Here is a 113675-nt window from a genome sequence, read left to right on the forward strand (position 1 = left end):
TGTATGTACTGATAGTGATAGTTGTTGGGTAATTTCTATGTTTTTTCAAGAAGGTCAAATGTCATGAGTGAGCTGTGCCTGAAAAGTTGCCCCAGGCTGGTTACGCCTCCTTGTTTCCATGCAGGGAAGTTGATTGGTTCTTTATTGATTTTAAACATAGCATTATGCCAGATTGGGGTGAGAGCAGAGAGAGATGGTTTGAGCTTAAGTATTTCTTTGCACCAGGCAGTGAGAATGGTGTTATATTTGAAGCAGCTATGGGTTTTGACTATTTTGTCCATGAATGCAATACGCTGAATGGAGAAATCCTCCTAATCCAATTGAAGTGGGAGTCAAAACCAAAGTGGTTTAAGGATATGAACAGAAAAGGCCAGCCTCTCCTTTCCAAAGCCTTTTCAGTGTTTAAGCAATGTCAGGGTGCTCAATCACTGTATCGGTTTTTGTTTCATATAAATTAATTATGTGAATAATCTTTGCATATTTTCTGAGGAATGCATCCCTTTGATGAAACCAGTCTGATCTGGGTGCAATCAACTATTTAACTACTGGCTCAATCTCTAAACTGACCACTCTAACCGAAAAAGCTCACAGTGACCCTTAAGGACAGTCTTACCCCATTCAGTAACTCCTTTTCTGCAGTTCATCCAGAGCTGATTCCTCTCTACAAGGTCTCCCTTGGTTAGATCTTCCCACCTCAATGTAATAACTCATTAAAATAAAATATCCCACATGCTTGCTCCATATTGTTTTGTCATGTAAATACTTTCATCATCTGCTTGTGGTGAAGAATAAAGGGGGGAAAAAATAAAATGAAATAGAAAAGAAAATAAGAGTAAAATAAGTCATAATCGAAATAATAAAACCATAATCGCATTTAAACATATCAATATTGTCAGCTTCTCTCAGATCCACTGGAAGGCTGTTCCAACTGCTTAGGGCGTAATGGCTGAAAGCAGCATTACGAGATGTTTTTCTTGTGCTTTGTGGCACGGCTAAAACAGAAAGACCTGAGGATCTGAGGGGCCTTCCTTCATAAACCAAACACATTTCTGAAACGTAGTCTGGTGTAGTAGTGTCTTATAAACTAATAACAGAGTTTCGGTAAAAGCGCTTTGTGTTTGTTCTGCTGGTGGTTACCAGATGTAATGCTCATTATTTAGATGCATTTAATTCCTTTAAGAAATATGAGAAGACTTTCAGAGCACTGATATTTTCATTTTATCAATGGTCAGCTTGATAGTCAAAACTGATCACATGACGGCAATAGGTATGGCAGGGATAATACCTCAGCACCTCCCAGTGCTGGATGAATTTCAAGTTCAACTTGAGTGTGTAGCAACACCAATATACACTCTGTGTCTTGACAGCCTGCTCACTGATGTGTGTTCAAGGTTTAGTATTTCTGTACTCTGTAGCAGGATGCAAGGCTACACACAGACAAGTGTTTGCATTGCTCTTGGCTGGCATGGCAATGTGTTAGCACATCTGAGAATTTTGTTTGGACTTATACAGACTATGCAATATAGTGTTGTAGTTTATATGAAGCTTTTTAATGTAGTCTTTGTAATCTATATATAAGGTGAGATATTGTATTGTGAGTGATACTACTGAGCGACGTACAATGATTTCCTAACTTGATCTTCAAAAGCTTGAAAAGCTCCCACAGTTCCTCAGAATTTACTTGTATTTAATGCCTGACATGCTTGCCAACTCGCTTGACAAGGTGCAGTAGGTGAAAGTAGGTCATTATTATTATTATCATTATTATTTAGCTGCTCATTATTATTTAGCTCTTGTTTTTTATGCACTAGTTATATAGATTATTTTAATTATTTTAACTGCCTCACAATTCCATCTCTGTTGTAATCCGGAAGCCAAGCAACGACATTTCGTTGCAAAAAACTCACTGCTTTTTTTTTTTTTTTTTTTTTTTTTTTGTGCAATGATAATAAAGAAAGTCTAAAGTCTAAAATCTAAAGTCTAAAGTAACAACTGCCAGGGTGTGTGCCTTGAGCAGGATGCACAGAGTTAGATGTTGAAAGGTTTGTGTGCATGCGTGTTTGTGTTTGTTTATTGGTATGCATGCTGGAAAAAAGCCTATATTAGTCAAGCTTTATTTGTAACTTGCAGCCAACCGTGCAACCACCTTATAGCCACTGGTTATGTAAAATATGAAAAATACTGTCTTACGAACAGTGCTTTTTAAAATATCAGTCTACAACACAGAAAATTTGAATTTGTATGATGAAGGAAAGGAGTATCGAGTTGCATTTTTCAAGCAACACCTCTTTGATCTTTTATGTTGACATTCAAAATGTACCATTCAGGATTAAATTTGATATTTTCATTTATATGACTGCATGTAAAGAGTCTTTGAAAACAGAAACTCTCACAGATGGTGTCTCACAGACAGCATACAAAGATTAGATGTGAGCTGCATAGGCATAACACACTTTTTGGTTGTTGTTACATTAGACAGAGCTTTCAATGATAATGCAAACTCTGCCTTGCTTAAAGCATCAGGGAATGGGGATGCACATCACATCATTTGTCTGTGTAGCAGCTCATTAATGTATTCAGTGCATTCATGCACAAGAGGGCAAGATGCCAAACCACATCTCAAACATTGTTCAGTGTCCACACCCAGTTTTCACATAGTGGAGAGGGACAAAGACCAGACTAGTAGGGTTTTGTTTGTGAAGTTAAGTTGAGAACTTAAACCACCTCATAGACTCATATTTCTTGGATGGTTGTCTAGTCTACTGAAGCATCTTAATAAGGTAAACAAACAAAACTGATACACAGACACTGATATCTGGTCGGAGCACATACCTCATGCATTGCAAGGCCATTATGATCTGCAATCAAACAAAACCTACATTCTATCATGTAATCAATCTGTCAAGGTTCAAGCATAAGGACGCATTAAAACATTTCCTAGTAAAAATTAATTGCTGAAATTCCAGTTTGACAATATGCAAATCTAAAATGGGGAAATCAAAGCCAAAAGGCAGGAAAAACATGAGTGATGTGGGAGGGTGAAGGTGAAACTTACCTTAAGAGGCCTTGTTTCAGTTGAATAAGTATTTTGTTTACCATTCTAATGTTTACATTACTTTTCATCTAAGAATACTAATCAATAAATTAACCAGTTAAAATTTTCACATTTCGTTAATTAAAGTCTAATGCAATTGACTTTATAATGAAGAGGGAAAAAATCCAAGAATCAAAGCAGAGAAAATAGTACAAATAAAATAAATAAATAAACAGCTTAATTATTGCTTACTTTTAGTTTATTAGGTCAATAAACTAGAAAAAAAAATACAGGTAAATCGTTGCCACGAAGGTCTCCACAGATGATCATCTGAGTAAATTATGTTTTAAAGTAAAAAATAAATGAATGAATGAATAAATAAATGCATAAGGAAGATGGCTAGAAGAAGTATAACATGACTGTACAATTAGGCTGTGTCTTATCATTTAGTCACTGTCATGATACCAAAATAAGGAATTTGAAATTTGCTTTGCATCTTTTCTTCACCATTATTTGGATGCGTGTTGTCATATTCACATGCTTCCTAAGTGTCATGTCCCTGGACCACAGTGCATTTAATATACATCTTACACAATAACACCAGAATGCAACAATGTCTCACCCCTCCTGCAAGCACATGCGTGTGCACATTCACATCAAGAGTGACATTTCACTGATAAACATGTGCAAAAACCTGCACATTGTGATATTGCAATGTAACACAAACCTTGAGTTCATGATGAGGATGTATACTATGAGGATGTGCATACTGAGTTGCTCCAAATGAGGCTATTCCATGGTCTTGAAATTTATGACATTCCAGACCAATTAGGCTACTGCCATTTCAGACAGGCACAGGCAAAGCCCATACTGCGTGTGACCTATGTCTGACCTTTTGTCATGTTATATCATCGACTTCAAGCTTTAGGCTGTTGCATGTATTTTCTCTGGTTCCTCTAGTTATACTGAAGCCCCACGTCTCTTAATCCAGGTTTACTGGGCTTTTCCACAATGTGACTATTTAGCATGGCTGTGATGGCCTCACCCTGATGGCCACCTGTATTGTGTTTTGTGATTTATTCACACCATATCATTCAATTATGTACATAGATATGTGTACATATGTGTACATAGACTGATATCTGTTAACAGGTGTGAGAGAAAGTGTTTGTTTCAGTGTGCGTGTGTAGGTCTGCGTGTGTGTATATGTGTGTGTGTGTGTGTGTGTGTGTGTGTGTGTGTGTGTGTGTGTGTGTTATGGGGATACTGATCAGTCAATAATTTTGTCAGTGTTTTTGTTGTTGAGTAACATAGCCAGAATTATGAGGGAGGAAACCAGCATGCACATTTTCACCCAACAACCACTGGAGAGCAGACATGGAGCTTTTGAGTAAAGTTTCACACCATGGTAGAAATGAAAGGCATGCGCATGTGAAAAGTTGGAGAAGAATGAAAAAGAATGCAGGCCTCACCTATACCAAAGGTGCAGAGGCAAAAAAAAAAAAAAAAAAAAAAAAAAAACGGGGTTGGTGGTGCTGACTTTAACACAACTGGGTGTGGTAAAGTTTATGAAATAAGAATACTGCAAGGAAGTAATAAATCATGTTTTCCAATGAATGTTGTATTTAAATTAAACTTTTAAGCTGTGCATGTAATATGCCTAATGTATATCATTCTGTATCATCACTGATTCAGAAGCATTAAAAATGTTTAACTTGCATACTTTGTTGTAACAAAACTTTACACATTGAGATGTAGCTCTACTCAGGTGAATAACTGACTATGAAATTTAGTTCAATTATGATAAGGCCCTTACAGTGTATGACATTTTTCCATATTATGGTGACTATAATACTGTTGGTACACATGAAGTGACCTTGGCTGAGACTTGGTTAAACAAACTTGAATAGAAGTTGCTATACATGTTTTTGGATACATGAATGTGTATACATTTGGAAATGTGTGAAATGTGCTTCTATGATTATATAAAAAACACTGAATATTTTAATATAGCCCTTTCTCCAAAGTGACATTTTATTCACCTATATTCATGATCATGGATGAAAGAACCCCTTTATCTGATGCTAAATGAACAGTGTTTCAAGCTGATGCATTCTCCTTGATTGTCAAACATGTATTTTACAGCTTTGAAATAAAATCTCAAATGACCACATTCTGTTTCAACTTCTTCACCTACTCCCCTTGAGCCTGTCCCAGCAGAGGGTGTGTCACGGCTTATCTCCTGACAATCCCTCTCTACCTGTTTTACAGGATTGGCCACTCCTGCCATGCAGAGCCTGAGGAGGGTGGGCTGTGGTGGGAGGGAGTGTAGGCAGCAAAAGTGAGAGTGTAGTTGAGGTGGCTGAGTGTGGAGAAGGGCCCTCCCCCTGGCTCAGCACAGCCATAAAAGCAGGCAGGGTCAGCAGTCAGACATTCAGAGGGACTTGACTCTCCTTTTGAAGCCTGCTCATCCTCAGCCCTCCGCCGCTCACACACTCTCTTTTTGAGTTTTCAACTTTTGAAAACAACTTTTTTTTCTGCAAACATGAAGAAAACCGTTCACACCTTCTCCGCCACATCCACAGGCTCAATGCCACGACGCTCCACTTCTGTTAGTTTGAGCAATAGTAGGTACGGTAGTTATGGCAATGTTGGTGGTGGTGCCAGTTATGCCATTGGTGGCAGCGTCAGGCAGTCCGCAGCACCATCTGTGGCATTTGCTTCATTTGGTAGAGGTGGATATGACCCGATAACGCCTACTATCACAGCTGTCACTGTCAACTCAAGCCTGCTGGCCCCCCTGAACCTGGAGATTGACCCCACTATCCAGGCTGTCCGCACCCAGGAGAAGGAGCAGATCAAGACCCTCAACAACCGCTTCGCCTCCTTCATCGACAAGGTAGGTTCCTGTTAGACCTGTGTAGTTCTCTTCCATATGTTCAACTCAGGCCTCATCACATAGGTAGCCTACTGAAAAACTACATCCTTACTCCAGGCCACACACACACACCCTCTACAAACTGGAACAAGTGAATCTTCTTTATCTAACTGTTGCAAACTCCACAATAGTGCCATCACAGGTTTTAAAAGTGGTCATACTGTATTATATGGCTTTGCCGTTTAATATGTAAGTTAGTCTTGACTTACTTTTTCCTGATTGATTCCCGACTGAAGTAAAGTTATGCTATATTCCTTTAAACCACCACTACATGCAAACTGTAGTTCATTTTGCTGACAAAGTTTTCACCGACATGGCATAGCTATCTTTAACCTCAGGAATCTGAGGCTCAGTCTTGAAACGGGAAAAAGATAAGCATAATGAGAGAGCTGTGAATCTTATCTGTCTGGTGGTGCATCCATCAATGAGTTACAGCTTCTCGGATTAAGAAAGCTTATAAAAAAGCTGTTTCTGATTATGCTTGCATCCATCTGTAACCTTACAGTGATTGCCCCACCTAAAAGTTACCTATTGAAAAAGAATTACCTTGTCTGGGTCTGTATCGGTCTCTTTGCCAACTATCTAAACATGGGTGTGGACTCTATTGCTCGCCCATCCCATACCTAAGAAAGTGGCACGCAGTATAAGGATCTATCTGCAGTCCAAAGTCTGTCATCTGTATATTGCGCTTGTCACCTTGTTATTATAGGCAACACAAATGCTACGAACAGAGCAGTCAAACTACTTTCACTTGTTGTAGTCGTTGTAGTGCACCTGTATATGCACAAACCACACTCTGCATCTGTGCTTATGTTGCTTTGTTTTATGCACTCCACAGTCAAACCCTTACAAAACAAAGCACACATCCCTTGATACTGAGCTGCTTTGTCTTCAGTGGTTTATCTGCCACACCTAGTTTTTTTCTTTTTTTTATGGCCAGAATGGCAGTGTGGCCATCAGAGCTCAATAGTGTGTGTGGGATGAGTCATAACCAAATGAGAGATAGGTGAAATATTTAAAGGCACATACACCCTAAGCTGCTCTGCTACAGAGTCTGTATGGGTAGTAACAAGCAAATATATCACAATAAACTGTCTTTTGCTGTTTTCCTCCTCTTTCTTATGCTTACTAAAGTTAATGAGGAACTCGAATTTCTCCATATTTATTAGTATATCAACTGTTTAGACAGGGCACATACTCTAACATTGCCTTCCTGAGTTATAGTTCTTGTGAAAAGACGGTGGCATTTCAGGCGGCTATCGATTAGGGCATGCAGATAAAGGTGTGGTATTTTCCAGTGCACCTGCTACTAAACTTGATAAAGCAGCATGCCACAGAATGACACACCCTAAACTCCTTTGATTGGCATCCTTCCCTTTAAAAATGTTATGAGCATTTTAATCACCTTTGTGCTTCAAGGCAATGCAGGAGGAGCTCTGGGGAGTCAATGACAATTTGGGGGATTTTTCAAATCATAGAAGCAGCACCATCCAATTAATACATCATCGTTTATATTGTCCAGTAAACAAAATCTAGTAGGATTTAATTATTTAAAATAATATTTGACTATCATCCCTTGTTCTGTCTCTCTGCAGGTGCGCTTCCTGGAGCAGCAGAACAAGATGCTTGAGACCAAGTGGAGCCTTCTGCAGGATCAGACCACCACCCGGTCCAACATTGAGGGCATGTTTGAGGCCTACATTGCCAACCTGCGCAGACAGCTTGACGGGCTTGGCAATGAGAAGATCAAGCTGGAGGGAGAGCTGAGGAACATGCAGGGCCTGGTTGAGGACTTCAAGAGAAAGTAAGCACTGAGATGATATGGCCAATATTATGTCAATAATATATATCAACATGCCTAACACGCCTTGTTTTTCACTAGGTATGAGGACGAAATCAACAAGCGTGCATCTGTGGAGAACGAGTTTGTGCTGCTGAAGAAGGTGCGTGGCGAGAAAGCCTCTTCAGTTTTTCATAACAGGGTTTGATACTGTATGGTTAATTTCATCCCTTTTTTGTAAATAAATCTCTCCCCAGGATGTTGATGGTGCCTACATGAACAAGGTGGAGCTGGAAGCCAAGGTTGATGCTCTTCAGGATGAGATCAACTTCCTCAGGGCTGTCTATGAGGCTGTATGTACTATCCACATTGTTTAATTCAAATCATACATCTATTATGTACTACATAACACTGTATAACAACTTGTTTTAGCATTGCAGTACAAGCTTATGACCACCAAATCATAGTGTAGTCAGTTAAAAATGAGAAAACTGTTCTTTGCAACATCTATTGGATTTCTAGGAGCTGCGTGAGCTGCAGGGACAGATCAAGGACACCTCAGTCATTGTGGAGATGGACAACAGCCGCAACCTTGACATGGATGCTATTGTGGCTGAAGTGCGCGCTCAGTATGAGGACATTGCCAACCGCAGCAGAGCTGAGGCAGAGACTTGGTATAAGCAGAAGGTGAGTGAAAATCAAAGCGAAGATAATTCATGTCCCCATAATATAAATTGGAAGTGCTTCTCAGACTTTGTGGCTCTCATCCCTCACATAATGTGCTGTGTTTTTTCATGATAGTATGAGGAGATGCAGAGCTCAGCTGGACAGTATGGTGAGGACCTGCGCTCTACCAAGGCTGAGATTGCTGAACTGAACCGCATGATTGCCCGTCTTCAGAATGAGATCGAGGCTGTCAAGGGACAGGTACAGTGTATGCCTAGAACCTCTTATAGACAACATCCACCTAAGTGTTAGTAAAGAAATATTTAAGATGATGTGTAATTATTAAGCCATTTATGCCACTTACTCTCCACAGAGGGCTAACCTTGAGGCTCAGATCGCAGAGGCCGAGGAGCGTGGTGAGCTGGCAGTGAAGGACGCCAAGCTCCGCATCAGGGAGCTGGAGGAGGCTCTTCAGAGAGCCAAGCAGGACATGGCCCGCCAGGTGCGCGAGTACCAGGAGCTGATGAACGTGAAGCTGGCACTGGACATTGAGATTGCCACCTACAGAAAACTGCTGGAGGGAGAGGAGACCAGGTGGGGTAACATTGGATACTGAATGTTGTTTTTTTTTTGTTTTTCTGCAATACAAGCCCCTCACTAATACTAACTAATTAACTACTTTATTCTATCATTAGACTGTCCAGTGGTGGCGCTGCCGCAACCATCCATGTGCAGCAGTCCTCTGGAGGTGGTGGTAAGTACTGTGTTTTCATTAATTTCAACATTTAGGATCATTAATGGTCACTGTGGGCGATCGTAACTAATGAACTACACCAACAGCAAAGAAAAGACGAAGTTATCATTGTACTTTTACTCATACATGCAACTGACGTCTGTTTCTCTGTGCTCACAGGATTGTCCAGCGCTAGCTCCAGCGGCCAGTTTGGCTATGGTGGCGGCATGAGTGGAAGCGGAGGTGCCATTGTGACCAAGTCCTACTCTTCGACCTCAAGGCGCATGCTTTAAAAAGGAGAGCCTATTCCCATTCTGAAATGCTTTAATTTGATCTAAATCTGGACCCTTTCATGGTGCTATCAAATACTGATAAACATGTTCAATGTCAGGGCTGAATATCTAATGATCTGATGGCACAAAGAATTCTTGATATAATGTCAGAAAAAAAATGTTAGTAGATTTTGTTACACTGCCAACACTTTCAAGGATCATTAGGTGCTCTCCCATATTACACTGTTTAACAGTATTGAAGAGAAGAATCTGCTGGTAAATGTGGCCTTAAAACACTAAGTCAGTGAAGCACAAATTGTTCTTTCTGCACTGACATAGAGGGGATACAAGAAAACAAAACAAAACAAACAAACAAACATACAAACAAAACACAAAGGTCTTGAGAAAATGTTAAAACTAGCCATTGAAAACATTGCAAAACACTTTGCTCTATCATGTCAAGATATATTCTACATGTAACACACTGAATAAACTGTTCTGAAATCAGATTCACAAACCACTAGGGTTGATTTTATATTGCCCAATGGTTTATGTCTAATGGGAAGAATAAAATTCATCTTCTATTAAAGTGCCATATTGAGAGGGGCAAGTCTTTGGCCAAATTTGGTTCTTGAAGAAAAAAAAAAAGAATAAGAATAAGAAAAAAAAGAAACAGTTTCTATATCCAAAGCTTTATTTTATTCTTATTTTTTTTTATTAACTGCCGGGTGCTTACTGTTATCTGATTGGTTAACAACTTGTTCCTTCCAGTGTTCTGTCAAATGTTTTCCTGCTTAGTTTAGCTTTTTCTTGACATGAAACTACAAGTACACTGGAACCAGATTTATTTGTAAATGTCCTGTTAGCAAAATGTCTGATGGATGTTGTGTAAACAGACCACAAAAATTGAATAAAATAAATCTGAGAACTCAAGTTATTGTCTTACTGCTGTTTCATACTAAGGCAATTGAAATAATATTCTTAAAGACACAGTCTCACTACCTCAGGTTTAGGGACTGTTAGTAATATCAACATGACTAACCAGTTCAATAGTAAATAGTTGTACCGGTGCATATTATTACACTGTATGTCAAAGTGATAGAATGAGAAAAAATGAAGTGTACACAAGGCAAGGTTATTTGTTAAACCTGGGTTTGCAAATGCAAGTGGGAGAATAATGTTACCACAAGTGAAGGACTCTATAAATTCATCAGATCTTTTAAAGAACTATTTATAAAGCACATCATGTTTAAGTAATAATAATAATAGTAATAATAATAATAATGATAATAGAAATAGCTGTCAGTATATCAGCTGTATAATAAAGTATAATAAAGCTGTCAACGTTTTTTCTGACCTACAGTGCCCCTTTGTGGCTAAATTGTGTAGTACAAACTATATAAACTACGTAGTCAAAAGATACAGTATTATCTTGTTTAAACATGAACACTATGACTATATCCTTCTAGCCTTTTCTCCTTCCTCCTCCATCCTCTTACTTTTACATTAGAAATTCACTGATTGAAAGACACTTACCTCAGTCGACCATGTTGTTTCTTTGGCACTGAGAGAGCAGAAAATTAACTTCTAGCATTTCCACATTGACAGCATTTCACAGGAGGGCAGTGTTGTGCCATTTTTCCTCGAACAGCCTCACCTCATACTTAGTGTTGCAGCCTGCTGGAGCTGCATCCATCTCTGCCTTCACATTGCCATTGCAAGTTAATACCAAGATCATACTCCACAAAGCTTCTACTTCAAGGCTTTGCTCTCATTATGGTCCCATTCGATAAGAGCATAAGCAAACTGCACTTCACAGCACACTATTGGCCAAATTAATCCCATAAACAACAGCCCTGGTTGAAAGACCATCAGCTGCTGAGGGGATTCTCAGGTACGCTCAGTGTCCACAGTGGTTGTTGTTTTATGCACAGCAAACACAAAGGCTCTGAAACCTATGCCGTTATGGCTGGACCTGATTTTTGCTGTTAGCACATTATTTTATATCAGAATGGGCTGTGGATATGGTTGTTTCTGTACGGAGGAGCGCTTTTGACCAAAGCCCCAGCTGCTATGTGCTCATTAATAGATTGCTCAGACCTTGACAGGCAGCTCTCCATCAGCAATCGTCCACTAAAGCCAAGCAGAGATTGAGCTGCCTGGTCTGGATTTGGCAATCAGTGCTCCAGTGGGGTATGGGGGAGGAAATACTCCTGACTGGAGAGATAGGATAGTTTTATCCCTTCTCTGTGTTTGTGTGTGTGTGTGTGTGTGTGGGGGGGTATGTACATATCAATTTACTGATTTGACTAGTTGTATGTTGTATGTATGTACACAATACATACTGCATCTGTTTTTTTTTCCTAATGATTGTGTAATCCAAACACATTTTTTGGCCAGGGGCCTCATTATATTGCAATTCATCCTTGGATTTTTATGAAGCATTTGCATTGTATTTTCCAGTATATTCCACTTCACTGACTGTATTCAGGCAGCACTATATTGCTGCCTACATTGCAGTGTTACAGTTAAACACTGTCAGGGGGGAATGCTGATCATCGCACATTTAGTAGTCTAATCAAAGGAAAGAGATCCAAGAGGTGGTGGAGTGCCAGCTGGGCAAAATTCCTTGGTTGTAATGTGTTAATATCGTTGGTGTTCTCCTTTTGAATTGTAGAAACTGAAGTCATTCCTGGAGAAGCCTGGATGAAATGGTACTCAAGTAGATATTTTAATAAGGAAATCCAAAAAGCACAATGTTTACCTGGTTTGTGCCATTTGTCTTTAAACTGGATTTATTTAGCGATACCACTATGTTATTTTGCTCTTTTTCTATAAGGTGTGTGGCAAAGGCTGCAACCTAGACCAACATGCAGCATCACCGACAGTACCCAAAAACTTGCAAAGTAAGAATATATCAGTATGAATCCGTACTACTACATCTCTCTTTTGTTATCACTCTCGCTCCCCCTTGTCAAACTCTGTACACCTGCTTCCAGTTACAGGTGAAAAGCATAATTCAGAGTAAAAATTCAAAGGCTCTCAGAGTTATACAACTTGTGCAAGTTTAATGAGATTCTATGTTAAGTGAAAATGACTTTGTTGTGAATAAAAATAAAAGCTCATTTTAATGGCAGTAGAATATGCACTTGATTGTGTTCGATAAAACACAGCAAAGTTGCCAGTTAATGAAAAAAATTGTCTTATAAGTTATTCCTTTATGCGAAAAAGACATAAAACAACAACAACAATAATAAACAATTATGTAGACTGAACTTCAATTTCCATTGTGAATCTACTCAGGCTATATTACTGCGCTATTTTATTAGATAAAAGATACAAAGAAATACAGTTTTTCAGTGTTTTCGGTTTTCAGTTTCAGTTTAAGTGTCAAATACACAAGCCCTGTACCTGCTGCTGTAACAGAGAAACCCACTGAAGATAATTCAAAAGCACATCTTAGGTAGGCTTGAGATAAAGGACAGTCCCTCGATCAGACGAGTGTGTCACAGAGAATGGGTAAGAAGGACCGCTAACAGGAATTATGGGCCTTTCAAGGTTCAACAATAAGAAGCATCTTGGGCCAGTGGATTGGTCAGTCAGTGGAATAATTAGAGCACTGGCCTTGCTATGTCTCACCTTTTGTTTGCCTCTCTGCTGTGCCATTCATGTCTCTTATCGCCAAGCTGGGATTAATGCATTAAATATACAGTCACACTGGAAAAGAAAGTTGGGTCAGGAATTTATGAATGCTGTCCAGTGTGAAATCCTTGACATTTTCTGGTTAATGATACAGTTCTTTACAAGTCCTTTACTGGTTCTGTTTCCTTAATACCTTTGCACACATTTACAGTGCCTTACCTGAATAAACTGAAATTCTGCTAACTTTCCCAAACTAGATAGAATGAATGAAAAAATGACACCATTGGATTTTATTATTGTGTTTCTCACAATACCTATACCTATAACTCCAAATGTCCACATGCATCACACAACTGAACAGTGTGTTTGAGTAACTGACACACTGTATGGAGAGGAGAGTGGAGTATGTTGAGTGCAGGTAAAAACAAACAAACAAACAAACTGCTACCTTTTAGCTTAATTGACAGCAACATAGCCCAAAGAGGACAAAGTAGCCTTATTCACTAATAATGAATGAATTATTCCATATTTGTCATCAGTTTCATCAGTTAAGTCTAAGTGGTTGTCACTTCAATCAATGTAAATTTTGCATGGTGTATCATTCTTAAATTTGCATTAGTTAGGTAGAGTAAATGTTAATTATATTGTTCCCTAGCAACAGTAAGGTAATGTACACAAACAACGCATGTCAGGAAAGACTTGCAGCTGCTGTCCATAGAGCTCTGATCTGCAGCACTTAGTGCCAGCTAGACACCCTGATACAGACTCTGACAGTGACTCTTCTGGACCTGATATCAAAACAGCATACATCAGTTGCTGAATTATGCAGATGTATGACTATGCATCACATTTGTAACTGCTGACAATGTCAACCAGTCTGAAAACAACAGGTTTCATGAGTGTCATTTATCACATTTGCATATCAATTACTGAACAGCTGGCCTCATATACCACCTCCTGGAAAAAAAAAAAAAAATAGTCAGCAGCTGAGTCAACCAATCACAAATAGTTGGAAGATCAGAGGTCTGGTCATTTTTCCTTGAAAGTAAAAACCTGCAATTTGTCACATTTGAAAGTAAAATGATCATCGGGGAGCACAGAATGTTCTGAAAAATAGCATCAATTATTTGTTCTTCCATCAAAGAGTCCTTCTCAAATGTTAAATTGTCACTTTGGCACCCTCTTAAACTCAAAAAATATCATTCACTGTGTTTATCAGTGATTCCATTATGCAAACTATGACTAGGACTCCTATTTATTTTATTTTAGTCAGCCTTAGATCTGTATCACACTAATGCATCACAAAAAATTTGATAAATTTGCAGAATTTGTATGTACATTTTCCACATAGGAAGTATGCACACTGAGACTGGTTATGATACATTTTTGTTCTCTAGTGTTCCAATATCACAGTAAAAGATTATATATATATATATATATATATATGGCTTTACTTTCTGATAGAAAATGGATTTTCCAAGTTTGAAATGGCAAATGGACCGTGGGGACCTCCACTGGCTCATCTGTCCATGTGTGCATGCATGTGTTTGCGCGTGGTGCGTGCATGTGTGTGTGTGTGTGTGTGTGTGTGTTGTTAGCCTCCAATTGTGGCAGATATGTGGATGGACAACACAGCATCTAATACCAGCAGAAATGTATATAAAAGTGGTGGTTAGCTACCATGCAGATTTGACCTGGAGATGGAGGACCCTGGTAGTGATCCACAGCCTTCGCTTCATTGTGCACAGGATTCAGGACATCCCCCTCCTTAACCATGGCCTCAACATTAGACTCAACATTAGAAACTGGCTGGGGTGGAAACCTGCTCCAATATATACAACACGCCTAACACAGAAAACTGTTTTTCAATTCTTAATTAAATAAACCAAAAACTTCATAATGACAAAGAAATAAGTGGGAAAGTGAAGCAACAGTAGTGGGTGACAGGAAAAAGGGAAGGGTTACTTCATCATGAATATCAGTGAGGACTCATCTGTGTGGCTATTTTAAACTCTGGCTTTTTACTGAAAACCCTGGTTGGAGCCTGCTGTGGAGTTGTTGTCACAGAAAAGTCAGCATACACTGTGGTTATTTTCCTGTTAGTTTTCAAAAGTATTTTCAGTTGCAAGAGAAACAGCCCATTTTGTGCTGTATTTAACTTTATCAGAACGATGTTAACCTGCCATATGATGTGGATTTTATGCTTTATAAAGCCTATTTCTAACTATGACTGTCTGCGCTGTTATTTGCAACTGATCAGATGAGATTTATGTGTCCTCACGTCCAAACTTATCTGCGTGCGTTGCTATGGTAACAATGTAGGCATGAGTAACTACTTATGCTGGTGCCGCTTTTTTCCAATGCACAAACATGAGAAATGGATCCATCACCTCGCCCTCCAAACAATGCGGGTGTTGTTCTCTGTGTTGTCCTCCATACCGCTCTGCTAGTGGCAGCATGGATTCTGCTCAGCCGCTCTGATGCACTTCCGTTAGTCTGGATTTGACATTGTCATTGTGTGCTGTGTTGCGAGTGACGCAAAAGACTTTTTGAAATCCAATTTGAGAAACCAGAGTGTCCATGCCGAGACGCATCAGTAGAAATCTGATTGGAAGTGCTTTTCAAGCCACCCCCATATGTTGCTTGGATCAGATTTGCAAAAATTGCATTTGGTGTTTTTTGTTTTTTTTTTTTTTTGCTGTACAGACTTTCTAAAATCAATCTGGACACACTGGATATGCCAAAAAAACTGATATGCACTGGCAGTCTGAACAGGGCCTAAGATTTAATTTTTGAAGTAGCCTATCAGATTTGCTAATTTTAATTATGTCATGGTTTTGTGTTTCTTGTGTTTTGTTTGATTCTGTTTCATGTGTGTTTCTGTCATGGTTTTCTTTCTTGTGTTTTGTTTGATTCTGTTTCATGTGTTTCTTTTGCCTGGTTCTTTTAGTGATTTCACCTGTGCCTTGTTTGCTCCTCCCAGTGTCACACCTGTCCCGTGTCTGTCAATTATCCCTGATTGTTCTGATCCCTCCCGGTGTTTAACCTCAGCCTATCCTCTGTGTTCTCCTGTCTTGTGCTCCAGCCCCTTCCCCAGGTGTGTCTTGTTTGATCATTAGTTCTTGTGTATTTAAGTCCTGTCTTGAGTTCTGTTCTTGGTTGGTTCTTTGTGTTGTGCTGTGCTTCATTGTGTTCTGTTACGTTCTGCTTCCTGCCAGAGTTTTTTGTGTTCCCTGTAGATAATTAAATTTTGTTTGCCATTGAACATTTTTTGCCTGCGGCTCCTGCTTTTGGGTCCTCCACCTTCCATCACCTGTGACAAATTATTATTACTATTATTATTATTATTATTATTTTATTTTTTTTTTAGATTTTTTTTTCCACATTTCTGCTTTTATTTGAGACAGGAAAGGCAGGGGAGAGGGGGCAACGGCACTCAGTAAAGGGTCCAAGCTGGAAGCCAGGCCACTGCAGCATGGACACTGCCCTGATGTGTGGCATACACTCCACCAGGGCACCCTTGATTTGCACATTTTTGCAACATTTACATCTTTGCATTAATTTCAGTTAGGAAACATATGTGTTGATTGTCATACTACCAATATATGTATGTATATATATATATATATATATATCTATATATATATCTATATATATGCCTTATATATATATATATATATATATATATATATATATATATATATATATATATATATACACACTATTCACTGGACAGACAAAAATGTTTCTGCATTCAGCATAATTGTGTCATACTGACTGAAAGAAAGCCAGTGTTCCTTAAACCAGTCGTTTTCTCATTTTGGTATATGTTAAAAAAGGAATTGACACAATTTAAAAAAAAACAAACACACACAAAAAAAAAACAGTATATTTATTACTACAGAAAATAGCACCGCTCTAGGCTCTAATTTCATTGAGATACTGACCTCTTCAACTCTTCAACACTTTTTTTCTTGACAAGATACAGTGGATTTGGGTTCATGTAAAGGAGTTTCTCTAAGCAATGACAAACACTAGCAGAGGCAGCTGTTCTCAATGTTACTGGCTCAAAGCCCTTCAAAATAAAATAATGCAGACTGAGCAAGCTCATGTGATTTTCTGAAATCAGTATGCCTCTCCAAGCAGAGAGGCTACCTGCAGCCTCTGGGTCATAACGATTGCAGTTGCTTGCCTTGACATTGAGTGGAGCACAAAAGCACCTGAGTAGTCCGCCCCTTTAAGTCAGGCTATTTTAATTGAATAGTTACTCTAGAACTCCTCGAGGCTACTATTATCCGATAATTCTCAGTAAAGTAAAATATTCATCATAAAAATTATATAACTTTTCCACATTTTCTCACTTTCATAAACCCAGGATGAGAAACACATTTCCAAAAGTCGGTTTGACCTGTGAAAACCAGTACATGGAGGCTTTCATCATGCTCAGCAGGTTGAGCTTCCATTATTGTGCTTATTGTATCCTGTAGCTTCTCCTGCCAGAGGTCTTGGTGGCCATCTGTGACTCAGAGGACTACCACCAGAAATGGGCTCTTTATTACATCCGTAGATCACACTTTTGGAGTTAAGAGTCAAGGTGTCAGAGATGATTTTGTTTAGCCAACTGGTTTTCTCAAATTGTAAGGTGAGAGAATAAAAACTGATTGAAAGCTGGGTATTGCCAGAGATTTCAGTTAATGTCTATCCATTTGTTGCTGTACAAAGTCTAAAAAACAAAAGAAAAAAGAAACTGAAGCATAACATACAGATATCATGTTATTAATCAGCATATTATGATATCCTGTAAACAATGCAGCACCTGTTAAATCATTTCTGTTTCTTTCTATTCTCACTTGGTCTCCAGCCCCCAATGCCGCGCACACACGTGCGCACAGGACAGATAGGACAAAATTTTGGTTGATTAATTTCTATTATACTGTATATGTTTTTTTCATACATTGATTGTAATAGTGCTTAGGCTTGTTGCAACTTATTTTCCATAGTCAAATTACAACTGCCAACCACCCAGCTTTATTTGTAAAACCTTTTTCCATGCACTACAGAGTAATGCCCCCATTTATTAACAAATATTACACATGCAGACCACATATCAACATGGACGTTATTAGGCCACATACTGCAGCCTCATGTGGCATTTTTTGGACTCATAATTTAGCAGCGGTAAGATGTTTGCATGCTTTTGTTTCATTCTGCCAACCACTGAGCTTCAGTGGGGAGAAATGGAAGGTCAGTGAAATGGAATCACAGTGTTTCACATAAAAGGATTGCCTTTTGTCACTGAGTACATACTTCAACTTGTGATTCACTATAATTTATTTTTTTATTGTTCATTTATATTGAATTTAAAGCTTGTCATAACATGCTTACACATATTTTACTCAAAATTTTGAATAACCCCTTCTTTCTTTGCTAATATTCAGAACTAAAGTATTATTTCAAAAATTTACTAGATAAATGGTGTAAATATTGGTAACTATGATCACATACAAGGTCTTGATACACTCTGGTCTTGGTCATGACTTGGTCTCAGTTTAGGTGGTCTTGACTAAACTTTTCATCTCTGTGTAATAATTCTGAGTCAGTAGAAATCTGAGATAAAGATAAAGATAATGATTCTCACTCTTTCATGAGAGTGGCTCTGAGTGCCTTTCTCAGACCTTAAGTGCTGTGTGCTTATGAGCGTGGATTTATGATAAAACCCCTTAACAGTGAGTGCACTGTGATCCGCATCACTCCACAGCTGTCGGGCAGGCAAGTGCAGACCGAAACGCAGGAGACCAGGCAAGCATGACTGAAGATTACTATATTGATTAACTCACAAAGAATCACAGGGACAAAAACAAAACACAAGGAATACAAGCAGGCATGACAGAGCATGAACCGACAAGGACTGAACTAAGAACAGGACTTAAATACTAGTGAATGAATGAGGTAACCAGCTACAGGTAACAAAACAAGCGAACAGGTAAGGAGCTGATTGGCTGAGAGAACAGTGGGAACAGGGTGGGGCTGACGAGACTGACACATAACAGGAAGCAACCAAAAACACCAAAAGACCAGAGGAAAAAAGAATATACACAGCGCAGACAGGACCGTGACAATGGCAGGGCAAAGTTCATTAAGAGGCTGATGCCATAACCACCATACAAAATTACCTGTGTTTTCTTTGCCCTCGCCATAGTGTGAAGAAGAGCACAATAATGAGCTATTGATTGGGCGTCTCTTCCACAGGACTGGAAGAAATCCTCAGGAGTGATTGAAAAGACTGACCTTACCCTTAACCCCAGCCCAGCACTGCGATCAATAGACATTACACCTTCCACAAACCCTGACACCCCAATCGATAGTGGTGAATATCATCAGCCACGTTTGGGAACACTGACGAGCAGTGTGCTGCATGTGGAGTGGGAAGGGGCCAAATCACTTAGTGTCTTTGTCAGGTGGTAATGAGGTAACTGTAGTGTGTGTGTGTGTGTGTGTGTGTGTGTGTGTGTGTGTGCGCGCGCGTGTGTGTGTAGAGATGGAGGTGGAGGAAAATGGTGAGTGAGGGTAAGGGCTGGAGAGTAATGGGCATTTTAGATTGAGTCACTTTGCTGCAACTTTAAAACCCAGTGAAATGGCATTGTACTTCCTTGATTTATATACGTATTTCCTATACTTCCTGTAGTAGGGGGACACTAGGGCACAGGCTCATGGAGCACAGGTGTGTCGGCTTCATTCCTGCTCCTGTGATCACTCCTGTGCACGTGCCCTCTTCGTAAGCCAGACAAACTCTTTGTGTTAATAAGGATTATTTCATTTTTAAGGTGATGTAGGAGAGCAAAAACACCCTGAGGTATTGGATTTTTATCTAAATATTGAATTTGCTGGATTTTTATTACACACACTCTGCTATTGGTTAATCTTTGGTGCTAGTGGATGTCACCTTCTTTAAAGAACTCAAGTCTGGTGTAATAGTGTTGGCTGTAAGTTAGGCTACATTCAGTTGGAATCAGGGTAGATGACAGACGACAAGCTGGATGTCATCATTATTGTGAACAAGATGAGACTAGCAGATTATGCTGGCAATGGTAAAGCATTGCTGTCCATACTCGATCTTGCTGCTTGTAACCCCCTTAACCCCAGGTACAAAATGTGGTATGTCTCATGGATATCTGTTTAATACAGACAGTATTTTATTTTATTTTATTTTATTTTTGTCTTTTTGACATCCCATTCATATTTTCCATGACGATTATGGAATACACACCATATGGCACACGAAATGGTCTACAAATTGACACAAAAATAATGTCTTCCACTTTTTCTACCGTGTAAAGTGACAGGATGACAGATGGATCTCCCCTTTGGTGTCGGCCCACTGACAGCTGAATGAAAACAGAGAGCACGATTACAGGTAAGATACAGGTAGTTTACCTGTCTTATTGGTTAAGAAAATTGAGGAAAGCATGATTTCTTCCTCTTTTTAAAAATGGAAATGAAGCTAATTAGTTTGGCATCCCAACTGGCTCTGCTTATGTTCATAAGTGAAAAATAAGTGAATAAATAAATAAATAAATAAATAAGTAATTTTCTGCAGTATTTCACATAAAACACTTATCCATGAGAGTGAATTAATGGTGTAAAAAGAAATTCAAGTATATTGAAAAGAAAAAAATTCTACCCACATAGTAGTAATAACTCTCTAGCCTAACATATTCAGGTTACACAGACAATATTATCACTTCAGAAGAGGTTGTTTGTGTGCTGCCTTTAAGGATCTTTGACCGCAGGTGTAAAATTCAGTAGTCTGTTGGCATTGTAAAATAAAGTAGGTGTGTAATATCACAGTATATTAACCTATATAGTCAACTGCAGCTGAATAACAGGCTTGTGCTCTTGCTCTGTGCCCTGCAGCTGATGTGCTGTAGCTCTTGTCCACTCCTCAGACACCCCGGCTCTTAAATGGTGCGAGATTTATGGTGATGTCAGCTATGATCTTGCTGCTTTAGCCTCAGTGGAAAACAGCAGTAAACAATTTTTTTTTTTTTTTTTTTTTGTGGGAGTTCTTTGTTTACTGGATACATTTCACACAAGGTATATGATCTGTCAAAGCTGATTCTTTTTTTTTATTATTTGCAAAGCATAAATTTCCAGGTTTAATGGAAAAAATGGTGACAACTACTGTGTAAATAAACAACTCGGTGATTTGCTTTCTCCAGGTAGTATTTGTTCTTGCATCACCTCATTTTTGTTGCACACAGTGATGCTTCCTTTATGCTGCCATTGTTGATGTTTTCCACAGAGCATGTGTGAATAGAAATCCCTGAGTGTTTGCTTGTGTGTCCTACACCAATATTTCTGTCCCCCATGGGCGCTGCCTCTGTCCTCGGTGACAAGGCAGTGTGTTTGACTGATAGTGCATTGAGGCAGGACAGACAGACGTGAGGTGACAGATTGCCTGTGCCAGGGTCTCGACACCAACCTATTCAGCCGGTGGGAAATGATAGATGCCCAGGCTAATTTTAAACACTGTGAACCAAATTCCCGTTAGCAAAGGCGGCGTTGGGTAACTGGGGCACAGCTGGAGGGTCTAGATAAGACCTGCACTCACCTGTATCTCCACAACTTCCTCGCCTTTTCAGCTCTCACACACACTGCAAAATGTTTAATAATGTTAGGATATTAATGATTGACTGATCCCAGCGAAGTGGTAGAGTTGTTGGTAGTGGCTGCTTTTGATGGGTCAATTTGGCTTGTGTTACGGTTGTCACTTACCATGTGTTGCTCCTGTGTCACACAGCTGGCAAGATAAGGAGATTCATGCAGAAGGCTTTTCACACATTGGTACTGCTTCCTCCAAAACTCGAATTTCAGTATCCACAGATGATGTAAAATGACATTTTTATACCAGTGGCTGGTATAATATGGCCAGAGATGCTAGGATCTAAAGTTGGTGAGTCCAGCTTTCTCATTCCCAGTTTCTTTTTTGTGTTAGGACTGTCTGCTGTCAGCTCCTGGCTCATTGTCATCATCATTGGTCACCTGTTTTTTTGGCATTCCTTAACCTTTGTCAGCCAGTTTAGCATGTTGAATCAGCGACAGAGGCTATCATTCAGAGACAGCTTTCAGATTTTGGCCTAAGCAAATCAGGACACTAAATGAAATTGGAACGCCAGGGCCAGTTGCAGCTTCTCAGACAGATATTGCAAAACCGTTTTCACAGATTCAGAGTACAAAAAGTGAGGGTTAATGATAGTTTTGTGTTTTTTTTTTTTTTTTTTTATCTTTCCATAATCCCAAGTAGGGTGACTAGATGAGAATGGGTGAAATTCGGGACAGTGGAGTTTGGGGTGGACGGACATTGCATGCAGTCTCTTGCTATACGTCTTTGTACAAAACATTCACTGTGGTGTATAAAACAACAACAACAAAAAAAACATTACTGCAGGTACCTCCCAGTACCAGCAGTAACATTTTTGTCCATAATTTCATGTAGGCCACAGACATATTCCTCCAGTGGATAAATCAAACTGAACCTGACGTTTAACTTGAATGCACACTTGGGTGGGGACTCTTCCACTTTCATGGCTCTGACTGTAAAAAAATTACAGACGAGATTAAAACAAACCTAAACCCGGAGGATGGTTGAATGAGCAAACATCACAGCGTCACCTGTAATATTTCTGTAGGGTTTCTATAGTAACTCAAATGCATCAAGGGTTAGAAAGAATGTGTTTAATCCTGCTGGGGCATGAAATTTAAAAAGCTGCTGCCTCTGAATTTTATATGGAAGGAAAAATCCTGCATGATGTTAATGCATATTTTAGAGACCCCCCCCAAAATTTCTCAAATCATGTTTTTAGGGGAGCTCCTCCTGGCTCCCCTGTAGTTCCCACCCTACAGGTAGAGAGTTCATGTTTTTTATTCATTAACCAGCTGCTTTATAACCGACCTACGCTTCAGTTTGTGTTTGGCCCATCAGCTGACACTTCAGCTACACCGATCAGAGTCAGGCAGGACATTTTTTGTATTGGAAAAGTGCCAGTACAGCTGGTGTTGGGGTGTCGGGCCGGACCAGATCTTAAGACAGAGGACCTGAGGTGAGTAGCACACTCCTTTAATCCGTCCTGGGACACATCTGTTTACTCTTCAAATGTGATGCAGACAAAAGCGTCCCAGGCCACCTCCGAATGTGGCCTGAGCGATCTGATCTCAAGATGCATTGGGGATACATTGGGTGCTGTGCAGACCTGTACTTAGAGGTTTCAGCTTGTGATTGGATCACACAGGATCAATGTTAATGCCAGGTGGGAACAGGCCCTTAGTGCTCCACTCCGAGCAGACCAATGTGTGCAATACTTCAGCACACTGCACTGCAATAGGCCTCCTTAAGGAGCCTCTCAAAAGGCAAATTGATCTAACTGGATCAGTCACAAGCATAAATATTTGGAAAGGGCAGAGATCTATACCTGTGCTGCCACCACTGTAATATATAGCAGTCACATGTTTGACCCAGCTGCTACACATCATGGCTTTTAATGTATAGATCCAGAGCACAGAACCACCAGAAAATGCAGTTTATATATTAAAATAATCTGTTCTAATCTAATAGTAATGGATATGTATACCTTTTCTCTATACTAAACAAGCTTAATTTACAGGTAAGAGATTATCAGGATTTTTTTTTTTCTTTTTTCAAAACAGCTATTCAAAACTCTCAGCCTTTCCCAGTCTTTTATCTGTTAGGTATGAAGGGAGGAATTTTGATCGAGGCATACAGCTGCGATTGTTTATTTAATCACAGCCAGTTTCATTATCTCACAGCATGCACCCCTGCAAAGCAGCACTAGTCTTCACCACAAGCTGAATTTTCCAGCTACTGACTGGCATCTCAACAACTTAAACAAAGCTTTTGTTGAGCATATAAGACACAGACAGATACTTGCAGACATGCTTATTGGCTATAGGTGGAATCAACCTTTCAGCATGTGTGCAATAAAGCTTTGCGAAACTACAAGAAAATAACCTGCATACTTTATTCATAAGAAACAGTCATGTTGCAGTGTTTTACTCCTGAGTCTTTAAAGAGTGTGCATTGTTACCAGCATATGAGGTTTTGAGTGTCATTGATTCCCCTAATGCAAGTTTGTGTAATAAAAACTTTTTAAGTGCAATGTGTATTGATGTGTTAAGCCTTGGGACCCTATGTAAACTGGCTATCTGGACTCATTATCAGACAAATCAATGGGCTTGCTGATGTTGATTGGTGTCTTTGACTTGGTAATCTATTGCATGAAAATCCCCATCGACAGCCGGAGCAACAGTGGTAACAGACCATGCATAAAATCTAAGTGAGAAGAATAGAGAAGGAGAGGAAGGTCTGAATTGTTAACTTTTAATGAGATCTTACTTTTACTCTTGCTTTGGTTTCTGAGACAGTTACAAACAGATTCAGGGACACTGAAAAAAAAACAAAAAACTCTTACATAAGGAACCAAATCCCTTTATTAGTGTTGTGGGTTTGTTATTATCAAGCTACAGAAATTAGCTACAGAAATTATGGGTTCTGAGGTTCCAGTGTACTGCATGTGGAATAATGTTCTTTAAATCCAGTCGGTCCCAGCTGCTCAGGAGCAAAACAGGCCTGCACTGACCTGGAGAAGCAACTACATGCAACCTTGAGGTGATGTTAAGCTTGGGGCGATGTTTATTCATGTGTTTCGTTTAGCCTTGTGACAAAGGGACAGCCCTGCCGTTGTTAAAGCAGCTGACTGGGGTTGGGCTGTATGACAAATGCTACACACAGAATGAAGGCCAAGATAGTTTTTAGTTTTTGTTTGCTGTTTGAGGATATGGATTGTTTCGAACTAGACAAACCTGCAAGCACATGTTGTATTTGGGCTGGCCCCCCTACCGCTCTGACAGATTTCCACCCGACCTGGCATGGGCCGGGTCGGTCACAACCGTTTATCTGACATGGGGTGGGTTTGATACGATGACTGACAAACAAACACAATGGCTGCCGCTGATGTGGTGGGCGGCTGCTGAATCTGCTATCGTGACAGTATTGAATGAATTTGATGATATATATTGTCTAAAAGAAGAACAAACAACTCCACTTAAAGCTGTTGCTGAAAGATGTGTTTATATTCACATTTGCAAAGTGGTCTGGTGATGACAAACTACCATCACACCTTCTCTCTGCACACTGTACTCTGTTTATATTTTTCCAATCCTACATCACACATTTCCCTGCTCTGATTGACTGTAGGTCTATCCAACTGTGTCCAGAGGCATTTTGGTCTGCGACTGTTGATAACACCCCTTGGAAATCGAAAATGAGCTCAGAAGGTCCAGACTGCTTCACATTTGTGAATTGGTGTGGCGATGCCAGGCCAATGAATTCTTACAATAGAGATGAAAGTTTTTTCTATGTAAAAATTTGTTATTGGCAGCAAAGAAACATCAGAGGGATGCATTTGAATTGAAATTAGGTTTGAATTGACATCAGGTTAGGACTAAAAATTTGCACAAAAATTGTAATTAGAGGTTGAGAAGTGGGAATATAGAGAGCCAGCTCAACAAAAAAGCAATCAATATTCTTTGAAAAATTTTTTAATAAAACTGTGCATGAATCCAGAGGGACTATAACATTATTGATGAATAAATGTGATATTTAATTCCTATAAATTTCATCATTGCCATGGGAGTATAAAAATGGTTTGAAAATGTACAAATGAAATTTAGAACAAAAATTTATATAATTATTGATTAGATTTCTCAATCGCCGTTATACAGTGCCACTGCAAGTTTGCAGGGTTTAAGGCAATTATTGTGGCCCAGAATTACTGGATTATATACTCAGTGGCCACTTTATTAGGTCCACCCGCACAATCTAATACAGTCCAATGCAACTGTTCTACCATGAAGTTTACTGTTATGATTCCTACAATGCTCAGGTTTTCTTTTTGTCACAGTATAGAGGTGTTCATTCAATTTTATGTTTGGCATTGAGCTCATAGTTAGTGCTGCTGTTGTACTGGACTGCATTTTATTGAAGGTGTTCCTAATATTCTGTCCCCCTCATGTATATAAATTGGGAGGACAAAAAGCTGGATCAAGGTGGACCTAATAAAGTGGCCACTGAGTGTGAATAATCTGCTTTTGTATTCTCTTGATTGTCTCCTTTCTATAAAACACAAATCCGTCAGTGGATACTCAAAGAACAAATGACCCTCTACACATGATGAAAGAAAGAAAGGCTGCCAAAGAGCAAAAACCTAAAGGATCTCTTCAGTATATTTTAGCAGTGACAGAGGAAACCATTTCAAATCAAGCCTCAGGTGTGTCCAATCTGTCATGGTGATGGAGGATTTCTCCTGGCATGTGCTGATAAAAACAGTCCCCCTGTTCATTATGGCACCCCAGTGATCCCCTTCTGTCGAGTTCCTCCCTGTGTCTGATCATCACACCACAACCTCCCTGCTCGCTCGCCAACAACTGACGGGGTATTTAAGGGAGACGAATGAACACCGAACTTATCAGGTAATAGATATCCCATGGAGGAAGAATGGGTAATTGTGCTGGGTTTTCATTTTGCGCTCTTTCCTGTAGAGCTTTTTTTATGGCAGCAGAGGGGAAAAATCTCCTCTGGTCATCGCTTCATACCTGCCCATACCATTGATAAACACAGAGGGAATTTCACCAGGCCACTATCCCTTTGAGGGAGATAAGGCTGTGTCCTATAGATTGTGTTTATGGTATCACTGCTCACTGGTGCAAAACCTCACGGTTAAAGTTATGACATTGTAGATTTTGTTAAGCAGCAGAAATCAACCACAGATAAGTGTTTGGTGGTTGTGACATCTCTATCAGATATTTAACAAAGACATGTGAATAGTGCATATTGATTACAAAAAAGAGACCTTAAATATAAACCACTTTTTACAGATGTCACCATTTTTTATTTTTTTTTACTATTTTTTTTTTTTTTTTTTTGTCATGAATACTGATTAACCACAGGTTTACAGTAATTACAATACAACAGCTGAAAATATGGGAACGCACAAGCCTGATTTGCTGTTAAATTCAATCAGTCAAGTAACAGAGGAGAGATCTCCTTGTTGTATTTCTGACTTTGGGAGATGAATATTGGCTCAGTACAATGCAACTTGATGTGTGTACTAAGAAGCTGGAGCCAGTTTCCAGGGCATGCAAATCTCTCCATCATCTGACAACTGTGTTAAATGGGTTGTAGGTGGGGGAGGCTGCGAGGAGGATCTCTGTCCCACCCATCAGGGTATATGTGGATGATATAAGTATGACTACAGAAGCACCTTGAAGAAGGCAGCTGCTTGGAGGAGCTGGTTATTTGTGCCAAAGCAATTTCTCAAGCGGAGAGGGAAAGAGCATAGAGAAAAGTTAAGCTGAAGAGGATTGTGGATTATGGAGGCATGCAGAATAAAAGTGATTACTGGATCGATTCATAATGCTGCCATCACCCCGAAATCTGTCAGTGGCTTCGTGAAAGCCCTACACATGACTGCTCTCGGACACAGAAATGCTTAGACCTAGCTCTCCCCAAAGCTCATACAGTTAGCAGCTTAAGTGTTGCAGGCAAACGAGAGTAAACAAACAAATTGCAAAATTTGGTACCAGCGAAAACCATGTATCAAGCTGTCTTTGCACATAAAGGCCAACAATCAGGAAATAATTTGTGAGAGAGTAGGCATACCTCACAGCTGGAAGGTTTGAAAATGTAACCAGACTTACAGACACAGCTCTTTGTCATCCTGCCATGCCTGGTATTGCGGCTCAACTTCAGCAGGCTGTTTACACTGCATATCTTGTGATTTCATGGGAAGACACAGTAGACAAGGCACAGGAGCATCAGGCTTAAATAGATCAAACTTTCAGCTGGGGCTGAGGCGTATGGTTTGAAATATGAGGGAGACAGGGAATGACCTGAGCTTCCCTGAAAGCAATAAAAGCAGGAATTTGGGCGAAGGGGTGGTCTAAAATTTCAGTTGCACTGTGCATGAGTGTGTGTGTGTGTTTCTGTGTGTCAGGAAGAGAGACAAACAGAAAAGAGTGGGATTTCTCTGTATGTGCACGTGTGCGTATGTGCATGCATGTGTGTGTCTGTGTGTGTGCGTGTTGTTGGCAATGGTGATGTTCAATAATACACAAGGCAAACCAGGCTTCAGTGTGGATATGCAGATATAGGCATATGGTCTATTTGTTTCTATTTTAGCCATCTTAAACAGTTACATTAATACTAAATGGAGTTGCTGACCCATGATGTTGTGAAATCAGTGCTCAGTACTCTGATTTGAAGTTCTCTCCGTGCAACTGTGCACTTTAATGTAATATTTTATGGTGAGGCAAATGATGAATAAATGTCACTTATCCTGTTGGGCAAATCTTAATGCCTTTCACATGCTTTGTTAGGTTGCAACCCCTTCAAGCCTAAATAGGAATAACTTACTATGACTTACTAAATTCTCCAGATTCCACCATTTACCGTGACATTTGAAATATGTGTTGCTCGTGCCTTGCTTGTTGATTACCATCATCCACCTCCACAAACAGAAAGCCAAATAATTGCTTGGGCTGTTGGGTGGATGGCGGAGGGATGGATCAAGTTCTTGACCCTGCACAGAGTGGTCCTTCCTGCTTATTCGCTGCCATTTCCCTCTCATAAAGGTGACATTTCCCTCTGAGGCTCCTGCTGGCTGTCATCCACCACTGAGATGCTCTTTTCCCCGACCCCATTCACTCACATGTGAAAAAGGTAATGATATTAACCTTTAAAAGGACAGTAAATACAAGGCAAAGAGAAAGCAAATAAGAGCCTCACAGAACTCAAAATTACGCATAAGAACATGCGACGATTCACTTCTCAAGCCCTTCTGTAAATGTTATCAAACTGAATATGTATAGTTTCATGACTGTTTCATACTGTTGTGTTGGTAATATTCACACTCAAAAACTGGCTACATCCTAATTTGTATTGCAGATAACGGAGCAGTAATTATTCTTGTTCGGCAAGGAATTTCAACAGCCTTTGTTAATCCATTGTCAATAACAATCTGCTGAGGATCACCACACTGAATGCAGTACATGCACACCAGAGGAACAAGATATGGAATTGTTCTGTGTCTTTTTCCATCTCTTATTTAGCTCCAGACTGCTCAAGCTGCTCACCAATTTGAATTTATAAATAAACCTGTGCAAAATCTGCTGTGGAAACAATCCAACCAGTTAAAACGAATGATAAACACAGGACATGTTGCAAAAATCTTTCAACTCTTTTATACAGTCTTATTTTTACGTAATCAAACAATGACTACCTCGTCTTCATCGTGTTTGCAAAGACAGAAACGCATCCATCTGTGACACATCCCCGGATGTCGGATGTGAAATGTGTCGCAGATTTGTGGCATTACCCCTTTCACCGTCTTAAAACGACTACAAAAGAGTCCAAGCATCATGTGTAGTTTGAAAAGGCTTATTTTTTAGCCAAGGGAAAAAAAAGGAAAGTTAAAAATATAATAAAACTGTGTGGTGTTAGAGAGGCTATGCTAATGGATGTCGACTTCTATCGAATCAGCCTTTTGGCTCATGACCCTGGGTCACACTGAAAAGCTCGACAGGAGGCACTGTCACTGTGCTTTCACTGCAGCTTTTAAGATTTACTTCTCCACCTTCTAAAAAGAACACAGTAGTTTTAACAATCTAAATTGAAAACTGGTGGAGGGGAAAATGATAGCGTTGCGCAGGCAGGGAGTGTCAGTGGGGGAGGGGGCTGTAAAGTGGGACAGCGACAGGCCGATATGTTGGTACCCACCAGGGAGAAATCATTACCTCAATTAAATGAGAACTCTGAGGAGAGGGGAGAAGAGGAGAGATTAACACACACACACACACACACACACACACACACACACACACACACACACACAGAAACACACAAACACATGGACAAACACAGCAGCCAACCTGTATGCATTCAGGAAGACAGACATGCAAGATAACATAGCAGGATAACATCAAATTATAGAAAAAGATGAACTCTTCAAGGCTGTTCAGTGATAACAAAAGACACAGGGGGAAACACTGAACACAGAAAATTAATGGTGACCCCTTTAGACCTTTGGACCAAATTCAAGCCATGTACCACATCTTTAACAAGCCCACACAGCAAGCGGTTACACCCTGTCTTCTCATAATTGCTTTATTAAAAGCTTATTTCTTGCTATGCATGGACCAGAGGCGTGTAACTCAGGGATCTTTCTGCTGGTGGCCTGGAACTCATTCTTCAATACAATGTACTGAGATCCACTGGGCTGCAGTCCCATGGCTAAGTGCTATATCTTGGGGGCTGAAAGCTGGTTTGTGATCAGCTACATATAGAAAATTCATTTGTTCCTCTCCAACCACTGAACATCAGTCATACAGACAGTCTCGGTCCACTAGGAGAGCACCAGCCTCTGGCCAACTTGCACGGAGGTCTCTACTCCATGAAAAATGTAAAAATAATTGCACCCCCATGTACAGCCCCCCTTCCCCTCTGTGCTGTGTGTGTAAGCGCCTGGCTTTGGTCATGAACTGCGTTATGAAATTGAAAACAGAAATTGATCTTCAGCTTTAAAATTAACCTCAGTTGAGAGGTAGCAGCTGGTTCTGTTCTAGCCGCACCAATACATTATTGGCAATGAGATTTTACAAGTTCACAGTTTGTATAACCTCCACTACACTTTAATTTGCTCGTAGTGTTTCTCACAATGCCATATTTACCTCATGACTTTTAAACAGGCTGATAACGAAGGATTTTCATATGTATTGATGCGAAGTGACATTGCTGACATTTATTGACGAATTAACCACAAAGGAATTGATTCCCAATGTGTAGCCTTGTCAGTAGGACCATCTCTACAACTTCATTCCACACACAATCTCTCTTTATTGCATGTTTCCACAGAGCGATGAAGGACACATCCATTTCATGGGTCAATTCATTTTAGTTAGCCCTCATGTCAATATCACAGCAGAGAGAGGCTGCATCTAACCGGCTGGGAGAACCCTAATTGAACTCAAAGCTCACTGACACCCACTGATGCCAAACCAAAGTCAAGTTTGACAAGACATCAAATGAGGTGTGAGCTGACTGAGCATTTGGTGGTGGAGATAATAGGCACTGTATCTGCCCATGGTGTTGTATTTGTAACTGTGTCACTGCTTCTTTCCTGCTTTTTAAGGGAATACTCCTCTGTTTTGAGCAAAATATCCTCTTTCCAGCTCACTCAGACTGAGATAAGATGTTCAATAACATTTTCAACTTCCTTACGTCCAGTGGTTTGGTTCCAGTGGGTAGTATTTTGTGTTAGCTTAGCATAAAGACTTGAAGTCTATGGGAGTCATTAGCCTAGCTCCGTCAATGTGAAAATAAAAAAACCTTACAGCAACTCCGAAGCCGTCTTATTTACACAGTGTATCATGTGTTTAAAATACATGTCTTCGAATTAAAAAAGGAAATCTGTTTTAGGAGATGTTAATTTGTCCGGGATCTACGTATAGGCTACCTCCCAGTGGTGCCGATCACTGTGTTAGATGGAAGGATAAGTATGTTCAGCAGTTTTTGTTTTGTTTTGTTTTGTTTTTTTAGATCCCAAGGTGTGTACCTCAAACACATGATACACTGTGTAAATAAGACCTCTTCAGAGTTGCTATAAGGTTTATTATTTTCACTTTCACAGAGCAAGGACATCGAACATTGTGTCTCAGTCTTGGTAAGTCAGAAAAGAGGTATTTTGCCCAAAACATTGAAGTATACCTTTAACATTTTGATAACTATATTACTTGCATTTGAATGTTTGCCTCAAAATAAAAGAGATACATTTTTGGTTTTGGATTTCAAACCCATAACCTTTGGTACCTCACCTCTGCCTTCAATATCATACTCTAATCCTATAAAAAAAAAACAAAAAAAAAACTCCTAAATCCTATTAAAACTGGGATAATGGGTGGTTATTGAAAAATGCTTTGGTATGGCTGCTTTCCAAAATGCTGCTCAGCATAGCATCACATGTGCTAGGAGTTTTGAAACAAGACTTCTAATAATCAAAGATCATTCCGCAGAAAAAAAAACACCCTCTGCTAATTTGGTGAGTGAAGGAGGAAGAAACATCGCAGCTGAGAGCCCAACGGAAGTAGGCATCACTGCGCACTGCCACACCTTGTGTTCCAGATCACTGTCCCCTGTCTAACCTCATTATCCCAGCACGCCAGGGTAAAGGTAATTTGGCACTGACTGATTTAGATTAATACCAAGCTCTCTGCACAACAGCTGCACGCAGTGGACCACCGCTTTAGTGGTTTCATTCCCTGCTGCCTTGCATTTCAATGAGGGCCACAGAGCTCACTAAATATTCAACAAACGACGCTGTGATTGTTACAGCTGATGGGGACTCATCTCTGTAGCTTATTAATAGGGGCAACAGTGAGTGATCAAAATGAATAGCTTTTAATTGAAAAGACCAATATTTTAATTACTACTTGCTGGGGGAAAGGTGTCCTTGCTGCTGAGGACTTCTCTGGAGCACATATATACAGCGTGTTCACTTTCAAATTATGCTATGATCTCTTTTCTTGTCTTCCTTTTTTTTGGTATTTCTGCTTTATTTGCTAGTGACTGTAGGGAGAGAAAGGAAAGGCCTTGGCTTGGATTTGAACCCAGGCTGCTACGGTAAGGACTCAGCCTTCAGAAGAGGTACGGGCTCCTCTAGGTGAGCAGAAACGCCCCTACACCATGGGTGAGCTAAGAAATTTTGAATTACAGTATTTTTTTTTTTTTTTTTTCCAGGACAGGCATATCATTGTGACTCCATGAACAGTCAGCCTCACACTTTGTCTGACTTCATCTTGCCATGAAAATAATGATATCTCACTACTCTTTTTTTGGGACACTTTACAGTATCATTAGACTGTATGAAATAGCTCCATGCTCCAGTCATCCAACTAATGTGGCTGCTCTGATTTGTTAGGAAAAAGGTTCAGAATATTTGGCAGATATATTTCTGTCTATTGGACTGTTTTGGAGCATGAACATGGTGGACATAGCAGCAAGACAGCAGGTGAAAACGGTTTTGCTCAGAGCAGTTCCACGTCATAGAAAAAAAAGATAAAACAGGCTTTACAATAATAAAAAAAAACTGACTTCGAACACCTGTAATCATCCCAACAAAAATACAAAGAATGGAAAAAGCCGTGAAGCTTCTACCATCTTCATTTTTGTAATCCTTTGATGATACATTATACAACAATGGAATGACACTGCATTGTCTCTGTGTTTACTGCATGTTTTCTAAAAACAAGCAGATGGTGACAAGTGTGTCTGTCCAGCACAAGTTTAACTGGTTTGAACTTTGCGTCTGTCAAAACAGATGATAATCTGACCGATGGATGTTTTGTCAGCTCTTGTTGAAAATGAGTTGAAATGGACATGATAAACACATCAGATCAGAACGACATGTTCAGGGGATGTAATGTGCCATGGGAAGAAAAGTGAATGACTTGCTGTTCATTTGCATCGTCCAGATTTTATATTTCTAATAGTTCTATTAGTTAGCTGAGGTCTTTAATAGTAAAGTGGTGCTGCCTAGTATAAAGGGGCTGGAGGTGAACCAGGCATTTTATTGATTTTTATGGGTCAGGGGTTTAATTACATTAATTTCTACAATTAATTAGAGTTATTAGAATAAGTATAATTTATTAGAATAAATGTTTTTAACATTATGAGGACAAGAATGAGGAACCGTTACTGTTAGGTTTGATCTGTAGCAAGAAAACAAAAACAATGTGTACTAAAAAACGCATTACCAAAAATAACTGGCCAAACAAAAATGAAAATGTAGCTTTTTCTTTACATTTTGTCATCCTGTTCACACTACAAACTTTCTCCAGAGTGTAATTAATTAAAAAAAAAAAAAAAAAAAAAAACTCTGAAAACACTGATGTCACCACCAAGGCTTCTTTGCACGTGCTCCTAGCAGAAACATTAACCTCACACAGCTAATGGCAGATGTTTTCTGCTATTTTCAACAGGAGCTCTGCCTCGTTGCGCGTCCATTAAATGGGAACTAAACCCCAAACCCAAAGTGGGATGAAAAGAGGGGTGTCTGGTCCTTGGTGGCAGGTGATGTCACCACCCACAGAGACTAACAGGTGGTGACATCACCTGCCACCAAAGACCAGACGCCCCTCTTTTCAGAGGTCAGCCTTCACAGAGATTTGGTTTTTGGGTTTAGATACTCTTTAAAAAGGCTCATCCTTGTTTTGGTCATCTGGCTTTATTCCTTGCAGTTTTGGACATTGTTTCTATTATATTTGTGCATGCACATACACAAGACGTGTGTATTTTTGTGTTTTCATGTGCGCAGAGGCATTTTCAAAAAATGGTCCTGTGTGGATGGATTATAACAAACTGAGAAGTAAAGTTGTTTTCAAATACACAGATTTCTGCATAAATTAGTTCTTGAAAAAGACAGTTGATAATAACTTAGAGAAAATCCATACCACGGTCACCTCACTTGACTTATATATTTGTTAGGAGTTAGATTTAATTTGAAATGTAAGTTGGTGAAATCACCATGGTAACTACCAATAGTGGTGGATAACTGTTGAGGAATCCATGTGTTTAATGTTGATTTACCCAAATATCCTTTTTGGACATGAAGTGCCTCTTTAAAATAAATTCAGTCATCAAGATTTCAGCAAGTGCAATCAATATAAAAATCCTTAAAAAAGGATAACAGCTGAAACTCATGAGGCAGATTGATAATCATCTCTCCCTCTCTGAGATCAGCCTCTTCAGTAAAAGTTGTAAAGTGCACAATTTCATCCTCTCAATACTATCACTTCCTCCAAACATCAAGGATACCTGATTTAAATTCCTCCTGACTGTACCATTCCCTACCCCATGATCCCTTCTTCCACTGGTAATGGCAGCCCAGCCTCCATTAGTGACACTGATTAACCCTGCGGTGTCTGGATGCTCACCGCTTGATGGGGCCGGACAGGCGATGGTTGGGGAGCAGGCCAGTTGAGCAGAGGTAGCCAGAGTGGCCTTGTTAAAATGTATGAGTTTTATCACACCTTATTGAGGCTACTTCATTTGCTGATTGAAACGGAGATGTACAAGAGTGCTGCTGAATGAGATTTGGTATTGGATTTTCACAGAGGTGTTGACCGGCCTGCCAATTAGGTGTAATTTTAATGGTGCACCTGAAATTTGTTCCCACCTCAACTGGTGGCTGGAACGGGCTAATCTGTGCAGCCGAGTGGATTGCTTATGCTCAGGGGAAAGTTAAATGGCTCCTTTTATGGTTGGTTTCTAGCACATATTTTAGTTTGTTATGGCTATATCTGTGATTGAAAATGAGCCATTCCTGGGCTTTCTTCTGACTACATGCTCATGCCACTAGTGACACACAACAAGAATACAATTCCATGTTTGTGTCCTCAGTTTGATTTGTGAATTCATAACTTAAACGGTGACCAGTAGCAGTGAATCAAAAAGTCTGTAGTAATGTCACCATATATTTCCAAATTGTCACTTTTAATAGGAGCTCCATTATGTTGCCAGAAAATGAACAACTTTTAAATGGTTCTGCTGCACAGAGGGAAGAGAGATGACTGCAATGGTTTTCATTTAATATCCACAGATGGAGTGGGCCAGCAGGCTGATGGAGTGTCCTGTACTTTTCAATCGCATGATAGAAGCCTGTGGAGACTCCACCGTGAGACAAGGTAGAGGTGGTAATTGAGATGGTTTCGGTGCAGAGCGCGGTTTTGAAGAGTAGACTCATTCCCTCATCTTTCACTGTGTGATGCTGTTCTGGCTTCTGTCTTTAACTCTCTACAATCGCCCCAACTTAAGTCCTGTTCACACAGGACTGATGTGGCTCTAGTGATGGGTTATAACTTTCAGTGATTTTAATTCTGTGAAAATCTGTTATGTCTGTAACTTTGAGGGTAAAAATTGTGATGTGATTAACTGACAATATTTTGGTCAAGGTAATACTAATCTTGTGTGAATAAAACTTATAGTCACAATTTGTTTTTGGCACTCAATTTCATCTAAATCTGTGATTTTCTTTTATTTCCCTCTCGTCATTAAAAATGGAGGCAATAGTGGAATCTAAAGATGAGTTCTTAGGCTTTTTTAAAGCTTCTTCAACACAAACTTGAAGCTGTTAAATCATTTGACAAAAAATCTTAACCCTCCTATTATGTTTGGGGTCAATTTGACCCCATTCAGTTTTTAACGTCTCTAAATACATACTTAACATCATTTTTTTTGTTTCATATTTTATGACTTTTCCTAATTTAGTGGATACTACCGGGTAAACATGAATTTCACATGATGATATGTTTTCAGTGTCCTGTACGCATTTTGTACGCATCGGTGGTGCTTGGGGTCAATTTGACCCCAGGCTGTTTTAGCTGTATAAAACATCGTTTTACACACATTTGTTTTGGTTTTTTTTGGATGAAAATGAGGTCACTGTAACATGCAATTTGATAATCTTCAAAAAACTATCCTCTGCTTTAGGGCGCTAACCTAACATAACCATACCTGAAGTAGTACGGGAACCACTGACATGGGTGGATATGGGGGGAGATATTGGGGAGGGGAAAACATAATACCTACGAGAACTTCGATATTTCCCGTGCTGTGAGGGTGGGGAAATATGGTTCCCACGACGACATTGATAGTTCCCACCACATGGGGGGGAGCAAACATATAGAAGCTTGCACAGCAGCCTTCTAAATCATTTCTCTTGTTGCGCTGTGTACTCTCACTTTATGCTCTCTCTCAGTTGAATATGAACGCGAAGCAAAGGTTTTCTGCCAGTGAGGTTTTGTCACAGCTCTTTGACAGTGAAAGTGACACAGAGGAGAATGTGTCTGAGACAGAGGATCATGTTGAGGAGGACCCTGGTTATGAGGCATCCTCTGATGAGAATGAAACCCTCAGTGTTGACCCTCCTGTTGTCTCTCAACCACCAGCAGACACGTTACCTTCCAAAAATGGAGAGGTATCATGGTCTCTTTTCCCACATGAACAACAGGGTCGACTCAGTGCTGCTAATGTCATCAAAATGGTTCCAGGCCCCAGCAGATATGCTGTCAGCCATGTCCAAGACATAAAATCAGCATTTGAGCCCTTTGTAACACCATCAGGTGGGGATATACTTGTGATGACAAACTTAGAGGGGAGGTGTGTGTGGGGACAGCTGGAAAGACTTGGATGTTACCCACTTGCAGGTCTACATTGGGTTACTCACTCAGAAGTTGTGTTTCTTTTGCCTGGGGTCAAATTGACCCCGAACATAAGACATGTTACTATCCTTGATAATAGAAATTGATTTTCTTTCCAAATGTTATAAATAACAAAAATCTGTTCTTAGAAATAATATATAGCCATTAAAACACCAAAAAGATATTTCTTTCCAATTTTAGGTCAATCAGTGAGATTTTATGGTGATTTGCATATTTTTCCATAGTCGCGTAATAGGAATACTGGATGTATAAGTGGGGGTGGGGGGGAGTTATGTTTTATTTAAAGGACTATTTAGGTAGTCAACAAAGAAACCTAAAGTACCTGACACATAAACTTTGGTAACAATTTTAATTATAATAATTTTGTTGAGGTTTAAACTGCTGGGGTCAAATTGACCCCAAACATAAGGGATGTTAGTAAAATTTGAACATAACAGGAGGGTTAAAGGAAATCAGTCTTTGAAGACTGCCAGGTTGATCGGTGACAACAAACAGCAGCAAAATTATATGAAAATGTCTGTTTGAACTCTCAAATTCTATGTGCACTATAATCCAAGTCTTGGCTCTCCATAATTAAATTCAGTATGTTCCACACCAATGTACCTTTGCAAAAAATTTGCTAATTGAGGAAATGATCTTGTGCACGTTCACCCAGCTTGGCCTGTGACTGGCTTGCATGAACACTGAACTGAAGACCTGCCTCCTGCTGGGTCTTTGACCTCGTACTCATTCACACTGATGTGCTGTTCTTGTAGCTGCTCTTCCTTGCAGCCACTGTGGCGAGTGTCAAGCCTGAAACATGTTGCACCTAAATAGCTACGAAATCACCTGTTTGTTTTATTTTTTGTTTGTTTGTTTTGCTCTGCTTGTATCTATGGTACTAGAACTGAATCATGTGGTCTCCCAACTATTCTATCACACTTACTGGAATAGCATGAACACTGAGGTCATATCAAGTTAAGATTTCCATTTAGAGATACTGTGGCATTGTATGGAGAAAGTTTGGAAGTGCAAGTCTCAAGGAGTAGAAAAGGTCGGTTTCTCTCACTCATTTGGTAGCAAAATACTGTGCTTGACTCAAGAGAGCTCTTTTGAATTAGTTTGATTGATAATGCTGTGAGCTATCACCCAACCAGGCAGAAGACTCATGAGTTTGTGATTAATGGTTGCAAGAATGAATTACACTTTTAATAAGTGCAGCGACTCATCCATTAGCAAATAAAGAAATGGATATTTATGACAGTCAATGAGCCATATGTCTTTTTACATCTGTTAGACTTCTGAAGATTCATTCAGAATTAATAAAAAATTGTCCTGCATAGCCTTTAGACTCCTGCTACTTCTTGTAACCCCCCACCCACACCCCCCATCCCCCAGGCTGTATCTCTCTTTGTCAGTGTTCTTTTAAAGTTAAGTGCTCCACAAATCTTGCTGTTTGCATGTTGCTCTTACAGCCTTGCATGACTGATGGCCAGTGACAAGCAAAGCAGGTACTGCCAGCACATACTCATAAACTTGGAAAAAAAAAAGGATTGGGGAAAAAAAGGATTATGTGCCTGTCCAACAGCACTCGCTGCCTACTGCTGCAAATGAGAAAGAGCATTGTCACCATGTTGCCAAGCCAAGTTGAAATAAGACGGTGCAGGTTGGGATGTAATCAAAAAATGTTATCCAGGAGACTGAAATGCAAGAAGACAAGTTCCTGAAACCATAAAACAAAAAGTGAGCTTGAATGTTTCAGTATTTGGAGGAGAAGACAGAATTCTTACATTATAAATGGCAACTAGTGAGGCTGTATTTCAATCTGGACAGATAAACGTGTCATCAGAGGTTGAAAAAAGTTAATTAAAGTATAATTTTCTATAATGCCAAAGCAACATTTATATGAAATTGAACTGAAACTGAATTCCACAGCATCACTTCATACGCCGATATCAGCTTTGAAAATTACTTCATGTTTACAGATTAAAAGGAAATTGTCATTTGTTGTTCCGTCTGAGGAAAACCCAACTCATGTCAAGAAGGTGGTTTATATGCATATATTCATCATTATGCAAGACTGATGGTTTAATAATAGCTTAATCATGGATTATATGTGACAGTCTCTTAGCTCATATAATCAGCCTTTTCAGGGAATAGGATGAGAAATTACTTGTAATATCAAGCTAAATTGAATTATTAATATTTAGTAAATACCCCACCCACAAATGTTATCTCAAGCCTCCAGCTTTCAGATTGGGAAAATGCGAAATCAAACTTTGTTATTGCATCATTTAGTCTGACAGTCGCATATAAAATTGCATTTCAAATTAGCCAAAAGGCCCATTACACAGTCCTATAGAATAGATGCATGTCCACTAAGTTGTGCACTAAACCTGTAGTTTGTCTTCAAGAACTTATTTTCAATGTGAACATAGTAGATGATCATTACATTTTGAGTTTCTCAGGGAGAAAGTGCTATAAAGTGTTTTAAAATGGCTATGACGACGAAAACCAGATTGTGATATGTCTTATAAAGGTCCTCATATCTGCAGCTCTCTTTTTTTTCATCTTCTCATTTTCTAAAAAGCCAGATTTGTTCTTTTTAAATTTGTTATACCAAAAGCCTTGATGTATGTCGGGCTAAGATTTGTGGATATGCTAATCATTTTATATTCCCTTGCAAAAGTGTTGCATTATTAAAAAAAAAGGCAGTAGAGGTCATGTTCGTTTGGATTTCCTTTAATACAGTTGGCCCTTTGCTGCTGTATTTCGGCGATGCACTAACAGGAATTACATGGTAGGGAATTGAGAGGTGGAAGGTGTTAGTGCTTCCCAGTGCCCTGGAGAGCTGGCCTGACTTCTTTTATCTCAAATGAGCAGATCAGAGGGCTGCTGATGGATTGCTGACTGCTGGTGAGAGATTTTCAACACTGCTCTAAGTCATATTGCAGAGCTGCACTTGCATATAAATAACCCAATTGAATTTTTTTTGTGCAAGGTGTGTGCTTGAATGCTTCAATATTCATTCACTGAATGAATATTTTAAGAGCACTAGGTTGTATGTGTGATTGCGTTTCTTTAACGTAGTGATGGGAACATGATGTGTGAAAGACTGCAAACTCAGGTGACCTTTCGCCACATGTATGACTGAGACTGTAGTGGTTGTCTACAGTCGTCTGCCAGTCGCCTCCCTAAAATCCTGGATGACTGGCACTGCAAAGCTCCTTTTAGGGAGACTTCAGCTCCTCTCCAAAGCTCTTAGCCCCCCTAGAAACACTACAACAACAGACAGAAGGTAAACATAGAATTGATGGCTAATAATTTCAACTTTTGTCTGTCACAACTTTCCAGTTTGTGGTCCATCTCTGCTGGTCTCTGTTTAAGGTGTTAATCAGCAAGAGGCAGTGTTTTGCCTTCTAGCTGGTTTCAGGAATGATTTTTTTCAAAACCAGCTGGAAACTGTGACCCTTCCGACTTGTAGCAGGTGCAGATCCTGGTTGTCTGTGTGTAAGACAAATAGATGAAACAAGTAAAGCAAATACATGAAACTAGCTTAGAGCTAGTTTCAAGTGCTCTGCCTGTTTTTGTCAGTGAAGCTGGCCAAAATTTTTCAGGTATCAAACAACACCGTATAAGTTGTTCCTTGAAAATTTTCCAAGCATTTATGGTGAGATGATAACAAGATTACACTTTAGTAGAACACTACACATGATTTTATTGTTTTTTTGGTTTGTTTGTTTTTTTGTTTGTTTTTGTTTTTTGTTTTTTTTTCCCAGAGGGGTGACTTTAAGTGCATGACATTTGCATTGCATACCCCTCCCTCTGAAATATAAAAGACACCCCTCTTTTAAAAGAATGATACTCAAATATGACTCTGGGTAACAAAAACATTTTATCAAACTAGTCATGCTAACTCATAACATTATAAAAATAGATCTATACCTACAACAGTCTCTTTTCAGGTATCTTTCTTTCTCATTCTAGCTGGGATGTTTTGGTTCTCAACCGCAATAAAGTAAGCTTAAATTAGCTAACTTAATACTTTATTAATCCCCATTGGGAAACTGCACCCTCTGCATTTGACCCATCCAAACTAGAGCAGTGGGCAGCCACGGATGCAAGACAAATATTGATGCAATTAATGATGCAAAACAAAATATTGCTTTCTTATGAATTATATAGATATATTCTTAGATGGTTGTTAGACTAGAGAGAGGGCCCTTGCCATTGACCACTGGTTAGACCAAATTACTTATATTGCTGGAACCTCCGTCCTTTCAAGACATAATAAAACCCTACTGGCGGCCAATGTTTACGCTCTCTTCCCCTCTGACATTTGCAGATGCCATTCAACAACATCCACAGGTCAACTTTGATGGAAGTCTATATGTGAGATAATTTACCGAAGCCAAAGGAGCTGAATTAGCTGCTTGGTATTCAGACGGAGACAGTGTATTCCAGCTGAAGAGTCACACTGTGATCCTCGGCCCCTAATCCATGTTGTTCATGGTCACGACTGTGTGGGAATGTGCTCCTCATAGCAAACAAGTGATTAAGGATTTTGAAACATCTCGGAATTGTATTCTGTGTCACGGAGAGACAAACCCTCCATTTTAATTACACTCTATCTCCCCTCTTTTCCACCGGTTGTCAAATGCAGGTATGTTATCAGTGTGTTGACTCTGCTACCATGATTGTGGCTATGTCTCCATTCTGTTCATTGCTTATCTTTGCATTTCTTTTCTGCAAAGTCCCAGTCTGCGGGCTGTTGTTCCTTTGACGGCAATAGGGTGTAAATCCATTTTCTAAAGGGATTACAAAGAAATGCTCTACTTCCTCATACAAGACAACGTGTGTTTCCTGGGATTGGCATAATGGGATCGGCCTAACAATTATGTAATATTATAAATGAGCTCTTGTCCTAACACTGCCAGTGGTATGTGCATCCGGGAGACTTAGACATGCATTGTTAGCACACAGGTAAAATACCACATACTTCAGTTCATTTTGCAGGGTTAATTATTCTGAAACAAGAATGTCTGCACTCTTGGTTCTTCTGTAGAAGATGTCGCTAAATGCTCCGGTTGACTTAGTTAATTTTAATAGTAAAGTTACTCACATGAATTTGAGGTTCTTTCACATGTGGGAGTCCACTGGGGGCCTGAGATCTAATCATCTAATCAATTGTTAATTTCTTTCCCAGTGTCTTTGGTTTGTTTTCACACGATGAATAAATCTTCCTAACCCTAGTTAATTGGGAGATACTTAACATCCTCCACATCAGAATTGTAAATGTACTCTAGTCCAGAAAAAAACTGTAAATAGACCGGATTTTTTTTTTTTTAATCTCTTTTTTATTTTTTTTTTTGTAGTTGATGCATACAACACCACTGAACGACAACCCTTTCAACACCCCTGTCATCTCAGTACCACTATTATCCAACCCATTTTTATGTTTGTGTATTTCTTTTGTGTTTTGCTCGAAAGCTGTAAAACATCATTGTGACAAACAGTTCAAATCCTGTATGTGTAATGCAGTGTGAATATGTATTGACCGGGCTTGCGCTGTGGGTTCAGGTGGGAAACACACAGAGAGGGTGAGTTATGTGATGCAAGTGGAAATTTAGAGCCCTCACACTTTTATGAGCAAATCTGTGAGGTGTCACAGTGGCTGAAGGCTGCTGGAGCTCAACCCTGCCTGACCTCGGCGTAGTGTCGGCCACTAGGATTTATGAAACTTTACTTTGTTTAATAGGCTCCGAGTGGCCCTGTATCCTGTCCTTATAGAGTGATCCCTCAGATGATGCGAGGAATTATTCTTTGAAGAGAGAAAAGTTATGGGTTATGTAAGGGAGTCAAAGTGAACTCTGTCTGTCTGTCTATCCATATATCTATCTATCTATCTGCATGCCAGTGTTAGATGATGTTGGTGTTATATACCAGCTGTCCTGTGGGCTGCCAAGAGATACGTATTGTGCTCTAGTATCCAACTGTCTGCATTTTTGTAGATCAATATAATTTCTCTAAATTGTGAAGAGGTTTTCTACCATTTTTTTTTTTTTTTTTTTTTTTTTGGTCAGCATAGACCAATTGAGATAAATTCCTCAGTCAGGTTTCTGCCATCAACAAAAAGACCTCAGGTCGGAGTCTATTTTGTGTGTAGCATGGGCACTTGCAGCTTGTGGCTATACTTGTACAAACTCACCCTAAACCTTGTTCTGCCTGTAATTGTGTTTAAGGTGAGGTTTTCCCTCGCTGGAATCTGGGCTGCATTGACATTCTGTCAGCATCACACTGAATGCCAGTTACTCCGCAACTTGTCTACACTCTTCAAAAGAAAAGGAAAGTTTCCTCAGCTGGCGCGCAACCTTCACTGAGCCCCGCAGTTTGATCAATTTCCCGTCTATTTCCCGTGTTTGTCAATGTTTGTACTCCAGTGTCATTTATTACCATTGTCTCTCCATCTGCTTTTCTCCCTGAACCTTTCTCTCTTTCTCCACTGCCTCATCAATCTCTATTCTGTAACTCTGCCTCTATATCTGCTACAGTGCTTTCCCTCTCCTCCTCTGGCCTCTCTCTTCGCTTTCACCTCAGTCGGTTCTCTGGTGTTCCCTAGTGCTCCCTTGAGGAAGCCACTTAGATTGATGTTTTATTGCGACTTTCAACAGATAAGCAGTCACACAGCTGCTGCACACCCTGTTTCCTTAGCGCAACTTCCATTTTAATTGCTGGTGGATATTTTTTGTTCATTTGACTCAGATGTGTTTGCACATTAAAAAAAAAAAAAAGGTTTATAAACAACAAATTAGTTTTTGCCAGTTTACATTGTATATCTGGTTTAATTCACTGGCTTTGTCATGTATAATAGTAACCACTATGAATATAATCTTTAAAAGTCACACATTGATTTACAGGGTAATTCTGTATGTCAGGGACATTTGCATATAGGCCCTCTGTAATTTATGACAGACAATCATGTCAAATGGCCCAAAGAAAAGTATGTGGTTTCTTATTTCACTGCTCATTGTATTGCATTTATTACAGGCAACTTGTAATGGCCAGTAACACTGATGGAAGAGGGCAGAAGATTTCAGAGAATGACAATAAGCAACAGACAACCTTGACCGACCGATGGGGTGACAGCCTTACTGACACAAGACAAGGTTTATTAGGTTGAGTATGTCAATAAAAAGCATCCCGTTCTCGACTGTCACCCAGATAATTAGATAATATTTGTATCCCCTTTCCAAGATGGCGGCGCCCTGTCCGGCTGCGGCTGCTTCGGCTCCCGGTAACATAGCCACTTTATCGGTAATTTCGCCATCTAGTTCAGTGTTTTTAGCATCACAAATTCAGCGAAACAGTGCTAGAATAGTATATGGCCGGCAGTTTATCATTAGTATTCGAAAATTTAGCAACGTAGACCCCGTAAACCCTGTAAGCCCAGAGACGCGGACCGTTCTACATAACCTCGGTCTGCTACGCCGGTCAGATCCAGCGGATCACAGAACAGCGGAGTCTCCCCCCAGCGCAGGCCACCCGCGGAGACATCGGAGGCGGTGCGAGAGGAAGCAGAAGCGCGGTTGTCGCGGTGGACTTACAGCTAAGCTAAAAGCTAACCCGTTCCGACCGCCGCTTCCATCAGTCCTGCTCGCCAACGTACGCTCCCTGGAAAACAAACTGGACTACCTGAAGCTGGACTTAATCACGAAACGGGAGACAAGAAACTGCTGCATTATCATTCTCACCGAGACGTGGCTCAACTCTTCTGTCCCGGACACCGCCATCAGCCTGGACGGGCTAACAACATTCAGGTCCGACAGGAGCCATGCTCTCACAGGTAAAACACGGGGAGGTGGTGTTTGCATTTACACTAACAACAGCTGGTGTAACAACGCTTCTCTGGTCTCCAGTCATTGCTGTGTGGACATAGAGTTTACGATTGTGAGATGCAGACCCTTCTACCTGCCCCGGGAATTCACCAGCGTCACCATTGTTGCTGTTTACATTCCGCCCAGCGCTAACTGTAAACAAGCCCTGAGTGTTCTTTACCGCGCCATCAGCGACATGCAATCCACACACCCGGAGGGAGTTTTTATTGTTGCTGGGGACTTTAACCAGGCCAACATGAAGACTGTGCTTCCGAATTTTTACCAGCATGTGGATTTTGCTACTAGAGGGGAGAATACACTGGACTTGGTTTACACAAACATCAAGAAGGCATTCAGAGCAGCCCCCCGCCCCCACCTGGGCTCCTCAGACCACCTCTCTGTTATGCTAATTCCTGCATACCAGCCTTTGCTCACCAGGGAAAAGCCGGCTGTGAAGAAGGTGAGAGTGTGGCCTGAGGGAGCCATGTCTGCACTGCAGGACTGTTTTGAATGCACCGAATGGAGCATGTTCAGAGAGGCTGCAACAGACAATCAACACACCAATGTGGGGGAGTATGCTGCATCTGTGTCAGGCTACATACAGTGGTGCATGGAGGAGGTTACAGTCACCAAGACTATCATCACACGGGCCAACCAGAAACCTTGGATGACTAAGGAGGTGCGCGAAAGACTGAGGGAGCGCAATGCTGCATTCAAATCTGGTGATGCGACGGCACTCAAATCAGCGAGGGCAAATCTGAACCGTGCCATCAGAGTAGCAAAGCGCGCCCACAGTCAGAAGATCCAGGGCTTCTTCCAGGACCCCAACAACACCAGACAACTGTGGCAGGGCATCCAGACTGTCACCGACTACAAAGCCACACCCACACCCTGCCAGGATGACATCAGCTTCCTCAATGAGCTCAATAACTTCTTCGGAAGGTTTGAAGCTCTAAATAAAAATCCTGCGAGGAAAGCTACCCCCCACCCCGATGAACAGCCACTCAGGCTTGAAATCACTGCAGTGCGGAGAGCTCTGAGGAAGGTCAATGCACGGAAAGCTGCAGGCCCTGACAACATTCCAGGACGGCTGATCAAGGAATGTGCAGACCAGCTGGCCCATGTGCTCACAGACATTTTCAACATGTCACTGAACCAGGCTGTTGTCCCCCCGTGTTTCAAGTCGGCCACAATAATTCCAGTGCCCAAGAAACCAGCCATCACATGCCTTAACGACTTTCGCCCCGTTGCACTTACATCCACCATCATGAAGTGCTTCGAGAGGGTGGTTAAGGACAACATCATCTCCATACTCCCCCCATCATTCGACCCGTTCCAGTTTGCATATCAGCCAAACCGCTCCACGGAGGATGCCATCTCCACTGCTCTCCACCTGAGCCTGGAGCACCTGGAAGGAAAGAACACCCACGTACGGATGCTGTTCCTGGACTTCAGCTCAGCATTCAATACGATCATCCCCCAGGACCTGATATGCAAACTGGAGCCCCTGGGCCTCAAAACCTCCCTGTGTAACTGGCTGCTGGACTTCCTCACCGACAGAACCCAGTCTGTCCGTGTGGGGAACAACACCTCCAGTGTCATCTCCCTGAACACCGGCTCCCCCCAGGGATGTGTTCTGAGCCCCCTGTTGTTCACCCTGATGACCCACGACTGTCGCCCCAGGTACAGCAGCAACCACATCCTGAAGTACGCGGACGACACAACAGTTGTGGGCCTCATTCAGGACGACAACGAACTGGCTTACAGGGAGGAAGTGCAACACCTTGTGGACTGGTGTAAGGTGAACAACCTGGTCCTGAATGTCGATAAAACTAAGGAGATTATCGTGGACTTCAGGAGATCCAGACCCAGCCACACACCCCTCCTCATCAACGACACAGCCGTGGAAGTCGTGAGCACTACCAAGTACCTGGGGGTGCACATCACCGACAACCTCGGCTGGTCACTCCACACCTCCTCCCTGGCGAAGAAGGCACAGCAGCGCCTGCACTTCCTACGGCGGATGAGAAGAGCCTCCCTCCCCCCTCCCATCCTAACCACCTTCTACAGAGGGACCATCGAGAGCTTGCTGACCAGCTGCATCTCCGTCTGGTCTGGGAGCTGTAGGGCCTCAGACTGGAAGTCTCTGCAGAGAGTGGTGAGGACGGCGGAGAAGATCATCGGGACCTCGCTCCCCCCCATCCAGGATGTAGCAGACAGCCGCTGCCTATCCAGAGCCCACCGGATCATTTCTGACCCCACCCACCCCCAGCATGGACTGTTCTCCCGACTGGCGTCTGGCAGAAGGTTCCGCAGCATCCGCTGCAGAACAGCCAGACTCAGAAACAGTTACCTTCCCCTGGCCATCAGACTGCTCAATGCCAAATAACTTGTCATATGGACAATACATTTCTGTGCAATATATCTTTACGGAGGTATGGTTTCTTCAAGCCCAGGGTGTGTAGCCCAGTCCGGGAAACACCCCTGGGATGAGGAGAATTAATTACCTCCTATTTGTGCAATAACCCCCCCCACCCCCACCCCCCCTCCGCCGCCCGCCCGCCCAGCAGCTACGTATGGACAATACATTTCTGTGCAATATCCCTTTATGGAGGTATGGTTTCTTCAGGCCCAGGGTGTGTAGCCCAGTCCGGGAAACACCCCTGGGATGAGGAGAATTAATTATCTCCTATTTGTGCAATAACCCCCCCCCACCCCCACCCCCCCTCCGCCGCCCGCCCGCCCAGCAGCTACGTATGGACAATACATTTCTGTGCAATATCCCTTTATGGAGGTATGGTTTCTTCAGGCCCAGGGTGTGTAGCCCAGTCCGGGAAACACCCCTGGGATGAGGAGAATTAATTACCTCCTATTTGTGCAATAACCCCCTCCCCGCCCGCCCAGCAGCTACGTATGGACAATACATTTCTGTGCAATCTTCCACTGTTAACACTGTTTAGTCAGTTGTTTTCTTTTCCTGTTGTTTACATTCTGTTCTTATTGCACTCGTTATTATTTACACTGGTTATTCAGTTGTTTACGCTGCTCAGTCCGTTGTTTACATTCTGTTTTTATCTAGTTATTCTCAATTGCACTCATTATTATTTATACTGGTTATTCAGTTGTTTACACTGTTTAGTCTGTTGTTGTACATTCTGTTTTATCTAGCTATTCTAAATTGCACTCATTACTATTTAGCTCCTGTTTTTTAGCACTAGTTATATAGACCATATCATACCAGTTATATAGACTATATTTATGTATAATATTTATATTTATATATACCTAAACGGTCCCACAATTCCATCTCTGCTGTAATCCGGAAGCCAAGCAACGACATTTCGTTGCCAAAATCTCACTGCTGTGTTTTTTTGTGCAATGACAATAAAAGAAGTCTAAGTCTAAGTCTAAGTCTATCTTTCTAGTTGGTCATGGGCCTAGTCAAACGATGAGAAGAGGAATATTTAACTTGTGTTAAATATTATAATAATATCTTTTTACAAAAAGAAGAAGAAGAAGAAAAGAAGAAGAAGAAGAAGAGGGAAGGTCAAATCCAGAAAGTATACAACTGAAGGATTTACCTATTTGAATTTACAACAGCATGTGAAATACATAACCATCAAACAACCTTTTACATGAAGAGATTATTTTCAGCTCTCTAAAATTGTTTGTTTATTAACAAACATACAAATTTTCAACTGTATGTCTCTATGTTTACTCATAAAGCTGCCTCTAACCCCAGTTTACAAGCTGTATGTGTAAACACACACCCTAGTTCTTTGGTATTACTGTTGAACCTGATAGGGTCCTTGTGTTTAATAAAAACCGAAACATGTTCCCCCCATACAGAGGTCATCTGTGGGTCGACGCCTCCATCCTCCTCCCCCTGTGGAGATGGTATCAGGTGCCAGGTAAGAGCAAATATGCCGTGCGATGGATTAGTAACTGTGGCAGGTCATTACATGTGAGGAAGCTAAAGCTAATCAAAATGTCTGCAGGGCAGCAGGTCCCTGGAATGGATCGCCACTGTTTTACCTCACAACCCTCATCTGCACTAATGGTGTTGTCACGGCCTTGGCAGTTTTATGGCCACCTATGCACATTTTCAATGCAAACACTATGAGAGGGTGTCCATAATTCAGGGGCTTTACGATTCTTGCATAAAAAGGGCATAATTTAAGTTCAAGAGGACAGGAGAAGCCGGAGCACATCATTTGAGAAAAAAGGATTGTGCTTGAGTAAGAGAACTGAAAGGTAAATTGCTGAGCCACATAGCAAATGAATTGGCTGAGAAATGTTTCTGTATAAACACGATAGATGATAATTTGAGAATAGAATGTGGAGAATTTTCATATTCTTGGAAAAAAAAAATCAATGCACATCGACATGTAGTTGTGCATACAGGACGTGTGGCCCCTTGTAGACTGTTAATGAGCACATTTTTGCTCACCTTGTATGCATGCTTTTCCCATACTTGTTGTGCTGTGTTGTGTTATATAGAGAAAAAAAAATCACATAGCCATCACAATATATTTGACAAAAGTCCACTAGAACAGTCTTATAAGTTCACAATTCTTGCATTCATTATAATGTTATATTAATAAATCTACACGCATCCACAGTTTTCACAAATCAAATCTCATCTAGATTTGTGTCACATTTTTCTCAGCCTCTCATATGATTTGGATCATATGAGCTTTATTTAATTACAGAGCAAATAGTGAGACTCTGTATCTTTGTATTTCTCCTGGCAGGAACTCCTGCAAGGGTCTACAGCATGTGCTAACAAGCTTTGAGGTCTAATTAGCGGGTGCCTGTTGCTCAGACCTCTGTTAGGCCTGTCTCTATGTACCTGAGGGTTAGCTCTGAGTATGCTCAAGGATCACAGTGTGTGAGGAGAACATGGTGGGAAAACCCACATCAGCAGCCTTCACTGTCTCAGATCTCCTGAGTGTTTAAAGAGAACAAGTGTTGACAACTTAGACTTTTTAACCACTGACATCCCAAATTGGCAAAACATAAAAAATAAAAATAAAATTCTTTCCCCTCCCTAACACATAATGTTCTGTAATGTAAGTGTTATATCCATTGATTCATCAGATGTGTAATGTTCAACCATACTATAAACTGTAAAACCTACAATTGTAGAAGAGAAATAATGCAGGAGGAAATAAAGAGTGGAAAGTGTGCAATTAAAACAGCAAGGCCTTTCAGTCTTAAGTCAATTTGCCTGCCTGTGAGTATGTGGTGGCCCTGAGGGTTGATTTTCAGACTAGTCTGACTATGGATATCTGCCTTCATTTGGGCAACTATTTCTGTCAGCAGCTTCTCCCCTTGCCCTATCTGCGTGGTACCCTTTCAAAAATCCCCATAGCTATGTGAAACAATAACAACAACCTCAGAGCTGGTATGTATGTACCAGTGCACCGATCTGTTCCACTTCACATGAGCTCCTGTGAGATCTGTTTCATGACGTTCTGCAAGTGGTACATATACAGCTTTTAAATCATCTGTGGTTTTAACAAGTCCACTCAGCACCAAAACAAGTTCCCCCTGGACACTATTTTGCAAGGGCACCGTCACTGCATCCTGTGCTTAGCGCCACCTATGACAACTGAGATCGGTCTAAAGAAACAGAAACAGGCCAGTGTTTTTTTGTTTTTTGTTTGTTTTTGTTTTTTATCCTATAACAAAACAATAGTGATTTAAGCCAGACCTTTCTTTAGCTCTGGCCCAATGCTAAGGTTGGTTTGGCTATGCGAGACAATATTCAGTACCTCCCTCTGGATGGTCAGCATCTTTGGTGAACTTAGGAATGAACTTGATAACTTAAAAAAGTTGGTGCTGGGATGAGCTTCACCTTAGTGGACTACTATGTGTGTCATACATAGAAACAACCACACACACTCACACGAATAGTGAGTTTGCACTATGCTGCTGCAGTGGCTACATACCCCACAGGAATATTTTCCAGGTTCTGGTCACTGTAACTGGGTACGTACCTGTTTGTCTATGAGGGTTGCGCACTCCTGAAAGAGAAAGCAGGAGGGTCTGGGAATATTGTAAGAAACAAAGGGTAAGTCTGTAAAATACACCAGTTCCACTCTATGATGTTTTTAATTGAGAGCTCGTCTGCTGTTGCCTGATATTCAGACTGAATGGTCATTACTTTTTCAAACTCATTATTCAGTCTGAAATTGCTCCAAAAAACAGGGGCATTTTGGAAGAGAGGCATATCGGATCCCAGAGGACTCAAAGCCGAGCAATGAGTCACCAGAATTGGTTTATCCAGTAATCACTCATAAAATTGCCTCCTCTGAATTCTGCCCAGCAATGAAAGCTGATTGGCCTGAACATATTTTTATTCAATAAAACCACTGTCACATCTATGTCTAACAAGAATGATTTAGGCACTGGTGTGTTTGCTGCAGTGGGTGACAACTGCATGCAGAGTTCTGCAAATGAATACTTGGAGTACACAGAAATGTGCCAAACTCTTCATGGAGGCCAGAATTGAGTCAATACCCCCTCATAATCACAATTTTAAAAAGAGCCATCAAATTTATAACCATTTAAAAATCAGCAATCCCCAGTCTTATCATTATAAAGCCCCTCAGTGCCAGGAGATAAACAAGAAAACGACTGCCTTCTGCCAGATGATTCTGGAGCTCACATCAGTGAACACGCCAAAACACCAACACAGCCCTTAGTTTATCTGGCCAAACCAAATTATTACCAAACAAAAAACACACTAGGAAAAAAAAACAAAATAAATTGGAAACATGTTCAACCTTAAATAGAGAATACAAACTTGCAGAATACCTAAGCATTGAGACTGAGACTAAACTGAGAAAACCCTTGAGTGGATCCAGACTCAGTGAGCACAGCCTGCTTGTAGAAACAGGCCGACACAGGCAGAGCTGCTGCCCGGAGAGGCCAGGCTGTGTTCACTCTGCACTCAAGGACAGTGGAGACAGAGCTGCACAAAGTATCAACACGTTAGAGAGTCTTACCTCCCTAAACTGCACCACAACTTTAAAAATATCTCACAAAATGAGTCCAACTAATTTTTGGAGAAAGACATGAGTGCATCCATTAGCTGCAAAATGCATCCTTACATGTCACAATGCAAGGACAACTGCAATGAAAACTTAAAAAAAAAAAAAAAAAAAATGTTTGTCACTAGATAAACTGTTTACAATTGTTTGGATGTCATTAGATTTTCTTGTTTCATGTGTGAGTTCATCATCTTTTCTTTTCACTTGCATTTGTACGTTCTATAAGCTTTGGCAATAAGTATGTTAGTATTTCATGCCAATAAATCCCATTTATATTGAACTGAAAGCCTGTGATAATCATTGAGGTCTTTTTTTTTGGGCAAAGTCTCTTTTTATCAAGCAGCTCCACTTTGTTGTAGGCCTTTCAGCAAATCTGAAAATAACCCTTTTGCTGAAACCTAGAGTACACAGTTGCAGAGAGCTGGTCGAAATCCTCCTCCACATCAAAAAATTCTCTTTGGTTGGAAAAACTGGCCTAGAAAAGGCCATGAAGCCAGAGAGCTCTGTGCTCTCAATGTTAAATTTTGCTCTGAGCTCATTTTTATGAGATTTTGCCACCAAAAGGTTTCTTTGACAGTCAAATGACAACAAAATATGTAAAAAATATAATGCTCTGTCTTTCACCTATATCCCGCCCTAGTTTACATGCTGAATGGGACAGTTGTAGGAAAAGAACCAAGACAGGGAAAGGAATAGAGCAGATAAAACCTAAACAAATCACTTATCTTCTAATAACATGGACATAATAATATACAAAGACAACAATTATATAGCAATAATGATATAAAGGTGAATAACCATGGCGAATTGACAAAAGCACTAACCATGATGATTTTTTTTTTAATTACAAATTTTATAATTATTTTCTTAATTATTAACATTATTTCTACATTGCTATTCTGTATTGTATTGTAATAACACTTTGATCACCACTATTTCCAATGTCTTGACCACCGTTTTCATTAACATTTAATTTTAAAAATTAGAAAACAACTACAGGTGTGTAGAAGCCAAATCATAGAATAAGTTACAAATGACCATATCAGTACAAAGATAGTATCAGTAAACTCAAACCCCCAGTTTTTCCCATCAACAGTCATGAGATATACAGTAAAACCTAAAGTACAGTTTACCATATCTAATATATTTGTGAAACAATCGGTTGTCACTCATTTTTTAGCACCCATTCTTTGTTGTTCTTTGTGAATTTCTCACTCTTTCTCTCTGCTCTTCTCTGTTTATCTGTCTCATTTGTTCTCTGTGCTGTTCTCTTAACAGCCTTTCATGGGCTAGTGCCCCAAGCCAGGTCCTTTACTGGACTTAATCAATGCAACCATGCTATGCCAACAGCTCAGGCAAGAACAAAAATAAATAAATAAATAAAAAAAATAAACTATCAGTGTGATGGAAAAGATGGGGGAATGGTTATAGCAGTAAAGACATACCTAATAAGTCCCCTTAGACAAAATCAACTGCATACTGAGACATCTCGAGGAGGAGTCTGCCAAGTTCTCTGAATGAATTTTATATTTTCATGTCCTGACAGCAAACTGTTTTATCCATTAATTGCCTTTTGGGGTCACTCCAGAGATTCAAATTCAATTTAAACTGAATCAAATCCCTACAAATGAAAATATGAATGAAGAGGGATTATACACTATAAAGCAGTATATTTTCTATTTCACCCTCATGACTAAGTTAAGGCAATCCCACAGAAATCTCAACAAAAGATTTTCATTGTATGCAACTGTCATGATGAAGTTTTACAGACTGAAATCCTTTCTACACATTGTTCTGGTTCTGTCTAGTCCCAGTGCTTCTACATAGACACACTGCATCATTTATTTTCATCAGACTAGTCTGGCAAAACTAGCAGCTCCTTAATGTTTGTTTGAGCACTCTAAGGTACACAACAGTTTGGTCATTTCATTTCATTCTCCACCCATCTATCACACGATGACCTTTCCTGTATCAGGCTTGCTTTCATCTTCAGATTCAGAGTATGGCATTTTATTTAATGTTACACCACCAAACAAATAGCAATGTTGCAGTGTCAAAACAACAACAACAATGGTATACTTTTAATAATGAAAAGCTTTATTAGTTATAAGCTGTGTTTTGATCACTGCCAACACCAGAGGTAAACAATGAACAGGCTAAACATTTTCCTTGCAATGTTGTTTTCTGCAAAATACTATTTCAAAGTTTATACTCTTAGGCTTTTATCATCAAATATTTGCATGAAATGAGCTGAGTGTCCAACAAATCCTGCATCTCACAATGCATAATTCATATCTCCACAAGGCGTATGTAATCCTGCATGTGTATGATTTCCTGCCCAGTATGAATGAAGCTTAAGCTTTTACATAAACACTCTCAGCACCCTGCTACTTTCATCCTGGAGAGAACTAAATCCCACAGCACCTCTGAGGGAGCAATTACAGGACCTCAGAAATACCAACTGTCATGCTCCTGCTATGGACAGCAGCCAGATGTGGACACACTGCTCCATGTGGGGTTACTTACTGCCAACCTGACAATAGACGGCAAAGGAGCCAAGATTCAATAGGGCACTTGCACATAAAAACACACCAACATAAACTCTCAAATTGCACAGAAAGCCACACTAATGTGGTGCTGTTCAACTGCTGTGCATGTTTAATTGTCAAGAGGATGAAGTGCTAACAATTGTCACTCCCTGCAATTGTCATTCCCTGCTGACTGGTATTTTCCCCCTGGCACATAGTCTGACTCACTGGATATAGGCTTTGGTTACAATGAGGTATGTACAAATGTACCAACCCTTTCCACCTCACTCAAACTTCTGTGTTATCAGTTTAATGCTGATGATGATGCTATATACAGCTATTAAATTGTCTGTGCTCCAGTGAGCACCAAAACACTGACTCAATTTGTACAAGGGCACCACTGATGCTGTCGCTGGCATCCTGCGCTTAGTGCTGCCCAAGACGATTGTGAGTGGTTTAGAGAAATACAAAAAGGCCAGTCTGGCCAGAGTGTTTTCATCCCTATACAGAATGATACTGGGTTTAGCCAGACCTTTCTTTATCACTGGTGCGGTGTGAGTTAGATAGCTCTGGCTATGCAAGACTACCCGGCACTGAAAACAGATGTTGTGAAACCTCTCCTAAAGAAAATGTAACCTGAATTCTTTAGTGCTAAACAATTTCAGCCAATTTCAGACTCTTCTTTTGTAAGTAAAATTCTTGAGAAATTAGTATTTCAGCAGCTAAATAATTACCTAAATTTCAGCTGTATATCTGAGAAATTTCAGTCTGGCATTAACTCTTATCACAATACTCAGACAGTGCTAGTTTAGTTTTGACTGCAGAAGTGTGTTGTGTGTTGAGAAGTGGGTTCATTTTTAGATAGGTTTAGAACTTATCTGTCTGACAGAGAGTTTTTTTTTTTTTTTTTTTTTTTTTTTTTTTTTCGCCTCGGTGACCACTTTTGGGCAAACACTAGCAAGTGTGGGGTTCCTCAAGGCTGCATTTTGGGACCTGTGTTGTTTAGTCTCTATAAACTGCCATAGGAAGAACATGGGATTCATTTTCATAGCCACATGATACACAACTTCACATTTCTTTACTACCTGATAATAGCAGCCTTATTGATAAACTGGTTCAGTGCATTGGTCACATCAACTTGTGGATGTCACATAATGTCTTACAATTCAACAAAGATAAGACCGAGGTTGTAATTATCAGAGCAAAGGTCCAGAAAGAGATATTGTGCACTAACTTAAAATCCCTGGCACACAGCTCCAAGCCTTTAGCAAAAAGTCTTGGTGTGTTTCAAGACCCTGATTTGAATTTTGAATCTCACATCAGTTATCTCACTAAAACTGCCTTTTACCACCTCAGAAATATTGCTGAAGTGCAATCGTTTCTCTCCCAGGCAGATACTGAGAGACTTATGCATGCTTTTATCGCTAGCAGGCTTGATTACTGTAATGCCCTCTTTTCTGGTGTACCTAAAAAAGCTAGAAATAAGCTACACATCATTCAGAATGCAGCAGCACATGTACTGACCAACAGCAAAAGGGGAGCACATATCTCACTTGTCCTAAAGTGCCGTCATTGGTTGCCTGTCGGTTTTAGAACAAATTTTAAGATCCTTCTGTTAGTGTTCAAATCACTCAATGGACTAACATCTGAATACTTATCAGACACGGTTTTAATGTATGCTCCCTGTAGATCACTAAGGTCTTCTAACACTGGCCTTTTAGTTGCTCCCTAGGTGAGGACAAAGAACCACAGGGAAGCGGCATTTAGTGTCTCTGGTCCTCGCCTCTGGATCAGGCAGCCGAAGGAGCTGAGGGTGTCATAATATGTAAACACCTTTGAAAGAAATCTTAAAACTTACCTTTTTAGCTTAGCATTCTCGTAAGCCATTTTATTTTAATGCACCCTCTTCTATTGTGCTATACTGGTCTCTCTATTCTATCATGTCTGTTATTTCCTATAGATTCTTTCTTTACATTACTGTTTATTTTCCCTGTATTGTTTAATCTTCATTGTATTATTGTATTTTCACTGTATTGTTAAGCACCTTGCACTGCAATTTTTGCACAAAGGGCGCTATATGAATAAAGTTTGATGTGATTTTATTGCAGCGGTTCCCTCTTGTCTTCCTATGTCTGCCGTCATCCAGCTGCTATAATGTGCAATGTGATTTGAAGGAGGAATTGAGCAAGGACTGTTTGTCTATGTTAGGATTAGGATCACAGAGAATATGATAGTGAAGGAGGAGAAGAGACATGAAGTGGGAGGACAGCAGCACAAGCTCTGACAACTAATCTCTCATGTGTGGACTCTCCGCTGTTCTGGGACACATTCACTGCTTTCCTCAAAATAACAAGAAAACACCATTCTATTATGTATTTGGTCAAAATACGGAACAATGCTTTGACTTTACACATTACAGGATTTATATCCACATTTATATGGTGATAAACAGAAAAATACAGATATGCACTTTATTAATACACAATCAGGTCATCCATATAATTTCTTATTGAAAATACCAATCCATCAGCTTGCAGCCTTGGAACAAAACAACTTGACTGTCTACAACCACTGTGCCCTATCCTGTTTTTTATCATCTCTATAAAGTTGGAACCACACCGATTGCTACTCTGTCCTGCTGTTAAGCTGATTTTTTTACAGCTTGGCATGCCACACCAGAGCCCCTTGTTGTTCAAAAGACACATGAATCCACCAGGGGGATGGTTTAGAGCACATGCCAGTTTATTGGGTGAGCTTGGCACCGCTGCACATGAAACTGTAATAAAAACCCATCTGTTAGAAGACTGAAGCTGAGCCAGTCCGAAGAACTGGAGCTTGTATGTATGGGTGTGTGAGAGTGTACGTGTGTGTGTGTGTGTGTGTGTGTGTGTGTGTGTGTGAGAGAGAGCGAGAGAGAGAGAGAGAGAGAGAGAGAGAGAGAGAGAGAGCACATACTTGAGGATTTGGCTGACAATATCACAGAGTCCTCTTCTCTTTGAGGCCTTTCTCATGCTGAAGGATTGTGATTTTCAGTTATGTTTCTTTCAGACATCAGAGGGATGCTGTTTTTGTTTACATAAATATAAATATAAATGCGTTATGCTATTGCCACTGGCAAAAACACAAGGGAGAGATTGTAGATTCCAGGCAAGATACAAAATTTAACATTTTAAACACATAAAAAATTGATTATGTAATAAAGGCATTAACCAGGTTGGCCTAAGACACTGCAGATCGCTGTATCAAATGCATTTCTCTGGCTCTAAATGCTGAATGTTGTGCCTCTCTTATTTCCTTTTCAAAGCAATGGCAATGTATAATAGTGTTGTCATGACAACAGAATATAGCGATGGAAATAAGTAGCTGCGCACACACAAGCAAATGCAAAATTGATTGACTCTGCATTCATGCTTTCTGAATCAGGGGATCTCCCTTTGGGAATACTGATGAGCCGAAGACCGGTTTCATCAGAGGAGCTAGCATATGATTCCACACAATCTGGAAATCTCATCACCCTACAAATGAAGAAATGCATTTTTCAGGAGCAGATGGAGCTCCATCTTTCTTCATCTCTTCCTCATTCCCCTTCTCATTATCACGCACTACACCTTTTTTGAACAAGTAAGATGTCTTAAAGTCAGAGCCTCTTGAAGACTTTTACCCATATGATTTTACATTTGTGAACGCTGCAAAACATGTTTCCACTGCTGTACCTGGGATGATTTCCCACATTGGGGCCTGTCGGGGATAAAAGTGAGGCGGGAGATTGAATGTGGGTGACCTGCAAGGCTTTATTGTTAAGTATACATTCATATGGTTTAAACCATGAGATGTGGAGTGGGTTGTAATGAACTCCATATAAATGCATGAGAGAGTCGGGCAGTTCAACAAGCTTGTGTGGAAAAAGTGCTATCAAAATTCTTGCGTATCAGTGTTCTCCAGAAGGGTATAGAGTAGCCAGCTGAGTGGCAAAGTACGTAGCTAGAAGGGTCCCGGGCAATCCTTCTCTGGGAATATTTTCCAGTACAAGCTCAGTTTTAGCATTGGAACTTCCAGAACTGTTTCAAATGACAGCAAATCTGATCAAACAAAAATGTATGGAGACAAATGTATAGCCTACTGTTGCAGAAACATCTAATATGCATCTCATAACAGATTATTGTCTGTATTGTTTTTCCCAGCATACACTGGGAGTAAGGTAGGGAGGCACAGGTTGCCAGCCCATCCATTTCAGGGCAGATAGACGGACATACTCACATTCACTCCTATCAGCAATTTAGAGCCCAACTCCCATGAGTTGCATAATTTTTGAATGAGGGAGGAAACCTGAGCACCTAGAAAACCCATGTCAACACATGAAACATGAAACACACAGGAAGAGTGGGGATCTAACCCAGATCATTCTCGCTGAGACAGTGTTGAACACTTAAGTACCATGACACCTCTAGCAAAATAATATAAAGTGAAATTTTGGTACGTGCTTGTAACTTGTGGCAATTTTCTGCATGTTTTGCAGTAGAATAAATATTCTATTGCCCCAAGCGGCAATTTGGTTTACAGTCATTAAAAAACATGATACAAGACGCAAACAACACAAAACACACAAAGAAAAAAACAAAAAGAAAGACAGCAAAACTAGCAAAACAGTAGTAAGAATCATCAGTAAAAAACATGTTTCCTGACCTTGTTCTAAAACAATAACATACAATTACATACACACAAATAAATAAATCCATAATAATAATAATAATAATAAATCCAAATAACATAAATCCATACACCTGGATATTAAACGTTTCCTGATGCTCAGAACATAAAATCCTATTGTTTCAACCTCCATGATATCATACAATGTGAGTAAAATTCAAAATACTGAATATGGCTAATGTTATGACAAAGTTATGGAGTTTTTCTTAAATACTGTAGCTTATTCAAGGAGAATCAAAGTATGAAACATTTGCAGTTGTTCCACTGCGAGTCTTAATTAATTCTACTTGCAGATATATTACATGCTTAGGTTTTGGTCTGAAAAGGAGTGAACAAGTTGACTATAGTCCTGCGCCATGTTTGTCAGACAGTGTTAAGCGCTTAAAAAGCCCCACATGGCTACATGGTTTGACTGGTCAATATTGCTATCATGTGGCTGATCAGAAGGCTGGTCACTTCAGATAGCTGGCCGGTGGGAGGCTGAGAAGCAGAGAGTGGACTCGAGAGTATGGGAGCCTGAGGTGCTGATGAAAATTGGTGGAAGATTAAAAAGCAGTTTGCTGCAATCTGCACCCACTGTGCTAAAATGCCAAAGGCTGGTAAGAGTGGGAGGATAGAAGATTGCATCACCTCCTGTGTAAGACGCTTGCTCTAATGATGGTGTATTAACACTGACTGTTAATAGATCTTTTAAGTGCTTGTCCAGCTCCCCATAGACTAGCAAGCACTGCTATTGTACAGAGGTGATTGCAAAGCTCTATTGATTGCTGAGTCATTTGGTTATTAACCCATTAACACCAGATGCAACATTTGCGTGTATACGTGCAATAATCAAGTAGAGGAATAAGGAACCATCAACATATTAAGTTCACACTTTCTACGTAAAGACCATAATAATGTCCTCACAGAGTGAATTGTATTTATCTTTTTCTTGTCAATATTCTCTTACTTGTCAAGCCTCATTTCATTACTGCAACATCCCATCTTCTTTACATTGTGTAACAGTAATGGCCAAACCAGACAGTAATGCAGTGCATTTGTATATATAAATTTGAGCAAACAAGGCCCTAAATGTCTCCAAACTGTGCTTGACACAAAATCGAATGTGCCGAGAATATATTCCTTAATATGCAGCATCATGAAGCGTACACAAGACGTACAATGCAATCATCATCACCACTCCCTGATCTAGCTGTATTCATTACATGTTTCTGTCAAGCCACATTGATCCCAGGAGGAAGGCGGCCAACAGCAGAGAGGGCTAATGTGCCGAGCCCGCAGCTGCTGGGTTGCTAGTTGACATCTTCGCTTCTCAGCAGCAGCCGGTTAAAATTGCACCAGAAATGAACAGCAAAGATTTAGTGGAGCGGGGAGCTGTATCCAGTGAACCAGGAAATGGTGGCGAGGTTTTACCATCATATAATTTTTCCTGAATGGTCAGTGAGATGACAGGTAGAGACAGAGGAGAGAGGTTGTCCAGTGATCTGCCTGACTGGAAATTGATGAGTTCGCTGGAGTGTGAAAACACATTCCTCCTGGTGAGAATTTGTGTCATGTTGTAATGTTCATGAAGGGTCATGTGCAGGCAAATGTCATCGAATCAGTCAGTGCTGCAAAAGATTGGATGACAGTTTGCAGGCTGGTGACTCGAGGCTGTAGAAAAGGGGTGAATTTCCAACCACACAGCAAATCTTGTCTCCTTTTATTTTTAAAATCATCAGAAACATTGTCTTATGATAGAAAAAGTATATTTTAAGTGTGTCATGTATTAGATTAGTATTGCAGTAGGAGACGGCTTTGGAGGAGAATGCCTTTTTTTAACTGTTACCAGGATGAAAGTGCACCTCCTTGCCTGTATTGCACTTGTGATGCACTTGTGATGCACTGCGATTAGTGAGGCTCTAGACTCTGGAAAATTCTAGTCCCAGCCTTCTCAAGAAGCTATATTCTCCCTCTACCACTCTGGTCAAAACAGCTTTCTCCTCCACTTGACCCCTAGGAGGGCCACTTTTTTTCTCAGTGTAAGCCCTGCATGTCTTCACCCAGTTATAGCAACATTTTCCAACATTTGACTCACAAAATAGCCTTGCTTTTGGAGGTGAAACGTCATTTACATGCTGAAAAGCTTGGCCATTGCAAAGAGAGAGGGGGGGAGGGTGCCTTAGGACTTACATTCCTTTGGAGCTAAATCCCTGCGGATCGTGTAAAGGATCCAAAACAGCCTGAAAACACTCGGAACGATTGAGCATGCAAGTGGCTGCACCCGCTTTTTAAGCCTTCACCTTGTGCATTAAAGCAGCGGTTATTTGGTTTCTCCAAAGCTTGGAGGTTGGTTTAATATTCATGAAGTGCTGTACAGCCTGGAATCTCTATGCACTAAAGGAGCCAAAAGATATTTTGTTATTTGTGCATTAAAATGGTAGATGTGGTAAACAGAGCACCAGAGAAAGTAACTACATGACAGAGAGGCCATTTCCAAGACACATTGCCATTTCCCCAGCCTTTTTAGAATATCAACAGATGTATCAGAACTTGAAAAGCTGAGGCTCACTGGGTACATCACTCATGGATGTGATACAACACTTCCAATCACAGCACGAGAAATGCCAGCCTAACACAATAAATAACTAATACATTAACATGATTTGATTTTGTTGTTATTTTGAGAGCAACTGTTGTGTTCTACATTCTCTGCTGATTGCATCAATTTGCTGAGAAAGAGAAATGTGCTCTTGCGCTATGGCATCTAAAGCAGCAGGTGAAAAAAAATGGCTGAATGTGTCAAAGTGAGCTCAATAAATAATGGATGTCATGAGGCTTCTGTGGAAGCTGTCGGCTTTGAAATCCTCTCCGCGGTCGAGACATACTCCCAGTTCGCTTCCTTCATTTTACATTTAATGGGCCCTGTGCTGTATAACCATCATCTCCGTCATACACACACACACATACACCTCATCTCTGGATGGGGCTGTCTGAAGCAGTTAGCGTTGGGGAGGTGCTGAGCTCAGAGCTACCAGGCAGGTGTTGCGTCCTTTTCAGGGCCTTGTGTCTGCATACATCAGCTTCAATTTCACCCTCAGTTCCCCCGGCTTGAGCCCGGGGCTGACACCTCTAGGAAGAGAGCAGACAGCAACACCAGCCAAGAGGAAAAATAAATGGCTATATGAGCCTCTTTTGGACCTGCAGCACAGTCAAAATGGTCAAGTTTCTCAAAGACCTCTAAGGTTAACAGGTTCTCAAGCTGAGAATTGATTTTTAAACTCTTCAAATGCTGCTGTGTGTTTGTGTTTCTGTGAGTTGGGGGAGCAGCCTTTTAGCTTCCGATATCCCAAATGTTTAAACCTCAAACAGATCACACTGCAGTCTTGCTGACATCAACAGAAGAAAACAGGTGCTTTGAATTTCAATACCTCATTCAAGCTCGAGCAAACAAATTGATTTTACGGTCCCCACTTGGTATCTCCACGTGACTGCAATGCATCTACTATGAACAAGGAGGGTCATAATAACCGTAATCTGTTCATATATTTAAACAAACATTGACCTTTTTTTTCCCCCAGAAAATCTGAAATGCATGCGCTCAACTCCAAATGTGAACCTCCTGCACAGATGGATCAAAGTCACTATGATAAATGATGCTCTTTCCTTTGATACTAATTAATTACATGCTCAAGCAAAAGCAAATGAATACGCAGAGAGCATATTAAATGCGGGTAGATTACACCTTTTTTGAAAAAACTGAGATACAGTGCACAGTGGGGCTTTTTTGTATTATAATTTACTTACCACACATTTTCACTTGCTTACCTATTAGCAAAAGAAAAGAGCAAAACTGCCTTGTTAGGTGTGGATGGTCTGTCAGGATGTTGGAGTTAATTTTGGCATAGGGTATTATTATTATATAAACAGATAACTCCACTGACAGTCAAAATATGTGTTTATATGCAACAGGATTTATATCATTGTGAGTGATCACCTTAAAGATACTAAGGTGAGGCATACAGACAGGGGGCATCATGTATGATCTTTTGCACATTTTTGCTTATTTATGTATTAATCTACAGAAAACTCACAGATGCAACAGAAAATAGTCCCTTGTCATGTCACCTCAATGCAAAAACTGATTCCTGCAGTCACCTTGAAAATATTTTGGCTGTTGTATGAAACAAAGAGCATGGGCTGAGGTCACTTGTCTTTTCACTCAGACCAGTCCATGTTTGCAGCATCAGTCCTGGATGGCTAAACCTTGAAAGGGTGACTACACCGCAAGCTCAGATCAGTAATGCCCTTGTTGCAAGTGAAGGCAAACTTAGACAAAATACGCAGTCCAAGAAGAACTACAGCTGCCTAACTGTAAAGCTCAAAGAGTTGGGCTGCATTCCAGAGATGTTGACGTGACGAGGCTGGGATTTTGCAGCACTGTGGCGTCACCCCCAGGCGAGGCCCTTGGGTATGATGAACAACACCTGTGTCGTGTTTTATTAATACTCTACTCGCATATTCAACCACACCACAAATAGGAGGCCAGCCTTCCCTGTGATGACCATTAAAATTCAAGGACATTATTTCCATCTCCATTCCCATTAGGATGCTGCAAACTCTCTGCATACCAATGGGAGGTCCCAGAAGAGTCAATGCACATGTGAGCAAACATCTGGGACAGCCAGACCTGGGTTAATGATTCCGTTATGGTCTTGCTTAATTATGATGGTAGACAGCAGTGTGGAGCTAGTACAGTAGATTTTTCCTGAGGCGAAATGTGAGCCTCCCAGCTTGCTCAGACTGATGTTTAGTGGAACTAGCTGCAGTAGGGAGCCTCTACACAGCTGGATATCTCCACTTTCCATTCTGTAATAGAAAAATAGGGCAAAGGAGGAATCGTACATTTTCAGCTAAGCCTAATATTACAGTGCCTTATATGGGAAATTTAACAGTGTAACAAGTGCGAAAGACATCAGATTACAGCAGTGAAAACGTGAGAAAACAATTTCACTCCATTCAGGGAAAACATTATCCTAACTTATCTCCAGAGAGCCATTCATTTCCATCTCAACTGAGCTTCATATCACACATCTAATGACGGGAGTAAAAATTAAAGTTGAACCAACGCAGGCATCGTTATTGCCAGATCCCTCCGCCTAATTGACTCTCGATGCAAGCCGCTGCACCTGTCTCCAAGCTCCCTCTCCGTCCGCCTCTGCTGGCGCATCTCTCTTGCAGAGCAGAGCAGTAGAGCCAGTGGCGCTTGAACCAGCAGGCTGCCTCCAGCACCTGCTTTATATGACACAGAGCGCCTGCTCTATTTGTCGGAGACCAAGAGACGAGCCAGCACGGGTGGAAATATTTATCGATGCTCTCCACCTAATGTGACATTTTCATATAACACTCGAAATTACCAGCTGAAGCAATGGGAGCGTTTGGAGTGGTAATAGGGATTTTACATTACGCGGGACTTTATATTCAACTTAACACCGCTTTCAAGACGGTCGGACACGCCGAGGTAGACAACCTCATCTCTGGAAATGGTAAGTTGCTGTTTTTTTTTTTTTTTTTTTTTTTTGTCTGTGTTGTGTGGGCAGCATGCTTTAAAGAAGTATCCCATAATGTTATGATACTCTAGAATAGGAGTGACTGGGTGGGGTTGTCTGGAGCCATGATGATTCAGATTATGTTTTAGGGTGTTTTTTGTTTGTTTGCTTGTTTGTTTGTCTAATGTTATAGATAGCCCACCTCAGCAGGTGGATACCCCACCTGTCAACTCCATCTTCAAGTCCAAGTGGCGCCCATGTGGTCACTTAAACAAACAGGCGGATGAAGCTGCGGGATCATTTTAATAACTTATTGTGTGTAATTCATATGATAGACCTTGCGGAGTTTAAGGCTACACCACAAATTCATTATCGCTGCAATATACCCTGCACTGAAATCAGTCAGTTTGATCCATCCATTTTAATATAAATAAGCTACATGCTATTTTATTTAGTATTTATATTTTATCATCATATCATCATCATTGATGTTGTTATTATTATTATTATTATTATTATTATCACTTAAGCTGACCAGTGACTCATAAACACTGCAATATTTCAGTTGTTTCAAATGACTAAAATGCTATAATAGCCTGTGAAAAACAGCTGTATTGATCCTATGATAAATTTTATAAGGAAACTATGCAAAAATCACAATAGGAATAGTAAGGCGGTTAAAAAATACCACAATAGAGTAGGCCATCATAATGTCAGTATAACTCTCCCCCTAAGCATATTAATGATTTTTATGGTTATGACCAACAGGTACAGCAGGGTCACAGAATAAAAAGGAGAAAATGTGTGGTTAGAGGTCCAGTCTGGTGTCCTGCCTGTAAGAGTTTAATTACCATGCCACACTGAAGGCAGAGTGCTCTGACCAGATTCTGTCCTGGCTTTCTTGGCACCCACCCAAGACAATTTAAAAGTGAATCTTTTTTTTTTTTTTTTTTTTTCTAACCTTATCTTAGCCAGGCAAAGTCAGCTGAGGAAGCATGCCCAAGGCCTGCATACACTTATACAAATCCACACCTTTAGGTTACCCAGGCTTATGGCATCAGTCGCTGAGCATCTCCACTGGAGCACCTAGAGGTCACATGCTTTGCTCAGCGGCATTGTGGCTTCGCTAGCCCTAGCTGAAGGAGTTACACATCGACTACTCATTTACTTTCCATGCCCAGGTCTTTGCACCTGGTGCAGGGACTCAGACCTCCAGCTTTAAAGTCATATCTTCACCAGTCACAAGGCTACCACTCCAGAGTAACAAATATAAATACTCAGTGGACATTAAACTCATTACATTGTGCTGATAAGAGGGAATAAAGGCTGATTAAGTCACAAAATAGATGAAAGCCAGCTTGGGAAAAATATAAATAAAAAAACAATAATACTTGCTTATATGCCTTAGATGAGACAAATTACAGCTAGGATGAGAGTGGCCCGGTAGTCAAGTAGTTTTATGTGACTACTGAGACAATAATGTGTTACAAAATTAGATAGATAATACCATAAAAAAAAAAAAAAAATCTATCAATCAAATATTAACACACTTGCCCACCATTACATCATCAGATCAAATTTCATGATAGAGATTAGAGATTCATCCCCTCATTCGTCCGTCCACAGGGATCTGTGCTGCTCTAGGTCTTTCATGAGGAGTTGAAGGAGGAAGCCCTGTTAGCAGCTTTACCCTGCTGTGACAATATTCATACACGGGTCCTGCTAATTTAAACAAATAAAAAACACCACTGGCTCACTTGGTTATGGTAAAATGTGGGCATGGGGGGTGGATGGTGTTTGGTGGGATATCCGTTTGTCAATATATCAAGCTTCTTCTTTTGGTTAGCCACTCAGCGACACTCAAAACCGATACCTGCTGCATACTGCAACTGCATAATTGTTCCATTATAATTTTTGTAAAATTTTGAATGAAACTGGCGAAAAAAAAATAATATTCTCAGTGTATCAGTGTCAAGTTAAAGGCAGAAAATGCAACAAAAATTAGTGCTCCTATTCCTGAGCTACATTTTACTGTCGTGCTTTATATAAATGTGAAATAATATACATTCAGCTTTTAGAGACTCAAAGAGTCTGTCTCTGATATATCTGCCTGGCATCTGCATTACTTCTCCCAAACACAAAGAGCAGGAAGCAGCTGACTGAGAGCAGTGAAACTGAGAGAGAAAGGTCTTGGTGTTTGTAGACAGAGACGCGTGGGCTCAACAAGTTGAATGTTGACTGGGAGTAAATGTCCTTGTACAGGGCCGGACTGGGACACTTTTTCAGGCCACATGTCAGTCAGGTGTCAGGCCAGAGCGGGGGGGGGGGGGGGGGGGGGGGGGGGGGGGGGTGCACACGCGAGTTACGACACCCCCTCCTCAACATGCTGCCTGTTTACAACGGACTGGGAGTGTTGGGGCGGGTGTTAATCAAAACAAACCAATCACGCCTTGATCTCTTCACAGGTTGGTGGCCTCTGATTGGCCTGGCCTGTCTCTCTGACTTAAAAAAAAAAAAAAAAAAAAGCTGATTGGCCTGGCCGGCGACCTGTCTAAAAAAAAAAAAAAAAAAAACACGCGCAGGCCATCAGGCCAGTGACAGGCCGGCGCTTCGGGAAATCTCCCGGTTCTCCCGATGTACAGTCCGGGCCTGTCCTTGTACAGTAAATGAAGGGGTATACAATGGAAATGCTTGGTGAATTCAGACCAATTTACACATTAGTAAAGGTTAGTTTGTGATCTTAGACTCTGATGTAATGGGAATGTTATTCAGGGACTTTGGGTTGACAGCTGCAATTATTTAATTATGGTTCTTTATGGATGTGGAAATAAATTGCTTGAACAGTCACCTTTATTGTAGAATAAATTGGTCTTTCCAAACTCTCTTTAGCAAGAGATATTTTGCCGCAGCCAATTTTTAAAAAGCATGGTAAGGGTAATGGTGTTAAAACAACTGCTGAAATAATAACTATTCAATAGAGAGATATATTAACTTTTACACAGTGTCAACTTTTTTCAGATGTTGGATACCTCACTTTGGAATGAGACACTTTCCTATATTTCAAGATTAAATCCTCTATCTCAGATCATCATAAACCTACTAATGGGTTTTATGGCATAGCTTTTTTTTCCCCACAAAACTGCAGTTTTACATAATAACACAACCCAGCAATTTCACCATTTTATAGTAGCTACAAACATAGATTTACTGATATTTCTTTAAATTATGTGAGATAACCACTTCCCATCACTATGTCTCACCATGTGTCCTTTGAGCATTCGCTGCTTAGCAAGTTAACTTTAGCTCAGTCACTATAAACGAGTGTGCTATATAGTGGTTCCAAATTGATTGACTGTCTCAGGCAGGTTAGAAAATCAATCAGCGTGCATTACTCCCAAAGGGAGTTAATTAAATTGGCTTCAACCACTGTGTTCTCTTTCCCAGTCCACGTATCACACAAGCCATAAAGGAGGATGCCTCGGGGCATGGAGTCTAACAAGAATGAAAACTCATCTGGAAACAGGACTGTTGAGATTTTTAAATCCAGATGCAGAGGACAATCCTCATCTAAAAAAAAAGCCTTTTGTTTTCACTTTTGGAAGACAGTGACTCTAGCTCCAGAAATGAGAGCAGCGGTATCCTTTGAGGTTAAGTAATCCCCAGGGGAGTTTTTTTTATCGGGCTAGACACTGGTGAGTTGATAAATTGCCCAGGCAGAGGGGAGCTGTGCCTTCATGTAGAACAGAGAGGCTAGATGCAGCGTTTCGGAGAGCGCTTGTTAGATTCAGCCCTGACTCATTTGTTTTAGATAAGTGCATTTGGCTGGAGCCCAGTTGGCCCCTGCACCCCTGTTCCCTGTCCAGCTGATGTGTACATTGAACACTTGTGAGGTTAGATGCAAAAATAAGTGTTATTGTGTGAAGACAAAGAGACCAGGTTAGGGAGAACAGCACCTTCACCTCACTGTGGGCCACATGGATGTGAGGATGCCTCTCACCTGTCGAGCTCACAGGGTCTCAGCTCTCACAAGGTAGCTTTCACACAGCCAGTGAAGATGTGAGGAGGAGCGACTCAGAGTGAGTATTGTCTGTGCATGTGTGGGCTTGTGAGATTGTGTCCTTGGAGGCACAATGAGACAAAACGATGATGCCACATGTTTTATCATCAATTCCTCACCCTTCGTTTCCAGTACAAGCCAGAACAATGCTACGGCTCTTTGGCAGTGTTCATCCTGTTATCCGCGCGTATACCACTTTCACAGTGTGGGGGCGTGTACCAATTCATTAGGCTTCCAAAGTGTCTGGGATCCTCTGCCAGTCCTCTGCTTGGTGTCCCCTTAATGAGGACGGCCAGCCCAGGCAGTTTGCATTGGCTTTCAATTTAATGGAGCTCTGACTGTGCGCGCGGGGGGGCAGCAGATTGTACATTCATGCTGTCACAGTGGAGGGCACCGGTGGAGGCTCGGTAGGAGAGAGCAGGAGAATGACAAGACTGGGAGAAATGATGCACTGTGAACTGTTACACCATGAGAGGATACAGGACATATTAGTAGATTTTAACATGCTGAAACTTGAAAGGACAAGTGCTTCCTCTGTGGAAGCAGCATGTAGGTTAATGTTTCTGGTGAAGTAGTCATACTTGTCATGACCTACAGCTGATACAGATTACTGAGTCAGTCTGTTTCTAAGAACCTTTTGTGGCAACAATTTTATGTTGATAACACCAACATTATAAAGATCGACACAACAGAAATAAAAATATTGTGGAGAGCAAGTCAAGCTGTATCATCCCAGGGCATGTCAAAATTTGGATCATACTATGTCATTTAAAGTCACTCAGTGTTGATTAAGTACAGTCTTTTAAAACAGATACTTTGATTTGAGGTTTATTCAGTTGTAAATAGCAACAAAGCTCTCATATGAGGGAGCAAGGTGCTTATCCTGTTCTCACTGCTGTATGAAAACAGCAACAAAAAGATCAGCACTCTAAAATTGCACTGGAATACCAGAGGAAAAAAAAAAAAGAATCCAAAAGAGACACACCATGGCTTTGATCACTGGAGAAAGGTCTTAGGGAATTGAAATCCTAGGCACCAGAAAAGGCAGGGAGGGATACGTGTAGGTCCACAGAATGTGACACTTAGCGGTGAGCCAGGGGAATTTAGCTTTGTGTGGGCCCTTATCTCTTTGCATGCAGTACACACCATGGACAGAGAGAGCTTAAACAGGATAACCTCTGGCTGAGGCGGTCAGGACAGCAACAAAATGGATAGTTTGATGTGCAAATACTTATTCTGGCAGTGATTTTATAATCCAGTGGATGGAGAATGTACAGTAAGTTTTTATACTTTCTTTGATGTGTGATGAAGTGCTGGTTGTATAAAGTCTCCTGGGATGTGAGTCTGTCATACAGTATCACCAGACCAACCTTAGCTTGAAGTTAGGCTGACTCACTTGAATTGAAATACATTATATTTTGCCGTTTATTCAAATTTCTTTACAGGAGATTGAATCCTTATTCAAATTTTATTCAACTTCTAATTCAGTTGAACATGGATCACTGCATGTGGAGAATGGACACGTCTTGCCGAGCAAAATGCTTTAAGTGCCTTCATCCATCAGCGAAGCAAAGCCATTCTCACACTCATCTGTCCCGGTTCATGAAAGCATACACACCATCACAAAAAGGCTCTCAAGGGCAACGTACTTGGAAGGAGCCTAATGTTATCTTTCATCCTCGGGGAGTCCAGATGGAGTACAGTGAGGTAGTCTCCTCAGTGGCTCCGAGCTCCAGTATGCAGTGTCAACACCAACTTGCTAGATTGTATTGCGACACGCTGAGAGGAAAGGCGGAAATAGCCTCTGAGTCTTGTGTCCCAAGGGCTATGAAAAATTCACTCTGGAGGCCTGCAGTATTAGCTGCAACAGGCAGACAGCTGCTCGCTTGATTACCAGCTCCATTCTTATTTCATTATTTTACCTTCCACCTTGAAGGGAGCCTGAAGGTCTCGCAGCAAGCGATTATTTCCCCAAGGAGACTCCTGTCGAGTCGCCTCTCCGCTGACTCTGAACCAACTAGAGCATTATTGACTTGTCGGTGAATTCCCAGAGTACATATTTTTGTTTATCAGTTCTGTTATGTTTTTTTTTTCCCCCACATTGTTTATAAGTTGTTGACAATGGTAACTGTGGTGTGCAGAAATCCCCTAGCTTGGTAAGACATGATGATAGTAGGATTTAAAACTGTTCAGGCATAACAAGACAACATTGTCTGAATATCTTGGTGGTAATGATGAAATTGCAGTCAGAAAAATAAGACTTACTGTATATGGTTACTGAATAATAACATATAGTTACAGTAGTGTATTGAAGAGCATTTGAGACTTGTTTTTGTTTCAGCTAATAGAAAGCTCTGTAAGGCCCAATGGTGTTGCTGTATTTGGTACACAGATGTAACTCTCACTAGTAAGCTATATACATGCAGGAATGGAACTTTTTAAGATAAAGATAAATAGCTGCCATGGATCTCTTCATTACATGAGCCTCTTGTTGTTTCATCCACTATTCCCTTGGGGCTTCCCTGATTATTAAAGCCATTCATCAAATTAGCGAAATACCTCGTCCCACAGGAATTCTTTTCACGGGCTATTTACATTCACCTTGGTGGAAGTTATGACTTTAGCTGGCTTTTCATACCTTTGCATATACAGAATCAGCTGCTTTTTTCTTCTCAACGGATCATTTCTTTTGTTTAATACCCTCTGGATAAAACCCAAATGGATGCAATGAGTTTATGACCCTTTGACTTTACTAGCTGTTCCCTTAGGCCGGCAGCTTTTCAGTTGAAAATATTTGTACTTAACTCGGAGAAGCGTTTTTGTGATGGTCCCAGCTACCTTGCACATCATTTCAAACACACACACACACACACACACACACACACACACACACACACACACACACACACACACACACACACACACACACACACACACACACATCTTAAGATAACATTTTTTCGCCACTTTTTACATGACTGCAAATAATTTAACATGTAATTATACATACCTGTTATGTGCATTCTTCCATTATCCTCCAGCATTTTCTTTCACAATGTCAGCAACATCCAACAGGACATGTAAAGGTATTATTACAAATTAGTTACGACAATGGCCAACCTCAGTGAGACGAAAGCAGGAGCTTAATAGGAACACAGGCTTGCAGTGTAAGCAATAAGCTGATGATTCTCCACAGACGAGAGAAACAGTGGAGTCAAAGAGAATAAGTTGTCTTTATGCTTTGCAGTGTGATTTGTCAGGGTTGTCTGATCAGGTCTCAGACACTCTAGGCCTGTTTGAAACCATGTACCTGCAAGCACACACACACACACACACACACACACACATATATATACAATAGTAAGGCTGTCACATGTTGCTTCAAGTCCGTTCTAATTAGCCCTCTGTATTTCAGTCATTGTTACACAGCAGCACAAGCTCCCAGGAGGGAAGGAGTGAGAAAAAGAGAGATCGATGGATTGACCTCACAGGCACTTGCACGCTGGATTTAGCCATCTTGTTTTGCCTTGCACTCACCTGAAGTGAGAAAATGTAGAAGAGTGGTCTCCTGTGAGACTGACCCTCATATATTCATTTGTTTATATATTTATGCCCTCCACAGCCTTGCTTTATTTTATTATTTTCTCCCCTTTTAATTTTTAATGAGTCTTCGGTGGATAGCAAGCAGCTGCTCCTGTGTTGTCATGGCCACACTTCTATCATTGCTCTCTGAGCAATACAGTGAAAAATGCCAAGGAGGACCATTTTAAAAATACATGTACTTGCATCTTCAAACAAGCATCCCCTGCCATTTCCAGAGGATTATGACAGTACTGCCTTTATGAAAATCTATGCTAGGAAAAGGCCAAACCCAGCAAACTCATCCTTCGCCAGCTAAATAGCTTTACATATGAGTCAACCACTTGTGCATTAGATTTCTCTGTGAAAGTCAATATTCACTTCAAGAGTGCATGTTTTCACTCTTTCTCATGCCAGTTTTCAGATGCAAAAATTTACCAGTGGAGCCAGCTATTGTGTTGATTTAGTATTTGACCAAGGTTATGAGATTGATTTCTGGAGACACTAATTTGATTACAGTCAGGAAACAGGCGGATGTCAGGCTGAACAGGCTGTCAGGGCCTGACGTCGGCACAGTGCTCACTGGGAGACAACCTGTTTGTCAACAAGTCATGTTTCACAGGCGGGTTGAAGAGGGCGCCCGCATTGCCAACTGACACGCAATTTGATAACTGTCAGATCGATATAAAACAGAAACGAGAAGGAGACAGAGGGACAACAAGAGAGGCAGGAGGGAGGAGTGCTTGTCCAGGCATGGCATGATGTGATGTGATGGTGGTAATGATTTGGGATGCGTTCAGAGACATTTTGGTCTGTCTCTTTCATGAGGAAGTGTGTGTGTGTGTGTGTGTTCTTATCAAGTTCATAATAAAGCTACTATTTAGCATGCCTTTTAGCAATTTTTGAAGCAATTTTCCTTACCATGTTTATCACAACAGTGGATACAATTTAGCAATGAATCAGCTGTCAGAATATATGGAATTGTTGTAACAGAAAAAAAGTGTAAGAAAATGTTTTTTTTTTTTTTTTTTTTTTATGTGAGATACAATATTAGATTGTTGCGTGCCTCCTCTAAAAATTCAGCCAAGACCCAAATAACTCATATTACTCAGAGGAAATAATACCCACTTCAGTGATAATATGAGAACTGCCAAGTGTTATACGTTCCCCTCTAATACTCAGAAACATGCAGGGACCCAATGTAGTAGTCTGAGAGATTACTACTGGAGGTCCTCCCACCTTAACTCAGCCTCCTAGCCGACTGTGATGCTTAGTACATGTATAAAATACTAATATTCATTATTTGAATATGTAATGAACTTGAGATGGAAAATAACATGGTAGGTGATGCAATTGTGTAGATAAAGGGCCAGAGGCTCAGTCTCTATAGATGTCCAGGAGCCCAGTAGTCTTATTGATATGGGGGCTTGAACCATATCTGTAGAGACTGTTAGCCCACATGACCTCAGCCTATCATGTCAGAGTTCATTTATTTATTTCATATTGACACACAAGTTCTCTATACTGATATATGTCTATAGCCACTATTTAGCTGTGTTATATTAATTGTGAATGGAGATGATTTGATAACAACCGTCCACTGAAATCTTTTCAGAAAAGATTTGTTTTTTTCCATCCAGTTAATCTCACCTCACATTTTAACCATAATGAGCCATATCATGTTTACCAGCAAACAATACAGACAAAACATGAAAAAAATAGTTTAAAACAGCTGTAGAGTATGGCAGTCAGCCATGTCACAAACTTTAAGAAAAACGTGAACACCTGTGAATAGAACTTTCTGATTCCTTGAATAGGTGCTTTTAATTCCATTTTAAGGGCTATAACTTCACGCAGAGTAACAAGGTCCTTAGGTTTCGGTTTATTTTGGAGCATATTCAGTTAAAAGGGGCACAGAACCTAAAAGCTCTCTTACCCACCTCAGTTCGTAGGCTACCTAAGGTAATTTGAGTAAAAGTTTTGTGAACGTAGCCTATAGTTGCGGTTACTTTTCGGCGAATTGCAAGAGATCAAGTAGGATGGGAGCAGGCCGAGGGTAGCCTTATTGAGAAAGACGTACCAGTCGCCCTGCAGATGATACAGACCAACCAAAAGAAGCATAAAGGGAGTGATGATGGGCAACGTGGGTCATTGTGCATGATGATGACAACACAGGCATTGAGTGGATGCAGCTTGATGTGTGTGTTAATTTCTCATTCAAACCCGTCATCGTAGCCGGTTTACCACTGAGCGCAGTGCCTGCCCTGGAGGAGCTGTCCCTCAACACACCCTGCGCAAGCTGCACAGTTTGAAATGTGTCCTTGCTTTGTTATCACCTCCGTCTGTGCTGTGTTTAGGCCTAGACAGTTTTGGTTGCAGCTTGCATGTTTATCCTCATGTTTTTCTTTTTTCTAACGTGGTTGGTAAAAATATTTCAGCTTGTGAGTTTATTGTTGTGAAGCTCTGATCCTGTATCAGTCCCGGCCCTATTTCTATATATTTAAAGTCTATATTTTCTCTGATTATTGAGACCTTTTTAGTACCTATCTGACGGGGCAGACACTGGTTGTGCGATGGAGCAGATGTGTGATGTTCAGGCAAGGGTGATGGAGGTGAGGGGGGCGGGTGGCTTGCCCCGAGGCCCTTACATGAGATATCTGAGCATGCTAATCTTGCTAATCTTTCATGTAATTAAAAGAATTTAATTAATCCTTATTTCTGTGCGCTCAAGTGAGAAATAGGAGTTCAAAGGAAGGTTTGATGATGAATATGGTTATTTGTTCACTGTCAACTGATACAAATGTATTGTCAGCTATCAAAGTTTAGGTAAATACATTTTTTTTTTTTTTTTTTTTTTTTTTTTTTTTAAATTAAGGCTGTCGGTTCTCAGTCTTAACAAACTATCTATGGGCTGTCAGTCCATCAACAAGACTTTAATCATGACTCAGAGTTTGACATTAAGTCACTAAATGCAGTCTGATCTTGTAGTTAATCACAACCAGTCCTGGTGTATTTCATAGCTGCTTAAGAGAGTAATGTGTCATTACTTAAAATATCCTCTGCTGATACCACTGAGGAAAGTCATACAGTTATCTTTATTCTGCTATATCTTAAGACCCACTGCGTGAGCGGGTTAGTGAAAAGTTCCTTTCCCAAGTTGTGGAAAACGACAATAGCTCTGATGCACATTATTAGAGATAGAAACTCTGACAAAAAGTTTCACAGTCGATAAGCCAAAGTTCCATGAAAGTGCCCTAATGGGGCTCCTGACAGACAAGTGTAGAAGCCATTTGCATTAGTGAAGAGCCAAATTTAAGGAGTGGAAGGAAGTGTATTCTAGCTCAGCTGCAAGTACAGCAACTGACAAGCTATAGGTTTTCTGCGTATAGAATATAACGTAGCAGATGATATAGGGGCTTTTCCTAGGTGCGATTGCAGATGCTTTCATCAGTTTTTTTCTTATAAAGCTGTCACTACGTTGCCAGGCGAATCAAAAGGCAAATTCAAATCATACAGTCAGATATCAGACGTTTCTCAATACCGGTGTGTTATCTAACCTTATTCCCACAAAGTAGAAAGCCTAGAAGAAGGTCCCCAATTACTGTGGTGAAAGTGGGGAGCTAATAAGACGCACCACGCACCACCCTCTCATTAGTCTCTTAAGTTGTCCATCTGAATTTAAACAGGCAAGTGCAACTTGTTCATCATCCCAATGATTTGTACAAGTTTCTTTAATAGTTTGATTAAATATTGCCTTCGCCAGCTCCATATTTTGCTGACCACTCATTTTTCTCCTTCAGTCTTTCCCTGGGGAATTATATCAGTGGAAGAGGTGGAAACCCACAAACTCCAAATTTCTGGATGCATAAAACTAGAAATACGTTCTTTCTACCACAACGTAGGACTTTTTGGACTTGATTTACAAACCTGTCTGACCGGACCTGTCTGTCTTACCTTTAGAGTGTGTTATGAAGTCATTTTCAGCCAGGTGGCTTGACAAAAACTGAATTCAAGTTTGCCGTGGCACTGACCAGAATGATGGATCTGCATTTTGGCATGTAAAGATGCATATGCCCTTGTGCACGCACAAGCATTATCAACATACACAACACCAAATATCAAACACATAATGTGAATGAAAAATGAAGTCAGTTTAGATCAAGTTGGGTTGGGGGGTGTGTGGTTTGTCTGTCATTTGAAATCCTGGCAGACCGGCAGATATATTAAGACAAAGAGTTTTTTTTTTTTGGTTTGTTTTTGTTTTTGTTTTGTTTTTTTTCTATTATTGCAATTTGAGCCTGTTTGTATAATGTATATCGTTGCACATATGTAAAGTCTGCTTTTTTGCCACCTCAGTTTGTATGTCTATTTCTGTATTTACATTTTGACTTTAATTTCCAGTCCTGATGATGAAGAAGGGACTCTTTGCATATGGTGGAAACAAATCCACAAGGAAACTTAATAATGCGATGGGTTGAAATGGCAAAACATCAATTACTTTTTTTTGCACAATAAAAAGAAACAAAACATTAACTGAGAGACAGAGTTTGTCAAATAACTTCTTTTTTTAAACACTAGCACATATTATAGGCAATCTTCCTTCAATTTGCTTTTATTCTTCATTGTTTATTCTGTCCTCCTTCTCCATCTGTTGAGGCTTAGAATAAGAGTTCTTATTTTCTTCTTTGATCTTTTGAATTGCTGTGATTTCCTCCACTTAGAAATGTTGCAGTCCCCGTTGGTTGTGTGGTTGGAAGAGACTGCTCTGTCTGTTTGTGTGTGTGTGTGTGTGTGTGTGTGTGTGTGTGTGTGTGTGTGTGTGTGTGTGTGTGTGTGTGTGTGTGTGTGTGTGTGTGTGTGTGAGTGAGCGTGTGTGCATGAGTATGACACTAGAGGTGTTTATGGAAAGCATGCCTCAGGATTATTAGAGAGGGAGTCAGTAGGGTTAGGGAGAGGATCTTGTAAAATGTTGAGGCCAAGGCTGTTTGCTCTCCTGCAGTATCACAGGCAATTGTGAAGCTGTAAGTGCATAATCATACGTAAACAAGGGGCATTAGGTAAAATATGACTTTATTTATCTCTATCAGTGACCGAGGATTTGCAACTACATTGGCAGGCAGCAGCAGAGATAACAGTGGCCTCTAACTAACATAAATAATACACAGTTCTCTTTCATAGCATTCGTTTCGTGTCTCACATTGGGAACGCCCTCGGCGTGACCTCATCAGAAGCTCCTATAGCACTCTGCCAGCCAGGATTGGCTGGGACTGAAGCGTCAGTGACAAGAGGGACAGAGACCCTCCTCCTATAAGAGGTCTTGTCACTGCGCTGTTGGTCATTCAAAAACCTCTTCTCGCTACGAGCAGAAGTTCATTCACTCTCTCTCGAGTACTTGCGTCCCGAAACAAAGCTCAACTGTCCACTGACGCGAGCGAAACCTCGGTCACCGGACGCTTTGCTGTCGGTCCGCACAGCTGCTCGAGAGCTACGGCTAACTGTCCGAGTAGCAATACTCCGAACAGTTGGCTAGCTAAGTGGCAACACTTCCCGGTAGAAATACCAATCCAAGTTAGCGCTAACTGTCAGTAGCAATACACAACCAGCTAGCCTAATAAAGTGGCAACACTTCACGGTAGAAATACCACATCTAGTAGAAATACTTAACACCCTACCGTGGGCTTGCTAGTTAATGTTAGCTCTTCTTCGAGTAGCAATACTCCCTATACATACCACCTGGAAGTCGCAAAACTCCCAGTCAGTATAGCTAACTTCCCTGCTTGATTGTCCCACTGGCCATCATGACCGATGCTAAGGCTTCAGCAGAGGAAAAGACATCGGCGCGAGTGTGTCCCTGCGGGAATACTATCTCAATCGGAGACACTCACCTGTCGTGCGCCATGTGTCTGGGGCTGAAACACGCTCAAGCCGCCTTTGAGTCGGAGGATTGCTCTCACTGTAGCAAGCTAACCCTCAAGGCGCTTCGCCGTCGGCTGACTCGTTTGTCTAATTTGTCGGGCAACGATCCAGTCCTGGCACCCTCGGCTACGACCCAGGAGCCCATGCAGCTCTCTGAGGCGATAGCCTCCGCCGCCCAAGCCGTAACGAGCTGGGGGGATCAGCCCGATCTCCTCGACCCACTGCACCCGGTGTTTTCCGGCACAGCGGGTCCACTCGATTACCTGACTGAGCAGGAGGACTGCGGCTCGGTGGGTGGGTTGGAACTCCTCATGTCCGACGACGAGGAAGACGACGACACTTCCTTGTCATGGTCGCACCGGGTTGAAAAACCCAAACTCCCAACGGAGGCTGCGGCTAGCGGGGACCAGTCTTCTTCTTCAGGTCAGGACCTGGACTTGCTCGAGGTGTGCAAACGCGCAGCCGAAAAGCTGCAAATTCAATGGCCTGAGGTCCAAGTTGAGGGGACGCGGTCTCTCTTTGATGGGAAGAGGCTTCCCAAAATGAGGAGGACGGGAAAACAACTCCTGCCGGTTCTCCCGGAGTTACTGGAGGAGCTGTCTTTCTCTTGGCGCAGCAAGCCATATAGGGAGAAACACCCTGTGGCGGGCAGCTCCATCCTGGATTGTGAGGGCATGGAAAACAACGGCCTCCGCAACATCCCACCGGTGGAACAGGTGGTGGCTGCGCATCTCCACCCGAAGACATCCCTGGCTTCGCCGGGCGCGGGCGCGCTTCCATCCAAAGCGGACCGTTTCCAGTCCAGTCTGACTGAAAAGGCTTACAGGGCGGCTGCTTTGTCAGTCCGGGCTCTCAATGCCAGCACCCTCCTTATGGCATATCAAGCCGAGCTGGAGGAGGGAATGTCGGCTCCACCGAATGGGGTGTTATGGGACGAAGTGTGTGCTATCACCGACCACTGTCTCCATTTACACAAGGTGGCAATCCAGGCTCAGGGCAGAGCCATGGGGCTTATGGTCCTGCAAGAGCGGGCTCGGTGGTTGAACCTCACTACCTTATCGACCAAGGACAAGGAAGACCTCCTCGACACCCCCATAACGCCTCAGGGCCTCTTCGGTACGGCGGTTACGTCTATGCAGGAGAGGTGTGAGGAGAAAAAGAAGGGAGACGAGGCGCTGAAGTTGTGCCTTCCACGTAAGGCTCCAGCAGCCCCCCCTCCGGCCCAACGCCAATCTTTTGCCCGGGCGGCGACACGAGCCCCGCCCTCGTTCAGGATTCCCACGTTGGCCAGAACTCAAGCAGCATCCCAGCCTCCTCCGAGGGCTTCTGCTTCGAGGGGCCCGTGGCTTAAGAAGTCTTCTCCTCAGGAAGCGACTCGGACTGACCAACCACCCCCCACCTCCACCCACAGGGTGAGGGCGAAAAAGCGGTCGGCCTAACAACCTTCCTGGACGAGGTGAGCGTGATGGCACTGCCCCCCACTCTGGCTCCGCTCACCCCATCGTTCTCGTTAACGAGCAGGTTCACACAGCTGGGTCGTGTTCGGCGCATGGACAGCGGGATATTCGACCCGTTCCAGCGCCCCCTGGAGAGAAGCAGAGACATTGTTCAGCAAACGGTTTGCCCCAGCGGCACCGTGGAATGTCTCATAAGCACTTCTCTTTATTACACAAAAACAATAAAGTTCTCACCGCTGTTGCATCCAGGCAAATTGCCAAGGACACAGCTAAGTGCAATGAAAAACAAAAACAAAATGTTGCAAAACAATTTGGTTTCCTACTTCCCAGAGGGATTAACACCTCTCTCGGGAATGAACCAGGTGTGTCGTGTAAACGTCATGTCCCCCGTGGCTGTGACGTCACGCGCACGCGCAGTAGCCAACAGGCAGTGCTGCACTCCTCTACCAAAAGAGGGCGCCCTCACTCCATGTATCGATTGGCCTGTCAGTCCTCTGTCACTGAGACTGGAGAGCTGGTCGAAATGCACAGCATCAGAGTGGGTGTTAAAAACACTAAGCAGGGGATACAGACTGCAGTTCGCTGCAAAGCCCCCGCCGTTCAGGGGTGTAATTCAGTCACAAGCTGTGGGGGAAGCCGCTCATTTTCTACGGGAGGAGATTTCCTCTCTGTTAGAGAAGGGAGCGATAAAAATTGTCCCCCCCTCAGACAGCAAGAACGGATATTATTCCAGATATTTTCTGGTCAAAAAGAAGGGGGGAAACGGCATTCGGGCGATTTTAGATCTCAGAGATCTAAACAAGCACCTCAGGAAATACAAATTTCGAATGCTAACACATGCGTCTCTACTGCGTTTCCTGCGCGCAGGGGATTGGTTCACATCAATCGACCTCAAGGACGCTTATTTCCACATCCCAATATATCCGCCACACAGAAAGTATCTCAGATTTGCCTTTCAGGGGACCAGTTACGAATACTTAGTGCTCCCCTTCGGCCTCTCATTAAGCCCAAGAGTGTTTGTAAAATGCACGGAAGCGGCAGTTACACCGCTCAGGAGGCAGGGCGTCAGAATAGCGACATATATAGACGACTGGCTCATTGCGGCATCCTCCCACCAGGAGGCAGCAGACCACACGAGGTTGCTCACAGAACACTTGGGGAATCTAGGTTTCAGAATAAATCTAGAAAAGAGTGTTCTTCTCCCTTGTCAGACCATCTCCTTCATAGGTCTTTTTATAGACTCAGCTCAGGCCAGAGTGAAGCTGACTGGAGAGAGGTTGCAGGCCCTCAGGGACTGTTTAGACCTGTTTCAAAGGGGAAAGTTTGTGTCCTTCAGACTCTGCCACAGGCTGCTGGGGTTGATGGCTTCAGCCTTGGTGGTGGTTCCGATGGGACGGTTATACATGAAGGGAATACAGCGTTGGGTGGCTTCTCACCGATTAGACCCACGCCGTCAGGGATCTCACAGAGTGAGGGTTTCGGTGGATTGCACAGCAGCCCTAATCCCATGGAGGAAGAGGGGTTTCCTAACACAGGGAGTGCCTATGGGAGTTGTTCTGTGCAGGAAAGTAATCACAACAGACGCCTCCTTAGTCGGCTGGGGGGGCGTGTGCGAAGGGAGAGCTGTGAATGGGACCTGGGAGCCCCACATGCTCTCGTTCCACATAAATTATCTGGAACTGTTAGCGGTCTACCTGTCGCTGAAACATTTCCTACCTTTTCTGACGGGACAGCATGTGTTAGTTCGAACAGACAACACCACAGTAGTGGCTTATATCAACAGACAGGGGGGCCTGAGGTCCCTTCAATTACACACACTGGCACACAGACTGATTGTCTGGAGCAGCAATCATTTTCTGTCCCTGAAAGCCACTCATGTGCCTGGGGTTCTGAACCATGGAGCAGATCTTCTGTCCAGGGGAAACCCCCTTTATGCAGAATGGAGACTGCATCCGAGTGTGGTGAATCTGGTCTGGGAGCGGTACGGGCAGCCATCAGTAGACCTCTTTGCAACAGGGGAGAACTCTCAGTGTCCCCTGTTCTTCTCCCTTCACGATCAGAATGCACCCTTGGGGGTGGATGCATTTGCTCATCAGTGGCCTCACGTCCTGCTGTATGCATTTCCCCCCATAGCATTGATATCTCCGACTCTAGCCAGGGTACAGAAAGAAGGCCTGTCGATGATTCTTATAGCTCCTTACTGGCCGTCGAAGCACTGGCTGGCAGAGATAACTCGGCTCCTTTACAGAGAGCCGTGGCCTCTGCCGATACGCAGAGACCTGTTGACACAGGCGCACGGACAGATATTTCATCCTCACCCAGAGAGGCTGGCTCTGTGGGCCTGGCCCGTGAGTGGTTTAACTTAAGGTCTGTGGGTCTCCCTCAGAATGTGATTGAGACCATCCAGAGCGCTAGGGCTCCCTCTACGAGGTCAGTCTATGGGAATAAGTGGGCAGTTTTTGAAAAATGGTGCTCAAACTTACAAGAGGTTCCCTTTCAGTGTTCTGTAGCCCTGATTTTGGCTTTTCTGCAGGACATGGTAGAGAAGAGAAAGGCTTTTTCTACCATTAAGGTGTATTTGGCGGCCATCTCGGCATGCCATATTGGTTTTGAGGGCAAAACTGTGGGACAGCATCCCTTGATTTGCCGCTTCATGAAGGGAGCACGTCGCAGGCTTCCGGTATCTAAATCCTTGGCTCCATCGTGGGACCTTCCCACTGTGTTGGATGCCCTTTCAGTTTCACCTTTTGAACCAATGGATCGGATAGACTTAAAAATGGTGACTCTTAAGACGGTTTTGCTGCTGGCTCTCGCCTCGGCCAAACGGGTGGGGGAGATCCATGCTCTTTCAGTACACCAGGCGTGTACGAAGTTCTCTTCAGGGGGGGAAAAGGTGACTTTGCGTCCTAACCCCGCCTTTACACCTAAGGTGTTAGGGGCATGTTCTCCTATTGACTTGGTGTCCTTCTATCCACCACCTTTCTTCTCAGAGGAACATCAGCGGTTGCATATGTTGTGCCCAGTCCGAGCCTTACGTATCTACTTGGATAGGACTGGGGGCTGCAGGAAGAGTGACCAGCTTTTTGTATCATGGGCCAAGAACAGTCTGGGAAAGCCAGTCTCAAAGCAGCGGCTCTCATGCTGGATTGTAGGGGCTATCGCCTTGGCCTATAACTCCAGGGGTCTACAGCCACCGGAGGGACTACGTGCACATTCCACTAGAGGTCTTACCACCTCGTGGGCTCTTTTCAGGGGGATCTCTATTGAGGAGATCTGTGCGGCGGCGAGTTGGGCTTCCCCGCACACCTTCACCAGGTTCTATAGGCTCGACGTTACAGCCCCCCAATTAGCCCATTCGGTGCTTAGTGTGATTGCATCCACATAGGTTTAATTGGTTGTGTGGACATTTGGTCCCTTGGTAACATCTGCACAGCAATCCGGGAGTCAGTATTTTCCCAATGTGAGACACGAAACGAATGCTATGAAAGAGAACTTTAGGTTACTTGCGTAACCCCGGTTCTCTAAGTAGCATGAGTGAGTGTCTCACCAGACCACCCTCCTTGCTCTCTCGTAGCGAGGAAGAGGTGCTCGTTTTTTGAATGACCAACAGCGCAGTGACAAGACCTCTTATAGGAGGAGGGTCTCTGTCCCTCTTGTCACTGACGCTTCAGTCCCAGCCAATCCTGGCTGGCAGAGTGCTATAGGAGCTTCTGATGAGGTCACGCCGAGGGCGTTCCCAATGTGAGACACTCACTCATGCTACTTAGAGAACCGGGGTTACGCAAGTAACCTAAAGTTTTGTCACATTTTCAAATAAGTCATCATTTGTTTTTGTTTTGTTTTTTTAGCTTGAGGGTGGCACAGCCAGACAGCATTTTCAAACTCAGAAATCTCGGCACTTACCATGGAGTCCTGATCAACAACCCTTTTTTTTTTTAAAAGCCCTACAGATATTCATGTTATTTTATTCACTGAACCTTTATGTAACCAATCTTAATGTCATTTATGAACACATTTTTATGTACAATAACAGCCTGGCGAAAGGCACAGGCTTCTTTGTGGGTAATGAAAAAAACAATAATAATAATGATACAATACAAAAGACGGACAAAGCAATAAAATTAGCAGCTAAAAACAACTAAACTAGAAAACAGCAACATTAGAGGAGACAGTGAAGTAGCACAGGTGTGAGCTGGATGAACACTCATGAGGACTTGCACATTGGAAAGTGCATATAAACAACACCAGAAACATCATCAAGAGAAATTTTAATATGCAACGAAAACATATGGCTGCATTGTTATGGTAATTTTCAGGCTGAAAAATATTACATTTTGTACCTTAAATGTGTATTTGATCACACAGCAACATTATTTCAGTTATATCCACGTGAATTACTTTCCATATGCACACAAACACGAGGCACAGTGTAGGATACACACACATACACATACACACTCACACTCACACACTTAGGTCTCCCAGGATGTTGAACACCTGCCAGAGCCAGCGGGAAAGGCTCCAGGAGATGTAGCTACTTGGAGAGTGTTGGAAGCATCTCTTTATGCCAGACACCAGAGACCCAACAGGCACAGACTGCCCACTCAGCAAGAGGGAGAGAGAGAGAGAGAGAGAGAGTGTGTGTGTATGTAGGGGGGTGGGGTTTGAATTGAAGGAGGAAGAAAGGTGAGAGAATGGAAGTGAGGTAAGTGAGGAAAGAAGTGGACGGAGGCTTTAATAGGTAGGGAGCAGAAATGAAAGGGCATAAAAGAAAGTGAGAGAAAATAGAGTCAATTTTCAACAACACGAGTTGGAGATTTGTGAGAGATGTTACTAAGCTGGAGAGAGAGAGAGAGAGAGAGAGGGATAGGACTGGGAAAGAACTGAAGCAAGAACGAGAGAGGGAGAAGGAGAGAGAGAGAGGGAAAGGGATAGGAGTTGGAAAGAACTGAAGCGAGAGAAATAGAGAGAGAGAGAAAGAGAGAGAGAGAGAGAGAGAGGAGGAGAGAGAGAGATGTGGAAAATTGAGAAACAGCTTGAGTTTGCAGAATCTGGGTCTTATTGGCTGGCTAGGGAAATGGAAAAGCAGAGGAATTACCTTGCAGCTATAAACCTGTCCTGCTGTAGCCCTGGACTCCCAGTGTCTTTGAGGACTCCCCATGCAGCTCTGTCCTTGACTTGACTTTGACTTCACACACTGTAGTTTCAAATGACTGCTGGGACTGAGCTAGGTTCATTAATTCTTCACTGTTGTCTCCCATTATATAACGGTTGTAGGTAATAGAGGGCCTGTTTTGCATATTTGAAAGAACGTTAATGCAATCGTTGCAGCAGAGATATCTTGCAAGCAACGCCCCAAAACCGACTACCCAATTACAGTTCATTTATATGCTTCAAATTTTTAAGGTTGTGTTTTCTCAAACATCTAGATTATCTTTTCATTTGCTCTGTCTGTTTTGTGTCTAAGACAGTGTGTCCTTTAAACTTCTGTTTTTTGGCTGTGGGTATAGCGCAGGCTCTTCAAAGTGACAGATGTTGTTGTCAGTACTCTGCCACCAGCACTCTTGATGCTGTATCTTTAGGACAAATTCATTTCATGAAGTGTTTCATAAAATGACTTTTTGAAAAAAATTCAAGCACCTGTATTGAAAAGTGATAGTACTCTGGTGATAGAAATGCCACCCTCTGTTGTTTTGCTATATTTTATGCACAGTGAAGTTCTGTTCTTTTCCAGCTCGTCTGGTAGTGCACTCTGGGGTGAATCTCCAGCAATGACGCCGTATGTTCAAAACACATTATGTAAGACACTGTGAGAAGTTTTGTCAAGCTGTGTGTGCTATTTATGAAAAATCTCACAGCAAGAATAATCATCAGCATTAATATAATTATTATTATAAGAATTAAAAAAGATGCAGGAAGTGCAGGAAAAGACTACACATACTTTCTTACAAAGTGTTTTTTCAAACATTAACTTAGTATTACGTAAACAAAATGATGGATATGGAACTAGAATGAAAAGACTGAACAAACAATATATTACAGCAGGTTTGTAAAAATGTGTTTTAATGAAAACAAAATCCACATTTTACCTCATGCTTGCTCTACCAAAGCTGCAGTGTTTCTCTGCCCCTGAGCAACTTGTCTCCTAACTTCTAATTATTCCCTCTTTGCCCCATTAGAAGGTATAAAGATCACTCGTTTGAGTCGCATTTGTGTTTTGTGGTACCAAATATTGATTTTGTTTCACTGTGTGATGTTCAAGCAAGATGTGTCTGAAGCGGCTGATGCAGTACTAATGGAGGAGAGCAGCATACATAAATACTTCTAAAATGGCAACTGTTGCAAGCTCCTTGGGCGGGTTGTGGTCAGATTATCATTTAATTTCTGGACCCTATAACTTTATAATAGTGATAGAAATCAGTCCGCCTGATGTCATTTCAGAAACGCCTGTTCCTGCTCACTTAACATTAGTATATCGCAAAGACCCTTGCTGTATTGTTTCAGCCTATTTGTAACTACATGAACATTGTTTTCCAGGACGATTTTATTGCTATTAGGAAGGAAATGAGGAAATGTATGTATGTACCCTATGAAAAGTGACTCATTATGTCAGTAGTGATTATAATTTATCTTGCAAAGTAAAAAACAGAGTCTCTGTCCATCTGTCTGTCTGTCTATCTATCTAAGAAAATTATCCTGACATCGGGAAGTGATGGCATTTAATCTAATCTTCAACATGCCCGGTTTCCATTAGTTTCCATTTGTTCCACTTAGTTGCAATTTCTTTCACATTACGAGAATTAAAGGGGGCACAGGGAGCCCTAGCCTTTGTCTTTCACTAGACAATTTAATTCATGTTTAATAACTGACAAGGTCTTTGTTTTATCTTTTTTGCATGTTGAAAGTAGGTGGCCAGGTGTAGAGGGTGGCCATCACTCTCACCCTCCATTTGTGCTTGTATGGTATACGGAGCTTTAAGAAAACTGATATATCTGTCCTCTCCCTCGTTTTTATGCAGTGAACATTATGATCGTCTTGCAGGGGTTAGAATAATACGAGTTGTTGTGACAAAAGAGCGCTCACCTCGATCAAAATGATTCCATAAGGCAGACATTGAGGGCGAACATCATACATGGCGTTCTTACACAGCTTAGAGCGACCGGTTTGAAATCAACATGCCTGTGAGAGCTGTATGTTGTAAATCACAGCAGAAAAGGTGTGTTCTTGGCCCTTTTATCTGTCAGTCACTTCATAAGAATCCATACTGTAGATGGAGCAAGAGCAGGAGCAGAGAGGTGGATTGAGATTGCTGAAATATATCCTTATCTAACCTGTTATTTTTCAGCCTCCTCGAGAGAATTTGCATAATGAAGGCGAGATGGAGAGAAGATTGTAAGGGATGACTTACTTTTGAGTGGCTTGAGAATATTTTTAACAAGCCCCGCTGTCTTTTACTATTAAGTACGGTGCGCTCATACATAATGGACTTGCATGCTCTCAGGACAAAAACATGCACAACGATTTAGCACTTTATGCATTCAGGAAAGGATTTTGTGGGCTTTGAATACTAAATGTAGAGACAGCTTGTGTTGCCTCTATAATGGAGACAGCTTGTTTGCAACTTTGCACTCTCCCGAGGAAATTGAATGTTTCTGGTGCAAACACGACTCTGTGAAAGCTGTGTTTGTGGCTCACACTAAGTGACTCAGCAGCTTGTCAGGCATGTAAGGGGAATGGTTTCTTGAGTTGTTCTTTGTTTTGGTCTTAACGCTGGTCTCTGAATATAGCTGCATCCATCAGAGCGGCCAACACCAGAAGAAGAGAATTACTTTGAACGTTATCAGTGTTGAGGGTAGTGAGTTCCCTGCTCAGAGTTCAGGAGGATACAACTCATTGGGTAAAAGAAAAATATTGCTGAATTGAATGTTTGTGCCCCTTCTTTATATCTAGACTTTTTCATCACATCATCCCAGCCCTTCTATTTGTTTTGCTTTTCAACTTTTTGTCTATTCCACATGCTCATCTTGGTGTGTGTGCCTGCATACCTTTCTATGTCTCAATCCTTCTCCAGAAATCCTATTTCGTACTTGTCACTGATTTTGTGCGGATTTAGGCTCTCTTGACTTTTCAATTGCTTTCTCTCTTTTCTTTTCCTTTCCCACTCTTTTCCATCTGTCTTTCTTAGCTCTTTCACTTGCCTCACTTCACCTCTGCCCTTGTCCTCCTTTTCTCTCGGACTTCCTCTCTTCCTTCTTCCTCCCTCTTCTTGGCCTCTGTACCTCTCCATCCTTACGTCTCCCTCTCACAAATGAGGCCGCTGGCTGGCCGCAGGCGCTGGCGCATCAAGGGCACGACTCCTGGAGACCCAGTCAATCAAACCACACCAAAGTCCTCTTCGCTGCTCCTCCATTCTCACCCTCCTTTCCTTGCATCTTTCCATCCGCCTTGGGGTCAGTTTTGTTCTCTGTGTCACAGATGCACAATTAGACACAGCATCATGCTTGCTTTGCTCACCTGGTCTAAAGATTCACAATTCTTCTAATGCCAGTGGTTCTTTAAAAGATGATTATTCTTTGGATGGGACATAGAATATAGCCTGCCTTAGAGCAGCACTGTTTTATTCTATAATCACTTTTAATGTACCAAAGATTAAAGGCTATCAAAGGGCTCTTTTGCTATTCAACAATAAAGCATGTCTGACATTTACATTTGCAGGTAATCCGGAGCGTCATTATCCCTATAGAGATGCTCTTCATATTTCATTGTGATACTGACTTTGACTGAAGTCTGCAGCATCATGTAATTCATTTCATCGTGGTGCATCATGTGTAGGATGCAGTATGAATAGTGATTTTCTAGATATTCTTGGGTCTCTCAAGAGTTTGCAGAAATCCAAATTGAGGCTCTATAGAGGCTGTCTAAAGCAATAGATGGATTAATAATTCATATTACAAAAAATATGTTTTGTGCAACACTGAAGCATGCACTCTTTAGGTACAGGAAAGTTTACAGTGGGTTGTCAACTGTAGTATTTGTGAAGCTTAAAAACTGATTTTATTCTCCTAAGGAGAGCATGGATTTTGCTTATTGCTAAATGGGCATGTAATGTAATCATTTGAGGGGGAGAGGCTGCATCTTGCTGATATCCAGCTCTCATATGTGTGAAATAAGCACAATGGGTTACTGTTGATGCTATTTCATACATAAATCGTTATACATATGCAGTAATCCTATGTATAACTGTATCAAGGTAAACAACATCATCCTTGCAAATTGATATACGCACCATGAAAGCCACAAAAGTTTTATTGTTTCTTCAAGGTATCATGATTACATGCAGTAAGCCTGTGTTAGATTTGATTGTGCATTCATGTGAAATCTTTCCAGTTTTGACACGGGCATGCTGGATGCCAGTTAACATTGCCACTCTATGCAGTAAATCCCAGTCCCTCTCAGCATTGTTAAATGAATCAAATCTGCAGTAACCAAGTCATCTGCAGCTCCTTGTCGCCTGTTGCCTGAGGACCAACAGCAACGCACCAGCAATCTCATTCAGTATGCAGTATTCTCAATTGGTTCAGGTGGTTATCATGCTTTATTTATTTATATATTTATTTATTTAAATTTGAGGGCTGTCAGCTAATATTTGGTTGTAAATTTTGATTGTTTTGATGTAAGTTTAGTGCTTTTTTTTTTAAATAAAAGCCTTATAAAACAAGAGTTCAACAAATAATGAATAAATCTAAATTTAAAAGTACATTTCTGCAAGTTCACAGCTTTTATCCCTCTTTTTTCGATGTAGTTTAAATTCCCACCACAGCACTTGAGGGAAGCAAACAAAAACAGAAACTCATTTGTCCACTTAGTCCGAGAGAGAGGGAGAGAGAGAGAGAGGGGGGGGGGAGTGTAGGGGGCACGGGTGTAAATGCAAGGCTCAATGGTGCATGATGCATTTACAACCAATCATGACTTGGGCTTTTACACAGTTTAGACCTGCTTTGATGGCCTGAGCATGCGTTCACTTTCATTATACATTAGCCGCATTAATTAGCATACTGTATTGAATGGAGGTGGTCAGCGCAGTATGAAATAAGCAGAATATTAACTGCATGACAGTGAATTGACTGTAAGGAGATTACATTTCATGGTATGTGAACTCAACGTGATATTTTATGCAAGTTTTTATTGATTCCATGTATAGAAATGAATTATAAAAATGAACAAAGGCTGTGTGTGGAGCTGCCACCATAAATTTCCTCTTTTTTTTATTGAATTTTTTACAAGGTTTGCAAGGATGAATGCAATGCTGGGCTTTTTAGGCCTGTGGACTGTGTATTTTTATGGATGTGCTCATACTTTATATAGTGGTTTTCAAAAATTATCATAATATATGTTTTTCATGTTCATTTGTAATAAAGTCAGCCACATAAAACTAAATTCTCACAATAAAATCCTTTGCTGCAGTCCTCAAATCAATCAAGTAAAACTTGTCAATGCTAATACCTAATCCACCAGAACACCTGAAACACATGTAAACACCATTTTCAGCATAGATTATTTCCTTAAAAGCAAAACTTCAAGGTGGAGCTGGCCTTCAACTAAATTCCACTATCATCCAAAACAACTTGAGCCTTCTTTTTACTTACTTATTTATTTATTATTTTTTTTTTTTTTTTACTTTGTCATGATCACCAGATGGTGCATCATAGACAGCCCCAGTATTATCTCTCAGAGACTTGCCTTGAGTCGAGCTCCAGCCTCTGTGGTGGTGAGCAGAAGTGGATTAACAATGAATTTCTTGTGTTTTAAGAGAGCCAGTTAAGAGGATTGAGCTGTGGGTTTTAATGGCTGGATGTGTGGTTACAGATAGGGGAGTATTTGGGGAGTTGATGTCTCCATTTTGTCTGGGCCTCTATAGACTAGAGGGATTAGAAAGTGTCCCCCCACACATGCTGGATGCTGAGTCAGAGAATATGCACAGAGGCCTGGAGGAAGAAAGAGAATAGGAAAACAGGACTTTGTCATTTCGGCTGCCAATGCTCTGTTGTAATGAATTATTGACCATTACAGAAAGCAAATGCAGAAGAAATTATCTTCTCTGCTCTGTAGGTTTGTCTTGGGTTCAGGATTGAAGTGCAATGACAGTTTGAAATGCATATCCCAAACATTTTTAGCTACAATGTTCACAGTAAGCCTGCATAACATCCTTACACTTTTTTTTTTTTTTTTTTTTTTTTTGAAAGTTTGTGTTGCACTCTCTGCAATTTCTGACTTCCCTTGTGATCAAGAAAAAAAAGTGTTATGTGCATTTGCAGAAAATTAGATTAGGAGAAAGGACCAAAAGACTGAACTATATAGAACTCTAATGCATCTGAATTCAATCTATAAAATTTAATTCTCATCCAGGCAGGTAAAATTCTTGAGAGCATGACTGTGGTAAGACTGGGTCACATTTGCTATTCTGTTCCAAGACTATCTAGGTAGGGTAGGGTAGGTAGGTAGATACTTTATTCATCCCGCAGGAAATTCACATTTTCTTCAGCAGTATCCACAGATTACAAATTAAGTAAAAAAAAAAAAAAAAAAAAAATAGAAATAAAGAATAAGATCTAAGTATAACAGAATAAGATCTGAGTACAACAGATCTTATTCTGTTATACTTAGATCTTATTCTTTATTTCTATTTTTTTATTTACTTAATTTGTATATAATCGTTTTAATTATAATTGTTTGTTTTGTAATGTACATGCAATAATTGATTAATTGTATGAGATATCATATCACAGACATTTTAAAGATAGCAAAAAATTCAGACCATATACCCATTAATGGTTGCCATGCAGTGTGGGTGAGAAGATAATAGTTTGACCGATACGCCATGCTAGAAGCCATGGCTACTAACATGTTTGACTTCAATGTGTCTCATGCTGAAAAAAAAGTGAAATCTTGTCATTTAGCTGAATTTGCAAAAAAACCGACATAGATTCCTGTGGATGTATATTCCATCCATCTTTTCCACTTTGTTTCTTTCTCTCCTCCAGCTCTCTTCACAGAGGTGCCTCATGACATCACGACGCAGAGCGGTGAGGATGTAGAGATGGCCTGCTCCTTTCGCGGAGCGGGCTCTCCCTCCTACTCCCTCGAGATCCAGTGGTGGTACATTAAGAACCACAGAAACTGGCAAGAGAAGCCTGCCTGGATCACTAATCAAGTAAGCCACTAGGGGCAACATATTGGTGAGGGGGAGCCTTGAATATATTATCATGAATGTTGCTTGGCATACAGCAGCTGATCAAAATGAAGTGGGCTTAATCCTCTCTCAACATAAAAGCATATGATATGTTACACAGATACATGGTATCAGCTGTGGTTTTTATTTCATATTGGTGGCTCTTGTTTTTATTGTTTTTTTTTTTTGTTTTTTTGTTTTTTTTCATTCAAGATTCAACTTTTACTTTTTGGTGGAATGCAATTACAAAGTTTCAGTTTTTCCAATTTCATTAATGTGGACAGAATTGCTTGGACTGAACCTAAAGCTTACTGTATATCAGGCAGAGGGAAATACAATATTAGCCATGGCAGAAACCCTCTGGCACAGAAACGAATGGATAATTGCTGATTAGCATTTGCCAGCATTTGGGGAACAGGTTGACTCTCTCCCATCGTGGGGGAACTCAGGCTCCCCTGTTGTGCCTCTAGACACTATAATTGGCACTGAGGAAGAAATAGATTTTCAAAATCTCTGTCTGCTCCATGCATAATTCATACCTATATGCCCGAAAGAATATCTTGCTGCCTCTGCATACACATACACACACCTTCCTCCTCAGAGGCCTGCGTTCTCGGTAGAGTGTATGCACGTACACACACAAACATACACTAATATAAACATACGCACACAGTCATGCATGCACACACACACAAAATGCACACGCATAGCTCAGCTGCCAGGATGTTAGCAGCTGTAGTAACTACAACAAATCAGCAATCCAAGGCATTACAGCTAAGCTTTGTTACAGACAAAACGTTGAAAAAAATCAAACATGCCCATCCACTGTAATTCTTTGCTGCTTTAAGACATGAGATGTATGTGGAATGTGCAGCCTTCTGTTACTAATGCGTCATCCTTATCTCTGCGCAGGTTGTGCCCCTGGAGGAGACGTCCAAAGATGCCACCAAAATTAGTGTGAGTTTGATCTGGCATCAACTGTCATCTAGCACAAAAGAAAGTTAATATGGAAGAAAACTACCCAACTTTCTTTCTACAGTGAATATGAAAAAAAAACAAGCTTTTACAAGATTAATTCCCATCAATGGATAGATGCTTAGTTAACTCTGAATGCATTTTTAATTAACTTTCTCACTGTTGACAGTGATACAGGATATTAAATAATTCATGTGTTTGCAATTTATAGTATCCGCAACTCGCCTGGGTATGGCTCGGAATAAGAATTCTTAATCTCCTCCCGTTAGGTGGTGAAAGTGGTTGGTAGCAACATCTCCCACAAGCTCCGCCTGTCCAGCGTCAAGCCGTCAGATGAGGGCACGTACGAGTGTCGCGTCATTGACTTCAGCGGCACTGTGGCGCAGCACCATCGCGTTCGTGCCTACCTGCAGGTGGAGGCCGAGAGAAGCCAGGGCTCTGGGTTGGAAGACACCCAGCCTCAGCAGCCAGGGCGCCGGGCGCAGGGGAGATCAGGCCACCCCCACCACCATCACCACCACCAGACAGAGGACAGGGAACTGAAGAGGAGATCGGCTGATAGCACCACTGACTGCAATGAGAGCTGTGTGCTTTAGAGCGGTCCATCTGTCTGTCTGCAAACACACCGGTGTTATGTGTGCAGAAATGGAGGAAGAGGAGTGCATGTTCCTGATTTATCTCTTAAGAGGCAAGGTCATTAACTTAGACTTCATCATGGAGGGCAGGCGTGGACCATAACTGGACCCTTTGTGTTGCAGCTACATGTTAATCTGTCAGCTCAGTTGCTGATTTGTTTGTCTGTCTTTATTAATATGGTTGTTTGGATGCCAATGCTGTTGAATGCCAATAAAGGGCATGATTATATTGCCAATACACAAACATGTTCTCTTTGCTGATGTTATTTGTCCGTTTTTTCCCCACTTCATTGAGTTGATGTTTATGTAACCATGAGGCTGTTATGAGCAAGAAGAACAAGTTTTTGTCTGAGCAGGACCCCGTTGGTGGCCTCGAGATAACTAGCACCCAAATTTTAGTGGAACGTCACGGTTGTCATGGAAAAACATAGCAAATAAGAGATACACAGTCATGGTTCACTGATACAGCTATATCAAAATTGCTCTCAAACAGACACTCTGCTTTTAAAATGCCTCCGCTATCTACTGTCTTTTACTAAAACATATGCCAAAAGCTGCAGTATTTCAAAGTAAATGCTTTCTAATGAATGGAGAATGAATGCCATTTTTTCATTTATTGAAACAACTTTTTAAAAAGTGGTTTACGTAAACTTTGTTTCAACATTTTGAAAGAAAACTATCTGTATTTTAAAGGCGTAGCTTTCTAAACCACAACTAGAATGTCTGTGTGAATACAAATGTTTGCCTTCACCATGTCGAGATGATTTGTATATTCCTGTGTGTATTCACTCTTTACACTGTAGACGGTACACTGTTATCACTAAAATACAGTTGATTCTGTGCTGCTTAACCAAATGATCCAAGAAACACAATACTATGATAATTATTCTAAACCTTTGTCACCATTTTCTCATGTACAATATAACTTTTTGCCAACATTTTTACATGGAAGACTGTCAAGTTCTTCATCTCTGTATTACATTTCTCTTTTTGACTGTGTTTGTTCTAAGTGCTGCTGTTTGATATGTATTCTGTTAAATACATTCATTTTAACAGAGGAAAAGAAATAATGTCTTTGGTCTTATTTTTTTTTTTTTTTTTCTTTTGTCTGTTATTCCGTCCTGGTCTGTGAGTAGATGATAAAATGAAGGCATTTAAAGGGGTGCAAGCTAATTGTTGACACAGCTGAAGAAAGGATATGAAACAAAGTGGAGACAGGAATACACAGAGGAGCCATAGAGTTTAAGTCTCAGTCTTGTATGTGAAATTTGCTGTGATTACTCACTTACAAAAACTAATACATCTTAAGGTGGTTTTATACCTTGAAAATATTGTGATTAATCCCTGTTGAAGAGCCATAGTGGATTATTTGTGTGTGTGCGTGTGTGTGTGTGTGTGTGTGTGTGTGTGTGTGTGTGTGTGCGTGCGTGCGTGCGTATGTGTATGTGTGTGTGTCATTGCAGCTGTCAGCAAACTCAACACCCAGCCTGCATTGAATAATAAGCATTTTATCAGCACATTCATTTCACCACTGTATTGCATTTTTTAACACAAGGAACCTTTGGTAAGGTAACAATATTTTTTTTTTTTTTAACATAATAGCTAAGACTTGGTCTGAACTGCTCATATCTGACACAAGTCTGCATACCTCTAAATCATTCATATTGGTGGAAAGTGAAGTAAAGGTTAAAGAGAGGAGAAACCCAGAGTATTGGTTGGGAAGCACACAGTCTAGGCTCCCCTAGTGGCTTCATTCATTTGATCTATGGATGATATCTAGGATGTTATGGTTTTCAAGCTCATAATGCAGCCTTCAGATTGAGGGGGCTGAGACCCATTTTCCATATGAGGAAATTATGTATTATGCAATGGAATAATAAAAGGGCACACGTATTATCATTCTGAATATCTACAGCATGGACAAGCACTTTACAATCCCAAAACCACACACTGTACACATGCACAATGCCTCGTTCACTGCACTACACCTTCTGCCTAATTGCTTTTTAACTGGCTTTGACTTACAGTTGTGTTTTGCTGCCAGCTACTGATCAGTAGAAGCAAGGCTCTTTAGCTGCAGCCTGCCATTTGCGTTTGTTGCACTTGCTGTGGCTGACCAGCAGAGGGCAGCATCACCTCTAATCTTACCAACAATTAGACCAAGGCACTTGGCCTGAACACAGTACATACAGTATGCTTTTGTACATGAGCATGATTCAAACTTATTCTTAGAAGAAGAAAAAAGAGGTGGAAGTTAGGAGTTTCATGAGGAGAAAATTAGGAATTTAATATGTCCAAGCCAGAAACAGGCCCACTGCATGTATTTGTCTAACAGTAGGGGTTGAGAAGCATAACAATTTTTTGAAACCTAGTTAGTATTGTTAAGAAATGGAAAAATAATATAAATAAAATGATTTTTGATGTATTCATGTCCTCATAGCATGAGAAATATGTAACCATTACACTAACAGGGTTGAGGCTGAAATTCATTCAGTTCTTTAATGAATGAATGAATTGATCGATTGATTTACTTATGAATTTATTTATTTATTGATAATTTATTTCGACAGATCTAACCAGCTAATAAATAATGCTACTTAACATTTTGAATCTCTAAGTTTAAGGAAAAATGCTGATGAATTGAGCTGGTCGAGTTTTGTGTACAACAGAGCAGAAAACAGAGGTAAACTGCGCAGAGAACAGCAAAACATACAGCTATTCAATAGCAATAGAGAAACTTCATCAACCTACAAGGCTACTTAGCTCCCACAGGTTTACCATAGATAATAGCTGCAAAAGTGATGTTATCAATATATGTCAGCTATCACATCATAACATCATAATGATAATCCATAATAATAATCCTGAAAAATAAAACAGTGCTTCATAATGCCAAATAATCTCAGTTTTATACTACAATGATCAAAGGAGCTACAAGCTGATCTCCATTCATTTATGTATTTTAAATAAATGTTTCATTGCCCTAGCCAAATTGAATTGCCTTAAAAGAACTGTGTATAGATGATACAAATAGTGGCTTGTGAATTGTTTTTATGGCAGTAAGTTCTGATAATGATTAGCAAGCTCCCAGCTCCCAGAGCAATGCATTCTGAAAGCTGTACTGTCTGGAACATGGCATCCAACCTGATGGACAGACGCCCGGTGATAAAACCACTGGAGGAGGAGATGACTCCCTCAATTCCTTTTTCAGTGAGACAGGAGCTGGCAAGCATGTACCCACAGCAGTGTTTGCTGACTTGGAGCCAACTGTCATTGGTGAGATCCATTAACTCATTCTTGTAATGCACACATTACTCACTCAGACCTGACTGATCCAAAATGATTCTTTGAACTTAACTTGGACCTAATCTGGTTTGCTCATTTTACTCTTGTACTTAAAGTGCTTGCATTATGTCAGAACAAGCATGAAATTCAGTCTAAACATAAAATCATCCAAAAAATTGACCAAATGCACCAAATGGTCAACTCACTGTGTGTGCAGTGGTTAGGCTTTCCTAAACAGTTGTTTGTTTGTTTGTTTGTTTGTTTGTTTTGTAGAGATGAGGTGCAGACTGGAACCTACAGCCTTCAGACTGAAGCTGATCATTGGGAAGGGAGAGGCAGGTGTTGCGGTCATTACACTACTGGCCAAGAGAAAACTGACCTGGACAGGATCTGTAAACTGATGTGTGTCTCCCACAAATGAAATGATGTCTCATGAATGTATTTATTGTTGTTGAGTGGTTATAATGGAGGTTTTTCTGTTCCCAGTGCAGACCAAGGCACTGGCACAGCGCTGGCAGTGGCACTGGCTCTGGTTTTACCTCTCTGCTGATGGAGCATCTGTCTATTGACTGTGGCCAGAAGTTCAAGTTTGAGTTCTCCCTCTACCTGACTCCCCATGTGTCCACCGTTGCAGTGGAACTGTATAACTCCATCTTACTTCTCTTACAACCCTGGAGCTCTCCTACTTACACCAGCTTGAGCAGGTTAATGAGCAGGTTGGATCCTTCATCACTATTTCCCTCTGATTTGATGGTGCACTGAATATCGACTTGACTGAGTTCCAGACCAACTTACTGTTATCCCTGTATCCTCTTCCCTCTGATGACCTATGCTCCTGTGATCTCTGCTGAGAAATCTTACCATGAGCAGCTCTCAGTGTGTGGGATCACAAACACTTGCTCCCACTATGGCAAATACCGTACATGGCCTGCTGTTTACTGTATCATGGGAATATTGTACCCACAGATGTTAAGCTGTGGCAGTCATTTCCACTATTAAAACCAAACGCAGAATCCAGGGGATTAAACATAATTGCCGAAGAGACTGGCCTCAAGAGACTGGCTTGATTTGTCAGCTTTTACTGTCCCACATGTTAATTGCAGGTCAGAAGCCTTATGACTGACACCAGAGACGGAAGCTGTAAAATACAGTTATGTCCTATGGTTTTGTCAGGTTTCTGTGTTTAGACTGTTGGTGGACTCTGTTTGGACTCTCGCTAAGCTTTGTTTTTTGAGTTTCCCTCAGACTATGTTTATAGACTTTGCTCTTTGAGTTTTGCTCATGCTGTGTCGCTCATGTTACCTGTTGCTTTGCCCTGCTGTGTCACTCTTGTTGGTGTTTTCACCTGTGTCTTGTTACCCAGTTTGCTCGACCCCCCTCCTGTGTTTTCCTAGCCACTCAGCTCCTCTGTCTGTTCCCCTTCTTAGTCCTCCACATCTGTCCTGAGTCTGTGTAATGAGACTCTGTTCCTTCAGATCTGTTCCTTCCCTGGTGTTTCCCTCAGCCGATCCTTTGTACTCTCCAGTCTTGTGTTCCAGCCTCTTCCTCAGGTGTGTTTCCTAGTTAGTTCCTTGTGTATTTAAAACCCACCCTCAGTTTAGTTCTTTGTCTGCTTATTGTGTTGTATTTTCCATGTGTGCACCTTGTGCTCTCAGTGTTCCTTGTGCTCGTCATATTTTCCAGGTTTAGTTGTTACATAGTTTTGCATTCTTTGATGAAACCTGCCTCAGCTCCTGCTCTTTCTCTCCTCCATGTGACAGACTTCCAGTGATGCAATTTTGCTTAAGTTTGTGATTACCAGACTTAAACCAGTGATATAATTTTAACCATCTCTTCTTCTGAGGCCAAAAATATCTCAGTATCACAAGTAAAACAAGCAACTGAAGGATGGAAATGTGAGACACAAGATGCTGCATTTTTTTTTTTTTTTGTTTTGTTTTTTTTCAGAATTATAAAAAAAAAAAATAATGCCGGTGTTTATGATGTAAATTCCATTTTTGGTACATCAGGCTGTTAATATTGAATCTTCTATAGATTTACTACAGATTGGTCACAAGAGGCTAAGACCTTTCTATAAACTTTATTCCTGTGAATACAAACATCGCAGGTAAACATAAAATATCAGATTCCTGTGAAACCGCTCAACCTTTTTGTAATTTTCAGTCAATTCTATGTCAATGAAACTTGGTGTGCACAGGAGATTGTGTTGATTTGTCCATAGATTTAGTAGTTTGGCAGGGGGTTATAATATTTTTACAGCTCAAGACTATCTCCTATAATTAGGCAAATGTCAGGCAGATAATACTGCAACATTTGTTGAAGGCTGAACACTTATGACCCTCAAAAGTAACAAACAGTCTTAATGATTGAGAAAAAACTCCTTTAATTTCAGACTTATAAAGTATAAAATAGTACATAGTACTCAAAATACTGTTCATCAGTTCAGATGCTGAGAAGAATCCATGTCACATATTCTGTTTAAAGGTGTTGCATGCATAGATTTGGTTAGTACTTATGAGTACCAGATTCACCAGTTGCCCAGGTCACATTAAAATACTTCTGGTAATAAAAACATGTTCCCAAACAGCAATGTACAGTGGGCTCCAAAAGTGAACAGCATACATCTTTATATATTAAAATAATGTGCCACAAAATACCGTAAAAGCTGGTGCATTTGATAATAAGTGGATGGTTGGGCACCTGATAGAGCACATGCAACTTATCAAGGCTGAGTCCTTCCTGCAGCGGCCTATGTTCAAATTCAAACCCAGGCCATTTGCTGCATGCCATCCCTTCTTTCTCCCCTGCCTGTCCTGTCACTATCAAAAAAAGGAGAAAAGCCAAAAAATAATGTTTAAAAAAATAAGTAGATAACAGATATAAACATTTTCAAATATCTCCTGCTGTCTATAGATGGATAAGGCTTGGGAGGCTTTATTTGCCGATGATGACATTTCTATAGCCCTTGACGTGACACAGCTTGTTGCTGTTGAAGTCCACCACCAGTTTTCTGAGTCCAAAATGGGTGGGTGTGAAGTAGATTTTTGCCTTGACATGTTCCCCAGGTCCCACTACGGAGTCAAGCCTAAGGGTAAATATTTAAATATCACATTAGTAACACACACTGAACAATTTATCATATCCCCTTGGCTACATAAATATTTATAAAATTGATTGCTGCTTATTTGGGGCTCCATGACAGTTGTGACTATTTATGGTCAGAATGGAGGCAGAGCTGCAGTATCAAACTGAAGGTTAAAAAAAAGAGGAAGAAGTTTCGATAATAGTTTAATTTCTTTTTGATGTACTGGCCAACCACTTTACATGCTGACTGTAATATCAAAAGATGCATTTGTTCATTATATTATCAGTCATGGAGACAGAAATGTAAAGCTGTATCAAGCAATGAGCTGAATTTGCCTACTGTACAGCTGAGTTGTCACTAAAAAATCTCTTGGGTTATGCAGAAGAAGGATAATTTGATTTCAGCTATAACAAGCCACCACACTGGTTATTCATCCTATATATATTATTTTACTGTTAAGCTGGTCCTGGTTAAACAGCAGCATGTCCATTCAGACATCTGTAACCATATGATGGTTACAACAACATATTTTAGAGCTTGGGGATCAAATTTCCAAAAAAAAAAAAAAAAATTCCATTGCACAAAAGCAATGATTGTAAAGAAATCAAATTTTCCTTTGGATTAATTTTCAGGTCAGGTACGGTGAGTTGGTTAAATTAGCTCCCGTTACTCTAAGACCTATGAAATATTCTGACAGATTCCTCAGGCTTATGCTGTAACCATCTTTGTTAGTCAGAGGTTTGTAAATATATTTAATCTGTTCACCATTACATGTTTAGCAGAAACTGGTAGGCACATGTCCGTTTCGTCCAAGTGCACAGCTTTGTTGAAACGGTGGTTAGTTATGGTTTATAATGTTATGATTTAGCATGTAGTTCTCTCTGTGAGTGTGTTAGTGCTCTTTGTGTAAACCTCACTGAAGAGCGGATTTAAGAGTGATTTACAGTGGGGTAATTAAGCAGTCACTCTACCTCTCAGTGAGTACGCGTCCCCCAGTGAGGTTGGCTCCCTCAATGCTGAAGCAGCAGCTCTCCAGTGGCTCTGGTAGAGGGTTCTGCAAGGTGAGCTCTGCGGCCAGCTTTCGGTTCTCCTTTGGTTCACCGAGGATCTGCAGGACACAGCCAACCTCAAGATATTACCAAAAGTCTTACAATAAGCACAATACTGCATCAGTAGGGCCAGGCTCTTTCGATAGCATCTGACCAGCCTGGTGTTGGGTTTGCAGAAACATGCCATGCAGTTTTGATATACTCACAGATTTAGAGTATCAAACAGAATCAGATAGCTGTTGGTCACAGTTCTGCAAATGCTTACAGCAATAATACAGGAAATTGCCCAGGAAGAGCTTTTCAAATCAGCACCAGACTGTAAGAAAAACTTGGGCACTGACATGGTGGCAGAAAACCTGTTTTTGTTAGCATGAAAGCATTTATTAGCAAGAGTTTCGTGTTACACTGCACAGGTCCTTGCCATTGTAAGTGTTTGCCATCATTAGTGACCCAACCAGTCATCTATTTCTTTAAATTACAAGATAGCCAAACTGGGACTTGGACTGTCAGACTGTCTGCTTGTCTTCATTCATCTTTGTCTGGCAGGTCATTGTACTCACTCTGACTTTGATTTCAGGGTTCTCCAGTACAATGTTTCTCACGGCCAGTGTGATATCTCTGGTGGTGTAGTCAATCAGCAGAGCTGCCAGACGGATCAGGTTGTCCTCAGTGAGTGCACCACCATACTTGGAATAGTTCAGCCTTAGTGGAACTCGCCTCTCTGGAACAACACAATTAGCACAATGAATTTTATATAGCACTCACACTGTAAACTCGAGCCTTTAAAACAGACTTATATGAATAACAAATGGCGACTTGGCCTGAGCTCACCTCCTCCTGGCTGGAGTTCAACATTGAGCAGATCTTTAAAGCCACAGTTCTCTCCCAATACTCCATTGTAGGACACAGATGTGGACCCAAACACTAGACGACACTTCTTCTCACTGGGTGTGTTGTTAGTAACCACAGCATACACATCAAAGTCACAGCCCTTCCTCATCTCTGATGTAACCTTGATGGTGAGGTGCAGGCCTTGGTTCTCCTGCTGCTGGAGCAGCTTGTTTTGGTGGTTGGCCTTCTTGAAAGCCTCTCTTTCTTCGGCAGAGCCTGGCAGGAGGATATTTAATCACTAACTTGTGCAAACACTTTGATAGAATGAATCAGAATAGACCCAATAACAGAGCTTTACACTGTAAAGGGGGCAGTGAACAACAGAAATCTCAAATTTGAATCAACATTCCAAATTAATTGTATAAATAAATGGTTATTAATCTGACCTTCCTACACAAAAGCTAAAGGTTACCTTTATGAAGAATATCACAATGATGAATATGAATGATATGCATGAATGCAATATGCATTAAGAATTGCACAATTACTGATAAGGAATGTATTCACTGTCACAGCAAATAATCTTGGTGTATCTTGTTGGTAAGCAGAGGAGGTCTCTTATATTCTTAAGGATATGTTTTTTTTCATGGTATGCTGCAGTAATATATTCATAGTAAAGGCCTGAGCTGCATCTCACTAAATCTTGCTTCTGTGCCTTTTGATACTACTTAGTCAGCAAAAACATTAATAATTATAAAAAACAACAACAACAACAACAACAACAAAAACATGACTTGTCTGAGCTGGTTTTCCCTGAGATTTGGTTGTAAAACTGTAATGTGTCAGTGTTGTGGTTTACGTCACACTAGCTTGTAATGGGTTGAAGTTAGGTGTGGCTGTGGTTTGCTCTGTACCTTCAGGGTACTTGTAGAGATGAGTGATATCCTCTCTTTTATCATTGCCAACATTCTTTGTGCTGATCTTCTGGCCCACCAGGGTGGCGGCAGTGACTTTTTCTGTGTTGCCGTCTTTTTTCTGCATGAAGGTGACGACATCTGCATTGACCTCAGCAAAGACAAATGGAGCATCATACTTGATCATCAGCTCGCCCTCCTTAATGGCCTTGACAGGGATGGGGCCGCAGCAGTACACTCCTGAGAGACAAACGATGCAAAAACAGAGATGGTGGATCCTCTTTGGTCAAGAAATCCCTTCAACAAAACGGCTTCATTAGTACACACTGTTAGTTACCTTCGCTTTTCTCCTGTGGTGTGGGGTCACTAGCCTGCCAGCCATCAAAACCTGATTTGAGGTCAGGCCTGGTCATCCAGCTTTCCACCCAGCAGTGATAATTCCTTTAGACACAAACATATACACATCAGCTGATTTAATAAACCTGACATACCTTCTGATTTGGCGTTACATTAAAGATTTAAACTTTACCAAAAGTGAAGTGCATTCATTAGACTGTAATAAGTAATGTAATACTAAGGGTTACCCACACTTTGGGCAGCATATCTAATTAGATGTAATCTATTATAACCAATCTCTAGTAATGTCCCCTGATCACTTTTTATTTCAGCTTGCTAGTATTTGAGGCATAATGGTACAGATAGGACAAACTGTCAAACAGTAAAGTTCATTTAATACCATAGACTAGCTATCACTATTTAAATGGCCCATTGATGTATCTCACTTTCACTTTACAAGTACTCCCAGAGGTAACCCTCTTATTTTACTGAGACATCTGTAGTCAGAATATATCATTTTCTTAGGTTTATATAAAATAATACAGGCTCAATACAATATATATATATATATATATATATATATATATATATATAATATATATATATATATATTGTATTGAGCCCGTATTAAATTATATATATATATATATATATATATATATATTGTATTGAGCCCGTATTATTTTATATAAACCTAAGAAAATGTTATATATATATATATATATATATATATATATATATATATATATATATATATATATATAATTTAATACTATATATAACACTATATAAGACTTCTAACCAGATCATGTCTCTGGATCTTATGGGCTGTCCATCCTCATTGATGTAGCGCTCAATCACCAGGTTGGCGTTGGTGTCGTGGGCTGACAGATAGTTGGTGACTACTCGGCAGGGGATCCCAAGGGCCCTGGAAACTAACAGGGTAGAAAAAAACAATGTACATTCAACTTTCTGTTAAAACATTTGATGTTGCTCTGTGCCTGCTAGAGATAAACCAAATGTGTTTTGCAGTGATAGGCTACCGAGCTCCACTCTGTCTATCTTACCTGAGCAGGCCACTGCAGCAAACACCCAGCACTGTCCATAGCGTACTGGCTGACAGGCGTTCCTGTCCCAGTTCTGCAGGATCTCCACGCTGCCCTTCCAGGACATGGGGCTCACACCTCCTTCATAGTCATCTGTCCATTTTCCCAGCAAGACGCCTTGGTCATCATTGCAATTCACCTAAAAAGCAAAGGAGCGTAACAAGATTATGTTTGTCCACAGAATTTAATGTGCAGTTTTAAGTCATGCCATTTGGGAGAAAAACAGTAGCCTGCAACTGCAAGTGTCTCCTCCATATAAAACAGTGGAAATGGAAAGGTCAAATATTAGTATGATATACCATGGCACTCAACACTCTGCACACATAGATTGGATTCCTCCTCCCTGAGCAGTCTTTCCCAGGATTGCGTAGATATTTAGGATTCATATCCAGGATTCTCAAACAGGCATCCAGGATTCCAGTTTCAAACTGCCCAAATATACAAAACAACAGGCAACCATCACTAATCATCTGTAGAAGTAAGTATAATTCAAGGCAGCACTGCATATCTACCTCTGTAAGTGATGACAAAATAGTGAGGTGGGAAATGTCAGACTGAATCAAATTCCCTAAATGTAAACAACAGGTGCTAACATAACTAATTTGATTTTTAATTCTGTCATGCTCTATGTGATCCGCACTCATGCACTAGTAATGCAATGCTAATCAGACTGTATCACATATCAGCAAGATATGGTTTGGAGATGTGAACATTTCTGCAACTTTAACAGAGTTTGAATATTCCCTGAGAAATACAAATGTCACAATCTCAATTTCAGTGTTTATTGTTTAGTAATTTCTACATTTACTACTATGCAACAACATGAATCTCCTAGTGAGGGGATATTGTGCCCTTATCACAATAAACCTCATCCTTATCGGCACATTACTGGCTCTCCTGTGGGAACATGTCTCATTAATGTGATGAGTGAGAACGTCACTGTTGGTGTTGGTACCTGGCCAAAATTCCATGGTGTAGGTAGGGGAAGTTTGTAATTTCCTCGAAAAATGATTCCATCCTGACATAAGACATATTCCTTCAGACTCTCCTCATTGTCCATATACACCGCATCCCCTGTTGCCAAGTCACATTGCAAAACAATACAATAATGAAACACCTCCTCAGTAGAACAAGGCTGGCAAGTATAGGTTATTATTGTCTGGAAACTATTCAGGAACACAAATATTTTCATTTACAGATACAGTATCTTGAGTTCTGGAGTTTATTCATACCATCTGAATGAAATATGAACTTTTACTTGAGCACATCCACACACATCCACTCACTCAGTCATTTACACCTTCAGTCAACCACTCACTCACTTTCCGCCATTAAAGGAAAATTAAAGCGTAAAATGCATTAGTAGCATTAAAACCCTGAACTGGCAAATTACATTGTGTGCCTTTTTATTCCTTTTTTGTATATTAGTTATTCCACGGCAAAGTAGCCAAAAGTTAATCTACTGATGCCAATGTGAAATATTATCAGCATAGTTACAATTCTATTTAATAGGAAAAAATATTGTACAATCTAAAACAAAAATGTTTCAAAGAAAAATTTTAATGTCAGCCTCTAAAAATAAATGAACAGGGCCTTCTTTGTAGACTCACAATTGGCAATGATGTTAAAATAAACATCATTGCTAGGAGACATCCACCACAGAAAAGCAAGAGCACACTTTCCTATGAAACTCTATTATACATTTTACCAATGGAAAAATGGGATTATACCTTAAAACAACAATGTTAATGTGTTTTAGGGTGGAATTTTTCTTTAATAGTCCTAATCCTAAACTACTGCAGTTCTGTCATACATGTTATGTGATACCGCTGCTACTGCTACAACACCCTACTTCTGTTTCTCACAGGCACCTGTCATAAGCTCACTTTGGCATGAAACCTCATCATTCAAGCATTCAACAGCCTAAGACTGCTACACAGGATCCACAGACTGACAGCTTGACATATAGTCTGCTTACCCACCTGGGCACCAGGGGTTAAAGAGCAGGATAAACTCAAACCGCCCCGAATGACCCAGCGTCAGGGTGTAGCGGCCGATGGGTGCATCTGGTGGAGAGCAGATGGACAGGGCCACCATGTTCCCTGGGGGACCGGTGACAGCGGCGCTCCAGCAAGAAGTATCGATGTTGGCAGACAGATCAAAAGAGGCCCTGGTGCCATACTGATCCGAGGGATGAGGACCTGTGTGTGGGAGTCATTATGGTCAGAGCGAGGACGCTGCACTTGGGAAATACAGTCAAGTGAAGCATTTGCATCTCTGCATGATAAATTGGAAATGGAAAGTTAGATCTCACATTCCCGCAGTTTTCCCAGCGCTCCCTTAATTTAGTTCAAACATTTCTGGAATCCTTTCGCATGCATGGACAACAAAACTGCATAATGGGATATAATTATGACCAAAGACGATAGGAACCCAAGTCTCCCTTAGCGGCCTCAGTGCAGATTTGAGTTCTGGTAAACTACGTGAACTCAAGTTCGTCCATGTTTACTCCAGGCATTGATCCAAAGAATCAGTCTCTTGAAGTCTTTCCACTCAGTGCAACCAACCAAACCATGGGTGGGCTGGGATACTATGAGGGGTAAAAATGCTTGATGTTCAAAGTTCATAATGTTATCTCTGATTGTACATATGGTTCCTGTTGGCAGCCACACTTCCTGTTTAACCAGATGGATTTGATGGCAAGCAACAGTTGTGTTATCATACTCTGCATGACAAGTTCAACCAAACGTTAACTAAGCAGAAGAGACAGTTTTCAGAGATGCTTGGAGGTATTTTCAAAGGCGTGCTCTTCAGGCCCTGACAGGAATATCTCAGGCTCCTAACAATAACAGCAAAGTCAGTTAACACCCGCTGTGCAAAGAGGGGCGAGTTGAGGACGACAATGGAAAAAATAACAGAATAATACCTTACAGCCTCTGTAACTGTACTCACTTTTAAAAGCCAGTAGCAGTTTCACTGACAGCTTAAGTAGCAAACACAATGTCCTTTTCCATATAAATGGCCTGATCTTAACCTGACTGCTCCTTCTTCCTCGTCATCTTTGAAATCACAATGGGCAATAGGAAGATAAACATGGCGTGGTGCCACTGGAAACACATGGTTACAGTAGGCATTTCCACAGTGCTCAAGACTTCCTGAGGGACAGAACACAATTACAGTGTTTCCCCCTGTCCTCTGTTAATGATCCACTATACCACACATTTTTCAAGTACTGGTGAAAGTTTGTTTTGATGTTTGTCTAATTAAAAGTTATTTATGCGGTAATTAGCAAGCCATTACCACTTACAGAAACTAAAACATCTGAGAGCATATTATACATACACCTATAAAAATACTGTCTGAATTGTGAATCTGTGCTATGCTGTATTGATATGGTTATAATGAGCAATTATTAAAAGAAGACTTCTAATATCATAAATACATATAATAGAGTGATTACTGATCGAGAAATTTAATTCAATTGCTGAGACAGCTCAAGACAAACAATTCTCTCATCTCTGCATGATTTAAAAAAAATATGATGAAAAATAAAAATACATTGCTCACTATTGTATGCATAGCCGGATACAATAGTGATACGTCAGTCATTCAAAGCCTATACTGACATTGATGTTGAATATAAGGTATTGCTTAACAAAATTACAAGGCTAATAGTCCTGTACTGTACCTGTTTCTACTGTGCAGACAAGAGAGCTGGCTCCTGGCTGATAGACTCCTGAGTGGAGCTGCAGGTTGACTGTGAACGGCTGGCCTCTCCTCACAATCAGACGATCGACACCATTCAGATCGGTACGATGGTGTGTGTTATTGAGCTCACACTGCAGGTCCCAGCGGGCAATGTCCAATGCTTAGAAGAAAAAATAATAAATGAACATGACAAAAGAACTCAATATATCCCTTTTTGGGATATATTGATATATTCTTCATTGTAAAAAAAATAATAATAGCTTGTTATTCAGCATCATTATGAAATGCTATGTAATGCAAAAATGTTTTTGTCTAGCTATCATCATCATCTTGTGAAGGAGGGACTTAAATTTCCTGCTATGTTAAATATTGTAAAAACAACTGTAAAAACAACTAAATTTTTACCTTGTAAAAATTTAGTTGTTAATAAAAAATGAAAAAAAAAAGTGGTGCATATTTATTTTACAATAAATTTCTTCAGGAATTATGTCAGTTATGTCAAACTGCTGTATCAGTGCAAAGGAATTCAATATGTCTGAATAGCAATTAAATAGTCATTAAGTATAACTATTTAAAAACAATATAACATATAGTATACTTCTGTTTTGGTAAATCCTAGGTTTGGGATGGGCTAAAGGGCATTTAAATTGATTTACAAGGTCCAACAATGGCATACAACTTTTTGTGGCAAATTTGTGGTGAATTAGCCCTAAAACTGTGGTTGCTGAAAAGTCTGCATTTCTTGCCAGACAGTTTGCCTTTCTGCACTGATGTGACTTATCCATTTGTGTTAAAAACAAACAAACAAACAAAAAAACAACAGCTTTCTAGTTACAAAAATTCACCTCTATAATGACTTCACTTTCCAATGTCTCAGTGGTAGAAAAAACTTTTTTATATACGTGAAGGGCCACTTTATGACCTTTAGAGAAATTACAAACTCTGTTGACTTGGTTGGAAAATAGGCGTGTATAAACTTCAGCTTCGACCAGGACAGTTGCTCTCATTTATGTCAACATATTTTCATTTCACAGGGCTTCTGAATGGGTTTAACAAGGTCAGCACAGACACGCTGAATTAGCTGGTGTCAGTCACTCCCTGTGTAGTGTGTAAACACATAACCCCTCCTTCTCCCCAGGGTGTGTAGTGACTAACAGAATCCCACCCTCTGAATTCCTGTTTGCATTGACTTTGAGTCCTCCCGTTGTCTCACTATTGGTTGGGCTGCTCCTTATTATGTCAGGAGGTTAATCTCTCTCAATGTATTAAGCCTTTGTGTTTGGTGGCAATGTCAAGGATAGGGCTAAAGGCCTGAATACACAAAGACAAAGCTGCAAAAACTTCTTGGTGCTTCTCATAATATCCATGGGGATCATTTAGACATTCCTCCTGGCTCTGATCTGTCACTGATCTCGACCTTCGCGCAGTTCCGAACTGCAGACATGACGGTGTAACTAATTGGACCAAATGCCTTCAGGCTGACAATGTTATGTCTTGCGGTACAGCTGTTCACTTTACGCTTTTTTGGTCAAACTTTTATGGAGATTGCACTTTTGCTGGATTGAAAGGTTAGAGCTATTAGGGCTACACACATTTTTAACACCATCCAGACTTTTTGCTGACAGATTAACAGTATGAACCTCAACTAAGAATGAGTGCTGCAATGCCTAGCACATATTTAACAGTTGATTGAGGAACCATATACATCATTTGGTTCTAATACATGCAGCATTTTTTGCCTATTCTCACACTGAAGAAAAGCCTGTGAGAGAGAGTGTGAATCCGTGAAGTGAAATTTTACTGACTGTGATGTTTTTAGTGGTGATTTTTTTATCCTAGTGGAGAACAAATTGTACTTTATTTATTTATTTATTTATTTATTTATTCATTTATTAGTTAGTTAGTTAGTTAGTTAGTTAGTTATTGTTGCCTCAGTACTTTCATTTGTTGACAAGGTGCCATTACAGTTGAGGGTCTGTTTGCCCGTTTGCAGCTGCTACATTCAGTGCCCTATCACCCTCATTACCGCTTGTATTATGTATTATGTCGTTTGTTCTTATGACTTGTCTTCTGTTGTGTCTTTTGTTTTTATGACTTAATAGGACAATAATAAAGATCTAATCTAATCTATTACTTCATTTTTGTGGAGAAACGGGGGTGTCAGGGTCTCACAGCAGTTGGGGGGTCTACTCTAGCACACCTAGTGGGGAAAGAGCCCAGTAAAAGTGATCTATGGCTTACAAGAATGTGGTGATAATTAAGCAAAATGAAAACATATGAAGGTCTATGACCTAAAAACTTTCAGTACTCAAAGCTAAACAACCCACCTTAATGTGGCTGCAGTAAAACAACACAATATTCAAAGTGTTATAATTGGTGGGTTTTGTTGTGGGTACATATAGGAAGCTAGTATTAAAGAAAACATATTTTCATTAGCTCCCATGCAGTAGTACGAGAATATGTAACCTGAAGTAAGAGCTGCAGCATGGCAAACTGAATTTATTTAATTGACTTACAGGATTAAGGGTTATATACTGAGACCTTAACATATCACAAGCAGATATTCCAGTGCCTGAGTTTATTCAACTCCCTGCTCCTCTTTGAACCTGCTCTCTTCACTAACCCACGGCACACTGTACACACCCACACTTTGCCTCCAGTCTACCAACCATGAGCAACACCACAGAAGGGCTGTCTTAATGTGAGCAGCACTGAGGCCAGCATAAGCCTTATAAGGAAACTAAAAACTAAATCTAGCTGGGGTGAAGTGGGCAGCAATGGGTACAGTAAACACTGTTTAAATCCTGGAAAAACCAATATGTAAACTCTCGTCTGAAGTTAAATAACTTGTGCTCTTTCAGTTAGCTGTGAATGAACAATACTGTGACTCAAAAACCCTCTCTCTGCCGAAAATGAGGCATCTTGTTTTTTTCCGTCCATGCTGACTTCAGAGCTGCATACTGTGGTAATCAAAGGCGTTTAAGTCTAACTGAGCGCTTTGTGCATGTGCCCAAACACATGGCAAACAGGTGACACTGATTCCCCACTACTCTGTTTATTATACAAATTCTGCAGCAGTGAAAGGATGAGGACATTGCATCCCACCATGTCCTCATCATCTCTGCTTACAGGATGGAGAGAGAATTTAGATAAACCCCCTTGGCTTTTCATGTATTTAGTTGCCTCAGCTGGCCTAAATTAAGGAATATTAACATACTGTGGCTATGCACTTTAAATTATACTGACTGTTGAATGGGAGGAGGGGCTTTTTTGATTGTAGACAAACAGTTAGCACAAGACAACTACTGAATAATTATGGTTATCAAAAGATACTATACTGTATTATAATATACTCACTGGAAATTTTGTAGATATTGTAGTGTCTCTGATATTTTTGGTTTGAACAAATGGGTCAGCGACAACTGCAACTTATAGAGGTGTTTTATGACAATCTTGAAAATGTGAAGCTTGGTCTTCAGTAAAGTTTTGAATGGGTTCAAAGGGGCTTTGGGCGACCCATTTCTAAGGACGCTGTGCCCATAAAGTTTGGTGCAGTTAACTGGTAGAGGCTCCAGCTGCTCTCCAATGCTATTAAAAGAACCAAGGTCCCAGTGCAACAATCATCTCCACCTTTAAAATGAAGGTGAAACATTTTTGAAATGCATAGCTGTGCAACTCCCTTCTTAAGAATTGTTCCAGCAGCTTTCAAAGCAGCAACAGAGTGTGATGAGATGTGTAGTTTGTGATAACAGCTGTCACCTTTTAATTTTCAGGCATCCTGTCTGCAGCACTTTGGCTGATGGCCTTCATTTTTAAATATGTCCTATAAATAAATTGACTTGATTACGGCAAGACTGCCCTTCCTAACATTAACCATATACCATAAATAGACAGTCAGTCACAGCACTGAAAACGGTACAGGCCTACTATCTAAATCATGATGATGCATTGTACTGCCATGAGCTAATAAATCACAATAGTTTCTCTATGTGACTTCAAAGTCCCATAAGTTTATAATTGTCCCTCAACTCCCATATTAGGAGATTGTGGGAAGAAACTATCGAAGTCAAATGTTTTGCAGGAACTGACTAGCTAAGATGGGGGAAAATTAGTCTGGCATTACCTCGGATCAAATATCAATATTTATAATCCAATTTTAATGTGTTGCTATTGACCTCGTAAAAACTGGTGAATGACAAATGGACAATAAAAAATTCTGCATGGAAAAAAAAAAGATAGCGATAAAAACCTACCTTGAGCCATCAGTGCAGGTGTGTTCCCAAACAAAACAAATGTGTTCGTCGGAGGAGTTTCAGTTCAGCTGGCAGTGTGCGAGCTCTTGGTGCGGTTTCTCCGACTGCCCGGCTCTTATTTGTAGTTCTCGAGCGCGTCACTGGAATTCCTCCGAACTCAGACAGCGACAGTGGGCGTGACGACCCCCCCCCCCCCCCCCCCCCCCCCACCCCTCCCCTCCTCACACACACACACACACACACACACACACAAAACAGCATAATCGCTGTTAAGGAAAATGCCTTAAGATACCCAATAAGTATTAGTCATCATCTTCACTGTGCAGTGAGTGACGGTCAGACTCGCCGTACTATAGATATATACTGTAGATATTCTGTGGATATATTTTAGTATGTCTTATTTTTTATTACTCTTTTATTACTCTGCAAAGTTTTTTCTTTCTTTCTTATATTTCTATCCACAATATTTATTTTGTTATTTGTTGTGTTTATTTTTATAAAAACCCATATTTCTCTCTTGTAGTGTTGTTGATTGTTATATTTCGTGTAACCTGGTATTGTTCCAGTGCAATGTCTGGATAGCTGCTGCTGTAACACAAGAATTTCCCGATTTGGGTTCAATAAAATCTATCTATCTATCTATCTATCTATCTATCTATCTATCTATCTAGATTCAATATAGGCCTTTTTGACTCACAGGAGTAAGCCTTGTGATAAAACAGACCTAAAGACCACCATATTTTAATCAAGCTGTTCTATTTTTTAAAGCCTTTATTTGTGGCTACACAGAACACTGTAAAAGCTGAGAAGGGGACTTCTCTCACTGGAGCGAGCTTTGACCTCACTAGGCTACACAGAAAAGCAGCATCAACATGAAATCCCCATGAAAATTTATATTGGTGATGAGAGGTGAAAAAGATAGAGGGCATTTGCACTTCCAGCTGATGACAGCATTCAGGCAAAAAGTCACTCATGTCTGTGATTTTCTCCTTTGCTACCTGGGATAAAAGGCTTGCCTCAAGATGATCCCTGACACATGAACAAAAACTTGATCAGCCTAAATAACTGATAAAGAGACAAAAACATATTATTGTTATTATGTCGGTATGAGAAGAAAAACTCTCCGACCATATGGTTTGAAGTACACTGGGCAGGCAGTATTAACCACAACATGAG

At 40.9% G+C, this 113675-nt stretch overlaps 3 protein-coding genes and 1 pseudogene across 3 annotated transcripts; 3 read left to right on the forward strand and 1 right to left on the reverse strand.

Annotated features, from left to right (window-relative positions):
- The first annotated feature begins 5457 nt into the window (after positions 1-5457).
- LOC115359122 (keratin, type II cytoskeletal 8-like) lies at positions 5458-10356 on the forward strand. The gene is made up of 9 exons (XM_030051463.1): positions 5458-5933; positions 7568-7776; positions 7855-7915; positions 8010-8105; positions 8275-8439; positions 8554-8679; positions 8792-9012; positions 9114-9172; positions 9332-10356. Exons 1-9 carry the CDS (start codon positions 5580-5582, stop codon positions 9442-9444), a joined length of 1404 nt encoding a protein of 467 aa, XP_029907323.1. The 5' UTR covers positions 5458-5579; the 3' UTR covers positions 9445-10356.
- Positions 10357-64824: 54468 nt separating this feature from the next.
- On the forward strand, positions 64825-94943 carry vstm2lb (V-set and transmembrane domain containing 2 like b). The gene is made up of 4 exons (XM_030052101.1): positions 64825-65081; positions 92135-92304; positions 93235-93279; positions 93567-94943. Exons 1-4 carry the CDS (start codon positions 64964-64966, stop codon positions 93891-93893), a joined length of 660 nt encoding a protein of 219 aa, XP_029907961.1. The 5' UTR covers positions 64825-64963; the 3' UTR covers positions 93894-94943.
- On the forward strand, positions 94256-98340 carry LOC115359283 (tubulin alpha-1C chain-like; annotated as a pseudogene).
- Positions 98341-99583: 1243 nt separating this feature from the next.
- On the reverse strand, positions 99584-112585 carry tgm2b (transglutaminase 2b). The gene is made up of 13 exons (XM_030051351.1): positions 112500-112585; positions 108227-108406; positions 106521-106739; positions 105494-105612; positions 104838-104966; positions 104500-104677; positions 104235-104367; positions 103434-103537; positions 103097-103336; positions 102183-102458; positions 101912-102072; positions 101274-101410; positions 99584-100302 (listed from the first exon to the last, which is right to left on the reverse strand). Exons 1-13 carry the CDS (start codon positions 112507-112509, stop codon positions 100152-100154), a joined length of 2037 nt encoding a protein of 678 aa, XP_029907211.1. The 5' UTR covers positions 112510-112585; the 3' UTR covers positions 99584-100151.
- Positions 112586-113675: the final 1090 nt, after the last annotated feature.

The sequence above is a fragment of the Myripristis murdjan genome, chromosome 5, assembly GCF_902150065.1.
Source record: "Myripristis murdjan chromosome 5, fMyrMur1.1, whole genome shotgun sequence".
Lineage (NCBI taxonomy): Eukaryota > Metazoa > Chordata > Actinopteri > Holocentriformes > Holocentridae > Myripristis > Myripristis murdjan.

What these genes read in the sequence shown, in the direction of transcription:
- vstm2lb (XM_030052101.1), top strand. Translation starts at nt 64,964, where the DNA reads ATGGGAGCGTTTGGAGTGGTAATAGGGATTTTACATTACGCGGGACTT. An exon ending in CAACCTCATCTCTGGAAATG is followed by an intron (nt 65,082 to 92,134) that starts GTAAGTTGCTGT and finishes TCTCTCCTCCAG; the next exon opens with CTCTCTTCACAGAGGTGCCT. An exon ending in CTGCCTGGATCACTAATCAA is followed by an intron (nt 92,305 to 93,234) that starts GTAAGCCACTAG and finishes ATCTCTGCGCAG; the next exon opens with GTTGTGCCCCTGGAGGAGAC.
- LOC115359122 (XM_030051463.1), top strand. Translation starts at nt 5,580, where the DNA reads ATGAAGAAAACCGTTCACACCTTCTCCGCCACATCCACAGGCTCAATG. An exon ending in TCGCCTCCTTCATCGACAAG is followed by an intron (nt 5,934 to 7,567) that starts GTAGGTTCCTGT and finishes GTCTCTCTGCAG; the next exon opens with GTGCGCTTCCTGGAGCAGCA. An exon ending in GCAGTCCTCTGGAGGTGGTG is followed by an intron (nt 9,173 to 9,331) that starts GTAAGTACTGTG and finishes CTGTGCTCACAG; the next exon opens with GATTGTCCAGCGCTAGCTCC.
- tgm2b (XM_030051351.1), bottom strand. An exon ending in TGCTGCAGTGGCCTGCTCAG is followed by an intron (nt 104,368 to 104,499) that starts GTAAGATAGACA and finishes CTACCCTGTTAG; the next exon opens with TTTCCAGGGCCCTTGGGATC. An exon ending in GGACGCGTACTCACTGAGAG is followed by an intron (nt 100,303 to 101,273) that starts GTAGAGTGACTG and finishes ATTTACCCTTAG; the next exon opens with GCTTGACTCCGTAGTGGGAC.